Source organism: Myotis yumanensis, unplaced genomic scaffold, assembly GCF_028538775.1.
Source record: "Myotis yumanensis isolate MYYU_CA2020_CCGP unplaced genomic scaffold, mMyoYum1.0.hap1 SCAF_5, whole genome shotgun sequence".
Classification (NCBI taxonomy): domain Eukaryota; kingdom Metazoa; phylum Chordata; class Mammalia; order Chiroptera; family Vespertilionidae; genus Myotis; species Myotis yumanensis.
In genome coordinates, this window is record NW_027223756.1 from 5344488 (window position 1) to 5480553 (window position 136066).

The window sequence follows — 136066 nt, forward strand, 5'->3', positions numbered from 1 at the left end:
GCTCCCCCTCTTCCGGCCATCTCCCCCTTTCCGGAGAACACCCCAAAGCTCATGGTGAAAAGACAACCAGCTACCACTTTGGAGCACCTACTGTGCTTTGCATTTTACATATACAGGGTGTCCCCAAAAAATACATGCACACTTTTTTCTGATCACTCCATTGCTATTTCTTACCAGATTTAACCCATTGGAGTTAATAATTATTCAAAGTGTGTATACATTTTTGGGCACACCCTATATTTTCTCATTTAATCCTAATTACAATTTTTTAAAGCACTCTGTCGCTGCTCCTCGGCTTTGCAGAATAGCCACCGACGCACTCAGGGGCCACCCCTTCCTTCTGTCACCCCAGCATCCGCCTTCCTGTGCACCCTCGGCCACCGTCCGGGCGCCCCTGAGAACTCGGAATCGCGTTTTTATCTCTTTGCAGCCTCCCCGCCCTCCAGCCCTTCCTCCTGCCCGCTTTCCCCAGAGGCTCCCTAACCCCAAAGGCCACGGAGGATGATGACATCATCTGCGCTCCCGGCCTCAGGGCCTAGTTTTCAGGCTATAAGTGGAAACGCCTGACACTTTCCCACAGGAAAGCGCCCGCCTCGCTCCTGGGGATCTTGGCAGAGTCCACGTGCTCCCCGTGGACACGCCGTTCAGGTGCCTTTTTTAACCCACGGCAGACCCTCTCGGCTTCTTCCAACCCGGCAGTTTGGGGACCTGACCGACCTCGATCCGTGTCCTGCTCCGCGTCTCTCCTCCTGCCTGGGCTGGGCACGTAGCCCCCTGTGCACTTGGATCCTGTGTCTGGACGGACCACGTGTCTTTATCCATTCTCCTGTCTCGCTGTTAAGTCGGGAAATTAACAGATGTCACCTCATGAAATCCTCTTAACATTCTTCTGAGGTGCACGCACGGTCCCCACCTTACAGATGAGTAAGCAGGTGCCGAGAGAGGTAGAGAGTTGTCCAAGCCAAGGTTAGTGCACGGTGGAGCCGGGCCTGGCTGAGAGCTCGTGGTCAGGAGGGCTCTGAACTGCCCTAGAGCGGCCCAGAGGCAGGAAGGCTTCCTCGCAGCCCAGACAAGGCCAACCTGGGGGATGGGGGGAGGGTCGGGTCAGGTGTCAGGGGACGCCCAGCTTCCAGAACTGGCTTGGCCCTTGCTGGGGGGGGGGGGGGGGGGGGGGCGGGCAGCAGCAAAGGGAAAGTTTATTTCCCAGACTCGGATTTCCTGGCTGCAAAATGGGGGTGGCAGTCCCCACTCCAGCGCTGTCAGGAGGTACACTTCCCAGACCTCCTGGCCATTCCCCCGGTCACAGGCCAGGACTCAGCACCCCCACATCTCCTCTGCGCTGTTCACTCGTGGGTTTTTTTCTTTAAAGGGATCCCGATTCAACATTCAAATACATTTACTGGAAATATATTAAAACTAACTTCCTAGCTCTGCCTTCAGAAGAAAACCAGGCACGCTCGCCATAAACGGAAGGTGTTTGCACAGTGACTCCTGCAACTGAGGGTTAAAGACCCACTTTCGCTGGCCGGCCTCACGCGCACTCGGGCACTCGCCCCTTCCTGACCTCAGGTTGGGGTATCTAAGGCCAGGTCAGGGAGCTCTGCTCATCCTGCCGCCTCCTTTTGAGCACAGAGCGACATCCTGGCTGGTGCACAGCAGGTGCTCAAACCCTGAGCTCTGTTCCCGCCCCACTGCCCTGAGCTGGTGCCCTGTGGGTGCTCGAACCCTGAGCTCCGCCCCGGCCCCCCTGCCCGGAACAGACATCTCCCAGGGCACAGCGGCCGCAGCAGCAACCTCCAACTACACTCCATCCCTTCCCAGCACCGCTGACTGCGGCGGGAGGGCTGAGGTTGCTGCTGCCGTGATGTGGCATGTGGCGTGGCAGGCCGCGTCCTGTCGTCCCTGGCAACCGTCATCAGCCTTCTGACACCAGGAAATGGCTGCTGTGAGGACCAGGAAACTGCTGTGCTCTGAGACCTCTGTGGCTCCCTATTCCCCAGACGAGCAGGGCCACCTCATCTCCAACATCCTCCTGGCCCCCAGGGGTCTCCTCTGCCACACGCCCCTGAATCGGAAGGAATCCTGCCTCAGCCGAATGCCCCTGAGCTACGCACGCAGCCTCCCTGAGGACCGGCCCGGGAGGGCAAGAGCCTCCACTTCAGTGGCTTGTCGGGATCCTAACAACAGAACGTGCTTCCTGGCGGGCCCTCATGGCAGCCGCTCTCCCTCTGGCCACCCTCGCCCGCACTTTTCCAGTCTGCGCTAGTTTCCAGCACGCCACCCTCCTTCCCGGCCCCCCTCTCCCTCCCCACCCCCCTGCTCACAGTACTCTTCCTCACCTCCAGGCCCAGTGACCACCTTCATGCCCAGCTTTCAGTTTAGAATTGCCTCCTCCAGGAAGCCTTCCCTGACTTCAGAGAAGCCCCCTCAGAGCACCTCTCAGATTATCTGAGCTCCAGACCCACCCCTGGGCTCTCTCTATGCGGCCAGGAACTGTGTCCCTTGCCTTGCCTCTGTGGCCCCAGAACTTTGTACTGAGCTTGCACAGGGCAGGAGCTGAAGGATAGCACCCCCAGCCTGGGAGGAGTAGCTGGGGCGTTCTCCCCTCCATCCCTTGCTCCTGCCGGTGCCCCTACAAGTGCATGTCCTTCTCTTTCCTCTTCCCGAAGACGCACACCCCATTTGGTACCATTTACAAGGCTTTTTAGTCATAATGGAAATTTTGAACAACAGAAAAAAACGTAAAGAAGGAAATAAAAGTCACCAACATCGAGAGATATGAATGTCTCTTTAATGGATTTGACAAAAACGACATATTAGGAATAGCACAAATCTGAAACCTTAAATAGAAATGTCAGGAAGTCATAGATCTATAAATCGTATGTATAAATCGTAAGGTGAGTGCATTGGTATTTTTAGGCCAAAAGTCGACCAAAGGAGTTTACAGTGTCTTTAGCATCATGCTCTTAATTTCATTACATACAATAATTTAAGGCTACGTTTTTCAAACTTCTTTGGAAAACAACAACAGGTACGTGAGTCTCTCTCCGATTGTCCTGGTGCAGTGGTCGGCAAACTGCGGCTCGAGAGCCACATGTGGCTCTTTGGCCCCTTGAGTGTGGCTCTTCCACAAAATACCGACTTCTGCGCATGGGCCACGAAGTTTCCATCGCACTGTACATGTGCGCCCGCACGTGGTATTTTGTGGAAGAGCCACACTCAAGGGGCCAAAGAGCCGCATATGGCTCGCGAGCCGCAGTTTGCCGACCACGGGGCTAGTGTCCTACAGCATGTGACACACGTCTTCCTCGTTTCCTCTCTTGGCTGACTCTCCCCTATGGTTGACCGTTTTCCTTGTGCAATTTGTAGTTTTTCATTGGAAGCTCATGGGTTTCCAGGGCTGTGGTTTCTAGGGGAGTCGCATGCGCCCTGGGCTGGAGAAATGTCTTCAGAAACCAGTTTTCCATTTGCTCTTTCTGGAGCGGCTGAGTTTTCGAGAGACCGATTTTCACAGTGTTGTCTTGGTCCGGGCTTCCTGTATCCGTTGGATAGTGTAAGTTCAGTCTTCACTCACTCACAGGGTACAGGCCTGCGATTTCACTTTCTCAGGAATGCTTTCTTATTTTTATCCGGAGCCCGGAGTTGAGACCATATTTGGAATGAGGTTTCCCAAGCCCCCCTCCCCCGATGGAGGGCTGAGGCCTCAGGATAGGCGAGGTTATATTGGGGCAATAAACAAGCGCAGACTCTCAGTGGCCTCACGGCTTTATTTCTTACTTCCTCTCCATGTCTGTCAGGGAACAGTGGGGAATTCTGCTGCACGCGTCCTCATTCAGGGGCCCAGGCAGATGGAGCAGCCGCTCTCTGCACAGACATGTAGATGCTCTGGAAAGATCTGAGGAACCATATGAGCGACTACTGCAAAGGAAACGCCTCGCGGAGGTCCCTACTTTGTCAAGGCCTCTCAGTCCCCCTCCCCCTCCCCACCCCCACTCACCACACGCGTGTCAAGCCACGTCTCGTGTCCCAAAGGGGATTTCCCTGTATTTAAGCTGAGCACCGTGTTTTTAATACTTCTACTGTGCATTATCCAGAACTTCTAGATGTTTCCATTGGTTGTGCTGAGGAAGGAGGTGTCAGCTCAGTGCACCGGGTTGTCAGAATCAGAAAAATGGAACACGGATTTCTTCAAGGTTGGGAACATGCTGTTTCATAACCCTTTTCCATTTAATAATCCTATATGATAAAAGGCTAATATGCAAATTGACCAAACGGTGAAACAACCAGTCGCTATGACGTGCACTGACCACCAGGGGGCATACACTCAACACAGGAGCCACCTCCTGGTGGTCAGTGTGCTCCCACAGGGGGAGCACCACTCAGCCAGAAGCCCTGAGCTGGGCTTATGGCTGGCGAGCACAGCGGGTGGCGGGAGCCTCTCCCACCTCTGTGGCAGAGCTAAGAATGTCCAACTGACAGCTTAGGCCAAGGGGAACAGGCCTAAGCCATCATTCAGACATCCCCTGAGGGCTCCTGGACTGCTAGAGGGTGCAGGCAGGCTGAGGGACCCCCCCCCCCCCCGCCCCAGTGCACAAATTTTGTGCACTGGGCCTCTAGTAGGTTATAATGATTTTCCCATAACCTTATACATTCTTCAGGAGCGTCATTTTCCATTGCTGTGCATTTAAAATTATGCACATACCACTCATTTAGCCAATCCCCTCGTGGATACTTAGGTTGTTTCCAGTTTCTCCCTATTGACATTAGGGATGCAATGAGCATCGTTATATGTAGAGGTGACTTTCAACTCTAGCACCTGGACGGTCTGGATGTGGAATGGGCAGTGGTCACAAAGGGTGTGTGGCCACAGCATTGTCCCCACTGCGTGTACATCCATCTTCACACACACCTGAGATTTCTCCTGGCGAAGCTCCAACAGGTGGAATTCTTGGGTGGCCCAAAGGATAAGAGAGCATTTGAAGACTTTTGACACCTACTTCTAAATGGCTGCAGCCTGGCTCTCGCTCTAAGGGATCCCGGGTTCCATCCTCACAGCTGCTCAGGTAGTGGTGGGTCAGGAAGGCACTGGGACGGACTTTCTCACCAGAAACTCCCTGGGCGGCAGGCCTGGTGGTTCCCTATCAGAGCTGATAATGCGAATGGCTAATGGGGTGTGGAGGTCTCTGCAGAAGTCTGAGAAGAGGGGGCTGGAGACTGGAGCACCCAGTGCTGTGCCTGAGCAGGGAGGGGGTGTGGAGCCCACGGTCTGGGTAGGGGTGGGGGTGGGGGGACAGAAGCAAGCTGGGTCAGGGTCCTCAAAGACCTGCCTGAGTTAAAAGCATCATCTCTCCTATCGGGGCTCAGATCGGCTCCACTTCCAGCTGTGTGGCTGAAGAAGTCCGCCCTGTTGAGCCTCAGTTTTCCATCTGTAACTTAGGGGCGCCTCTTCCCAGAGTTGCCGCAAAACACACCGAGGAAATGGTAGGTGCGAGGTGGAGGATGGTGGCAGCGGCTCTTATGGAGGGGAAGACAGACTTGTGAACGCCGGATGTTCTTCTGCAGGCTGAGCCTTCCTGTTTCCTTCATGGTGCTCGGGAGGAGGGCACGTTGTGGGCAGTAGAATTCCACAGTATTCGTCCATAAATATCTGTCGTTGCCATGGCTTTCAAGGTCCCCCACGTCTGGCCCCGTCTCCCCCTCTGAGCCTGTCTCCTACCACCCTGCCCTCCCTATACAACACTAGCCTTCTTGCAATGCTTTGAACACATCAAGTACCCACCAGCCCCAGGGCCTTTGCACGTGCTGTTCTCCCCAGTAGGAATGCTTTTCTGGAACCTTACAAGGTTCAACTCAAATGTCACCTCCTCAGGCCTTCCAGGTCTGTCCCTCTAAATGGCAGCCGGTCCCCGCACCCATCCTGTCTCTCATTCGCTCTTCCTCAGCCCCATTTGTTTTACTTCATAGCACACATATCCTTACGCAAAATTATTTCACACATTTCTTTATTGATTGTTTATTACATGTCACCACTCAAATAATAAGCACCTAGTATAGTAGATGCTCAACAAATATTGATCCCCTTTCATATTTGATTTCCTTTCATTCTTTCCTGGTTTGGCCGGTTCATAGCAGTGTGACCTTGGGCAAGTCCCTTCTCTCTGCCCCTCAGTTTTCTCATCCATACAATGGGGCTAACCGTCCATCATACCCGCGTGGGGGGGGGGGGGGGGGGAGCGGGGGGGATGGCCACAACACAACGGTTCTGGAAAGGCCTGCTGCCCAGTGGACCTGCCACTGCTTGCCCCTCCCCATGCAAATCCTCTGGAATGGGTGACAGTAGTCACCTCAGAGCCTTAGCTTAGCTTATCCCAGACTGGGGAGGGGCTGCCATGGCCTGAGGCCTCTCCCACTTCTTACCCCATCACTCCACCCTGCTCCCCAGTTGGGCTCTCCATGGCGTTCCTTCAGGCCCCATGAATAATGAATGAAGCCTGGGTCTCTTTCGGAGCTTCTCACGATCCCTGCGGGGAAAGAAGTCTTTCTCCCTCTTGTTTTGATCCCCAGTCTTGGCCTCCCTCTCTGCCATGAGTCACCCAGTCTTTATCCTGCAGCTCATCTCGGCGGGCAGCCTACGGCCTCCCCACGGAGCCCCAGAGGCAGGGCTGGGAAGAGTCTGCCCAGAGTGTGGGTGGCCAGTGGGCAGACCGGGCCTCAGGAGTGGTGTGCCCAGGCTGGCCTGGATCATTCTAGAACAGTGATGGCGAACCTTTTGAGCTCAGCGTGTCAGCATTTTGAAAAACCCTCACTTAACTCTGGTGCCGTGTCACATATAGATATTTTTTTGATATTTGCAACCATAGTAAAACAAAGACTTATATTTTTGATATTTATTTTACATATTTAAATGCCATTTCACAAAGAAAAAACAACCAAAAAAATGAGTTCGCGTGTCACCTCTGACACGCGTGTCATAGGTTCGCCATCACTGTTCTAGAAGCAATTGCAGCCCCCCTGCAGAGGCCAGGCAGAACCCACAGTCCTCCCTAGAGGAAGCCTGAAGACCAAGCCTGGAGCGGCCCTGAGTGCAAACGTGTGCCCGGGATGGTCCCTCTGTTACCCCACTGGGAGCCACGCACGGTTACTGGTACTGGCCATGGGCAGGCATCATGCCGGACACTTCACACCTCTTATCTCATCCCTTCCTCTCGACCCCCTGGAGAGGTAGGGGTGGTTGGCCTCCTTATACAGCTCAGGAGGCAGCAAGCAGCAGATCTGTCTGGCTCCACTTCCTCGTTCTTCCTATGACACCAGATAGACAACACCAAGAATTCGGAGAAAGTTTATGGGGCTGCCCACTGGGGAGTCACCGGAAGTCTCTCAGGCCAGGGCCCGGGGCAACATCAGACTAGAGAGGACCCAGCCTGCTCCCCATACCCTGCCCAGCCCACCAGGACCAGGAAAAGACACCCCAGGGGTGATCCCAGGCACACACCCCACTCACCCCACTCACCCCCACTTAGGAGCATTTATCCACCGCCCCCACCCCCATGGGGCACTACCACTCATCACCGCTGGGGGCGGTGCTCCCACCAGCCTTGCCTCCAGGGCTCGGGAATTTCCTGGAGAGGAGACCTCATGAGAACGAGCATCTTCTCACGGCCTTTGGGCAAAGGGAGTGTGTGGGTGTCTTCATTAGCATTTTCATCTTTTTTTTTTTTTTTTTGGTATTTTACAAAATTCAACAACACATGGTGGGGGTAGGGAGAGGAAGCTCCAGAGAAGAGAGGTCAGGTTTTATGAGGTCTGATCCCGAAAAGAGAGATGTTTTTTAGACAAATCCAACCCCAGGGTCAAAGAAACCTTTCGTAATGTTTTTAAAAACATTTTTATTCAGGCCCTAGCCAGCCTGGCTCAGTGGATAGAGCATCGGCCTGTGGACTGAAGGGTCCCAGGTTTGATTCCGGTCAAGGGCACATGCCCGGGTTGCGGGCTCGATCCCCAGTAGGGGGCGTGCAGGAGGCAGCCGATCAGTGATTCTCTCACATCACTGATGTTTCTGTCTCTCTCTCCCTCTCCCTTCCTCTCTGAAACCAGTAAAGAAATATATATTTTTTAAAAAATATTTTTATTCTGTGTTTTAATTACACAAGTAACAGATGAAAAGATTCACTTAGAATTTCAGACAGTTCTGAGGACATGGAGGTTCTGCCCACAGTCGCCCTCTAGGGCCCTGGGAGCGAGCCCATCCTGCTTGCCTTGATGAGCAACCTGTGGCTTTGGTGATTTTAACCATTTCCTCTGCCCTGTGAGCATGGCCCGCTGGGGTCTCCCGTTTCCTCTGGTTTCCTCCTCAACTTGGGCTTTCCTGGGGTCTTCGTGAGAATCAGCGAGTGAAGGGTTCTGCCCCCTCCCCCAGCCCCTTGGCCGCCCCAGCTCCTCCGACAAGCCTGTGACGAGGGAACACGCAGCACCCGGAGCTCCTCAGTGGCCTTAAAATAGTAGCTTTGTGTCACTCGCATGAAGCAGTCACGCTTGGTTTTGTCTGGAACTGTCTGGAAACGGAGACAATGGGCTCTGCACACCGTTTCCAGCTCTCGGGACCTGGGGGTCTCACGCCCAAGGACAAATACTAAAGGTCCCTTCTGATTCGTGCCGAGGAGGGGAACTCGGGCGAAGAGGGAGGCCTGACTGCAGGCTCCCACCTCCTGCAAGGCGTGGTCACCCTCCCCCACAGGGCTGCCCCCCACAGGGCTGCCCTCCCGAGGTACCCAGTGTGGTTCGCCTGCGCACAGCTCCATTCCCCACAAGGTAACACCTCACGTGTTCTAGGTGCTTTACATCCACAAGTTCGTTTATGACACAGAAACCCTATGAGGTGGCTTCCGCTATTATCCCCATTTGGCAGATGGGGAGACTGAAATAAGTCCCCAGGTGAGCACAGCTACTTGGTGGCAGAACCAGGACCAGGCAGGCTGTTCTCCAAACCTCGACAGTCTACACTCCCCATGAGCACCCCTTGGAGGGGATGGGAGAACTTTTCATATTGAGAGTGGTGTTAGCAAAAGGACTACCCCACAGGACAAGAGAAGAGCCATTTATGAAGCCTAAGAGGTGTGGGCTCCAATCACTAGCTTTTCCTCACCCCAGGACCTTTGCACATGCTGTTCCTGGAATATTTCTCCCATCCTACCCACCCTTCCGCCTTTCCCCCTGGTGCCTAATTCTTCCCATGGCTAACCTCCTTTTATCTTTTATAAAAATACATTTTTATTGTTTTCAGAGAGGAAGGGAGGGAGAGAGATAGAAACTTCAGTGACGAGAGAGAATCATTGATTGGCTGCCTCCTGCACGCCCCCTACTGGGGCTCAAGCGCACAACCTGGGCCTGTGCCCTGACCAGGGATGGAACTGTGATGCTCAACCACTGAGCCACACTGTTGGGTTCCTTTTATCTTTTATGTAAGGAGTCAGAGTCACTCACTCTCATTTTATTCTTTCATTCACAAAATGCACATGACTACTATGCGCCAGGCACAATGTTATCGACAAGACAGACACAGCATCTGCCCTCATGAGGCTTGTAGACCAGAGATGGGCCGAAAACGGTCAGCTAAGAGACCTGCACATAGTAGGTGTTCAGGAAACAAAAGGCGGATTTGGAGGAGCAGCTGAGCCCATGGCAACGAGAGGGCTGGGTGCCTGGGAGTGCATCGAGCTGGCCAGGGCCCTCGTCGGCCTCCCCCAGCCGCCCCCGTGCTTCCGGTGCCCTCTTTGCAAGATGCTGAGAACAGAAGCTGCCTTCCCCTTCCAGAGTCATTTCACAGAAAAATTACTTCCCCACTTCCCAGCTCCTCAGAGGGGCCAGGCTGCTCAGAGTTCTCTACGCTCCAGTTGCCATGGCAGCCAAGTGGGTTTCACCCACCCAGCATCCTGTTCATTCCATAGATTCCCTCCGTATCCTCTGAGGTCACTGTGCGGAGGCCCGTGCCAGCCCCGGACACACAGAGGACATGAGGCGCTCCTGAGTCCCAGGAGAGCCAGGAGCCAGGAGCCTGGCAGGAGAAGATTGGCAACTCTACTCACACGCTAGACCCCTGAGCCTGGGCCAGTGGAAAACCCAGGCATTCACTAGCCCAGTGATGGCGAACCTATGACACACGAACTCATTTTTTTAGTTGATTTTTCTTTGTGAAATGGCATTTAAATATATAAAATAAATATCAAAAATATAAGCCTTTGTTTTACTATGGTTGCAAATATCAAAACATTTCTATATGTGACACGGCACCAGAGTTAAGTGAGGGTTTTTCAAAATGCTGACACGCCGAGCTCAAAAGGTTCGCCATCACTGCACTAGCCTGGGGCGGGAGAGGCAGACAGGCCATCACTTCTGCCCCATGGTACTGGTCACGTGGACCAACCAGTATGTGAGAGGAGACTACACAGGTGTGAACGCCAGCAGGTGGGATCACTGGGGCACCTCAGAGGCCCACTCCACACTCAGTGATAACCGTTCCTCCTCCCCTGCTGAGAAAAACCCAATTTCAATCAGGCGATTCCTCACTAACTCCAGCAAGAGAGTCTGATTGATTGGAGTGCCTCAGGTGATCCATATTCCTTACCTGGAATTGTTTTATTTTTTATTTTTTTAAATATATTTCTATTGATTTCAGAGAGAAAGGGAGAGGGAGAGAGAGATAGAAACATCAGTGATGAGAATCACTGATCGGCCGCCTTCCACACGCTCCACACTGAGGACTGAGCCCACAACCCAGGCATGTGAACCTCCTGGTTCATAGGTCGACACACAACCACTGAGCCACACCGGCCAGCTGGAATTGTTTTAGGACCTGCAGGTGACCCAATCCTGGCCGAGGGAACCTCAGGGGCTCTTGAGAAAGTACCAATTCTAGAACTGCCCTATTTCCAGACTGCCGCTTGCTCCATAAAATACATTTCTCATTGCTTCGCCTGCTTTTAGTTGAGTATTCGGTTACGTTCCGCCAAGCGTACACCCATAGAAAGGGGCACCTTGGCAAGCATCGGGAAATCAGGGCAGGCTTCTGAGAGGAAGTGCTTTTAAGCTGGGCCTCAATGCATGATTAGGAGTTCACTAGATCAGCCAGAGGGAGAAAGCATTCCAGACCATGGGAAGAGCAGGACAAAGGCCCAGAGGTCTGACGGAACAGGGTCCCTTGGCTCCCGGACCAGGAGGCACGTGAGAGTAAGTGGCAGGGGCAAGGGGCGACGCTGGGGGGTGAGCAGGGCCTGGGTCATGGGGGCCCCACCGAACAGGCTAAAGCGGCTGGACTTTATCCAGGGGGTGATGGGAGCCACAGGGAGGGGTGCCGCTACTTTTCACCAGGACCCCTCTGGAGGCGGCCTGGCGGGTGCAAAGGAGGCAGTGGGAAGGATGGACGCGCCATCCAGACCAGAAGTGGGGCTCACTGTGGATGGTGGGCACCAGGGTGACATCAAGGTCCCCGGCTGGGTACCGAGCCCCCACCCCTGAGAGCTCAGAGAGGGACTGCATTTTGGAAAGTGGCAAGTTCTGATCACCTAGTGACACCCCTTGCTCGAATCATGCGGTGGTTTGTCCTTGCACTAACAGTAAACTCCCAATCCCCCCCCTGGCCTCACAGCCCCCCGGGGACCGGGCCTTGGCCCATGATGCTTCCGACCTCACCAGGCAGCCGGCCTTCCTCACCCAGCATGCTCTAGGTACACTGGCCCTGCGGGCACCGTCGTAAATTGTGAATGACTCGCTAGGCGGGGGCTGAATCCTCCCCCTGCACCTTCCGCACCCAGGGGCTCAGGGAGCGGGAGGCAGATGAATGGGCTGAGTGCGCCTCCTTAACTATGCAGCTTTCTGCTCAGCGCTGCCACCAGCTGACTTCCCTTTCACATGGATTGTCTGGCGGAGCAGGGGGCCTGGGGTGGGGGTGCCAGTCCCCACCATGGGGACCTTAAAGCGATGGGCCCTCTGGGGCCTCTGACCCCTCATATCAGATGAGGAAGCAATTGATTGAGAAGCAAATCAGAATCTGATAGTTTCGCCTTGTATTGGGGACTCTGTCTGTACGTCCACCCAAGGACGCTTTTTTTAAAAAATATATTTTATTGATTTTTTTACAGAGAGAAAGGGAGAGGGATAGAGAGTTAGAAACATCAATCAGCTGCTTCCTGCACACCCCCTACTGGGAATATGCCTGCAACCGAGGTACATGCCCTTGACCGGAATCGAACCTGGGACCCTTGAGTCCACAGGCCGACATTCTATCCACTGAGCCAAACGGGTTAGAGCCAAAGATGCTTCTAGGAGAGGTGACAAGCCCTCTGGTGGCAAGTCAGCCCTCGGCTGGAGGAGGTGTTCCCCAGCGCGTGGGGAATAAGAAAGCAGAGGCTGCCCCCATCTGGCAGGAGTCGGGAATATAGGGCTCGTTAAAGAGCCCAGAGCCCCAACAGAACCTCCCCAAGCGGTCACACCAGCTAGTGAAGCCACCTGCAATGACCCCCTGGCCGGGGCCAGGCTCTTCTCATAGACCATCGCATCTCATCCTCAGAATAACCCTGTGAGGGTCCATTCTACGCACGAGAACGTGAGGCCCCGAGGGGGTTGCCACTCTGGCCAAGGTCACTCGGTCATTCAGTAGCAGAACCAGGGTCAAACCCAGACCTAGAGCCCATGGTCCCAAAGCCCAGGCTTTTAACACCTCTGAGCATCATATGAGTTTGGGCTTCTCCTGGATGGCCTTGGTTATGTTGAGCTACGTCCTTATGTACCCAATTTGTTGAGAGCTTTTATCACGAGAGGATGTTGAATTTTGTCAAATGCTGCTTCTATAGCTATTGAGATGATCATATGCCTGTTATATTTCCCTGGCGGCCCAGTGCACGGGATTCATGCATTGGTGGGGGGTGTGGCCCGCGGGGATCGGCCCACTGCGGGAGCAGACACTCATCCCCGTCAGCCCAGCGGCACTCTCATTGTGGGAGCGCACTGACCACCGGGGGCAGCTCCTGCGTTGAGTGTCTGCCCCCTGATGGTCAGTGTGTGTCATAGCCACTGGTCGACCGGTTGTTCTGGTTGTTCCGCCGTTCGGTTGCTGGGCTTTTATTATATAGGACAGGGGTCCTCAAACTACAGCCCGCAGGCCACATGCAAATACAAATATTGTATTTGTTCCCGTTTTGTTTTTTTACTTCAAAATAAGATATGTGCCGTGTGCATAGGAATTTGTTCATAGTTTTTTTAAACACTATAGTCCAGCCCTCCAACGGTCTGAGGGACAGTGAACTGGCCCCGTTTAAAAAGTTTGAGGACCCCTGATATAGGATTTATTGATTTATTGATTTCTGCCTGTTGAACTATCCTTGCATCTCAGAGATTAACCCCACTTGATCATGCTGTGTGATCCATTTAATGTGCTGTTTAATTCGGTTTGCTGGTATTTTGTTCAGAATTTTTTCAACTGTATTTATCAGGGACATTGCCTGTAGCTTTCTTCCCGTGTGGTGTGCTCATCTGGTTTGGGCATCGAGGTAATGCTGCCTCACAAAGTGAGTTTGGGAGTGTCCCCTCCTCTTCAATTTTTTTGGGATAATTTGAGAAAGATTGGTATCAATTATACGTTAAATGTTTGGTATAATTCACCAGTGAAACCATCTGGCCCTGGACTTTTCTTGTTAGAAGTTTTTGTAATTATTATTCCATTTCAATCTTCTTAGTCATCATTAGCCTGTTCACACTTTCTATTTCTCCATTATTCAATGTTGGTAGGTTGTCTGATTCTAAAAATGTATTAATTTCTTCTAAGTTGTCCAAGTTGTTGGCATGTAATTATTCATTGTAGACTTTTATGAGACTTTGTGTATCTGTGGTATTAGTTGTAATGTCTCCTCTTTTATTTATAATTTTATTTACCGGAGTCTTTTTTTTTTCTCCGTCTAACTAAAGATTTGTCAATTGCCGAAACTGGTTTGGCTCAGTGGACAGAGCGTCGGCCTGTGGACTGAAAGGTCCCAGGTTCAATTCCGGTCAAGGGCATGTACCTGGGTTGCGGGCACATCCCCAGTAGGAGATGTGCAGGAGGCAGCTGATCGATGTTTCTCTCTCATCGATGTTTCTAACTCTCTCTATCTCTCTCCCTTCCTCTCTGTAAAAAATCAATAAAATATATATTTATAAATTAAAAAAAAGATTTGTCAATTTTGTTTACCTTTTCAAGGAACCACCTCTTAGTTTTGTTCATCTTCTCTATTTTTTTTGTTCCCTATTTCATTTATGTCTTCTTTAATCATATTATTTTCTTTCTTCTGCTAACTTTGGTCTTAGTTTGTTCTTCTTTTTCTAGTTCTTTGAGGTGTGATGTTAGGTTGTTTATTTAATGTATACATTTTATTTCTATAAACTATCCTCTTAAAACAGTTTTTGCTACACCCCATAAGTTTTGGGATGTAGTATTTCCATTTCCATGTGTCTCAAGATATATTTTTCTTTTTCTTTTGATTTCTCCTTTGATCCACTGGTTGTTCATGGATGTGCTGTTTAATTTCCGTGTGTTTGTGAAATTCTCACCTTTCCTTCTGTTACTAATTTCTAGTTTCTTACGATTATGATCAGAAAAGATAGTTGATATGATGTCTATCTTTTAGAATTTGTCGAGACATGATTTGTGGCCTGATGTATGCTCTAGCTTAGAGAGCGTTCTGTGTGTGCTTGAGAAACAGGAGTCTTCTGCTGCTGTTCAGTGGAATGTTCTGCATCTATCTGCCAGGTTCATCTGCTGGACCGTGTGGACCAAATCCTCTGCTTCCCTATTGACTCTCTGTCTGGGCGGCCTGGCCACACTGTGAGAGGAGTAGTAACATCCCCAACTATTACTGTGTTGCTGTTTATTTCTCCTTTTAGTTCTGTTAGTATTTGCTTTACATATTTTGGTGCCTTTCTTATGTGAAAAAAGTATACAGTATTTAATATATGTATATTTGTGTGCATATATTTATATATTTATATGTTTATACACATCATGTTTACATAAAATATATAGGCTATCTATATCATAAAAGGCCTGTGGTCGTGATGCCTGTGGTCGGGACTCACCAGGAGGTGCATTAATGGGTCCCGCGGTGGCCGCGGCGGGTGGGACTTCTGGAGCGTCGCGGGGCGCCGGCAGTGTCAGCGGAGCGTGAGAGGCTTCGTGGGGCGGCGGACATGGCCCTGATGGCAGGTTAGGCCTAGGGGACCCTACACGCGCACGATGTAATCATGCGCTGAGCCTCTAGTTATATATAATAGCTTACTATATAGACTATATATACACATATGTATATGAGTACAAATGCATATATGTATATATAGCACATAGTGTAAATAGTGTGTTATATAGTATATGTATACATATTATGTATAAATATATTATAGACTACATATACTATATTATATATATGTATACATATCCTATATAATAAAAGGATAATATGCAAATTGACCCTAACAGTGGAACGACTGCTAGACCAGTCACAATGAGGCGCACTGACCGCCTCTCAGTCCCTTTCCCTGACTGGCAGGCTCCGATCGCCTGATGGCAAACGGGGAACCGGAGGTGGATGGCAGGGGACATGGGGAGTGCCAGGCCAAGGCCCCCACCCCGCTGGTAGCCCCTCACACAGAGTGAAAATCTGCAGCAGGGACAGGGCCAGCGAGCAGTGGGAACAACAGATCTCTCAGTCCCTTCCCCCGGCCATCAGACACCGGTCACCGATGGAGAACGGGGATGGGTGGCAGTGGAGGGCAGGGCCAGCTGCAAGCAGCCAGGGAAGATGGCCCTGATCGCAGGCCAGGCCTAGGGACCATACCCACGCACGAATTTTGTGCGCCGGGCCTCTAGTATATAACAAAATACTATTTCTAGAAGAATATATATAACACTGGTAACTGTTGTTGCCTCCAGGAAGAGAATCGAGTGCTGGGACTTAACTTTCACAATATACATTTTCTGTTCTTCTTAAACTTTGTATCACATATTACCTATGCAAGAAAAATATTTAAATGTAAGGGATACCTCTGCTTCATAGAATGCCAGGAGATAGAAATAGAGTCACGTGCCCGTCTTTCCAAAAAATTGTGAAAAGAAGCAAATATGCAAAAGAATTTGCTCAAACAATGAAGTGTCCAGTAAAACCCACTATCGTGCACAAAGGGTCCCACTGGCCGTGTCTGAGAGCAGAGGCATTGGGCCCAGTCCCGAAGCCCGGCCTGCCCGGAGCATGGCCACATCCCTCCCCTTTGTGGGTGCCACGCTGGGGATCACAGGCGCTGCAGGCCCAGGACCCCAGGAACAGCTCAGGCAGAATGCAAGCCTTGCAGGGAACAGCCAAGGCTGACCCTCGCGTGAGGGGTGCCAAGCTGATGTCCAGAATGCCTCGGGCACATTTACACTGCCCTGTGTCCGTGACCGGAGGTCAGAATAGCCCTGGTTTGATGCCATTTCATTCTTCCAGGCCGGTCTCTTTCAACCCGTAACCATCCTTATTCAACTTTCTTTCCATTTGTTCCAGCCCCTCCCTATGCTGGCTCTTAAATACAACTCAATTATTAATCTTTCTCTAATTGAAGCGTTCCTTTTTCCTTCCTAACTTCATAGTACATTTATTCTCACCGCCACCCCCGCCCCCTCCAACCGCCCCATTTTCTATCTTATCTCTATTTGCTTTTCATGCAGAATCTTGATGTTCTGGGCCCAATTCCACTCTTGCTTCCTGGCCTGTTCAATTGAAAGCAACCAATATTGATCTCCACGCCACAGAGTACTTCCCAGTTGTCCCCAGCACCATTTAGTGTGTCCATTTGTAAAGCGTCTGTCTTCCTGAATCCATTTCCCTTCTGATTAACTTCACAATAAGGGCCGTTGCCACAGTCCCAGCCATCCTGGTGGCTCTTCTCCCCTGGCCTTTGTGCCCAGGTCCTTCTGTGCCTCTCGGGGCCGCAGGAGCCTCCGCCACCTGTCCTTAGCCCGGCTGAGAAAAGGAGATGGCCTGGGGGTGCCGGGCACTGGGAAACCGAGGCACCCCTAGGCCCTGGGACATGAGGCAGGAAGGTCGACAGCTTCTTAATCCCAAAAGAGCACATTGATTGATTTCCTCCCGGGTCCAAAACCTATGTAAGAGAATGGCTTTTGTTTTCTGGTTGTTGTTGTTTCAGAATGTGAGAAGGCATAGAAAATCATGTAGATGAGAAGGGACTTATATCTAGAATGTATATAAAAAACAAACAAACCTACAATTCAACAAGAAAAGACCAACAAAGCAAATTTTAAAGGGACAAAGAATCTGAACACACATACACTAAACAAGCCCATGCAAAGATGCTCAGCATCATTCATCGTTAGGGAAATGCAAATCAAAACCACAAAGATACCATGACACATACTCTATGATCATAACTTTTTTATATATATATATTTTTTCCCTCTGGCTCTATTTTTGTTCATCAGTTTATGTTGTTCAGTATATTTTTACTAGAGGCCCAGTGGATAGGCCGACGCTCTATCCACTGAGCCAAACCAGCTAGGGCTAATCATAACGTTTTTAAAAATATTTTTTATTGCTTCTCAAGGGAGACGGAGAAAGAGATAGAAACATCAATGAATTGATGTTTCTGGCTGAGCAGTGTTCCCCCTGTGGGAGCGCACTGACCATCAGGGGCAGCTCCTGCATTTAGCGCCTGCCCCCTGGTGGTCAGTGCATCGACCACTGTTCGGTCGATTTGCATGTTAGCCTTTTATTATATAGGATTGATTTCAGAGAGGAAGGGAGAGGGAGAGAGAGAGAGAAACATCAATGATGAGAGAGAATCATTGATCAGCTGCCTCCTGCACTCCCCCTGCTGGGGATGGAGCCTGAAACCTGGGCATGTGCCCTTGACCAGAATGGAACCTGGGACCTTTCAGTCCATAGGCCGACGCTCTATCCACTGAGCCAAACCAGCTAGGGCTAATCATAATGTTTTTAAAAAATATTTTTTATTGCTTTTCAAGGGAGACGGAGAGAGAGAGAGAAACATCAATGAGAAACATTGATGGGCCGCCTCCTGCATGCCCCCCACTGGTGATTGAGCCCCCAACCTGGGCACGTGCCCCAACTTGGAATCGAACCAGTGACCTCTTGGTGATGAGACAACGCTCAATCAACTGAGCCACACTGGCCGGGCGATCGTAACTTTTTTAAATGGAAAATAACAGAGGTTAGCAAAGATATGGAGAAAGTGGAGATCTCATGCATTGTGATGGAGATCAATGCAAAATGGAGCAGCCCCCGGGAAAACAGTGCAGCGACTGCTCGATAACTTAAGCATAGGATTACCATGTGACCCAGCAGCTCCCCTCCTGGGTATACACGCCAACAGGATTAAAAACAGGTGCGCAAACACGCACACTCCTATGGTCATAGCGGCACTACTCACGGTAGCCAAAAGGCGGAAGCAGCCCAATGCCCAACAACTGACGAGTGATTAGACATTCATTCTTATCGCCCAGGCCATCGGAATATCGGGGACGCCCATCAGAACGGCTAAGATTTAAAATAGTGGCAATAAAAAGCTGGAGACGATGCGGAGAAATTGGATCTCTCATTCATTACTGGTGAGAATGCAAAAGGATATAGCCGCCACTCTGGAAAACAGTGGGTAGTTTCCGCCATAGGTTCAATACTTACCAGACTCAGAAGGTATTTCAATATCCTTGAACTGAACGTTTCTAGTGGAAAATGAGATTGCAGATGTAGTTAGAAACCTGGGGGCCCCAAGCAGAAACTTCCCAAAGACCTTCTCTCCCCAAGGGAAGTCAGTAGAAAGGAGGAAAGTGAGGTCTGGAAATTTACTCCGAGGCGGGGGAGGGAGGCAGCCGGCGGTGGCTGCCTCATTTCTGGCTCCGACTTGAGTTGGCCGCTCGCTGCACCTGGGATATTAAAGGAGCCGGACTCACTAGGAGACAAGCAGGATGCAACCTGACTTCCTCCCACTTAGGTCTTCAAACCCACCGTCTGGCCTCCGACCCACCGCCCAGCCAGATCTCTGGGAGATCTGTAGCGATTTCTCTCAGCGTAAGCTTGGCAGGGTCTTCTAAGGCTCCCTTCCCTACCGAGGCCCTTTTCTGCCCGTCCCTGGCGTTGGTCTCTTTATGACGTCCCTGGGAGCCCTGCTCTGAAGGCCTCCCGACCCCTCAGCCTCTATCCAGTGGGAGTGACCGGGCACAGAGCCCTCAGAGGCCTTTGACGCTGGGCAGGGGGCTCTAGGGGGGCTCTAGCCCAGCTCTCTTCCCACTGTGTGCCCTGCCTGGTTCTGGAAGCAGAAGCTTTTGCCTCCTGAGCCTCCTTGCTTGGCTCAGCCTTGTGAACTGCTCCAACCAGCCACAGCCCGTGGCATTTTCTAGAACAGAGACCGGCTTCAGTGGCTCCAGGCCCCACCTGTTCCAGGAGGCCCAGGCTGTGTTCTCCAGAGGACCCCTACCCCATCCTGCCTGGGCTGTCCAGGGCCAGCAGCTCAGCAAGCCTGAGGTTGTTGGGAGGCGATGAAAGAGAGGTCAGTCTCCCCCTGGTTGTCACCCCCACTGTCTATAAGCAGTTGTTTGAAGGCTACCCCCTTTCTTGGTTTAGGGGTAGAAAGAGAACCAGAGAAGAAACAGGAAACATAACCCCCACACAACGTTCTTTCAAGAAGTCCTCACTCTCGGGTGTGGCCTGGGGTGACGGTGGGCCCCCTTGTACACACCGGCCAGACCCCACACATACATGGCTGCTCTACTCCGCCAGCGCATTGGCATGCTCACCTGACCATGTCCCTCTCCTTAAGGGCCCTCCAAAGGCTTCTCGGGTGCCTCTGGATAAAATCCAAACTGCTGAACACCACTGCTGACCCCAAGGAAGAAGAGCCCGCACAAGAAGGGCTCCTGGTGGCTAACTGAGCTCAAATGTACAAGCAGAGCCTAGAAGCCACGGATAAGCAGGTGCTTCTCCCGCAACCCGCCCTTCAGGGAGAAGCCTGGGCTGCACTGCCTGCCTGCTGAGCCAGCCCTTATGAAGGAGCTCCTGGATCCTGTTTTAACCAATAGGAGGGAGACGGTCCATCTGAGATGCATGGTATATAGCTTCATTAGCATCTTCACTGACCAATCAGAGCAGCTCCATTTCAACCAACCAGGACAGTGGGTTTTGGACCAATCAAACTGTGAGTACAGACCAATCAGGGACCCAGGGCGGGGGACTTCTCTCTCTATAAGTCAGCTCCCTTCCAGGACTGCTTTTTGCCTTTGCACAGACCACTGGAGTGTGTCATCCACCAGAGAGGAATGACCACTGACGAGAGCAGATATCCTGCAGGAGAGGGACTTGCCTGGGGGCCGCCTCACTCCTGGCCTCCCAGAAGGCCTGGCAGCCATACTGTCTCACAATCGAACCGTTTGCTCTGAAAGTTTCCATCCTCACCACGCCCCAGACTGGGAATTCCTGTTGGTGGTGAATTGGCGCCAAGGACCATGGGTTGGTTGACACAGCCCACCCCGGCCACCTCCCCTGCAATATCTTATGTTATTCTCCTCTTCGGCGGACTTCTCACCATTCCTCAAATGTCCCACCTCCGGGCCTTTGCAATGCCATTCCCCAGTCTGCCACTCGATTTCATGATTAACTAAGGCCCCCTTACCTGTCGTTCTCCACTTAAACGTGACCTCCTGGGACAGCCAGCAGGTTGGACGGGTCGCATCATACTCCTTCATGCAGGAGCCACTTACACTGCCATGAGTTCCTGTGCAGCCATGGACGTAACAGCATCAACTCTGTACAGGCTGTTTCCGTTCCAGTCCTGGTTCTGCCACTTGCCGGCTGTGAGACCTTGAAGGAGTCACTGAAACTCTCTGTACTTCAGTTTCCTTGTCTACCAAGTAGTACCCATGCCATAGGCCTGTTGTCAGGATTGACTTGTTATGTGCAGTGTTTAGAATTGCCTGGCCCAGGGTAAGTGCAATATAATGTTTGTGTAAATAAGCAAACAAATAAAAATACAATTGTGGCATGAATGGCTCAGTGGGTGGGCACAGTTCTGTGCACCCAAAGGTTGCCAGTTCGATTCCCAGTCAGGGCACATGCCCAGGTTGCAGGCTCAGTCTCTAGTAGGGGGTGTTCAGGAGGCAGCCAATCAATGTTTTTCTTTCACACGGATGTTTCTGTCCCTCTCCCTTCCTCTCTGTCTCTAAAAATCAATAAAAATATTTTTAAAAATAAAATCTATAATAATAAAAGCATAATATGCTAATTAGACCGGACATCCTTCAGGACAACCTTCCGGATGAAGCCAGGGCTGCAAGGGAAGCCCAGGTCCCGGGTGCCAGAGGGAAGCCGGTGCCAGCAGCCAGGGGAAGGCACGCCTACTCTTGCATGAATTTTGTGCATCGGGCCTCTAGTAAATAAGTAAAAAGCTAGAAATATTTTAAATCTTCCCCGAAAGCATCAAAGATCTAACAGTGTAAGTGTTAGATCAGAGAAGATCTAACAGTGTAAGATCTCACTTACACTGAGGTGACTAAAGAACTCAGGACCAGCTGTACCCTGGAGGCGTTTGCTAATCTGAGTAGCTGGGAGTCGGAATTGCCCTTTTGTCAGCCACAAAGTGCTAGGCTTGCACAGTGTAGGATGGGGTCTGCCTCCGGCAGGAAGTTGAATAAGCCACCTTCAGTCTGAGACTCAGAGGCTGCCTTCTAGGAACCAGGGTGAAGCAGAAGGAAGCCAGCTGTGGTATAAACTTCGGCCCGGTTCTGTAGCACCAAGTCTGGAACTTAGGCTAAAAGACCCCAAAATCCTACATGAAGGAAGATAATGTCACGTTAGGCCTCAAACTATTTCTACAATTACTTTCTCAAATAAGGTGTAGAGAGGAGATAAATCAAAGATATGAGGAGACAAGGCAGAATGAACTAGAAACAGCAGAAACAACAGACCACAGAAATAGACCCAATGATTTCCAGATGCTGGAGTTCTCAGACACAGGCTGTGAAATACTGTATTTTATCAACTCCAAAGTGCCATTCATTGTAAAAAAAAAAAAAAAAAAAAAAAGACATCATCTGATGCTTTATTAAATTAGGCTGCCAACAGTCACATTGGCCTCTCATTGCTTTGACATTTGTTTCGCTTTTCCCTGCTTTCCGTTGCATTGCTTGGTGAATGGAGGGTGATCCTCCACATGATTTCAGTATCAAAATGTAATGCAGGCCAAGACACAATCACAGAGACCAGATTTACCCTCCCATCCGCAACAATGAAAAAATAGGCCAAAATGCAGGAAGCAATGGCAGTCAAGACAATGAACACAAACAACAAAGGACAGTGGCTCTTGAGGGACAAGACACAAATGAGAGGAGCCCCACGATGCCCTGACCGCAGTTCGGGGAGAGAAACCCTGGCCGCCTTTCTAAGATGCAGAAAAGAAGCTGGGAGTAGAGTAGAAGCCAAGACAGCTGTTGCTTGCGGGGCAAAGAGCTGGAGAGGAGAAAGATTCTCAGCGAGAACTCTAGAGATCCGCAGAGGGGCCCTCTGGGTAGGCAGTTCAATGTTATCAGCACGTGCACCTGAAGACCCCCTGGCTGGGGAAAGCATCACCTTGAAAGATTACAGGGGAATGGGCACAGAGCTCACACAGGGCTGGGAGTGGTGCCCATTTCCAGCAGCAAGAGTGGAAAACCTCATAACTCAGGGAGCATCATGTGAATGTCTAGGAAGGCTCGTGCCTCGGTAGTGGGGGAAATTAACCCCAGATTAAATGCAGCCTGGTACTGCCTAAGACACATAAAGACAAAATCTGAAAGGATCAAACTGTTTCCAAGTAGCTGTATCCCAGAACGAAGCTCAAAAACATTTTATTTTTTTTAATCGTTTTTTATTGATTTCAGAGAGGAAGGGAGAGAGAGAGAGAGAGAGAGAGAGAGAGAGAGACATCAATGATGAGAGAGAATGATTGATCAGCTGCCTCCTGCGTGCCCCACACTGGGGATCAAGCCCACAACCCAGGCATATTCCCTGACTGGGAATTGAACTGTGACCTCCTGGTTCATAAGTTGATGCTCAATCACTGAGCCACCGACCAGGCTGCTCAGGAACATTTTAATGAACTTGCCAGCACCCAACAAGGTAAAATTGATCATATCCAGAACCCACCTTCCTCAGCATCCCCACTGCTAACACCCCACCTGGGCCACCATCTTGATTACAGTAACACTTACAGTCGGTCTTCTCCTTCTCTCCTTGCTCCTAGCGGTCAGGACAGGACAGGCTATGCTGCAGCAACAAATAATACCAAAAACCCTACTCACTTAACCAGCAAAGGCTTTGCCCCACATTCACCTCCAACACAGGCCTGGAGAGGGGCTCTGCTCATCTCAGTCCAATTGGCCTGAGATAACAAAATATCACACATCGGGTAGCTGATAAATAACAGAAATTTATTTCTCACAGCCCTAGAGACTGGGGAGTCCAAGACCAGGGTCTGGCATGGTCAGGAGACTTGTGTCCTCACAGGGTAGAAGGGACAAGGGCCTCTTTTATTTGGGCTCTAATCCTGTTCCTGAGAACTCTGCCCTCACGACGCATCACCTTCCAAAGGCCCACCTCCTAATACCATCACCTTGGGGGGTAGGTTTCAACATGTGAATGGGAGAAGTTCACTCCATAGCATCATCATGATGGTTCCAGGATCCAGGCTGGAAGAGCATCCTGGAGCATTGCCAGGCAGAGCGGGGGCCCAATTGCCCTTTGGCCCTGCTGCCAAATCGAAACTTCACTTCTGTTCACATTTCGATGGCCAAGCAAGTCACATGACCCACTCTGAACTCTAGCGGGTGGAAGGCTGCAATCCAAGCACGTGCCCTGGAGCTAGAAATTAATCTCAGCCCAGCGGACAGGGCGATGCCTGTAAAAACATCCATCAGCTCCCGCTGCCCCTGTCCATTTTCTCAGGGCCAAAGCCAGAGCTCCCATGGTCCCTACGAGGCCCTGTGCACCCTGGGGCCCATTACCTCTCTGATCCCACCTGTCCTGCTTCTCTTCCCTTTCCTGCTCCCCTCCAGCCACACTGACCTCCTTTCTGTTCTCAGACAGGCCGATCCCGCTGCTCCCTCCTGGAGGGTTCTTCCCCCAGGCACCCGCCGCTCACTGCCTCACCTGCTTCAAGTCTTTACTCAAAGTCACCTTCTCAATGAAGCCTACCTGTACCATCTTATTTAAAACTAGAGGCCCGGTGCACAGATTCGTGCACAGGTGGGGTCCCTCAGCCTGGCCTGTGGGGATCAGGCCGAAACTGGCTCTCCGGCATGCCCTGAGGGGTCCCGGATTGCGAGAAGGCAGTTCTCGGGTGACGCACCCCCGGAATCGGGCTCCCTCCTCTCTGGTTCTGGGTGTGTCACCCAAGAACCGCAGCTGCCAAGTCACTGCAGCTCGGCAGCCCCTGCATTGAGCGTCTGCCCCCTGATGGTCATTGTGCATCATAGCTACCAGTCGGACGGTCGAACGGTCGGATGGTCACTTAGGCTTTTATATATATAGATTGCCACCCCACCCTAGCCAGTTTGGCTCAGTGGATAGAGCGTAGGCCTGGGGACTGAAGGGTCCCTAGTTTGATTCCAGTCAAGGGCATGTACCTTGGTTGCAGGTTCCTCCCCGGCCCTAGTCGGGGGCATGCAGGAGGCAACCAATCGATGTATTTCTCTCGCATTGATGTTTCTCTGTGTCTTTCCCTCTCTCTTCTACTCTCTCTAAAAATCAATGGAAAAATATCCTCAGATGAGGATTAAAAATAATAATAATAATGCCCTGACCGGTTTGCCTCAGTGGATAGAGCATCGGCCTGTGGACTGAAGGGTCCCAGGTTCGATTCCGGCCAAGGGCATGTACCTCGGTTGCGGGCATATCCCCAATAAGGGCTGTGCAGGAGGCAGCTGATCAATGTTTCTCTCTCATCGATGTTTCTAACTCTCTATCCCTCTCCCTTCCTCTCTGTAAAAAATTAATAAAATATATTTTTTAAAAAAAAATAATAATAAAATAAAATAAAATAAATAAATGAAATTGCCTCTGCTCCCCCCACCCCTGGCCTCCCAGTCCCCATTAGCTTGTGTTGCTTCTATTTTGTTCATAACACTTTTTGCCTTCTAACCTGCTGTACAGTTTCCTTATATCCTATGTTTTTGCATATTGTCTACTTTCCCACTGGAATGTGAGCCACAAGGAAAAGGATCTTTACCTGTTTAGCTCACTGATGTATCACAAGCACTTCGTACAGTCCCTGGCACATATTAGTTGCTCAATAAACACTTATTTATACACGTGATCAATACTTATGTAAATAGATACTAGTGAACACCTAACGCTCCCTGCACTTTGGGATTACACTCTGACAGACTTTATCTGAGTAGGCAAGGCCGGATGAACCATGACCTTCATATCCAACACTACACTCTTACGGGGTAACTAAGCAGTTAGACTCACTTGGGAACGTGGACAGTGGGAGGCAATGAACATGATGAAACAATGATTGTTGCTCCTTGGGGACGGAGTCCGGGGGTATATAGGGGGCAGCCAAGACAGGCTGCCACCTTGTGGTTTAATGAGGAAGTGCACCCAATCTGACCAGGAAACTTCATTGACAGTATCCTCTACCTTTTGACACACCGAGGCTTTCTGCGAGTCTCTCCAGGCTTCTGTGAACAAGATGGGCGTCACCCCACGTGGCCCTCTCAGAGTCCTGCGGAGCATGTGCCCATGGACCTGACATGTAACCCGAACATTTTTGTGACCAACATGATCTTTCATAGACTCACGCAGCCATTCATTCCTTCAACGAACACTTGCCCAGCAGTTACGAGGGGGTCGGACATTCTGAGCAGGACGAGGCCCTGCCTCTTGGAGGGATGGGAAAACAGCACCCACTGGTTCAACAACTATTTCCTAAGAGCCCACTGCACGGAGCTGGCCTTGGGGGTGATAATCGAAGGGGCAGATAGGACTGCCCGCATGGAGCTGACGTTCTGGCTGACAGATAAATAAGAGGGTGGCAACGCCTGTGTGAAGAAATACACACGGGAGAGAGATGACGTTTCCCCTTAGAGAAGGCCTGGATAGATAGGGATGGGCCAGTGGAGAGAACAGCACTCCGGGAAGAGGAAGCAGATGTGCTAAGTGCCGAGTGTTCTAGGAATGGAGAGGCCAGAGTGGCTGGAGGGCAGTGTGCCTGGGAGAGGAGGACAGGGGGAGGTCAAGAGGTCAGCAGAGGCCGGATCCTGCTGGGCCCTGAGGGCTTGGAGAGGACTTGGCCTTCATAGATATGACCTAATTTGCCTTTTCTGAAGACCCATCTAACTGGAGATAGGGAATGGCTTCAGAGGGTAGCTGGGCCGGTTTGGGCTGCCATAACAGGATGTTACAGACCGGCTGGCTTATAAACAGCAGAAACTTATTTCTCACAGTTCTGGAGACGAGGAATTCCGATCGAGGTGCCGGCAATTTTGGAGTGCAGGGGGAGCCCGTTCCCTGGCTTACAAATGATCCTCTTTTTGCTGAGTCCTCCCTCACCTGTGGAAGGGGCAAGGGAGCCCTATGGAGTCTTATAAGGGCACTAATCCCACCCAGGAGGTCTGCACCCTCATGACCTAGTCACCTCCCAGAGACCCCCACCTCCTAACACCATCACATCAGAGGTTTATTTTAACATGCAATTTGGGACAATGCCAGCATTCCGTCTACAGCAGAGGAGCTCCTACGTATGGAGGGGAGCAAATGCAAACATTTAGAAGACAACAGTCCAGTCCTCAAGGGGGCTCTTGTTCCAGTGGGAAGATCATGGGTCAGGCAGCCCAGTCCATCTGAGTTCAGATCCTGGCTTCACCACTTTCCTGTATCATGACCCTGGGCAACTTCTCCAAGCTTTGCTTTTCTCACTTAAAAATGGGGAAAATCATACATTGCAGAGGTGTTGGGCAAATTAGATAGAGAAATAAATATGGAATGTCTGGTGCTGTGCATGGTAGGTGCTCAATAGAAGTCATATTATAGCGCACGCGCACACACATACACACACACACACACACACATCCCTTTACAAAGGAGGAAAAAGACAGATGTATCCCCAATGGATAAACACAAAATAGAGATGGAGGCAGTACCGAAGGGACCGGGGTGTAGCGTCCTTGAATGCCGACCTAAAGCACATGAGCCTCTGTGAGCAGTGGGAGCCAGTGAGGGCTTCTGAGCAGAGACGGATCATGAACAGAGCTTCCTTTTTACTGTTAATCTTCACCTGAGCATATATTTTCCATTGATTTTTTAGGGAGATTGGAAGAGGGAGGGAAGGACAGAGAGAAACATCGCTGTGAGAGAAACACATCGATTGGTTGCCTCCTGCACGAGCCCCGACCAGGACCCGGGCCAGGGAGGAGCCTGCAACCAAGGTCCATGCCCTTGACCGGAATCGAATCCGGGACCCTTCGGTCCACAGGCCGACGCTCTATCCATTGAGACAAACCAGCTAGAGCGAGCAGAGCTTCCTTTTAGGAGGAAGATGCTGTTGGCAGCCAGGGAAAGGGAGGAGCTAGAAGGAAGAAAAGTGTGATCTCCCCCTTCCCGCCTCTGAGATGCCACTTCTCTCACCCTCCTCCCCGCCCCTGAGCTCTGTCCCGCAGCCCGGGCACCTGGAACCTCGCTTGAAGGCCTGCTCGCTTACAGCCGTGATCTATTTCACAGGCCCTGGTGTGCCTGGCCACTAAGCGTTTCCAGGTTTGGCCGTGCTAATTACGAGCATCTTGCCAAGCCAGCCGACCAGACAGCAGTCTTGGAGGGAACGCGTCTCGTTCCAAGTCCCCGGCCTTCGTCCTGGAAGGCAGCCTGGTTCCTTCTAGAGGCAGCGGGTGGGGAGCGGCAGGAAAGGACAGGCCTCAGCCTGCTGGGCTTGGCCACCATCCTGGGAACCTGGGATTTGGGAGATGTGCAGCCGGCCAGCCGGGCAGACACCAGAAATCACAAAAAGACCAGGACCTAACTCAGGCTGATGGGTGCGGCGCCCCTCGGACATGCAGCCCTCCTCCCAACGGAAGGCTGCGCTTTGTCAACTCCGGTGTTGATTTCCCAGCGCAGTGGTCGGCAAACTCATTAGCCAACAGAGCCAAATATCAACAGGACAACGACTGAAATTTCTTTTGAGAGCCACATTTTTTAAACTTAAACTATACAGGTAGGTACATTAGTAACTTAATTAGGGTACTCCTAAGCTGGCCTTTGCTAAAAACGTCCTCTGATTGAGGTATGTTCGCTGAGGTCGACCCCTTCCAACTCTCCCATCCACACTTGTCTTGTATACTTGTTTCAGATAGACGAGCGTGGATGGGAGAGTTGGAAGGGGTCGACCTCAGCGAACGTACCTCAAAACGATGTACCTCCCCCGAGCTGCATATCCCGTGGCCCACCTGCACCCTGTCTCCCGTCGCCCGACAAACCTACACCCCCACTTCTTCTAACGCCACTTCTTCAAAATAGACTCACCCAGGCCGAAAACCGACTTCTGCGCATGGGCCACGAAGTTTCAATCGCACTGTAGTGCGCGCCCGCACGTGGTATTTTGTGGAAGAGCCACACTCAAGGGGCCAAAGAGCCGCGGTTTGCCGACCACTGGCCTAGGGCCTGCCTCTCTCCGGCTTGCACAGTGCACGTCTAGAACAGGGTTTCAGAATAAATCCGAGAAGGCAGATTTGCCTCCTTCTCTGCTCTGTCTTCTCCTCACCCCAATCGCGGAGAACGCCACATTCCCAGAAGCATTTTGGACACAGCGAAGCTTGGTGTGACGAGATCCCTGGGGAAGAGGTAGGGACAAGCCCACCAGCGAGGACTTAGGTCCGAGAAATGGAGATGCAGATGGAGATGGGTTCATTCATCTCACACGCATTTCCCTGAGGCCTCTCCATGCTAGTCTGTGCCACACGCCAGGGGATTTGAGACGAATAAGACCCACTCATGCTCCTTGGGAGCTCAGAGTCCGGCAGAGGAGCCAGCTCAATGACAAGGCAATAATGGCTGTGATGAGGCACGGTGATAGCCAGGGAAGAAGCATACTTGGGATGAGGGCTTCCTGGAGGAAGTGACATCCAAGCTGGGCTTTGAAGGCTGAATAGAAGGTCACCGGCAGGCAAAGCAGGGAAATGACTAGCTTATGGCAAGGCATGTAGGTAGGGAAAATACAGAAGGTATTTTTTCTGGAGATCACAAGTTGTTTCTATTGTTGGTACGGGAGGAAAGTGGAGGCAACTGATGGGAGATGAGGTGGCACAGGCCAGAAAGGGCTAAAATGGTCAGGACTCAGAAGGAGTGGATGTGCTTCAGGGCAGAGTTAGGGTGAAATTAGGTTTGGGATTTGAATGCAGTTAAAGAAAACGTTTAACTATATTAGATCGACTAATAGCAGAATAACAAAAATGTGCCCTGGCTGGGTGGCTCCGTTGACTGGAGGGTTGTCCCACCACCAGAAGGTTGCAGGTTCGATTCCCCATCAGGGCACATAGGGAGGTTGGGGGTTCGATGCCCGGTCAGGGCACATGCTGGCGGCAGACGATCAATGTTTCTCTATTCATTCTCTTTCTATCTCTCTCCCTTCCTCTCTCTTTAAAATCAATAGACATATCCTTGGGTGAGGATTTTTTTAAAACCCATAATAATAAGGAAAAATAAAAATGCATGTGCTTTACCTGTATTATCTCACTCAGACCTCAGAACAAGCCTAAGAGGTCGGGATAATTCTTATCCATCTTACAGATGGGGAGGTGCAGGTACAGAGAGGTCAGTGACTTGGCAGGAGGCAGTTGTCAGGGGCAGGAAGGGTGGGAAGGGGGTTAATGTTTAACGGGTACAGAGTTTCCATTTGAGAAGATCTAAAAAGCTCCAGAGAGGGACGGTGGTGATGGTTGCACAATGATTTGAATGTACTTGATGCCACTGAACTGTACACTGAAAAAGGGGCTACAACAGTAACGTTTAAGTCATGTATATTTTATTGCAATTTAAAAAGAAAGACAACGGAAGGGTCTGGAAACGCGTAGCTATTGCATCTTCACCCACGGCCGGTGGGGAGGGCAGTTCGCCTTCATAGGCCAGGCCTGCTGCAGGGAGGAGGTGAGCACCTGGGGGCACAGGACCGGCTGTGCTGCTCCGGGTGCCGCTGGGGGGGCGGAGGGGGGCGGGTGCCCCTGGGGGCAGGTCTCCCCGCCTTGCCTTTCTGGGAAAACCGAGGAAGCCGGCTGATTCACAGATTTCCTCTAGCGTCTGCTTGCTGCGGTCCTGCCTTATTAGGAAGGCTGGGCTCATGCAGAGGGTGAGGTAGAAGGCACAGCAAAGCCAGGCCTGTGTCACCCTTGACATTTCCAATCCTTTGACTTACAGACATGGGTCAGGAGAATGTGCGGTACAGGAAGTCTCTCCATGAGGGTCCTGGCGATGCTCAGATACCGAGCGCCCATTGGTCACCAAGGAAACTTCACTAAGAGGCTGTTTACACAGGTGCAGGCAGGGCTTGGGGGACCCAAAGGGACGATGCGGCAGGCCCAGCAGGGCTGTTCCCACCCTCAGCCGGGAACGTGGGTGAGGGAACCCTGAGGGAGCCAGCGTGGGGAGATGCCATTGGTAAGGATGGCCCCGCGGGAAGGGAGCTGGGGAAACGAATACTCAGACCTCTCTCCTGCCACGGGCCAAACCCAGCGGGCAGCCAGGGGACAGGGAGCCCGTCAATGGGACCCACACAGGCCAGCCTCCAATCAGAACAGGGTGGTGATGGGGTCGGCGGGAAGGCAGACGGAGGCAGAGCAAGGGCCATGGGCCAGGTAAGAAGGTCGCCAGGTGGAAAGCCCTGGGTGCCCAGCAAAGCACAGTTGTGGGGGGGACCTCGCCCCCAGGGTGACTCTTCCTCCCCTAGCAGATCGCTGGTCACGCATTTGGACCCCCTGACCTTTCCTCCCGAAGGTGACATCTAGGCCTCAGTGGTAGTTCAGCTCCAGGCCCAGAAACGCTGCAAAACCAGACACGCAATGCCACGGCTGCCCTCGGGACCAGCTGCACTGCAGCGAGCTCTCCTTCCTGGGAGCAGGGCTCACCTTTCCCCTCCTCCTCCGCCTCCCCCCAGGCACATCACCTTGACCTTCCTCACTTCTAAGCTCCAAGGGCCCTTCCTTTGCCGCTATAATTTGTTTCCTAAGCCCTTTTTGCTTCTACAAATTACTCCTTCTACCTCTGTGATTTTCCAAATAAATGTTCTCTTGTAGTTTGAACCTGGGCTCTGAATTCTTTCCTAGCCAGAGCCCAAGTACCGAGGCTGCTGAACCCAGGTCCAGTCTGACACCACCTGTCTAACACCTGGTGCCATTCCCACCGCCCCCGCCAATGGTTAGACCTGGCAGAGACGTCCGAGGGGCAAATGGAGGAACTCATCCAAAGACAGTCAAACCAAACTACACCTCGGCCTGGCCAGGGCTGCGGAGCAGCGTCCTCTCCAGATGACCCCCACCCTCGTCCAAAGGCTGACCTTGGACCCAGGGTTAGAGGGAGCCCCCCCCCCCTTTCAGGCAGGGAGGGGAGCTATGTGACTTGTTGGAAAGAGCCCTGCTTACCAGTGTGAGAGCCTCGGCCAGAGCCCCAACCCTCCAGTCCGCCTGGTGACATGTGCCTTCATTCGGCCCTTGGTTCAGCTACCCTCTCCTGAAACGGACTCCAAGCCAGGCCAGGACCAGGAGGCGCTGGATGGAGTGGGGAGCAGCCCAGCACCCGAACTGCAGCCTGTGAAACACGCCTCCATCGCTCGGGGAGTCCCGAGACCCCTCTCACAGCCTGGAGGCCCCTGCTCTGTAAATTGGGTCGGTCAGCAACCTTTCCCTCCAAGAGTTGCCCTGAGGATTCAAAGAACATTTCTGAAAAGAGGGAGGCACTGCACCTGGCCGGGAGGAAGTGCTCCTCCACGTTTGAGGCTGATGGCTTTGCGTTATAACAAGCACCCACTGGCCCCCCATTCATTCACACACGCACGCACGCACACACACACCCCTTACCCTGCCTCGCACTATTGTTGCAGATATTTTGTTTGCCTTTGCTGCGGTTTTTCTCTCCCTGTCTCCCCTCTCTCGGACTGTAAGCCCAGAAGCTCCCCCCGCACCACCACCCCCCCGCGCTGCCCCCCGCATCCCGAGGGCGTGGGCTGGTTTACAAATGTCAACCCGTACGCATGGCCACTGGCTTCGCGTGCGCTTTCTCGCCAGGGCAGCCCTGGTTGGCGGGCAGTCCCGCCAGGCCCGTTTCACAGATGGGGAACGGAACCCAGAGAGGTTCGGCGACCGGCCCCAGGTGACCGAGCCGGAACTGGACCCGGGAAGTCCGGCCCTTCCATCCGGCGCCGGACCGCGGCTCCCGGAGCCCGGGGAGCGCCGCGAGCCCAGGAGTCCACCGGCGAACGCGCGGGGGGTGCGCGCCGGCCCCTCCCCGTCGCGGCGGCTGGGCGCGGGGACAAAGGCCCGGCGGAGGCCGGACGTGGGCCGGCCGGGCCCGCGGCGGGGCCGGGCCCTTTAAGCGGGGCGGGCCGGCGGCGCGGGGGGCGGGCCGGGGGCGGGAGGCGGGCCGGGCCGGCGGGCGCGCTGAGCTCAGGGCGGCGGCGGCGGCGGGGACTCGTGCTCGGCCCGGGCTCCCGCTCGCACTCGGCCCCCGGCTCTCGACCCGCGGCGGCGCGCCCCCCGCAGCCCCGGCCCCCCGCGCCCCGCGCGCGCTCGGCCCCCGGAGCAGCAGCCATGCCGCCGCGGCGCAGCATCGTGGAGGTGAAGGTGCTGGACGTGCAGAAGCGGCGGGTGCCCAACAAGCATTATGTGAGTGCCGCGCGGCCCGACGCCCCCCGGCCCGAGCCCCCGAGGCGACCGGGAGCCCCCGGCCCCGGAACTCCTGCCCCCGGCGCGCTCCCCACCGCGCCGTGCCGCCGGGTCTCCCGGCTCCTCCCTCTCCCCTCCCCCCTCTCCTTTGCCGGGTTCTCGTCCGCCGCCCCGTCCTCCCTCCTCGCCCCCGGGCCGCTTCTCTCACCCTCTCCATCTCCCCTGGCCCCCTCCTCTCGTGTCCTGCGCATCCGTGGAAGTCGGGCCCGGCCCCAGGCGACGTAGGGACAGAGAGAGAGGAGCGCCTGCCCTCGGGCCCCTCCTGGTCCTCTGGCCCTCGGGCCGCAGGGACCAGCCACAGGTAGCCCCCCACCCCGGGATCGCCGGGTTCGGCCGCGCCCTTTCAGGGGAGCCGGCCCCAGCGGTGCAGGAGGTCTCTCTGAGAATGGGTCCTTGGAGCGCCTGCACCCTAAAAAGGTGAAAAAAGAAAGCCCCTGCACCCCCCCCCCCCCAATAACTTCTGTTTTAAAATGTGGGAAAGTTTCTCCTGGTGACTCCCTCTGCGCAATGCGACTCTTGCTTAGGGCCGGTGAGGAACTGGGGAAATGGGCCAGTGGGTCCATTCTGCAGATGGGAAAGCTGAGGTTCCAAGAGGCTGCCGGTTCTAGAAGGTGGAGCTGAATTCAGGTCTTCCCCGCCGCTGGAAGGTGTGCCTGGAGCGGACAGGGACCCGCAGGTGGGAAATGGCTTTCACAGCAGCCTAGGAGCTGAATCTGGGGGGTCCAGGGGGCCCTGGGCCCACCTCAGAGGTTTGGGGTAGAGGGATAATGGGGCTGTGGGAGGCTGTCTCCCCCTCCCCCAGGCTTTGGGGAGGCCTCCCTACTGGAGAGAAGGGGGCCATGGCAGCGCCTAGCTGCAGAGAAGTTCACCAGGAAGGAAAAAAGAGGGAGAGGGAGGGGAGAAAAAACCCTAACAAAGAGGAGTGGAACAATGAATAGCACAGGGCGTTGGCTGGCCAAATTCGGCTCCTTGGCCTCCCCCAGAGTCAAGTCGTCTTTGGATCCGTTTTCTTCAGAGGCTCATTCCTGCCCGGCAGACCGGCGTGCCCTCCTCGCGAAGCCTGTGAAATTCTGAGAGGAGATAGCGGGGTGCACCCTGCGAGAAGGGGTGTGCTGTGTGCGTCTGTATTGTTATTGGCTGGGCAGCTGGTTATTCAGCCCTTCGCCCGGCGGTGGGAAGCTATTTCCTGGACCTGTGGCATCTTTAAATAGAGTAAAGTTTCCCTAGACTCCAGGACTGAGCTGAATTGTCTGATTCCCCCTCCCCCTTTTTGTGTGTGAACTGTTTCACATGCTGCCAGATCCTGGGTTTCTTGTTGGAGCCTGTTAAGTGTATAACCCGCCTTGCCTCGCTGGGTTAGGCGACGGTTTCACCAACATGGCAACGGGCGGAGGTCTGACACGCACCATGCTGCCTCCCACCAGACCTGTGAGCTGGCAAAACCAGAATAGAAACAGCCACCAAGAGCTGGCACCAGCGGCCGCGCGCTCTCTCCCCTGCTTTCCCGTCACATGCGTGTCGGACGGGTCCTTGAGCCCCTTTTACAGATGGAGAAACTAAGGCTCAGGAAGGTGAGGTCCTGCGCCTGAGCTCACAGCCAGGGGCAGAGCAGGTATCTAAATCCGAGTCTGTTGGGCCCCAAAAGTGATATTCCACCAGAGGACACCACTTCCCAGGACTCACACCCTCACAGCGCCCCTAAAACGCCGGGAAGCCTGCCATCTCCTGTGACCACCCTGAGGCTTTCCGTGTCTGCTTAGTCAGATCCCTTTCTGCCAGGTTTTTTTTTTTTTTTTTTTGAAGCTTCTGCAGCTTTGAGAGGCGTCTTTCTAAGCTTTCAACCACTTTTTAGGGGCCTCTCAGGACAAGCCTCTGAAAGTTCGAATGTGGATTGGGGTTCCAATCTTGGCCTCCCAACTTGCTCGCCGTGTGGCCTCTCAGAGCCTCAGTTTCCTCCCCTGTCTGCTTGGGGGGGTGAGGGTGCCCACTTCCTAGGGGGAGGGACCATGTGACTGGTCCGGCTGGCTTTCCATAACGGTTAGATGCCTGCCTCCCTGCCCCGTGGTGTCCCTGTCACTCTGATTGGAAACATGCGAAAGTCACATGGGGAGGGATTTCACCAGGAGCTTGTTTTCCTGTGTGTGGGTTTAGTCACTCGTATCGTGATTCAAGGTGGCCTCCCCTCCCTTCTGTCCAGCCTTTGGGTTCCCCGGATGAAGAGAGGCGATGGGTTGGACTGCGGTTTGAGTCGTCCGCGAGAATGGGGCAGATTTAATGCCGTGACGGCGGGGGTTTGAACCCACCAGAAACTGCCACGACCCCCACTCCTGTTCCCAGGCCATACCCACCCCACCGCCCTGGAAGGAATGGGTGTGGAGGCAGCGGTTGGCATGGGTCTGCGCTTTCGTTCCATTCCGTAGCCTCCTTCCTGAACCTGGCCCAGCCGCCCTGGAGAGAGTGTGAACAGGGAGTTGAACAGTCCTGGGCTCCGCTGCCATCCTGCTGGGTGACCTGGGGCTGGTGAATGTACCTTTCTTGGCTCCATCGTCTATAACCTGTAAATTGTAGATACGCCAACTTGCCTCAAGGGCAGAATTTCTCAACCTCGACACTGCTGACATTGTAGACCAGGTAATTTTTTTGCCGTGCGGCTGTCCTGTGCGCTGCAGGATTATAACCGGACCATCAGTGGATCCGGCTGCCTGTCACTGCTTGAGCCGATTCAGCAGAGACAGGGTTGAATCATCATGAGCGTTTATTCCAATCCTGCCGGCAGCGTGGGAGAGCAGCGGGTCAACCACAAAAACCTGCTCTGCCCCCCACCATGAGCCAGCTGCTTGTATTGGGTAGAAAGACAAAAATCTTTGTCCCAGGGGGAAGGGTATGCCCAGGGGGAAGGGCAGTTTATAGGTAATGGGGGTTGGAGACTTGCAATAGCCCGCAGGTATGCAAGGGCTGGGGGTCTTCGGAGGCCTGCTATGCCAAGGGCTGGGGGTCTTCAGAGGCCTGCTATGCCAAGGGCTGGGGGTCTTCAGACGCCTGCTATGCCAAGGGCTGAGGGTCTTCAGACGCCTGCTATGCCAAGGGCTGGGGGTCTTCAGAGGCCTGCTATGCCAAGGGCGGGGGGTCTTCAGAGGCCTGCTATGCCAAGGGCGGGGGGTCTTCAGAGGCCTGCTATGCCAAGGGCGGGGGGTCTTCAGAGGGCTGGCGGCTCTGGTTTCTGCAACAAAGTTGTTCATCTGTCCACCCTAACGGGCAGCCCCTGATGGGGAGGATGGGCTGCATTTCCAGGTGAGCTCCCAGGTCCCAGCCAGACCGGAATGTGCCTTTTTAATCAGAACAAAACAGTCGCAGTTAACAGAGCATGATTAACGTTCTTACAATTATAGCTGGTCCCCATGTCCTATTTCTGCCCCTATGGGGTGTTTAGTAGCATCTCTGGCTTCTACCCACTAGATCGGTGGTTCTCAACCTGTGGGTCGCGACCCCTTTGGAGGTTGAATGACCCTTTCACAGGGGTCACTTAAGACCATCGGAAAACACATATATAATTACATATTGTTTTTGTGATTAATCACTATGCTTTAATTATGTTCAATTTGTAACAATGAAATTGGGGGTCACCACAACATGAGGAGCTGTGTTAAAGGGTCGCGGCATTAGGAAGGTTGAGAACCACTGCTCTAGATGGTAGAAGCATCCCCCTCCCCAGTTGGGACAACCAAAAATGTGTCTAGTAGACATGTTCCCAGGGGGTCAAAATCACACTCATCCCTACCTGCAGTCACTGTGTTAGAACGTATAGATCAGGTATGGAGCGCTCCAGGCACCAAGACCCTTAATCCCCTCCAGCCCGCTCCCCCTTTGTAGCTAGTCCGGCCACCCCCGCTGCTCATCACCCGGTTGCCTTGTAGGAAACAGGTTACTGGTTCTGGAGATAACCATTGGAGAACTGTACCTGGAGTTGGGGCTGCCCACCGGGGCCGGGCCACCTCTTCCTCCTGAAATGGCATCGTTTCATGATCGGGGTGGCCTCCTTCCCATGCCCTGCCCCAGCCTCATCCACCTGTGGGCCCAGCCACAGGCCAGGTCTGAAAGTCGCAGGGTCCGAAGTTCCTCTGGCCTCTGAGATCCCAGAGGTTGGGTAGCATTGCTGTTGGCGATAAAATCAATGATATTATTTGGAGAGGCTCCCCGGAGCCGCTGCCTTTCTCTGCCGGCACCTTTCCTGCCCAGAGCCAGGGCTTTCCCAGTGAATGGAGAGGGGTTTGCAAGCTGCCGCCCCAGGAGAGAACCTGGCTGGGTTATCTTCTGGCTTGAGGGGAGGAGGAAGTGCCCCCTGTGGGTTTTGCGGGTTTTATTTGATTGCCCCATTTCCTGCACCGGAGTGGGGGTAGCCGAAGCCTTGGGTTTAGAAGAGGCTTAGTCATCAGGGCCCCAGGTGCTGGCTCGCTCTGTCATGAGTTCCTTGGATGTTAAGAAGAGCATGATGGCCCCATCTGTGGAGCTCATCTGTGGACCTTCGACCCAGCAACCCAGAGGTCACTGGTTCATTTCCCGGTTAGGGCATGTGCGGGCTCGATCCCCTGGGGGGGATCCTGCAGGAGGCAGCTGATCAATATTTCTCTCTCATTGATGTTTCTATCTCTCTCCCTTCCTCTCTCTCTAAAAAATCAATAGAAATATATTTAATTTAAAAACAAAAAAAGAAGAGCATGCTGGTAGTAGTTAGAGCAGCAATGTTTATAACAGCTGAAATCGGATCAGTTGTTGTGGGCCAGACGCTGGGTCAAGCTCTCTGTGTATTTAGTCATCACAACAGCCCTTTAGTTATATCGATACACTATTTTATTTTTATTTTTTTGGAAAAAATATATATATACACACACTAGAGGTACGGTGCACAATATTCGTGCATAGATAGCCCTAGGCCTGGCCGGAGATCAGGGCCAATCGGGGCCTTCTGGCTGCTGGCCAGGGCCTCAGGGGCCTCCCTTCCCCGGCTGCTGGCCGGTGCTTTCCTTCATTCCGTGCCGCCCCCTAGTGGTCAGCACATGTCATAGCGAGCAATAGAACTCCCGCAAGGACACTTTGCATATTAGCCTTTTATATATCTAGATTTTTAATCCTCACCCGAGGATATTTTTCCACTGGTTTTTAGAGAGTGAAAGGGAGAGGGAAAGACAGAGAAATATCAATGTGAGAGAAACACAGTGATTGGTTGCCTCCTGCACAAGCCCCGAGGGCCTGGGTCAGGGAGGAGCCTGCAACCAAGGTGCATGCCCTTGACCGGAATCGAACTCGGGACCCTTCACTCCACAGGCCGACTGCCCTGTCCACTAAGACAAACTAGCTAGGCAGGGCAATACACTATTTTAAACATATGGGTACATAGAATAAATACCTACCCATCGTCCAGCTGTGTGATCTTTTACATTTTGCCTTATTTGTTTCAGATCATTTTTGTTTTTTAAGAAATAAAACATTGCGGATGCAAAGCCCCATGTGTACCCTCCACAACTCTACCCCCCCCCCCCAAAAAAAAACAGCAACAGCAATGTCCTGCCTTTGCTGTTTATCAGTCCCATGCATTTTTAAAAAATCCTCACCAGAGGACATGCTTATGAAGAGGAAGGGGGGCGAGGGGGGAGAGAGAGAGTGAGAGGGAGAGAGAGAGACCGGGGATCCAACCTACAACCCAGGTATGGTGCCCTGACTGAGAATCAAACCCACAACCTTGCGATGCCCACTCAACCAGCTGAGCCATTCAGGCTGGGTCCATGTACTTTTGTTAATAAACTATTAGCCCTGGCTGGTTTGATTCAGTGGATAGAGCGTCAGCCTTGGACTAAAGGGTTCCGAATTTGATTCCGGTCAAGGGCACACGCCCGGGTTGCAGGCTCGATCCCCAGTAGGGGACATGTAGGAGGCAGCCGATCAGTGATTCTCATCATTGATGTTTCTCTCTCTCCCTCTCCCCTCCTCTCTGAAATCACTAAAAATATATTTTAAAAACATAGACCATTAGCTGGGATTTTTTCTTTAACAGCTTTATTGAGGCATAATTACCATATCTTAAAATTCATCCATTGTAAGTGTACAGTTTGCTGATTTTTAAAAATATATATTTTATTGATTTTTTTACAGAGAGGAAGGGAGAGGGACAGAGAGTTAGAAACATCAATCAGCTGCCTCCTGCACACTCCCTACTGGGGTTGTGTCCCCAACCAAGGTACATGCCCTTGACCGGAATCGAACCTGGGACCCTTGAGTCTGCAGGCTGATGCTCTATCCACTGAGCCAAACCGGTTAGGGCGAGTTTGCTGATTTTTTAGTAAATTTATAGAGCTGTGCATCCATCACCACAGTTTTATAACATTTCCGTCACCCCCCCCCCCCCAAAAAAAGATCCCTGTGTCTGTTTGCAATCAATCCCCCCACCCCCACCCCCATACCTTTTAATGTGTTTACCTTTTTAACGCTTCCAAAAGTCTCGTGGCGGATGTTTTAAAACTACATAAAAACATTACACTTTTGGGATCGATGTTGCTCCTGTGGTTCCAGTTCCTTTCAACTGCTGTTTAATATTCCACCCTGACTGTGCAGGTACTTACTGGCGCTCCTGTTGTTCTCAGCGGCTCACTTCCTTGGAGCTGCTTCGTGCACAGTTGCTGGGGGAGAGACGGGGGGCGGGGGACAGTTGCTGGGTCCTGGGGTTTGCGTGTTCACCTCATTTACATGCATCACCAAGAACAGGGTCTGTGGGTGCCTTTGCTCTGTGTTCTTGCTAACACTCTTGAATTGTCGGACTTTTTAGTTTTTGCCAGTCTGGGGGGTGCAGAATAGTATCTGGTGGTGTTTGCTTTTCACACCTTCATCAGCCATATGAGTGTCTTATCTTTTGCCCCCTATTTTGGGATATTGAGTCATTGGTGTTCTCTTAATTTGTGCGACGTATTTATACATTCAGGGCCCTGATCCTTCAGGGCGTATCGTTAGCATTCCCACTTCCCCCACTGTGACTGGAGGCTCAGAGAGGTGCGGGCACTGCCTGAGGTCACTCGGCGAGGAATGGCAGGGTGGGGACCGAGCGAGAGAGCTGTGTGTCTGGGAGAGGCAGCAGCCCTGGGATCCCACCTCTGAGCCGTGTGACCTTCAGTGGGTCACTTAAGCTTCCGGCGCCAGTTTCCCTTCCCTCATCCCCCTGTTCCCGGCGCCTGGATGAGTGAAATGCAAGCTGCCTCCGCTGCCATCCTTTAATCCAGCGGTTCTCAACCTGTGGGTCTCGACCCCTTTGGCGGTCGAACGACCCTTTCCCAGGGGTCGCCTAAGACCGTCCTGCATATCAGATATTTACATGACGATTCATAACAGTAGCAACATTACAGTTATGAAGTAGCAACGGAAATAATTTTATGGTTGGGTCACAACATGAGGAACTGTATTTAAAGGGCCAGAAGGTTGAGAGCCACTGCTTTAGTCATTCTTGCTCCCGGGGAGCTCTGGGTTGATGGTGCCCCTGGAGTGATGGGTTGGCAGACCCTGTATCTCCGACCTGGAAGCCTCCCTCCTCCCTTGGTCAGGCTCTGAGCAGCTGAGGTTTGCAGGGCCGGTCACACCTTCTTAGGCACAACTGGAATTCTCTGCTGGTCTGTGGGGGCCTCTGGCAGGCGAGCTCGCGGGTTGGAACAGACGGGAATCTGCCGCCACCTTAGCTGCCTTCTGTTTCCCAGCCACCAGTTGCCTCTCCCAGGCACCCCTGGCACCCCCTTTTGTAGCAAACTTGAGTGGAAAGAACTTGTTAGAGACAAATATATCTGGCACTTAACCCTGAGACTTAGTTTCTGTGTGTGTAGCATGAGTACAGGGTCTTCCTTCTAACACTGCTGTGTGCTTCTTCTTTGTTTTGTTGTTAGTATATTTTTCTTGATTTCAGAGAGGAAGGGAGAGGGAGAGAGAGATAGAAACATCAATGATGAGAGAGAATCACTGATCGGCTGCCTCCTGCACGCCCCCCACTGGGGATCGAGCCCACAACCCAGGCATGTGCCTTGACCGGAATCGAACCTCAGTCCGCAGGCCAGCACTCTATCCACTGAGCCAAACCGGCTGGGGCTGTGTGCTGCTTCTTTGATAACATAGGCCCTCAATCTGTACTCTGTCCCACCTCTAGGGGCATGGATGCCAGCTACTAGCACAGGTCTTAGGACCCACTGTGACCTTCAGGATGAAAGACCTGGCTGTGGGTCCTCTCCCAGCGCCCCCGAGCTGGCTGACCTGGCTCGGGCCTGTGAAATGGAGCTGGTCATAGTGCTCACCTGCAAGTCCAGGGCGCTGCGAGGGTTGACTCATGTCCCACAGAACCGCGCGTGATGCCTCCTGCGTAAAAGGCACTCGGGCCCGGCCTGTGTGGCTCAATGGCTGAGTGTCGACCTATGAACCAGGAGGTCATGGTTCGATTCCTGGTCAGGGCACATGCCCGGGTTGCAGGCTCGATCCCCAGTCGGGGGCGTGCAGGAGGCAGCTGGTTAATGATTCTCTCATCATTGATGTTTCTCTCTCTCCCTCCCTCTCTGAAATCAATAAAAGTATAAAAATAAATAAATTAAAATAAATAAAGGCCGTCGGTGGTGGTAGTCCTGAAAAGTAGTATTAATGACAATGGTAGCCATGATGCGAATCTCTGCCCCTTTCCTGCCGGCTGCCTTGGGGGTGTGCTAGGGGTTTCCATGTGCTTCTGTTTGAGAAGCCTTTATGGAATGCCTGCCCCTCACTGGATACCCTGCGGCAGCCAGCGGGGGTGGGGGGGATCAGAGGGGGTCAGAGGGGGGAGGCCTTGAGCAAGGCAGAGCCTGTCCTGCCCCACAGGTGTGTTCCTGTCTGTGCTGTGTCACAGAGATAGTGCCCTCAGGAGACGGAAGGCCCCGCAGGCAGGTTTTTTAACAAAGGGTTATTGCTTCTTTGTGCTTGAAAAATAGTGGACCTCCTCAGCCATACATGCCACCCTGGTCCCCTGGGCTGTGGGTGCAAGGAGCCAGGCCCTCCCCCACCTGATGGGTCGTCTCAGCAGATGTCCCAGCCTGCTTCTCTTGCGCTCCGGGCTCCTGCAGTTGTCTCACGATCAGATGGGGTAGGCCTTTCAAATCGTCCGATTACCAAAATGTCACTTCAGTTCAAACTTTCGTGTGCCATTCCTGCTTCTGATAAGCAGAGAAAGTGCACCGGACAGCCTGGGTTCAAACCCCTGCTCTGCTACCTACCAGCAGCAACCTCAGACACATGACTCACCTCTCGGTGCCTCAGTTTCCTCACCTGTAAAATGGGAATAAAAATACAGTAAAATCTCAATAGAAGGGAGTAATTCAGGCGAGGGGGTGTCTCTTAAAGCTGAAAGTCTGTTATATCATAAAGTAGTTTTTCTGAATGCATATGTTAAAAAGTTGACAAATTACTTATGTAGGCACGTTTGTGTAATTAAAATTAAGCATGAATATGAAAAGTTTAATTTCACAGGAAAGTTTTCTGTAGTATTGCTGTAATTTTAAATTTATACTGAATAGGTCTAGTAAATGCGTTCATTCACCAGTCACCGCAAATAAACAAATGCACACACGGCTGGGGTGTGGCTTAGTGTGTGTGGGGACATGGGCCAGCACAGAAAGTCACACCACGCGACCACAGAACCAGTTAGCTCACTCGATGTGGCGTGATCATGTGCTAATCACTCGAGGAACATTGCTTACAAGAGGTGACTCCTGGATTTAAATATGTAGGCTATCGTTGTAGATGTGTTAATATTTATTTATGTTAGCAAAATTACTACATGCCCTAGCCAGTTTGGCTCAGTGGATAGAGCGTTGGCCTGTGGACTCAAAGGTCCCGGGTTTGATTGCCATCAAGGGCACATGCCCGATTGCGGGCTCGATCCCCAGTCGGGGGCGTGCAGGAGGCAGCCGATCAATGATTCTATCTCATCATTGATGTTTCTGACTCTCTCTCCCTCTCCTTCCTCTCTGAAATCAATAAAAAATTAAAAATAAATTACTACAGTGTTTTTTTCAACATATGGCCTATTTGCTAAAATTTGTTAAAAATAACAGTGAATTAGTAACAAAACAAAAAAACCTGTTATTTTAATTAAAAACAAATCTTGGTTAAAAGCACTTTAAAATTAACAGGGTGTTGATTTTCACATAGGACACACCAGACCAGAAATGTTGTCCATTAAATTCAAGTCCGTTAAACCGAGGCCTGCAAAATCGAAGGCTTACTATAATTCCAGTTTCATGGGGCCGATGTGAGGGTGAAACAGGCCTCGCGTATGGTAAGGGCCGATAACTCTGCGCTGTTCTAAGGCAGTGTAGTTGTGCACTGAGGTGGTGTGCAAGCACAGGATCATCTGCCATCGTAGAGAGTGGGTAACGGCTGACACGCCCATCAGTAGAGAGGAAGAGAAATGCAGTCGCTGCCGCATCCTATCGCCACCGCTAGAACGCCATCCGACGGTGAAGGTGGCTTCCAGCTCCTGTCATGGGATCAGTAACCGTAAGGGCTGGTTGCAGAGCGCCAGACAGGCTGGTTCCCGCCCGATGACAAATGGGGGGTGGGAATCTGCCTCCCTGAGCACAGACATGGAGCTGAGAAAATATGTCACTTTTTTTTTGTTGTTGCTTGTCTGTGCTTTTCTGTTTTCCAAACGTTCTGTGAAGACACATTCCTGTTTTTAGTAAAAGTAAAAATAAAAAAACCGCGTGCTCATCTGAAAAAAGCAGCGGTGTCAGGCTGTGGGGCCCAGCCCGGTCCACATCCTGTCCCCAGGCCTGCCCTGAAGCGGGGCTGGTCCGGCTCCTCCAAGCGCCTGTCCTCCTCTCCCGGGCCCTCCCCCACTCCTGCCGCAGAGGGAGGTCTCTGCCTGTGGCTTTCCCATCTCAGAGCCCCAGGAGTGGAAAGAAATGAGTTTAAAATACCACGAGGGAAGGGCTGAGCAGATGCTTTTCCAGCTCAAATGCTCCCTGCTCAGCCGGCCCAGGCCCTCGTCTCACGGCCCCTGCAGCTCAATAGCTTTGGAAAGAATTGCATGTCTGAGTTCAATGCTCTTCAACGCCAAGGTCAGAGGGGCACCAGAAAGGTGGTCCACGGTAGAGCTGTGTCCCACACCCCACTTCCCTGGGCGTTTCCTGCGTCCTCTTGTCACCCACCCGGAGGTGCACGGGGTCAGCCAGCAGCACACCCTGCCCGCAGGACGAGGGGCCGCAGCAGTCCCTGGACTTCACGTCCAGGACGCGCATATCCTGGGGTGCATCCTCTTTCCTCGGAGAAGACGCTGTGTTGCTTTGCGTGACTCAGTTTCCTCCTTCCCCTGGGAGGGGAGGGCCAGCTGTGGGTCACTGCAGCTTCAGGACCCGCCAAGCATCCCGTCAGCCTGGTGGGTGCGAGCTGAGTCTCGAGCACCCGCCTGGCCGAGGGAGAGAAGGCGGGTCTATTAGGAAGGCCATGTGCCCTCGGAGACTAGGTTCTGTTCTGGTTCCGTCATTCCCTCGCTGTTGGCACTGAGCCATCTCCTCTGGGAAGTGGGTAGCGTGAGTGGGGACAGTAAATGAGCTTTTGTGCAGAATGCCTGAGGGAGGGTAATGCCCCGGGGACCCTGTGGTGGGGTCAGCCAGAGCCTGGGTGGCGCTGGCAGCCCTGCCCCCTGTCGGGACATGGGAACTGGCCGCGGTGATGGGCTCAGAAGGCCCAGTGTTCCCGCAGCTGGCCCATGGGCAGGGGCCGGTGTGGCTCACTCCTCCCGGATTCTGCCCCTGCCAGGAGCCCGCAGGCCCGAGCTTTGCCACAAGCCATTGGTCCTCGCCCCGTTCTCCAAACGGCAGGGTGTTCTCTCCCCGTGCCTGCGGGCCCACGTGCAAGCCTGCGGGGGGGTGAGCCCAAGTCCAGGCCCTCTTCAGGGAGTGAGGGGAGAAGGGACTGGAGGTGCGTGTCCTGGGTGTGTGGGCAGCAGGTCGTAGGCCACCAGGGCCCAGGGTTGCCAGACTTACCAAAGGAAAATGCAGGAAGCCCAGTTACATCTGAATTTCGGATAAGCGTGCAGCATTAGGGACGTACACTAAAAACAAGTAGTCATTGTTTATCTGAAATTCAGATTCTCCTGGACACCCTATACTCCCAGAACCACCGCTTTCAAAAAATCAACAACAGCCAAGAAACTTTGTACTTTTTAACATCAATGATGTTCCGAGAGAATTTACTGCACAAACAGAGGTCCCTCCAGGGCCAGGCACTGGTCAGCAGAGGGGTGATCCGGGGATTCAGACCTCAAGGTCCGCGGTCTGAAGGAGACAGGTAGACGGGGCGTTAGGTGCAGGGCTGGTCCGGAACTGGTGAAGGGAGCTGAGGCCTGTGCCCTTGGGTTCTGGGACGTAGGACCTGGAGAAGGTGGCACAGCAGAGGTGACGCCGGGCGGATCACAAGTCCCAGGAGGGATGTTGCCAAGTGGAGGAAGGTGAAGGAATTTCCCGGAGAGAGAACATGAGGACAGAGAAGCGGGAACCTTGGCGTGTGGCCTGTTTGAAACGAGCAGAAGAGACTGGAGTGGTAGAGGTGAAGCTTGCTGGGTAGGTGGGGGCCTGAAGGATCTGGGGGCTCCTGACTGAGCCAAGAACCACAAAAGAGTACAAAGCACGGACCCCACCCTCAGGAGGACCGTGGCCCCAGTACACGTGGGGACTGGGCTCAGGACCAGGGGTGTCCAAGATGGAAGTGCCTGGAGTAGCTGGGAGGAGCTGGTTCTCAGGGTACGCACCCCCCGCCCCCATGGGTGGGTAAGAAGGCCTTTCACAGGGAAGTGGAGGGGGCAGAGCACAGACCAACACGGGAGGCTGGAGGAAGAGAGCACCTGTCTGTGTGGGGACAGAAAACCCGGATTCAAAAGAGAGAAAGGAGCCCTAACCGGTTTGGCTCCAATGGATAGAGCGTCGGCCTGCGGACTGAAGGGTTCCAGGTTCGATTCTGGTCAAGGGCATGTACCTTGATTGCGGGCACATCCCCAGTAGGGGGTGTGCAGGAGGCAGCTGATCAATGTTTCTCTCTCATCGATGTTTCTAACTCTCTATCCCTCTCCCTTCCTCTCTGTAAAAAATCAATAAAATATTTTTAAAAAAAGAGAGGAGACTATGAAATCCATTAGGAATTCTCAAATGTGGGAGGGATTGAATTACCCCAGACTTTTTTTATTCTGGCCCTAAGCCAGAGAGAGGCTGAGATGACCAGGAAGGCTTAATAATAATTCTTATTATTACTAACTTGCTATTCTTTATCTGAGTGTTATGTGCTCAAGGCCATTCATGCATATGTCACTGAATCCACTCAGCAGCTCTCAGACAAGAAACACTAGTCAGGATTCTTGGGTTGCAAGTGACAAACAGACCTGGTTAACTTAAGCAGTGGGGAATGTATTGGACCTCCAGCTATGACAGGATCCAGGGGAAACTCAGCGCCCAGTCAGGGAAAGGACCTGGGCAGCTGGCCCCATCCAGGGAGTAGGAAGTGCCGGGGGCATCAGAACACCACCAGAGGCAGGCGGCTGCTCCGTCTCTCAGTCCTCCTGGCCACTCACAAAAGAGCCCAGTTCTCTGTGTGGCCCAGCAAGAGTGGGATGTTTTGATAGACAGTCCACGTAGCAGGAGAGAGGCATAGTCCTTGCGGGAGATTCAGGGCACTGTTGTTGGAAAGGGCGTGGAGCCTGGGCAGGTGGAAAATTAGATGCCTGCAACATGGGTACCATTATCAGCCCATTTCACAGATGTGGAGACTGAGGCTCAGAAAGGTGAATTTGCCCAGGTTCACACTTGGCTCTGCTGACTGTTGTTGACTATCAATAGGGTGCAATCAGCCAACCCCAAAACTCGAAGGGAAACATTGCCTTAAAGCACATGAGGATAATAGTTTCTGTTCTGCTTAATTAAGCAGAATTGCATGGACCCCCTGCTTACTGCTCTGGCAAAGAAAACTAGGAACCCAGCAGTGGCGTCACCATTTCCTCCTCCCCAGCCAAGGTGTGAATCAGCAGCCTGTGGCTTCGGGCCACCCTTGGCTGCCAGTCAATTGCACAGATGTGGGGTTTTTTGTTCTCGGCCAGGCCTGGCCCTAAGCCAGAGAGGCTGTGATGACCAGGAAGCCTTTGACCTCATAGAGGTCATCATCTGGAATGTGTCACCATAGCCTAAGGCTGTGACGGGGCCTAGCGTGGGGCTGTGGGGACAGGGCAGGGGTCTGAGCCCTGGACTGTCCGTTCCCTGCTGGGACAGAGGTGTGCTCTGAGCTGGGCTCCAGAGCAGATGGTGGTTCTGGGAATGGGAAAGCTGACTGGTAAAGGGCTTCCTGATATGGGTGGAATTCAGAGGCTCCTTGAACTGGCAGGGGGAAGAGTATATATTTAGTCTAACCTCCAACAGTAACTTAGCATTACCTTTGTTATAAATGGAGGCAACACCCTCGGTGGTACTAGTGATACCTGTGACTTTGTCACCAATAGAAGTTCACCAATATTTTCATGTCATTTTATGGTTGTTTCGTAAATCCCAGTAGATCATTTATACTCATCACTACTTCAGAATTGTGATGCTACTTGACCGACTGCTAGATTTTGTTACTTATTGCAGTAATAAATGTGTACATATTTTTAAAATGTGTTTTTATTCATTTTTAGAGTGGAGGGAGGGGGGAGAGAGAGAGAGAAATATTGATGTGCAAGAGAAATATCCATTGGCTACCTCTTTCCCATATGCACCCTGCCTGGGGGTTGAACCCACAATCTGGGTATGTCCCCTGACTGGGAATTGAACTGGCAACGTTTTGGTGCATGGGACAATGCCCAGCCAACTGAGCCACACTGACCAGGATGGTGTACATCTATATATATATAAAAGTCTAAGTGACAGTTATGACTAGTCAACTGAACGACTGGTCGACCGGTCGCTATGATGTGCACTGACCACGAGGGGGCAGACGCTCAATGCTGAAGCTGCCCCCTGGTGGTCAATGCTCTCCCACAGCCAAGCTCCAGCAGTTGGCCAACTTTCTGCAGTCCCTCCCCCCTCGGCTCCAATCAGGACTGGGCGAGACAGCCCGATCGGCCCCAATTGCCAGCCAGGCCTAGGGATCCCATCCGTGCACGAATTCGTGCACCAGGCCTCTAGTATATTTATAATTTTATTTTTTGAAATATTTTTATTATAATTCAGCATAATTAGTTTCACTTAAAATCCCAAGAGCTTTATTTTATCCATTTTAAATGATTCTGAGGAAAGGTCCATGGGTTTTGTCAGATGCCAGGAGGGTGTGTGACAGAGAAAATAGATGAGACTTCTGGGTAGAAGTTCAGAATTGGGGCTTGGAAGCCAGGTGGCAGGGGTGTGGCCTGGCTCTGCCAGTTACCGGCTGAGTGTGGGACCTGATTAAGTGATTTAACTTCTCGGTGCCTCAGTTTCTTCATCTGTAAAGTGAGGGTAAGAATAGTACCTGCTAGGAGTTATTTCACATAAAGGGTTTAGAGCAGTGCCTGGCACATAAAAGTGCTGAGTAAATGTTACCTATTAGTCCTGCCTTTACCATCATCATCACCATTACACGACTAATGGTGTGCATTTTAAAATATATATTTTTTTTATTGATTTCAGAGAGGAAGGAAGAGGGAGAGAGATATAGAAACATCAGTGATGAGAGAGAATCATTGATTGGCTGCCTCCTGCAGGTTCCACACTGCAGATCAAGCCCACAACCCGGGAATGTGCCCTGACCAGGAATCGAACGGTGACCTGGTTCATAGGTCGATGTTCAACCACCAAGCCACGCCGGCCAGGCATGATGATGTGCAGCTCCAGATGCTCTGACACAGGTGGTCTGGAATGACCACATGTTGAGAAACATACAGGGACTGGCCCAGGATGCACCCCTAAGATTTTAAGCTGTTTCCACTGAAGATTTATATATTTGGATAATTGGTGATTAAAACAATGTTGAAAATAGCCCCCATGTGTAGGCTATTGGAGACATGATTAAGTAAATGACATATAGCCCAACCGGTGCGGCTCAGTGGTTGAGCATTGACCCAGGAACCAGAAGGTCAGGGCTCGATTCCAGGTCGGGGCACATGCCCGGTTGCGGTTGCTGGCTTGATCCCCAGTAGGGAGCGTGCAGGAGGCAGCTGATCACTGACTCTCTCTCATCATTGATGTTTCTCTCTCCCTTTCCCTTCCTCTCTGAAATCAATAAAAATATATTTTTAAAAAGTAAATGATATATAGCCTTACAGTGGACTATTAAGGATCCTTTCAAAATGGTTTGTTCAAATAAATTTTTAATGAAATGGGGAAATACAGGTGAAAAAGACAAATTGTATGTACAATGTGATCTTAATCTTGAAAAATCCCTCACTACTAGGCAGTCCTCGGGTTACGTCGGACTCGACGTACGTCGTTTCATGGTTATGTCACCATCTCTCATTTATTTATAAAAAAAAAAAATCCGTCATTTCAACGTATGTACATATGTGCTTTATGTTTTTTATTATTTATTTACCACAAGTAAAGGTCCGGAATTGCTATCTTTATTTTAAATTTTTTTTTACTGTTTCACTTCATTACTGCTGTGTCTGTGCTCCCTGTGAGTGACGTAGGTGCTTATGTAGGTGGGTTCTGAATTACAGCGACAATCGCGTAATGTTGCGGTAGGAACGGATCGCCCACGTAACCCGAGGACCTACTGTGTGTAGAAAAGGGGTCTGGGAAGAAATCTGCCCAGGGCGCCCTCTCTGGTGGTGGAAACGTGGACCGTGGGTAGGGCCTTGGCTGCTGGTCACCCGCTGGGTTGTACTCCTACCTCGACCTCCCTGGGCCTGCATTTCCTCCGCTGCAGAGTGGGAACAGCGTGGCCTGATAGGAAGCCCGCGTAGACAGTCGGCCGCGTAGACAGTCCGTCGTTGTGAGCAATTGCGTTGCTTTAAATTGTGTTGTATTTTCATGGATTACCCCAGGTGTCTCTAGTCGGGGGAGGGTAGTGGGGGAGGGGGGTCAGGAACGCCCAGGAGGGAAGGGGCCTGCTTCCCTTGCTCCCTCTCCCTCCCCCTCCCCCCAGGCTTGTGTATGGAGCTTGAGACGCCAGCAGAAAGTCCACACAGGGGCTCAGGTTGGGGCGGGAGGAGCAGCCTCTGCCAGATGAGGAGCCCAGCAGGCTATGGGTGCAGGGGTGGGCGGCCAAGGTCCCCGCAGAACCTGACCCCCTGGAACCATGTGTGATTTCCTGCAGCAAAAGGGGCTCCTTGGCTGTACAGAGTTTGGGACCCGTTTATGCAGCCCCCCTACTTTGTCTGGTGCAGGAATTCCTATCCCCTGATGACACCCCTACTAGCTAGCTGTCCTAGGATCTTAGAGCTCAGTCCTGGTACATTCACATCGACTTCTTTCCTCCTCCTTCTTCTGTCCCCAAGCCCAGTCGGCAGGAAGACGAGGCTGGACTTGGGGGAGGGGTGGTTGTTTAGTGAGGCTCCAAGACCATCTTAGCTGGCCTCTTTCTGCCTGTCACCCAGCGGGGGCACCGTCCTGCTCACCCCTCAGGACCCAGTGTTGTTTTTCCTCAAGCCTCTCCGAGCTCCACCAGCAGAAATAGCCCCCCTCAGCCCCCCGCGCTCCCGTGGTGGCTCTAAAGTGCTGTTAGGGGACCTGTGGCCTGTGAGAGAATTCTAATGTCTTCTCTCAAGTACCTACTATGCACCAGGCACTGTGCTGGGCCCTTTAGGCGAGAGCCGTATCCTGGGCTTTTCCCACCATGTTGCAGCCTGGGCTAGTTTTTGGCCGTTACATGCTGGCTGTGTGGCCTTGGGTAAGCCAGCCAGCCTTTCTGAGTCTCAGATCCCGTGACGTAACATAAATGAAGTCCTTAGTTGTAGTGCCCGATCAGCCCTATCAATGTGGCCCGTTTTGATTCTTTTTTTTTATGTTTGTTGTTGAAAGTATTACATAGGTCCTCCTTTCCCCCTCATTAACCTCCTTTGATTCTTTTTCATTACTTGGACAGCTTTACCCCTGCCACCTGTCTGCCTTGCACACAGTGGGTGCTCTTGTTGGCTGCCCAGTTCTCTCTAGGCAGCGCTGTTAACACAAACACAGGCGAGGCCCCATCTTGAAATCTCTCAGCTGTTTCCTGTGTTGTCCTGGGCTCCTGGGAGGGAGGCCTGGCAGCCTTGGAGGTCTCCGCAAGCCCTGAGTGCCTGCCCTGGAGGCTTTCCTAGAAAGCCAGCCTGCAGGTTGGTTTCGGCCGAGCCTGGGTTCCAGCTGCCAGCACCTCTGCTTGCCATTGGAAAGTTCCCGTGCCGCTTTGGGCCAGATGTGTGCGAGGATGGGAGTTGGCAGCCAGAGGTCCCGGCTGAGCTGCATGCCCGGACCAGGGTGTGTTTCCACCAGTTCCATGTTTAGAAGGATGGACGTGCTCGGCCGGCCTGCCCTGGAGGTGGTTCCCGCCGCCCGCCATCTGCCTAAGACTCTGGCAGCGAGGGGTCCAAGGGCGGGCAGCCCTGTATGTGTGGGTAGCCGATCGGTGTCACAGCGTGGCAGTCCTGACTTTGCCTGTTAACACAGCTCATCTTGAAAGACTTGCGTTGGCCCAGGGGAGACACACGCCCTCCGAGCCTCTGGTGCCCCACCTGTGAATCGGGGTCACCAGTGACGGCACTGCCAGCTGCCTGGAGTCGGACAGCGTTCCCATCGCCTGGTGTGCACTCGCTCACTTCCTCCTCCGCCAGCCCGAGAGAGCAGGTACTGTTTGTTCTGTCCATTGCACAGATGGGAAAGTGGAGGCTCGGGCCGTGAAGTGACCTGCAACGTCACACAGACTCTTCAAGCGATAGAGCCGAGGTACCCAGCTACTCTGAAGCTAGTGCCTGTCCTCCCCCCGCCCCCATGACATTAAAGAATGAGCATTATTTAAATTTTTGATGACATGCGTTCAGGAACATTCCCTTTTTCGGTTCAGTGTTGTAGGAGGTTTTATGCGCGCAGAGGCTCTGTGACCACCAGCACAGCTGGGATGCAGGACAGTCCCGTCACCCCCAAAGACCTGCTGGGGTCCAGCCCCAAAGAACCCCCAGAGCGGCCTGACTTAACGCAGTGGCTGATGCTTCCTCTTGGAGCTGCAGTTGCCGCCATGCCGTCCTTTTCTCCTTTGCCGTTCAGAGCAGCCCCGGGGGGCTGTGGGGGGACGTGGACTTGCCTCCCAGGGTCGGCCCCTGCCTGTGTTCTCCTCTGTCACAAAGCAGTTCTGTCTCCAGCGCCCTGGCAGCTGAGCTGTTCACTCAGCCGTTTCAAGAGCATTGTCACTCCAGACACCAGGAGACTCCAGGGAGGTCGTCGCCTTGACGTCGGACTGTGTGGCCCTGTCTGGGCTCTTTGTCCATCTGCCTGTCTGTCCATCTGCCAGTTTGTTTTCCACCAGACATTTCCTGAGGGCCCAGTGTCAACAGGCCCTGGGAGGACGGTGGCAAACTAGGCAGACCCAGTCCCTGCCCCTTGCGGGCTCCCAGGGGAGGGGTGCCAGTCCCAGATAGAACAGCACAGCGGAGGAATGCGAGCTGAAAGGAGCGGAAGCTGACACCTGAGAAGTGAATGGCTAAGCGGGCCAAGAGGGAGGCATTCCCGCCCGAGGCGTGGTGCGTGCAGGGCACGGCGGCACAGGAGACCCTGGCCAGGTCGGGGCAGGAAGAGGCCCCCTTAGCCCCGTATGTGCCTTTGTGTCTACCCCCACAAGGCTGAAAGCCCCAGAAGGGCAGGGCTTCTGTCTTCCTCATTCACAGCCACGTCCCCAGCCCTCGGGAGGGAGCCTGGCACGAAGTAGGCGCTCTGCCTATTGGCTGAACGAATGAAATGTTTCCATGAGCACCGAGACGCAATTCGATTTTCACTTTAGAGAAAGTGCTCCCCCTCCCAGCCTGGCTCCCCTCTGCACGCAGGCACGGTCAGCCCTCCGCTCCACCGTCCACCTGCGCATTCACTGCGTGCCCCACGGACAGACGAGGAGCCGAGAGACACAGCCCTAAACCACAGCACCCCCTCTGCCACTCGCACCGCAAGCACTTGTGTGTGGGCCGCATTCCAAGCATTCACTTAATTGAAAAGATTGAGGGGGAAAAGGAAAGTTGGCAGCTGGCCACCCCCAGTGTGTCACTTGCTGTGGCCCCGAGCTTGGTGCTTCCTGAGGCTGATGAGACAGGACCGTCTGGCCTGGGGCCAGGGCACCCAGGGCCTGGCCTCGGGAGCTGGGAGGGGGAGAGGGGACCTCAGAGGCTGAAGGGGCTGGGATTGAATCTGAAGTCACCCACTTCCCAGCTGCAAGACCTCAGGCCTGGCCCTGCCGCCCGCTCTGTGCCTGGGTGTCCTCTCCACCCTGAGGGTGGCCCCACCATCCTGGCCCTTTGGCGAGGATGGCATTCCGTCTCCCTAAAGCACCCAGCACAGCGCCCACGTGGCTGCGCGTTCCCCAGCGTGGTCGCTGATTCTGTCTCGCGTCCTCGTCACCTCGTCCCCACCTCACTCTGGTGTCCCGTGATTCCCTCCCAGGTCCCCAAGGCGCCTTGGCACTTGGCAGCATTTCTCCGGGAATATCTCTAAACGATAAACACGAGCTCTCCAGCACTTCCGGTGGTGAGAACTCAAACTCAGCAGGGGTGTTGCAAGTCCTAAAAGAGATGGGGATGCCGAAACCGGTTTGGCTCAGTGGATAGAGCGTCGGCCTGCGGACTGAAAGGTCCCGGGTTCGATTCCGGTCAAGGGCATGTGTCTGGGTTGCGGGCACATCCCCAGTGGGGAGTGTGCAGGAGGCAGCTGATCGATGTTTCTCTCTCTCATCGATGTTTCTAACTCTCTATCTCTCTCCCTTCCTCTCTGTAAAAAATCAATAAAATATATTTTAAAAAAAAAAAAAAAAAAAAAAGAGATGGGGAGCACTGACGTACATAGGCCAGATGTTGGGGAGACCGACAGATGGAACCGAAGGGAGCTCATGGGCTCCACGGGACCAGCAGAATCACTTTTCCCGTTAGTTAAGCCTGCAGAGCCCGTCCAACTGCCAGTGCTCTCAGCTCCTTCTCTCTCTCCTCCTCCTCCTCCCTGCTCTTTCCCTTCCTCCCCGCCTCCCACCCCCTCAGTCCGCTCTCCCCAACCTTCGGCCAGAGCAGCATATTGCAGGGAGGGGATCTGGAGCCCAGCCAGTCATTCGCAGGCTGCTCCCAGGATCTGCCAACCAGAAACCCAGCCAGCCTGGGACCTGATTGGGATGGGGCAGGATGGCACCTGCCGGGTAAAGTGGGTCTTTTTAAACTCCTGGGCACCCTGGGAGGGATTCCTGGGAGCCTTCTCCACAGGAAGTGGCTGCATCGGGATCTTGTAGCTGCTGCAGCTGCTGGCTCCGGGGCTGCACCTGCTGTGGTGTTTACGTCGCTTTGGCTGTAGAGAAGGATGGCGTTAGTTGTCCTGGGCTAGGGTCCTGCTGCAGGAACTGCGAGGCCTGTGAGCAGCTGCTGCCCCTCCGTGTGCTGCACGAGAGCCCGTTTTCCTCCCTCCGAATAAAAAGGGCTCTGCTGTTCCTCAGGCCTGGTTCCAGGCCTCCTCCCTGCTTGCTGCCTGGCCTCCCTGACCTCATCATCCAACTATAAAATGAGCAATGGTCTAGAGCAGGGTTTTCACATATTTTTAAGTCCTGGGACCCTGCTGTCGGCCTGTGCAGGCCGAGGAGGACTGTGGGCGATGGAGGAGACCAGGGTCTGTCTGCAGGCTCCGCCGATGGCTGCCTACGGCCATGGGGACCCCCGAGGTCTGGCGATGGGGCCGGCAGGCTGCTGGGTGACACCCTCTTCCACATACAGAAGAGCTCAAAGTGGTGCTGCCCAGTGGAAACCAGGGAAGAGGGCCAGCCACCCACCCGCCTCACCGGGCTGCTGGGCCTTCTTACAGGCAGGCCAGCTCGACTGCCGGCCTGATCATCATAAAACAGCGGTTCTCAACCTGTGGGTCTCGACCCCCTTGGTGGTCGAACGACCCTTCCACAGGGGTGGCCTAAGACCATCCTGCATATCAGATATTTACATGACGATTCATAACAGTAGCAACGTTACAGTTATGAAGTAGCAACGAAAATGATTTTATGGTTGGGTCACAACATGAGGAACTGTATTTAAAGGGCCAGAAGGTTGAGAGCCACTGTCCTAAGAACTCTCCCAGCTTAAACTCATGTGGGCAAGTCCTTGTGCGGGCGGTCCGGAGGGGCAGAGGATCCTGCCAGGAAATGTGGACACTGTCGTGGACGTAGAAAGCGCCCTTCTGAGTGAGTCACTGTACCTCTCGGGCCCCTCTGCTTCCCCATTTGTAAAATGGGGGGGTTGCCCGGCCGCAGTGGCTCAGTGGTTGAGCGTCAACCTATGAACCAGGAGGTCACAGTTCAATTCCCCAGTCAGGGCACTTGCCCGGGTTACAAGCTCAATCTCCAATGTAGGGTGTGCAAAAGACAGCCAATCAATGATTCTCTCTCATCATTGATGTTGCCATCTCTCCCTCTCCCTTCCTCTGTGAAAGCAATTAAAAAATATTTTTAAATAAATAAATAAAATGGGATTGCTCTAGGTCAGGGCTGCTGGGTATTCAGCACACATCCTGCCATTCTGCTGCCCGTGGCAGACATGGCTAATGGATCACAGAACTGCCTTGCTGATGCTCTTTCTCAGAGCCCCAGCCCCCGCTGCCCCACTGGTGTTTTCTTCCGTCTCCCAGGTCATTCCAGGCCGCCGCCAGCACTGTAGAGCCAGGAGCAGGCTGGCATCTTGAGACTGTTGTGGGCTCATTGGCCTGTACACAACAGAACTCCAGATGGAGTGAGAAGAGCAAGGAATTCCACTACAGCAGCGCTGTCCCGGTTCCCGAGCCTCCTCCCGGCGCCATCTCGGCATCTTGGCGTTTGGCATATCTGGAAACCCCCTGGACTCTATATTCTTTTTTTTTTTTTTTTTAATATATTTTATTGATTTTTTACAGAGAGGAAGGGAGAGAGATAGAGAGCTAGAAACATCAATGAGAGAGAAACATCGATCAGCTGCCTCCTGCACATCCCCTACTGGGGATGTGCCCGCAACCCAGGTACATGCCCTTGACCAGAATCGAACCCGGGACCCCTCAGTCCACAGGCTGACACTCTATCCACTGAGCCAAACTGGTTTCGGCTATATTCTTAATTTAATGTTTTTGTTCAAATAGATTAGCTTTTTTACTTAAATTATTTTTAAAGGGAAATGAGCCGTCTACCGTACATGGGAAGCCAATAGCCCTTGCTAGAAACAGAAGGAAACTAAATACAAAGGAGAAAGAAAGTCAATGTGCTAATCAATGTGCTCTTCCTCACTAGTGTTGCCTGCCCCGGGGTTTTCTGTTCATTCTTTTTTTTTTTTTTTAATATATTTTTATTGATTTCAGAGAGGGAGGGAGAGAGAGAGAGAAAGAAACATCCATGATGAGAGAGAATCATTGATCGGCTGCCTCCTGCACACCCCACACTGTGGATCAAGCCCACAACCCGGGCATGTGCCCTGACCAGGAATCAAACCGTGACCTCCTGGTTCATAGGTTGACGCTCAACCACTGAGCCACGCCGGCCGGGCCTTCTGTCCCTTTAAGAAAAGAGACCAGCACGCGGTGGAGTGGGTGTTGAAAGGCCATTCTTGCCTCCTTTCTGAGGACAGAAGGGATGGCAGCAGCTCTCACTATGGGACTTCCCTGCATTTAGTGCTGAGTCCCTGTGTCACCTAAAACCAGCTCCCGTACCCCGAGCTCCCGCATTCCTGGACACACAGGGATTAAGGAAAGAGCATCACCCTGAAAAGCCCTTGGACCAGACCCTTCCGCACCCCCACTCCCAACCCTCCCCCCAAGTCCAACCTCTGGCCACTGCAGCAGGGACCAAACTGTGATCCGTTGTCACGTGACCCACACCGCGGCCCCACCCCTTCCTACTCACACCACCTGGGAGTTTCAGTCGGTCCTTTGCCAACCCTAGAAACCCCACCAAATGGATTTGCAGAGCAGTGAGGTTGCAGGGCACCCCCCGAGCCTCTGAGATTTCACTCACGGGCAGAAACGCCTTCTCATGTTTCCAAGTTCACATGATGAAAGCATATGAGGTCACAGCGCTCCAGGGGTGGGGCAGCCGCTGTGTCATGGTCTCCTGCCCTGGGGGCCTGTATCCGTGGAGTCCCAGGGCCTCTCCCAGAGCTGCGGCCGTGGGCACTGGGTCTGCAGGCACAGGGCATGTTCGTTTATCAGGGCTGTTGGGGGCACATGGGCCCTTGGTCCATTTCTGGCCCATCCACCGCTTCGCTTTGCCCAGGCCTGGCTGCTGGTGTTTTTCAAGGGCCTCCGAGCTTTGTTCTGGTTTAAATCTTTCTTTGTGGATGAACTCACCCCTTGGCTGTTGGAAATGGGACCTACGGTCCCCCGTGCTTAAAAAGGGGACCGAACCTAAGGGCCGTGGAAGCCCCCATCCCATCGGGTTGGGTTGGACCTGCCAAGGGAGCTGAGGATGAAGGGTTGGGACGCATTCATCGAACATTATCCCTGCAGTCCGGCCATAGCAGAGATCCTAACCAATGTGGATTCCATTTCTGGAGCTCTAAAAATCATCTCATTGGTCTTCACACACACACACACACACACACACACACACACACGTGTGGCAGGAAGGACAGGCATCCCATTGTCCTGAGAAGGCAGAAGCTCAGAGTCGGAGGACTTACCCCAACGCAGAATGAGGTCAGGGCCAAGGCCCCACTGCCGCTCCCTTCCTCCCACCCCCACGCTCCCACCTCATCATCAGCGGGGCAGACCGGGCGGTGCAGTCATCAGCTGTGACTGCGCCCAGTAGGTGCCCCGAGACCTGGAAGGATAATGCAGAGGGATGGTCCCTCGAGTGAGCCGGGGCAGCGAGAGAAGGCGGCCTGGGGTTCAAGGCCACAGACATGTTTCTTCCTGTCCTCTTAGGAAGGTGACTTTTTTTTTCTGATTATAAAATACACTGTAGAAAATCTGGAAAATACAAGAAAGCTTCAAGCACAGAATTTTTTTAAAGTCCTACTTATTCTTAGTAACCCAGAGCAAACCGTATATATATAGATCCCAGTGATTTATATACATACACACACACATACAGGACGGTCAGTCTGCATTGTTCGCCGATTCCGTATTTGGGAACTTGCCTGCTTGCTAAAATCCATTTGTAATCCAACATCCGTCCTGTCACTTGCGGACACGGCATGTGCAGAGCAGCGAAACACTGGTGTGGCCCACTGTGCGTGTTCCCCGCTGAGGCTGAGCAGGCGACGCTCTGCCCTCCTGTTTCAGCGCTTATGCTCTGAACAAGTGTCTTTTCCGTGCTCTCTTTACTGCCACGTCTATCTTTACATGGTTGTGCTTTTTGTCGGTCGTTGGACTGTTTTAAACGGCCCCCAAATGTAGCCCCGAGTGCTGTCTATTCCCAAGCTCAGGAGCGCTGGGCTGGGCCTCACGGAGAAATACGTGTGTTAGATGAGCTTCGTTCAGGCGGGAGTTGTAGTACCGCTGGCCATGCGGTCAGTGTTACTGGATTAACATACATTAAATGAGGTGTCTTCAAACAGGCGCCTGACACTCTATTTCCCCTAGAAGCGTGGTCCGGTGTTCGCTAAGTCAGTGTTTGTCAGACTCCGTAGAACATAACCGCACACGCACTTACATTTACATACAATGTGTATAATTCGCTTGAGATTGAGGTGACACTGTATTAGCCTGTCCCTTTTACCTGCTCCAGTGCCTGGACTATAGGAGAATGAGCGGGCATCCGCCGCTGGCGCCAATCCAGCTGTGCCCAGCTGCTGGGGCAGGGGCAGGGGCACGATGCCTGGTGCAGCAAGGCTGGCAAGGTTCGAGGGAACCTCGGTCAAGTGCCTGCACTCCTGGGCCTCCATCTGTCTCCAGGAAAACGTGGGGAGTGTTCGGCTGGCCTTTGGGTTTGGGCTCAGCCCCACCCCACAGCCCGCCCCTCGCCACCAATCCATCTCCTCCAGGACTCAGAGGAGAAAGAAACCCAGACTTCTGGCCCTGGAGGCACTGGGCCTGAGAAGGAAACGCGGGCTGGAGAGTCTGAGGTTTGAAAATCACACAGGCCCCACGGCTGAGATTGTGAAGGAAGGGGTTTCGGTGGTGGCTAATTCCTGTCAAAGCCTCCTGTTGCGGGGGGAGCAGGAGGAAAGCCTCCGAGGCCCACAGACACCCTGTGGTCTCAGTGCTTCCTCTTTCCCAGAGGCAGTCCCGGCTGCTCCCTGGGACTCGCTGCTCTGGGCGGAGGTGGGGGTGGTGGGGAAGCAGGACAGTGGGCAGAGAGGACAGGCCAGGGGGTGGGACGACCTGAGAGACACTGCCCGGCGCCCTTCCCACAGACCTCGGGCCTGCCTCCTATCTGCGAGGGCTTGACCTGGCGTCTGGGTTTCTTCCTCATGAATTCATTCACAAAGCATAGATTTTTCCGCCGCGCTCAGCGCTGGGCATACAGCACTCGGTGAATAAGACAGGTGTGGGTTCTGCTCTCACGAAACGTAGAGCCTCGTGGAAAGCAGACTCTCAGGCAGTTGCAGTCAAGTGTACTTGACCTTGTGATGGGGAAGTGGGTGCCAAGGAGACATGCAGCAATGTTGGTGGGGAGGGAGCAGTCCCGGAGGGCTTTCTGGAGGAAGTAGCATCTGAGCTATGCCCTGTTAGTAGACTTGTGGAACGTCCCACATTCTGGATTTGTCTGATTGTTTCTTTCTGGTGCCATTTAGCCCATTCCTCTACCTCCTTTACTTCCAGTAAATTGGAACTTAGGTCAAGAGGCTTTTGAGATTCAGGTTAAACATTTTGTTGACAATATTTGTCAGAAGATGATGTATGTTTCTGTCTCTGTGAATCTGACTAGTCTGGGTCGAGACGGGCCTGTTTCCCTTAGCGCAGTGCCCTCCGGGTTCATTCGTGGCGTGTGTCAGCATCTCCTTCCTTTTTGAGACTGAGTCGTATTCCCTTGTTTGGATGTACCACATGGTGCTTACTCATCCATCCGTCAGTGGACAGCCGTTAGTCCCACCTTTTGGCTCTTGTGTGTGAGGCTGCCATGAAGAAGTCTGCGCTGCATTTCTTAACACCAGGCCCCTGAGCATCAGCTTGGGTTGAGCTGTTATCTGAAAGCCAGGGTTGCTGTGTGACGATGGCTTTGGTGACAAGTAGCAGACGCCAACTCCAATTGGCTGAAACAGGAAAGGGAAGTTCTGGCTTGTGTGGTGACATGTCCAGGATGCTGGATCGGGGCTCAAATGATGTCCCAGGACTTGGCCCCTCTGTCCCTCTCACCCCGCTGGCTTCTGGGTGAAGGTGCTTCCCACACAGTAACTCCTGGGCGGGGGGGCCTTCTCCTCCCAGCAGCCATTGCCGTGGGAAAGGGGTCTCTGCCCTGATCACGCCATCGGGAGTCCCAGAATGCAGTCTCCTCGGCCCATCCCTGGACCATCGCGTGCCAGCGACAGGCAGTGCTCTGGTTGGCCAGCCTGGGACACATTCCTAACCCCCTGGCAAAGATGGGAAGAGGGCGAGGGGTGGCCTCCAAGGGAATCAGGCGCTCTTACCAACAGAGGGGAAAGGGGGACCAGATGAGCAGGCAACTGCTCTCAGGGCGAGTGTGGCGGGCCCTGGGCAAGGCCCCATGGACGTTAGTCATGGCGCTGAATTAGGGGAGGTCACTGTCCCCGTTTTAGAGAAGGGGACGCTGTGTCCGGAGCGGTCGGTGCCCTGTGAGTCTCACCCAGCGGCAGAGCTGGCGTTGGAACCCGGTGAGCGTGCTCCGTCACCAACCCCCACGCACCGGGCACAGCCAAAGCGCTGGTCGGGACAATTCTCATTAAAAAAAATTAGGTCTGGGCCTCAAAATGCAGACCATCGACTTGTGCTCAGAGTTGGTCCCAGTAAACCAATTAGGCCTGTGCAGAGCCCTGTGCTGTCCGTGCAGGACTTTAACTTTGTAAACAGGGATCAGGAATGAACTGTGTAAGCAGAATTTTCCCCCTGTTTACGGGTGTATGCTTTTTATTGGTTTTAAGAAAAAAATAAAAATCTTTGATGATGTTTTCTCTTTTTTTTTCCACGTTTTTTAATATATTTTTTAAAATCCTTACCCGAGGATATGTTTTCATTGATTTAAAGGAGAGAAGGGGGCGGGGAGGGGCAGGGGGAGAGAGAGAGAGCGGCACCCATGGGTTGCCTCTCATACATGCCCCGACCTAGGATTGAACCCACAACCTTTTCACTGTACAGGACGCATCCACATTGGCTTTGTTCTTGACAGAGGGTCATCCAAGCTTTGCTTAAACACCCCCCGGGGATGGCAACCTCTGATAGGCTGGTTTCTGGCTGCTCTCCTGAGAGTTGGAACTGAAGTCCAAGGCTGACTCTTACTGGCTCTGACTGGCCTAGCTCAGGTCATGTGCTCACTCTTCAACTACTTCCCGTGGATGAGGAATAGTACCCACCTCCGCAGCTAAGAAACTGTCGCCGAGGTCGGGGAGGAGGTTCCGGGGAGAAAGAAACGGTGCTCCGAGTGGAAGAAAAGTTAATCCATACCGGGCAAAAAAATAACATATCCACTGCACACGTGTTATTTATCTTCGTTCATGTATGTGTTGTCTTTCCAGCTGACCCCCGGCTCGTGGAAGGCCAGGGCCCTCTGTGTGCCCCCCATGGCCTCTAACAACACTGAACCCCTCCTTTTTAATCAGCACTTCTCTGTTTCCAAAGAGCGTTCACATATATACCTATTTTGTCGTTGTCAGAACTACCGTATAACCACAGATCATTTGTGTGAGCCGGGACTGGGTTATGGGTGCTGATCCCTCAGCCCACGCGTGTCCAGGGCCACCAGAGTCCCCAGCCAGGTGCCCTTGGCCTCCTGCCGCCACCTCAGTTTGCCCGAATGCGTTGTCAGTGTATTTTTTCTGTGAGCACCATGACTTGTGACAAAGGTTGAAACGTGGCCCTGCGGTTTACAAAGTGGCTCCCCCTTCTCAGTCCTCACACTGTCACACTGAGCAGACGCTGGTGGCCCACTTCACAGATGGAGAAACTGACACGCAGGGAGAAAATGATCGAACCCTAACTGGAGGTCATGGTGTCATGGCTTAGCTTATGAGAAATACAAGGAGGCTAAGGCTCCTGTGACTGCGATCAAAACCAAAATTTTAAGAATGACTCTGATACCCGGCTGGCATGGCTTAGTGGTTGAGCGTCGACTTACGAACCAGAAGGAAAGGGTTCAATTCCCTGTCAAGGCACATGCCTGGGTTGCGGGCTCAATCCCCAATAGCGGGCGTGCAGGAGGCAGTCCATCAGTGATTCTCTCTCGTCATTGATGTTTCTATGTCTCTCCCTTCCTCTCTCTCTAAAAATAAATAAAAACATATATTTAAAAAAATAAAAAAGAATGACTCTGACAAAAAGAGCCAGTCCCCTGGCTCTCTGAATCGAGTGGGGAGCAGGAAATCCTTGCACAGCCAACAAGCACAGCACCTCCTGCGTTGAGCTGGGTGCTAACTCTTTCCTGTGCTTGGTGTCATTTAACTCTTTGCACAGCTCTCAGAGGTGGAGGTCATTATACCCATTTTATTGAGGAGGAAGCTGAGGCTCAGAGAGGACAAGTAACCTGTGACACATCATACAGCCGGTCGGTGGCAGAGCTGAGATTCAAACCCGGGTCTTTCTGACTCTGAACCTTGTGCTTTGCTCCCGAGTCCTGGCGTTGGGAAGGGCCCCGTTGGTGTTAACACCTGTCTCCCCTGCTCCTCTCTGCAGGTCTACATCATCCGGGTCACGTGGTCGAGCGGCTCCACCGAAGCCATCTATCGGCGCTACAGCAAGTTCTTTGACCTCCAGGTAAGGACTCGGGGCCTCCAGTGAGCTGCGGGGAGGAAAGACTGTCATTGGACTTACTTTCCGTTTGTACTTCAGAGCCCAGCCCCTCACCCACAGTGGGCGTACAGTGCTCTTTTTTCCCCCTAGAATTAAAAATGCCGTCCATGTGTCCGCCTCAGCAGCACGTGCACTAAAATTAGCACGATATAGAAAAGGTGAGCGTGGCTCCTGCACAAGGGTGACATGCAGATGTGTGGACATTCCTCCTTAAAAAAGAAAAAAGATGTCCATCACTTTGGGGACATATTGCTTTAGGCTTTGATCGTCAATATTTCCCAAATAAAAGAAAGGCTGCATGCGGATGGCTCCAGAACAGAGCATGACCTGGACATCGGTGTGGCTTTGGCGTGCAGATCTTGAACTTGTGTTTTCTTCAAGGACTTGGATGTGTCCAGTCACATTTGGTGAATAAATGAATGAACTAATAAATGAACCGACAACCGCGAGTGCCACCCGTCCCATAGGGCACCCGGCCAATGTGGACAGCTCGGTGTCAGCTCACCCCCACGGGGGTAAAAGAACTACAATCTTTGGGACTGTAGCTTTATCTTGATGTCACCAAAGAACAGCAACTTAAAGCAAGCGTGTCTGCAGGAGAAGTCACAGGGCCCAATATGACAAAATGCAGTTCTTCAGAAAACACAGGCCCCAAGAACTTACCCGGCTTCCTGAACCAGCAAGTGCTCCCTGCTGGGTAGTGAGGGACCCCTGCTGAGCTGAGTGTCTCTCCTCTGTGCCTGGTAGGGTGCTTCAGTTGCAGGAAACCCTACTCAAACTGGCTTAAGTCAGTGGGGAGTTCTGGGCTGGTGTAACTGCATGCCCCAGGAGAAGAAGCCGTGTGGGCTTCAGGCACCGCTTGATCCAGGGTTTTCCCCTGTGTCCTTTCACCCAGCTCTTTCCTCTCGTTCTGCATTCCTGCTTCCATCGCGTTGGCTTGATCCTCAGATCCCACGTGGTTGCAAAATGCTCTGGGCACGCAGTCAGCAGGAAAGAGGGAAAGGTCACTTCCCAGAAGGTCCAGCAAACACGGGGTTGTTTCATAGGCTCATCTCTAAGCCTGTCAAGATGGCGAAAGAATGTGATGGCCAGTGGGATTGTCGGGTTCCTGCACCGCCCCTGGCGTCGGGGGTGGGGCCTGGGAGCCGGAGAGAACAGTTGTGATCGGGTGTCACGTAGGCGTTGTGGGGCCGCCAGCAGAGAGCCCTTGTCCTCCACACACCAGCCCGGCTCCTGGCCTCGCATGTTCTCTGGAAGTTGGGTGATGTTAACCACAGGCGTTCTTGGTTGTACGGACTTCATCTGTCCCTGAAAATGGCAAACGGAACAGTCAGAGCCTGTGTTCATTCTTTCCAAGGGGGAGCGGGGATAGCCAAGTTCTCCTGGCCTGTTTCCGTAACTGCCAGAGTCACGTGTGCTGGGAAGCGATTGAGACACCAGTGACCTCAGTGTTTGACATGTAATGCATGTGGTGATGTTCTGTGTTCACTGTGTAACGAAATCAAACAGGATCATACACAGATGTGTTTCTTCTGGTCCGCAGCAAGCATGCTCCGAATGTAAATAGACGAGTGTGTAAAAGAGGGTCAGATTCCATCTACCATGGACTTGGCAGGAGCAGGCCGGGGGTGGGGAAGGCAGACGATGGCGGTGATGGCCGGCGCCAGAAGCAGGAGGCACGGTCCTGTGTGATAATGATCGAGAGCCACACCCTCGTACCCAGATCACGGGTGTTTATGCAGATCCATTGCGGCAGGTCTTCGGTTCAGAGTGAGAATCGAGTCCACGTTTTGCAAGTGACGGACTTCTCACGCCCTGAGGGTCTGCACAGGGAGGGCTCCTGTATTTTGCTTTCAGAGGCCTCTGGCCTGTGTGATGCCTCCAAGAAAGGACACGGGGCAGAGAACAGGGGCAGGCATGATAGCTCGCTTAGGGATCACTGACACCCACAGCGCAAACACCACTCAGCCAGCTCAGACGGGAAGAGCGGAGCGGGGCGGATTGATGGCAAGAGGCAGGTGAGCCCCATGGAAACAGAGCAGGAAGTGCAGCCGGGCCCGCCGGGCTCAGGACCCGCAGCAGGATGGCCCTGCGCAGGCCCGGCGGCTCCCGGGCCGCGTGTCACTGTGGCCGCAGGACCTGCCATCGAACCTGCTTCCTTTTCCCAACGACCTCTCCAGCCCAGCTTCCTCCACTTGCCTGTTGGCCCACATCCCCCACACAGCACCTTCGGCCCCCGAGTGGAAGTGTCCTTCCCTGTTGTCAACGCACTGGGGTTTCTAGGTGCCGATTCCGGGCTCCGGGGTTGAGAATCTGATTGTCAGAGACCTGGGTCGGTCCACCTGACCTGGCGGCTGCGGCGGGAGAGCTGGGGTTGCTGGTGCAGGAAGAGCTGGAGGAGGAGGGCAGAGCAGAGGCGGGAGGAGGCCCTGGGAGCACCAGGGAAGAGGCAGGGGCAGAGGAGGTTGGCTGTCATCAGCTCCCTGTTCCAGGAGAGCCCCGGCTTCAGACCTTGACTTCAGGGTGAGACAGGCTGGCTTCAGATCTCAGCCTTTTGCCCCTTTAGGTTTCAGCCTGGTGACGCCTCTGTATGTGTCTGGGCCTCAGTTTCCCCGTCTGCACATTGAGAATGAAAGCCCTTTCCGCGTGCTCCTGGTATGACCCAGTTGTGCCTGGCTCTGTACGCCTGTCAGCTGTCATCTGCTGTCCCTCCGCTCAGACGGGACTTGCCCGAGGGGACCCTGTTTGGGAATGCTGGCCAGGGTCGGACCGCAGGCGCCCTGCCCCAGAGCCTGTGCTCCCTGCACCCTCCTGTTGTGACTCAACTTGCGGATTTCTAACCAGAACTTCAAAGTGAAGTTTTTCCGCCCCACTCAGCATAACCGGTAATAATTGGGGGTTTGCTGTAGGTGAATACGGCCTCAGACCGCCCTCCTGAAAGGAAGTCGTCCAAAGACAGCGCTTCAGCCGCCTTTAAAGAGTCCCAGATGGGCAGCTGGACGGGAAAGGCGTGGAATTCCAGAGGGTCCCCTCTCCTGGACCCGCTGGCCTCCGGCCCCCGCAGCGCAGAGCGGGCAGCTGGAAGGAGTTAGGGCAGGAGTCAGCTGTTCCCAAGGCCCAGGCGGGGAGGCCAGCCCGTGTGGGGCTGCAACACCCTCAAGTTCGATGATTTCATGATTCCGCCCTCCCTTCCCCTCCCTCCTGTCTGGCGAGTAGCCTTGGCTTTTTTTTTTTTTTTTTTTTTTTTTCAGAAGAAACTTGGCTCTCACACACATCATCACTTCAAAAAAAAAGTATGGGGAGGGCAGGCCCCTTAACCCCTCTGTGCCTGATGGCGCTCATCAGCTGCGTGGGGTGCTGATCACAGAAACAGCCGGCTTTCTAGAGCTCGGGCTGCTCAGCCTCTGGGTGCCGTGACTCATGTAATCCTCGTGTCAAGCTTAGCACCTTGTGCAGATGGAGAAACCCAGGCTGGGAGAGGGCACAGGGTTTGCCCCAGGTCACACAGCCAGTGGGCATCGGAGCTGGGATTTGAAGCTGGGCAGGCGACGGCCCAGACCACAGTCTTAGCCGCTCTGCTGTCCAGGCTCCTAGTGGCTACTTGACAAGGTTCCTATGGAGTTAAAAGCGATGATGTGTGTTGGGAAGAGGCAAAGCCACAGAGACAGAGCAGATTAGTGGTTGCCAGGCGCTGGGAGGAGGGGAGAGTGGGAGAGACGGATGGGTACAGGGTTTCTCTCCGGGTGGATGAAAATGTTCTGGAATTAGATGGGGGGATGGTTGCACAACCTTCTGAATATACCAAAAACCCCTGAATTGTATGCTTTAAAAGGGTGAATTTTCTGGTATGTGAAGTGTATCTGATATTTTTTTATTTTTATTTTTTGAAGTGATGATGTGTGTGAGAGCAGTTTCTGGGCTGTGGAGCCCTGAGCAAATGTCAGCTGTTGGGATTATCGGGAATTGGCAGCGTTTAGAGCAGGGGATGGTGCCAGTTTAATAGAGTGGGTAAGATCCCGGGCGTGGGTCCAGATGCTGCCACTTTCTGGTCGGGAGATCTTGTTTTAGTCAGAACTGTTTTAGTCGCAGATGACAGAAACCCGGTTAGGATGGATTATTCAGAAAGAACATGGATGAGCTAAAAGCACCTGAGAGACCAAGGGGAGTTGGCGTCAGGTCTGGCTGGATCTAGGGGCCACCGTGTCAATCAGGACCTGCTGTTCTCCACTTGACTTTTTTCGTGTCCAGGCACGTGGTGGCCACCGGTCCAAGCTGTACCCGTGAGTTCCGTTCGGCGCCTTCAGGGAAAAGAGAACACCCCGACAGTTTAAGCAAAAGTCTCGTTGCTTCATCGTGGGTCAGTGGACAGCCATTCAGGGCCATCCCAGGGACGAGTGAAATCAGCATCCCGCCGAAGTGTGTAACTGACAGAGAAGGCTCCCCAGAAGAAAGCAGAGCACTGCTTCCAAGGAAGGGCGGGTAGCTGCGGGTAACAGAGAACAGTCACTGTCCCCTCCGGTGGGGGCAGGGCACGTAGGCAGGGGGAACAGCCTACAGAGAGGCCGCCGGGGGTAAGAAAGGAGCTGGGCTCAGGCTCCTTTGTGGGAAAAGAGCCTTAAAATCAAACACTAGCAAACATGCCCCCCTTTACGACAGTTCACTTTCTGATGTGATTGCCTGACTCTTGTCTCAGAAAATCTGGACCCTGATAGTCAGCCGTCACCACTGGTTGGCCTCTGGCCACGCGTGTCATGCACATAAGGATGTACACCAGGGGTCCTCAAACTTTTTAAACAGGGGGCCAGTTCACTGTCCCTCAGACCCTTGGAGGGCCGGACTATAGTTTAAAAAAAAAAAAACTATGAACAGATTCCTATGCATACTGCACATATCTTATTTTGAAGTAAAAAAACAAAACGGGAACAAATACAATATTTGTATTTGCATGTGGCCTGCGGGCCGTAGTTTGAGGACCCCTGATGTAGACCATCGAGTCCCGGGCATGGAATGGGAAGCCCTGGTGTCAGGTCCCAGCCGCCTGTCTTGCCAGCTGTGTGGCCTCGGCGGGCCTCTCTGCCGCTCCCTGTCTGCCCTCGCTGGGTCCGTCAGAGTGTGGCAGAGGGCACCAGGGTGATGGGGATGCCGCGGAGCTGAGGGCGACGCCTGGAGGTAACGTGGGCTGGTTAAGTGATGTCGTTAAAGGTGTGGATGGCCATTTACTGAAATGAGATGCACGGTGCCCGTTTTATGTCCTCTCGTTTGGTCCTCACAAGCAGGAGGCGAGTATTGTGTCCGCACCACAGACGGGAAGCTGACGCTCAGAGGGCAGTCACGCGCCCGGGGAGCAGCGTGGCTGGGATGTAAGCCCACGTGGGGCCGAGTCGGAAGCTGCACCGCTGTGTTCTTGAGGTCCAGGACTGCCTGCGAATCTCTTTTCAAAGGTCGATTTGCCTCCTGGAGTTCTGCCCGGAGCTGCCCTTTGAAGGCCCATGTGGCACCCCCCGTAAGATGTGGGCAGTCTGCCCTGCAGAGAGGGCTGCCCTGCGCCGTTCACGATCCCTTCACGAAGGGGCCTCGGTGTCCGAGGGTCTCCTGTACTCTGTGCCAGGCGACCTCTGCCCTCTGAGTTTTCCCACTGGCTCAGTGTGTTCCCAGGCCGAGGGTCATGGCCACCACTGGGGCCAGGGCTTCCCTGGGGAAGCACAGCTAAGCATTTGCTGAGCCCAAGCAACTCCGGGGGCTCAGAAAGGGACGTCTGTCCCGGCCAGGGAGCTCAGGCCGGGCTTGCTTCCTGGAGGAGGTGACAGAGGGTCTAGACCAGTGGTTCTCAACCTTCCTAACGCCACGACCCTTTAATATAGTTCCTCATGTTGTGGTGACCCCCAACCATAAAATTGTTTTTGTTGCTACTTCATAGCTGTAATATTGCTACTGCTATGAAGCGTAATGTAAATATCTGATACGCAGGATGTATTTTCATTGTTACAAATTGAACATAATTAAAGCATAGTGATTAATCACCAAAACAATGTGTAATTATATATGTGTTTTCCGATGGTCTTAGGTAACCCCTGTGAAAGGGTCATTTGACCCCCAAAAGGGTCGCGACCCACAGGTTGAGAACCGCTGGTCTAGACGAAAGAGTAAGGAGCTGACCCACAGACAGGGTGGGGGCGGGCGTTCCACCTGGAGAACGGCAGGTGTGTGGAGGTGCAGAGGCGTGAGGGAGCAGGACGGTAGCTCGGCATCTTGCAGAATTCCGACAGCAGGGGCACAGAGCCAGCTGGGTCACTGCGCCTGGCAGGGGGCCCTCGGAGAAGCGCCAGCCGTGTCCTGCAGGCGGGAACACTGCGAGCTGTGGGGACCCAGAGGGATACTTCTTTGGGGAGGAGCCGTTTCTTAGGTCAGCGATTCTTCAACCTTTTTCATCTCCTGGCACACATAGGCTAATTTCTAAAATTCTGAGGCACACCAAAAAAATATATTTTTTTGCCGATGTGACAAAAAAAAAAATAGGTATAATTTTGATCCATTCATACCAGACGGCTATTGATGTGTTGGCTGGTGTGTGTATGTGTGTGTGTGTGTGTGTGTGTGTGTGTAAGCACACACTCTATTTGTAAAAAATATATATATATATTGTTTTCAGAGAAGAGGGGAGAGGGAGAGAGAGATAGAAATATCAGTGATGAGAGAGAATTACTGATCAGCTGCCTCCTGCACACCCCCCACTGGGGATCAAGCCCACAACCCGGGCATGTGCCCTGACTGAGAAGGAAACTGTGACCTCCTGGTTCATAGGTCGATGCTCAACCACCAAGCCACATGGGCCGGGCTGTTGTAATTTTTGTTTTTAATTGGACAATCTAAGGGAAAAGAGGTCAGTGTCCCTGACTAAACAGTCAGGTATCGCACGTTTTAAAAATTGTTGGGGCATGCCGCTCGAATATCGCTGTCCTAGCCTCAGTTCACAGAGCCTACGCCATGCTGCAGGCAGCTTTTTGATCTGCTCCTTCCTTTCTCCCGAGAGGAGGGACTGAGATGTGGAGACGGGAGAGGCTGTCCCAAGTTGTGCTGTAAATATCCTTTGTTTCCAGTTGTGATTGAGCTGGGACTGATCTGTCTCGCTCAGGCGAGTTCGACGACCATAGTGCACTTGTGGGCTTTGGGGACTGTCTTCCCAGAAGCCCCCGTGCTCCACCGCAGAAGCCAACGGGAAGGGAGTGTGTCCTCCCGTCTCTTCTGGAGGCAGGTAGGGCTGGCAGAACTGCACAGTTCTCACTCCCCCAGCAGGTTCCCAGCAAGACCTTGGCCAACACCTGCTCAGGGCGCACCAACCGTATTTCTCCAAACACTGCCCTTGCCGGACCCTCCGACACAGTCTTTGCGCCAGACGTTAACCTTCTGAAATTGGGGTGTTATACATGCTTCATGGAATGTGTCTTCCCTCCCCGGTGAGGAGCTGTGGCCATGGTGATGACGTGTCGCTGAGAAAATGCTGTCGTGGTCTTTTCCCACAGTTAGCGGTTCCTCATTTGTAAAGTAGGAAGAGGCAGTTCTGTGGCTGCCCCTGGAATGTAATGTCTGCTTTTAGACAGTGGCTGGCTGCATCAGCGAACCCCCTTTTTTCATGCATTTGCTCATTCATTGATTCATCCCTTCTTTGCACAGATACCTTCCAAGTACCTACCATGGACCGATGAGGAGGTGGTGGAGGGGGTCGGGCTGGGACAGTGCTGACCCGGCCTGGGGAGGGGCAGGAAGGATGAGAGAAGTGGACAGACTGGAGGGGCGCACGCGTGGCACAGGACACCAGGGCGTGCGTGCCCACCGTTAGACAGAGCAGCTCCTCACGGGGACGGAGTCTCCACAGAAACCCCTCCACGGTGTAGAGCAGGGCCAGGTGCATCGCCACGCCCTGCTCTGAGGACCACGTGGCTCCCCAGCGCCCGCAGCTGCGTGTGACGGACCCCAGCCTTCTCCACCGCCTGCCCTGGCCACCCGGGGACACGGGGCTTTGGGAGACCGAGGGAACCACGTCCAGTCCACCGCGGGCATGAACCACGTGCGGGCCCCACGCCAGCCTCCACGGTGTTTCCCTTGGACAGACGTCTCCTTTCCCTCCGCCACAGGCTGGGGTCTTGAAAACTGCTGACGGAGCGTTCTCTCGTTCCTACTGGAGGCCTGGGCTGTGTCCGTGTGACGTGGCTCCGTCTCCTCTCGCCCCCCTTCCCTGCCCCCACACTGACTCACTTCTCCCAGGTTTCCAGTCCTCCTCACCCTGAGCGCTGCTTCCTTTTATCGTCTAGGAAGAGGCACGTGGGATTTCCGGCTTACAGGGACAGCGTCTGTGGTCGGACGTGGCGGGGCATGCCTCTGCTCCTGCCGCTGCAGACAGCCTGGGGCTGGGGTCCCCGGGGAGGGGCTGGGGTCCCCGGGGAGGGGCTGGTCTGCCGTAAAGCCTGTGGCTGCCAATGTGACAGTCCCCTGGATAGAAGCAGCGTGTGGCCTGTGAACCTGGGCTCACTGAGACCAAAAGCAGAATAGCCCCCAGGCCTCTGATCGCCCGTCCTTGCGAACAGCGGGCCCCGTTGGTTGGATGATAAAGAAAATGAAGTGAAACCGGGTCTGGCGAAAAGAGAGGATAAATGTCAGAGTCCCGCCCAGCCCTGTCACCAGGATTACCACAGGAGGCTAAATGAATGCAGATGTAAATTCATCACAATTACGTGAAATTAACAGTTGAGTTCCTCAGTGGCAGGAGCCACGTTTCACGTGCTCAGTAGCCCCTGGGGACTGGTGGCACCGTCAGGGACAGCAGAGGTAGGACGTGTCCGTCGCGACAGACAGTTCTATGGGACAGCCCAGCGCCGGCCACCGAGGGGGCTCGGATAGCTGAGTTCTGCCAATCATAACACACCGCCTCACCGTGGAATGTTATTCAGCCTTAAAAGGGAAGGACATTCCAACACGTGATACAACGTGGATGAACCTTGACGACACGCCAAGTCACAAAGAACAGACCCTGGGGGATCCCACTCACTCGCGACCGAGAATAGATGCTGGAGACAAGGTGGAAGGGTGGCTGCCAGGGGCTGGGTTTCATGGATAGAGAGCTTCAGTTTGGAGTGAGGAAGAGGTTCTGAGATGATGGTGCTGATGGCTGCATAACAATGTGAATGTACATAACACCATTTAACACGTAAGATGGTTGAGGGCATGAATTTTATGTTTTGGATACTTAACAATAAAAAAACCCACCCAACCTCACAAACGACTCAAACTTGTTCCCAAATAACTTTCCGAAGAAGAACTCTATTCTGCACAATATACAGTACAGATGATGTGTCATAGAATTGTCCACCTGAAACTGAGATCATTTTATTAACCAATGTCAGCCCAATACATTCAATTAAAAAATATAGATTTATTTTGGGCAGAGCGCAAGATGATTTCTCCTTGAGCCCCTAGGACAGTGGTCGGCAAACTCATTAGTCAACAGAGCCAAATATCAACAGTACAACAATTGAAATTTCTTTTGAGAGCCAAATGTTTTAAACTTAAACTATATAGGTAGATACATTGTTATTAACTTAATTAGGGAACTCCTAAGCTGGCCTTTGCTAAAAACATCCTCAATCTGATTGAGGTACGTTCGCTGAGGTCGACCCCTTCCAACTCTCCCATCCACACTCGTCTTGTATACTTGTTTTGTCTATCCCCTTTCCGAAAACCGACTTCTGCGCATGGGCCACGAAGTTTCAATCGCACTGTACGTGCGCGCCCGCACGTGGTGTTTTGTGGAAGAGCCACAGTCAAGGGGCCAAAGAGCCGCATGTGGCTCGCGAGCCGTGGTTTGCTGACCACTGCCCTAGGATGTCCCGGAGAGCCCCCTCTCCCCCCAGCATTCACTGCCGCAGCACCCTGCCAACGGGCTGTGTGCCTCGCTCTGCGGATGGGATCCGGCCAAGGACACGCTGGCATGAGGAGGCACCGGGTGAAGCTCAGGGCCGCCTGGCTCCCGGGGTAGAATCGCTGTGGTTAGACGCTGCAGCATTAACCCAGATCTGCTGCCTCAAATTAACCAGTAACACTTCTGCCCTTCGGGCCACACTTCTGTGGGGAAAAGCAAGTCAGGACAAGGCCTGAGAGTAAAAGTTCGCTTTCATGGTGCTCCCTGTTGGCAAACATCGTCTTCAGTAAAATGAAGACGGGAAAAGAAGATAGTGTTAGACAAATCCTTCAAACACTCCAGCAGAGACCGGTTTATCACCCTGCTGCTCACCTGTGCGTGGAATAGCGAACGTTCCTTATTTGAAGCCAATTTTTCATGTTCACATGACTCCAAAACTGTTTAAGAGCGTGATCCCGGGGAAAGAGAAGGGCATTTGGATCAAGGTACTTGAACTGGCTAGATTCCCACTGGGCCGTGTGACCTGAGACAGTTCACTGTCCCTCTCTGCTCCCCAGTCTCCCCATCTGGGACACACGGATCATACATTTATTTCACAGGGTTATGAAGGTCAGAGAGAGCCACATGTAGAAGAAGGCTTGTTAACAGTCAGCTGCCAGTCAGATGTCCGTAGGGATTGCGCATTATTATTCAAGACTAGAGGCCTGGTGCATGAGAATTTGTGCATTGGGGTGGGGGGGTGCTCCCCTGGGGATCAGACCTAAGCTGGCAGTCAGACATTACTCTGGCAGCCCAGGGGGAGTGGGCCTAAGCTGTTAGTCAGACATCCTTAGCACTGCCACCACTGCTGTGCTGGCCAGCCAGGAGCCAGCTTCTGGCTGAGCAGTACTCCTGCTGTGGAAGCACACTGACCACCAGGGGTCAGCTCCTGCATTGAGCGTCTGCCCCCTGGTGGTCAATACGCGCCATAGCGACTGGTCGTTCCGCCGTTAGGGTCAATTTGCATATTACCCTTTTATTATATAGGATAGGATTAGTAATACAAATGTTATTAATCAGGGGTACTTGGCAAACATTCCTAAAGCTGCCCCCCCCCCCCCCATTTTACTCAGTTGCATTCATTGCTTTAGTCGGTTTTTATTGAGTGCCCAGTATGTGCTGGTGTTGAAAAGTCAGGTCGGGTTAGGATATGCTGCTATGATAAACAGCCTCACTGTGCAATAACAGTAAAAAATGTTTATTTCTCACTCGGGCTACATGTCCATCAAAGGTTGTTGGGACCCTCCAGGACCCGCACAGGCAGAGAAGCCACTGTCTGGAGCGTGGCCAGTCGCCAGGGCAGAAGGAAGTGGACAGTGGTGAATCACGCACCATTCACGGCTCTTCCGCCCCGAGTGACACCTGTCTCGGCTGCTCACATTTACTTGACGACATCCCACTTCAAGGGGGTGGGGACGTTCACATCTGCCAGGTGCTCAGGAGAAGGAGGACCAGATACCTGATGGCAGCGCTAATGACCCCACAGCCCGGCTTTAACCTAGAAGTCACCCTGCAAGTTGGTGTCACTTCCCCGGGAACCCGAGCAGCGATCTCTGCGATTTTGTAGATCCGATCAGATCTTTCCCATTCATTCCTTCAAAGGTCAGAGGGGCGGCTCTTGCGCTCTGAGAGGTTTTTGTTTCAGGACCTCTGTTTCCGTTCCTCCTCTGTCCACGGCAGCCCACGCCTTCCTCTCCCCGTGCTTTCGACACCACCCTGTAATGGCCCATTTCCTCTTCAGCCGCCTCTTTAGTTGCTATACGCCCCGGGCCAGCAGCGCCGGGCACAGAGCTGTCTGTAGAGCCAACCTGGGGAACTCCCAGTGGGGCGGGGGGATGTCATAATTAGGTCTCAGTGGCTTGGTCCTTAACACCACCCAGCAATTCTTAGGAAACATGATGGCCCGCCGTCCATGGACTTCTGGTGGCCCCGGGGGTGTTGTCACATTTCAGGTGCTGTGGCCGGAGACCCCTGGGAGAACCTAGAGTGGCCACGCCCAGCTCTGAGCCTTCACAGGTCGGGCAGCTGTGGGCGTGAGGAATGGCTTCATGGAAACCCTCAGTCCCCTTGACACAGACTTACCTGGTTAGTGTGGCTTCTGAAAAGATGAACAGGGTGAGCTTTAGGATGTCAGATAATGCATTCCTTTAGGATTCCAGTCTCACGTGCCAGATAATTCCGTCAGAGGTGCACACATCATATATTTTGGTGTTTTTCTCCCTTGACAGATGCAGATGTTGGACAAATTTCCCATGGAAGGAGGACAGAAGGACCCCAAACAGCGGATCATCCCCTTCCTGCCAGGTAGGTGAGAGGCAAACCCTGAGATGGGCCTGGGGGGATCCAGCGTTGCTCCCGGATCTCTCAGCGCGTCCTCCTTGGGGCACTGTCCCAGTGACCAGACACCTCACCTCTGGGAGCCTCAGTTTCTCCTACCTCTAAAATGGGAATCATTAAGCGCGTGAAGTTTTAAAACGCGTGGCCTCTCTTATGGCTACTGTATCATTTCTCTGTTGTTCCTTAACAAATTGCCACCGATTTAGCAGCTTAAAATGGCACCCACTCATTATCTCACAGTTCTTTCGGTCGGAAGTTGCAGAGGCCTCCACTGGGTACTCTGTTTTAGGGTCTCACAAGGCAAAATCAAGGTCTTGTCCGGGCCCAGGTCTTATCTGGAGGATCGGGGGCAGAATTCAGTTCCTGCCGCTCCAGGACTGAGGTGCCGGTGTCCTTGCTCGTGTCAGCCAGGCTGCCTGCATCCCCTCTCTGTGGCCCCTCCATCCTCAGGCCAGCAGTGAGGCATCGAGTCTTTCTTGGGCTTTAAATGTCTCCAACTGCCCCGGCTGCCCCCGCAGAGGGAGCTGCCTGCTTTGAGGGACGCATGTGATTGCGTCGTCCCCACCTGACTGATGCAGGATAATCTTGTAAAGAAACGGTGGCCTGTAGAGATCCCATCATAGTCACAGGCTCAGGGGTCAGGGTGGGCCATCTTGGGAGGAGGGGAGCATTATAGAAATTCCACCTGCCTACCCACCACAGACTTTCTGATGCCGGGCACCGCTCCAGGCACTGGGGAGGAGTTAATGTAATAAAGGCATGCATGTCCCTTTCCTCCTAAAAAATTCCTTACCAAAGGAGTAACCTCAGGCCTCAGCTCAGAAAGTAGGTTATAGCCCTCACTGGTGTGGCTCAGTGGATAGAGCGTTGGCCTGCGGACTGAAGGGTCCTGGGTTCGATTCCAGACAGGTGCACATACCTCGGTTGCAGGCTCCTCCCTGGCCTGGGCCCTCGTCGGGACACGTGCAGGAGGCAACCAATCGATGTGTCTCTCTCACATCAATGTTTCTCTCTGTCTTTCCTTCTCTCTTCCACTCTCTCTAAAAATCAATGGAAAATGTCCTCAGGTGAGGATTAACAAAAGAAAAGAAAGTAGGTTACACCCAAGCCAGTGTTATTGTCTCAGTAGCTACCCCTGGTTGGATGTCTGCTTTGTGCCAGGCGCTGGGCTAAGCACATTACATTCATTACTTCATTTCGTCCTCAGAGCAACCTGGCAGGGTGGGCACTGCGTGCCCGTTTCTCAGCTGCACATACCGAGGCTCCGCCCCTCTGTTATCTCGGGTGAACTACCTCCGCACACAAAGTTCCATTTCTTCCTTTGCACATGGAGATAATCATGGCACTTCAGTAACAGAGTTGTTACGAGGGTGAGATGCGTGCCTGGCACAAATCTGGCAGCAATCGGCACTCACCGTCATTTTTATGTACAGACCTTCAGCGAGTTGACACCACCCGAAATCACACGTACTTCGAGCTGAAGGGACCCTTCCGATCCTCCTCATGTTGCAGAAGAGGGAGCAGGCCCCTCAGTGGGGTAAACTCCCAGGTCACCCAGGTGCCCAGGCTCCCCCCACCCCTGCCCCCCGGGTCCTGCAGTGGGCACAGGAGTGGATTCTCCCAGATGCCGTCATGTCGAGTGGGCTTAGAGGCTGGGCAGAGGCGTTTGCCAGACCCCGTCCACTGGGAGGATCATGTGCCTGGAACAGCAAATGTTTTCGTTCCTCCATGGGGAGAGTGTGCAATCACACTGGAATTTTCTTTCCTATTGGAGGAACCCGGAGTTCCAGCTGCAGCAGCCAGGAGTCCGGGCTCCAGCCCGTGACAGGCGGACGACACCCACCCCGGTCCCCACTGGGCCTCGGGGTCCCCATCCATAAAGCGGGGCGTGCCGCCTGCCTCGCAGCTTCTCTCCCGGACACCGTAGGCTCTCAGTAAAGGCAGAAACAGGGCCCCGTGACATTCCTTCGGAATTTCTTGGTATTTCTTATCTTGGAGACGTTCCTCTTAAATGCTCAGCCTGAACACTCAAGTTGAACTGGGCTCTGAAATGTAGGTTTTTCTCACCCCAGCCAGTGTGGCTCAGTGGAGAGAGCGTTGGCCTGTGGACTGAAGGATCCCAGGTTCCATTCTGGTCAAGGGCACGTGTCTTGGTTGCAGACTCGGTCCCCGGCCCTGGTCCAGCGCGTGCAGGAGGCAGCCAGTCGATGTGTCTCTCACACTGATGTTTCTCTCTCTCTGTCTCTCCCCCTCCCTTCCACTCTCTCTAAATATCAATGGAAAAATATCCTCGGGTGAGGATTAACAACAACAAAAAATTAAATGTAGGTTTCTCTCCAGAGCACTGAGTTGTAAGTCTTACTGTTGGATGAAAGGCAAAGCCAGCTCTGGAAAAGCTTCCCAGGACGGGGAGGCACGTGAGCCCACCCTCCCCCAAGCCCTGAAAGCTTTCGTGCTTACGTAATTCTCTTCCACCCACAAATTCACGAAAATGCTGCTCTCAGGGCCTCGGCCCCGTGTCCCCGCTCACGGCACCCACTGCAGCTTGGAGAGGTCCCGCTGGGCCCCAGGACGCCAGGGGCATCCCTTCCCAGGCCGCCTCTTCGCTTTTCCTCGACGCCCGCCCGCCGGGGGCCGAGGGCAGGGACCTGCGGGAGAGGCGGCCCGCTCCTAGGGGTCACTTTCCTGCCAAGCCCGCCACGTCAGCACAACAAAGCAAGTCTCCCGTGAGCACAAAGGCAGGGGGAGGGGAGCCGCCCTGTTCAGTCCTCCTCCCCGGCCAGAGCTGGGCCGGCCAACTTGGCAGAGGACGCAGCTTGAAAATTAAAAATTACAGTCTGGCCCGCTCCACCGCTCCACCGCGGAAAACAAAAGGCTGTTCTCTGCCCAGCACCCCGTCCGCCCCAGGCGGGTGGCCCGCAGCGAGGGAGGGGTGCACGTTCGCCCTCTTCCCTGTGACTCAGCCCAGAAACACGTCCCATCAGATGCAGACAAGGGGTCAGGCCCCCTCAGCCTTGCACCTGGGAGGTACCGGCCACGGACGTGCTGGTCACGGCCCTGCCCTGCGCCCGGCCCGAGCGGGAACTCCAGCTCTGCTGCCCATCCATGGCGACCTAGCCAGCGGGTGGCAGGTCTTAGGAAACAGAGCTGGGGCCCTAGCCGGTTTGGCTCAGTGGATAGCGCGTCGGCCTGCGGACTGAAGGGTCCCAGGTTCGATTCCAGTCAAGGGCACATACCTAGGTTGCAGGCTCCATCCCTGGCCCTGGTCAGGGCTCATGCGGGAGGCAACCAATCCATGGGTCTCTTCTCAGATCAATGTTTCTCTCTCTCTGTCTCTCCCCCTCCCTTCCACTCTCTTTAAAAATCAATGGAAAAATATCCTCAGGTAGGATTAACAGAAAAAAAAAACCACAAGAAACAGAAGAAAAGAAACAGCTGGGTGCAGAGTATAATGCAGTATCATCTAAAACAGTGGCTCTCAACCTTGGCTGCACATTAGAATCACCTGGGAATCTTTTTAAAATCCTGATTTCTGGGCCTCATCCTCCGGAAATTCTGTTTCTTTGTTATGGAGTGGGAATCAAGATTTTAAAAAGATTCCCAGGTGATTGTAATGTGCAGCCAAGGTTGAGAGCCACTGATCTAAAAGGTTTGAAGAAACCAGAGAGTCACGACCCTCCTGTGAGGGGCTAAGCCCTGCGCTGGGCTGTAACGGAGGTTGTCGCCGTGAAGAGATGCGGCTGCCCATTTCCCAGGGCAGCACGATTGGCACGAGGCTCCCCGTCTCCCTCGATGGCCGCACACCTGACACGTGCCCAGAGGCTCCCGTCCCACGGCCCCTGCACAGGGAGAGGAGTGAGGCCTCTGTCGTTGTGTCACACACACCCCCTCCCGGGGACACGGCGGAGCCTGCGCCTCTGTCCTTAGCTGTCAGCCCCACGGTGAGGACACAAAGTCGGTCCCTATTGGTGCAGAGCCCACGCCTGCTAGGGAAGAAGACGTAAATCAATAGCGTGATGTGTGCCGTCAGAAATGACAGGAGCTCTCAATCGGTGAAGTGGCCCCAGTTTCCCCCCGGGGATGGTGGGTGAGGTTGGAATTTCCAGGCAGAGGGAAGGGGCAGAATCATGAGACAGCGTGGCATGCTGGGCACGTAGACGAGAGCAGAAAGCAGGTGGAGGAGCAGGAGGAGGAAGGGAGCCTGAGCTGTTGGGTTAGAGCTTAGCTGCGGTTCGCTGCACTGCCTAGGAAGCCTGAGAATCCCAGCGCTGGACAGAGGACCTCAGGCCCTCCGGTCTACCTTCCTTCTCCACCGGGCAGGAGCGCCTTCCTTCCACGGATTGGTCCCCGCCTCCTTTAACATTCCACCGGTCCCCCCTCCCCCAGCCTTTGCACTAGAACTGTGAGCCGGGCCCTAACCGGTTTGGCTCAGTGGATAGAGCGTCGGCCTGTGGACTGAAAGGTCCCAGGTTCGATTCCGGTCAAGGGCATGTACCTTGGTTGCAGGCACATCCCCAGTAGGAGGTGTGCAGGAGGCAGCTGCTCGATGTTTCTCTGTCATCGATGTTTCTAACTCTCTATCCCCTTACTCTCTGTAAAAAATCAATAAAATATATTTAAAAAAAAAAAAAAAAAGAACTGTGAGCCGGGCTTTGGGGGACCACGCCTGGGGTCATCAGGCCCCGTGGGTACCCAGCAGGGGGCAGTGATGACAGCCAGGGGTTTGGGTACCACTCTGGCCTACCAGAGGCACGCACCTCACACCCTCCAGTTTGCCGCGAGCTGGTCGCCGCTCCCTGCCAATGCCGTGTGTGCTCTCATTCTCTGCAGGCAAAATCCTCTTCCGACGAAGCCACATCCGGGACGTGGCCGTCAAACGCCTGATACCCATCGATGAATACTGCAAGGTAAGCCCGAGAGCTGCCACTTCCCCTGCCTGCGTCTGCCCTGCGGGCAGGTTTTTTTTCTTTTCCTTTCCTGGCTCTAAGATGCTTATTATGAAAATCTGTACAGTTGAAAGGAATGTAAAGAAATTAGAAAAAAACAACCATCCGTGATCTTCCAACTCAGAGGCAACAAGGATGAAGGTTTGTCCATATTTTCAGAGCACATGCCCAGGTTATAGGCTTGATTCCCAGTAGGGGAGGTGCAGGAGGCAGCTAATCATCGATTCTCTCTCATTATGGATGTTTCTATCCCTTTCTCCTTCTCCCTTCCTCTCTCTGAAATCAATAAAAACATATTTTTTTAAAAAGGAAATAATCCCACTCACACTAACATCGAAAAGAATAAGCTACTTAGGAAAAAATTAACAAAAGAAGTTCGAGGTTTGTATACTGAAATTATAGAACATTGCTGAGCAGAAGAAGCTCCGAATGAATGGAGAGACGTGCCATATTATGGAATAGAAGTCTCAGTAGTGTTAAAATGGCAATTCTCCCCCAATTGCTCTACAGAGTCGATACAATCTCTGTAAAAAATCCTAGTAGATGTTTTTTGTAGAAATTAACGAATTGATCCTAAAGTGTATGGAGAAATGCAAGGGATCCAAAATAACAAAAACAATTTTGAAAAAGAACAAGCCCAGCTGGCGTGGCTCAGTGGTGGAGCGTCGACCTATGAACCAGGAGGTCACAGTTCGATTCCCGGTCAGGGCACATGCCCGGGTTGCGGGCTCAACCCCCAGTGTGGGGCGTGCAGGAGGCAGCCGATCAATGATTCTCTCTCATCATTGATGTTTCTATCTCTCCCTCTCCCTTCCTCTCTGAAATCAATAAAAATATATTTTTTAAAAAGTAAGAACGAAATTGGAGGCCTAAACGCCCTACAAAGCTGCAGTAATCAAGACAGAGTGGTGCTGTCAGAAGGATCGGCATACAGTCAGTGGAACAGAATTGAGAGTCTAAATTCTTACAAATTTATAGGCAACTGGTTTGCAACAAAGGCTCCACGGAATTCAATAGGAAAGAATCATCTTAACAGTGTGGGTTAGTGCGATATCCATATGCAAAAAAGCAGGAAGTTGGACCCTTACCTCACGCCATGCAGACAGCATCAGCTCGCAGTGGGTCACACACCTAAACATAAGAGCGAAAACTATAAAACTTCTGGAAGGAAACCTTCGTGACCTTAGTTTAGGCGAAGAGTTCTTAGATGTGACACCAAAAGACAAAAATGGATAAACTTGCAAACTTCTGTGCTTCTATGCCATGAAGCAAATGGAAAGATGTGCCACTAGTTAGGAGAAAATGTTTACAAATCCTATTATCTGATAAGGGACTTGTATTGAGACGATGTAACGAACTCTTGCAACTCCGTAATAAAAAGACAACCCAGCTTATAAACGGACAAAAGCCTTGAATAGAAGGAAGCTATCCAGTGGTTAATAAGCACGAGAAAAGGGGTTCCTCATCATTAGTCATTCGGGCAGCGCAAAATAAAACCATAGGAGGTACCTGCACAGCCTCTAGACTGGCCTTAATCAGCAAGACAGACAAGACCGGGAGTGACTGAGGCGCAGAAACTGGAGCCTTCGTTCTGCTGGAAGCCGCTTTGAAAAACAGCTTGGCAGTTTCTTCAGAAGGGAAATTTATCACATGACCCACCCACCCCCAGGTGTATCCTCCAGAGAATGAAAAACTTATATCCCCACGGAGACGTGGTTGCAGGTGTTCCCAGCTGTATTAATTCCTGATAACCCGCCGCTGGATGCAATCGATGAATACTGCAAGGTAAGCCCGAGAGCTGCCACTTCCCCTGCCATCATTAGGCGACTAGATAAAACGCACTGAAATACTGATAAAGTGTTGCAACGTGGGTGAGTCTCAAAAAACATGACGCCCAGTGGGAAAAGCCAGCTGCAGAGGAGTGCAGAGTGTATGACTTCATTCGTGTGAAATGTGCAGAAAAGGCAAAATGGGCGAGACGAGAGAGAGCGATCGGTGGTTTCCTGGGCTGGGCGGTGGAAGTGGAGACCCGTTGCGAATGAGGTTGGGGGAAGTTTTTGAGGTGATGGAAGGTCCTGAAACTAGACTGTGGTGATGGTTGCACAACTCTGTAATTTACTAAATATCACTGAATTTAGTGTGCTTATAGCGGGTGGTTTTTATGGTACATAAATCATAGTTGAATTGGGGCTCAGCCCATCTGGTTTCCCAGATGACCTAATAAATTTATAATCCCTTACCAAAAAAATTTGTTTAAATAAATAATAAAAATTTTTAAAATGTGAAGGGGGGCAGGGAGGGGACCGATCCCATCTCGTGGCCAGAGGCGTCGAGGGAGGGTAGACCGTCACTCTCGATTGCCCATCTGCTCTTGGCCAGTCACGACCTGGTTTCATCTCTCCGGAACCTGGGCAGGAAGGTTTTATTGTTCCATCGTGTAGATGAGGACACGGAGGCCCAGCAGAGTTACTCGCAGTCACAGTATTGGCGGTTTGGGCGATGAATCGGGCCTTTTAGGCCTTAGCACTCGCATACCACTCGCGGCCTCTCTAGAAAGTGAAAATTCAAGAGGCCAAAATCTTTAAGCATGTATTTTATAGAGGCCGATATGTTCTGACTCCACTCTCCTTGGGAAGGGGGTGGGGGTGGGGGAGAGGGACAGGGACAGTCACTCGGGTGCAAGGACACTCCTCCTCCCAGCTCTCAGAGGCAAGTTCCCCCTCTTTTCGTCTTTGGACCCTTGGGTCACCTTGACCAGCTGGGAAGCTCCAGCTGGCACCCTCCCCCGAAACTGGTCTCCGAGCCCAGCGTGCACTCTTCTGCTGCTCCCCCAGCCCACCCAGCTTCTCTCGGGAGTCCCAGTCCCCTCACCCAGGGCGTCAGGAGCTCCGGACATTTGATCTGGGAAAGGAAGTGTAGAATCCGGAAGCGGTGAGGGATAGCAGCAGCTGCCTGCATCCGACTGATGCTGGGGCCCAACTGAGATCACAAATTCGTCGGGACCCACCGCAGGGAAGAAACTGCTGTTCGGGGAGCCACGTGGAAGTTACCACCCCTGGCTGTTGATGACGTGTAAGAGGCAGGGCCGATATTTTGGGATTTTGGTTTTGGCCAAATTCCCTGGGCTTGGCTGCAAGGGAACTGCCCTCCTGGAAGGAGGTGAAACTGTCCCTTTTGTCACAAGGTCTGCGAGGTCTGCATGGGCTTTCCCATAGCATTTGGTACCTGTTAATGCCATTGCTGTCGGCTGACTGAAGCCAACTCCATCTGTCACCGTGGCCCTCATTGACTAGAAGTGGGCGGTCTCCGGTAGGTCAAGGTGGATGAGGGCCGTAGATGTCCCAAGAGCCAGCTGCCAGGTGTAGTCGCAGTGGAAGAAACACTCTGCTCCACCAGACCTATTAGGAAGGTACGGTAATAAACAGCGTGGGGTGGGCACACGGATAGGTAAACCAATGGAGCAAAATGGAGAACCAAGCTCAGCTGGTGTGGCTCAGTGGTTGAGCATCCACCTATGAACCAGGAGGTATGGGCGTGCGGGTGGCAGCCAATCCATGATTCTCTCATCGTTTATGTTTCTATCTCTCCCTCCCTCTCTAAAAATAAAAAAAAGAATAATAATGTGTTGTTTTCTTTTAAAAAAAAAAAAGGAGGACCCAGAGAGAGCCCCATGTGTGTTTGGACACTTGGATACTGACCAAGGCAGCCTTGCAGTCACTGAGGAGAGGTCGGGCGCCTTAGTAAACGGGCCTCCGCATGAGAAAAAACAGAACAAAGAACTAACCTCTCCCTCACCCCACACATGTAATTCCAAGGAAATGAAAGACCTGCCTGTGAGAGGCAGTGCCATAAAAGGTTCTGAAGGATTAAAGTAGGGAGATGGCCTCATAATCTCTAGGTACAGAAGGATTTCTAAAGACACAAAAAGCACCCACCACAAAATGATTGACTTCTTTGACTCCATTAAATTTAAGAACCTCTGTTCATCAAAAAGCCATGAGAACAAGGCTCGGCCAGATCCTGCCGCACCTGCAAGCATTTATCCTCCAGCAGCAACCTGGACAGCCCCTCCGGCGGTTCTGTAAGCGCGAGACCTACCCACTGCCCGTCTGACACGGCTTCGCATGGACGTTTCCTGGCGACAGACGCGGTGATACGCTTGTGGCAGGATCAGGGAATCCTGACCGAGGTCCGACAGGGAGACCTCAAGCAGAGGCAGAACTCGGAGGATTCGGGGTCCTAGCCCCGGGGCAGCAGCCTGCGGGGCGTGCGCTGCTGGGCTCGCCACGTTCTGGCCATGCCAGTGCCAGAGCATTTGAGACTAGTTCCAGGAACACCCCTCATTTCGCCAGCGAAGAAAATCACTTCTAACAGCTGTGATGCTGGTGAAGAAGGCTCTGCAGGAGACTTTTCCGAAGTGAGGACTTGTGGTGGGAGTCTTACTTGCTAACGCGCTCATTCCCAATGAGGGGACTGCAGCATTACCTAGCTATCACTAGGGTGCAGCTTAAAGCTCTCTCTCTCACACACACACACACACACACACACACACACGATTGTATGCCCATGCCTTAGTATTTTGATGATTTTTTTTTCTAATTTCAGAGAGGGGAAGGGAGAGGGAGAGAGAGAGAGAGAGAGAGAAACATCAGTATGAGAGAGAATCATTGATTGGCAGCTGCCTCCTGCACGCCCCACACTGGGGATTGAGCCCACAACCTGGGCATGTGTCCTGACCGGGAATCAAGCAGTGACCTCTCCTGATTCATAGGTCGACGCTCAATGACTGACCACGCCGGCCAGGCTGTCATAGTATTTTCAAGTAAACTATAGCCAATAGAATAGTGTTTATCAGACTCCGGTCACTTGAGACCTCCTTTCAAGATTTTTACCATATGCTACCACCTGTCTTATTAATATTTTTCTTTCCATGAACTCACTTTTTTAACTTCTTACAAAATAAATCTTTTAGAGGATATTTTATGTTAGGACCGTAGGAGAAAACTGGTGTCATGAGCGGTAAAAGTAGGCAGAAATAAAAATGAAACCATAGGAACAAAAGTTTTCGAATCCAGCCCCCTGCTGTTGCCGCGGCTCTAGCGCCTGGTCCTGTTCGCGGGCAGCGAGTAGGAGCGGTGTTTTCTCCTGGAGATTTTACGGTCCCGGGTCTCATGTTTAAGTCTGCCGTCCACGTTGAGGTGGTTTTGTGGGTGTGGTTTAAAACGGGGGCCCAGTTTTACTCTTCTCTGTGTGGATGTCCAGTTCCCGCACCATTTGTTGCAGAGACTGGCCTCACCCATATGTCTTCCTGGCGCCTTTGTTAACAATCCGTTGAGCATATGCGTGGATTTACTTCTGGGCTCTTGGTGGTGATTTTGTGGATGTGATAACAGCAGTACAGGCAACAAAAATAAAAATAAACAAGTGGGACTCCATCAAACTAACAGGCTCTGCACACCAAAGGAAGCCATCAGCAGTGACAGGGCAGCCTGTGGAATGGGAGAGAGCCCTTCTACATCTGATAAGGCGTTCATCTCTAAGATGTCTAAGGAACTCCTCCTTCATCTCAGCAGCACAAACACTAACCACTGGATTTAAAAATGGACTAAAGAATCAAATAGACATTCTCACTAAGAAGGTATACAAGTGACCAGCAGGTCCCCACACCTGAACATGAGAAAGCTCCGTGCCACCGGTCATCCGGAAAGTGTGAATCAATAGCACAGTGACTTGTGACCTCACACCTGTTAGAATGGCTGTCTCTTCAAAGTGTTGGTGAGCACATGGGGAGACTTGAGCCCTTGCGCACACTGTCGGCGGGAATGTACAGCTGCTATGAAAAACAGTACGGAGGTGCCTCCGAAAGTTAAAAGTAGACTCCCCGACAGCCCAGCAATCCCACTTCTGGCTGTTTATCCAAAAGAACTGAAATCAGTGTCTGGAGGAGAAACTGTTTGCTGAGGGCGATGCTAAAAGGTCCGACAGATTTGGCTCCTGATTCTGGCTCGGCCGTGCCCACTGCCTGTGGCTCTCCGTGAGCTCATTGTGCATATTCTCTGTAGCATTGTCCCCTACAGCCAGGATGTGAGAGCAACCTAAACGTGCTGTGTGCATGCACTCACATACTGCTCAGCCTTGAAAATGAAGGAAATTCTACCCTGGCCAGGTGGTTCAGTTGCTTGAAGCATCGTCCTGTACACCGAAAGGTCTCGGGTTCGATCCCTGGTCAGGGCACATACCCAGACTTCCTGTTCCATGATCCCTGGTCGAGGCACCTATGGGAAGCAGCCAATCCAATCGATGTTTGTCTCTCACATCAGTGTTTCTCTCTCCCTCTCCCTTCTCCCTTCCTCTCTGTCTAAAATCAATGGAACCATATCCTTGGATGAGGATGAAATAATAACAATAATTTTTTTTTTTTAAAGAGAAGGGAATCCTGCCACATGTGACAACATGGGTGGCTCTTGAGGACATTATGCTGAGTGAAATGAGCCAGTCACAGAAACACAAATGCTGTGGGGTTCTGCTTGTCTGTGGTTTCTAAAAGAGTCAGATTCATAGAATGTAAGAGTGGAATGTGGGTGGGGGCTGAGGGAGGGGACAACGGGAGTTACTAACCAACAGGCATAGCGCTTCAGGCAGCAAGATGAATAAGCTTAGAGATTTTCAGTACAACAGCCAACAACACAGGGCTATGTACTTAAAAATTTGTTAAGAGGGTAGATTTCATGTGAAGTGCTCTTACCCCAATAGAGTAAGATTTTCGCTGTAAAGAGAGAGCAGTGCTAACTATTTGGGCCATTCCTTTTGAAGTTAAAGAGGATCGAGAGGGCCCTGGCCTCGTTATTTAGCACAATCATCTTGCTGACTCGAGGGCCATCCCTGGAAATCACCACAGTGCCGTACTTGCTACAGTACGGAAAGCCAGAGGGTTAACGGACTGTTCACCGGGCAGCCTGCGTATGATGGAATCCTTACCGCCACTTCCTCACCTGATCTGTAGCACAGCCCTCTGAGATGGCCTAGTTATTTCCATTTCACAGATGAGCACACTGAGGTCAGAGAGGCGATGGGAATGGCCAGAGCCAGGATCAGGCGCTGGATCTGTCTGACCTTTCATGTCACCCTCGGCCAGTAAGACTTGTTCCTCTCCTCCCTGCACCGACCAGCCACCTCTGCCCGCGGGGCCAGCATCCCACCCAGGACAGAGCGTTTTCCTGGGAACGGTGGTGGTTCGCTGACCAACCACAAGACAGAAGCAGAATTATTTCCCTGCCCGGGTCATGTTTTTCTGTCGGCCTGTCCTTCCAACATGGAAGGGGCACATCAAAGCGCTCAGTGCTGCCCTGCATTAGTGACTTGGCCTATTTTATGGTTTGGGGGTTTGGTTTGGCTTTTACTTCCTAGGAATTGCTCAAAACCAAAAGAGAACTTGGCGCTGTTGGGAGGTTTCCGTGGGCCTCGCTGTGCCATTCAGGGCCTCCGCCTGTTTCAGCCAGGAGCACCCTGGGAGGCCCCCCTCTGGGCGGAGACCATGGCCACCTCAGGGCCCACCCAGCTGGCCCCAAACGGCTGCATGGCCACATCCGGGCCTCTTCCCCATGTCATTTATCCAGTCAATTCTTTCGGCCAGGTATCAGGGTCTCCCCAGCAGTGTCTGGACACGTAGGGGAGGTGTGAGGAGCAGCCACATACCCCTGCCTTCTGTGGACTTGGGGTAGGAGTCCTGGGCAGGTCCCCAGAGCCTAAAATGGGCCAGCCCTCCCAGGAGCTCCTGAAGCAGCACAGGCGACCGTATTTCAGGGCCACCGAGTGCTGAGCCAATGTAAAGGATGTTGTTACTGCCGTCTGGGGGCAGCCGCACGATTTCTGCCCACGAAGCAGCCGGGACGCACCCCAGTCCAGTGTGTAATCAGCGCCTTCATTATGTGGCTCCGACTGCAAGGGCTGCAGGATTTCAGAGGACAGACACCCCCGGAGATCGGGATGCAGCTCAACCTCAGCAGGAGAGTGAACACAGGCTGCTCTGAGCCAGAAAGAGAGGGGGTCGGGGGTCGGAAGCCGGAGGCGGTCAGAAGGGGGGCAGTTAGGAGGGGGGCAGAAGTGGGGGCAGGTAGGAGGGGGTCAGAAGCTCTCTCCCTCTTGGGCTCTCTGCCTCCAGCCTGGAAAAGCTGGGTAGCTGGGGGTTTGCTGCAGAACAGGAATCACTACGAAGTTAATAAAAAAAGTGAATGAGCCACACATACCGGGTCCGCATCCTTCACTCCAGGATTGAGTCCACAGTGGCCAGGGAAGGCACCCCCCTAAAACATGTCCCCCCAGCTCACAGGTTTTCCCACTTGAGGTCTGGGGCAGATCACACATGGAGGTAGGAGGGGCTTAAATTCAGAGCCTAACTCAAAGGTCATATGGGGTCAGCAACCCAAAGTGTGATATATCCATACAATGGAATATTGTTCAGCCTTGAAAAGAGGACATTCCAGCTCCTACAACAATGATGAGCCCCGAGGACATGACCATGACCCTCAGTGAAACAGGCTGGTCGCCAGAGGACAAATACTGTAGGATTCCACTTCCTGATGTTCCCAGAGTTGTCAGATGTGTACACAGTGGGGTGGTGGGTGCCAGGGGCTGGGGGAGGGGAACGGAGAGTTGTTTAATGGGGACAGTTTCCGTTTTGCGAGATGAAAAGAGTTCTGAAGATGATGGCGGCGATGGCTGCACAATGTGAATGTATTTAAAAACTGGGAAAATAAATGATATAGGGTCAGAACACCCCTGGGTCCTGTAGAAGGTGCCACGTTGGAGACCCCTCCGTCTCTCCGTTGGTCCATCGTAGCCCAGTCGCAGGGTTAGAGCATCACTCTGCAGGGAGGGGAGGGGAGGGGAGGGGAGGGGAGGGGAGGGGAGCTCTTATAGGCTCGTTATATAGAAAATACAGGCCTTGCCTTTTCCGACCCAGGCTCACACTGAGCATGGCAGGAAGGCACGTGGGAGGTGCCAGGGACCGAGGCCTTCTGCAGAGAGAGAGAGAGAGAGAAAGAGAAGGTCCCACCCCACTCCCGAGCACCGGCCGGTGGGGGGCATGGCTGGCAGAGTCGCCTCTGCTGCTGAAATGTGTGCGCACGCACAGGCGTGTCCCCGCACAGGCATGTCCCCGCACAGGCGTGTGTAATGAAGTGTGTGCATGAGACAGCTCTGCTGCGCTCAGATCTGCGTCCTTGGGCCCCGGGCCAGAGGGGCCCTCGGTGCACATTTGTTGACCTGAGCCGTGGCTTCATCGTGGAGCCATGCCGACTCCCATCCTTTCGTGATCACATGTGCTTCTCTCCCATTTGGCACAGAAACCAGTGCGGTGCTGGGCGCCAGGAAATTGACCCCTGAACCACTGAGTGAATGAGAACCCGTTGGGAGATAAACAGCACAGGAATGCCTGGTCCCGCCCTGTGTCCCCCACCCGCCTCCTCGTCCTCCTTATGGCAGAGGTGGTCGAGGCTCCCTTCACCGAGGAGCCGAGGTGGCAGAAGAGCAGGGACTTGGGCAGTGGGAGGTCCTGGGGGTTTCAACCTCAGTAACCTGGGGCCTTCTAGCCTCTGCCTAACCCACAGAACAGCCCCCTCGCCCCCGCCCCGCCCCACGTTAGCACTGCAGACCCGGGAGCTGGGACGGACTCGCCCCGCACGTCAGAAACAACCGGGATGGTCTCCGTGAGCAGCGAGGGGAGTCACGTGTGATATCGGCTAAGCAGTGACGCCCACCACCAGGGGAGCTGGGGTGGGGGAAGAACAAGGACATGGCGTGACGTTCACGGTTTATGGTTCTGTCTAAATATGTGCGCATTATGTGTGCAAACATGCCTGTAATGTACATGTGCACACACGGGGTGGGGCAACAGTAGGGTTACAGTTGTTTGGATGGAACATAATACAATAATTAATAAATAATAGGAAAAAAACGAAAAAAATAATAATAGAAGAATAAACTGTTTTGTGTGGTCAGAACTGTAAACCTACTTAGCCCTCACCCTGTACATCCAGTGTGTGTGTGGACGGGGGGTCCCCCAAACCAGCAGCAGCAGCACCAGAGACCGTTGGAAATGCACGTTCTCAGGCCTGAATCAGGAAATCTGGGGGTGAAGCCCTCGCGATCTGTGCTTTAACGAGCACCCCCTTCCTCCCGGCTTCTGCTGCCTGCCAAGGGCGAGTCCCCTGGCCTAGAGCATGCCCGACACCCTCTCCTTCCTTCGCACTCACCCGTGTCTCCTCTCCAGGCCCTGATCCAGCTGCCCCCCTACATCTCCCAGTGTGACGAGGTGCTGCAGTTCTTTGAGACGAGACCCGAGGACCTGAATCCCCCCAAAGAGTAAGTTGGCTTGTGGACCTCCCCGGTGCGTGCCCAGCCGGCCCCAGGCGGAACTGGAGGAGAGCAAAGGAAAAATCAAACTGCTTCTGTGCTTTGAGCCCCCACGGGGCCTCACTCCTCGCAGCCTTCATCGCACTCGGTGGGCAGTGACAGTCCGGGTTCACCGGGAGGAAGCCGGCTGCGGGCACCTGGGCCCCTAACGCCTCCCTCCCTTTCTGCCTCAGTTGCTTCATCTGTGCAATGAGGTCACGTCCCTGGCCCCACCCACATCATGGGGTGTGGGAGGCTGCAGTGAGAGAATTGGGAATCTCTGAGCTTGGCGCTGACAACATGCGGACACCCCCACCCCGGCTGTCATGTTTGATAATTCCGCTTCCTGGCGGTGGAGCTTTATTCCGATAGTTTTCAGGAGAGTCCACGTCCTCTCTTCCTACGTGGGAATAACGTAATGCGTACTTCACAGGGTCACAGTGCGGCTTGGGTGTGTGTGTGTGAAGTCCTCGGCACGGGGCCTGGCGCATAGTAGGCACGCAGCCAGTTTTCGCAGCTCCTGGGCTGTCGGGACAGCTCCTCCCTGGCACCCTGAGGGAGATGCGCTGCGTTCACTGCTATCCAGGCCGCTACCTGGTCTTAGCGTGTTCTGTGTGCCAGGGTGGCTTTCCCTCCACGTCTAGTCTGGGGGCCCGAGCCCTGGGGCGGGGCCTCTGTGCCTGGCCAGGTGGGCACCGGCTCAGCAAGGGGAGGCCTGGCTCCTGTTTTCAGACTGAGTCCCCTCCACCCATCAGCTCCTCCCGGGGCACCGGAGCACTTCTCCAAGAAAGGGAGAAAATGAAAGGGAATCCATTCTTTTTTTTTTTTTAAGGAATCTGGGTCCCTGGGGCTGGCTTAAATGTTACTCATTGCCTGGAGATATTGTGAGATGGAGAATCTCAGTTTTCTAATAGACTAACTTATGTGAATACACAGCAGGTACTGACTCTGACTCTTTCCCACCCCCATTCTTTCCTGTACAGGGAGCATGTGGGGAAAAAGAAATCTGGTAAGAATATTTTCCATTTTCTCCTACTCATTCCATGTTCACCCTACTGAGCACCTGTGATCTGCGTGCCAGTCCCTGGGCTTCACATTGGGGATGTGGCCATATCGATGGATGGATGGATGGATGGATGGATGGATGTGCTCCACATGGGGGATGCAGCCATATTGATGGATGGATGGCTGGATGGATGAGTGGATACTGGATGTATGGATAGATGGATGGATGTTAGATGGGTGGTTGGATACTTGATTGCTTGATTAATTATTTGATACCACATACTGTTCCCCCCCCCCCTCAAAAAAAAATGATTGGATGGTGTTTCATCTTTTGGGTTTTTATTTATTTATTTATTTTTATTGATTTTAGACAGGAGAGAGAGAGAAACATTGATGTGAGAGAGAAATGTCGACTGGCTGTCTCCTACCCACCCCCTACTGGGGATTGAACCTATAACCCAGGCATCAAATCGGGACTCGAACCAGCGAACTTTTGGTGCATGGAACGATGCTCAATCAACTGAGCCACACCAGCCAGGGTGGCTTCATCTTATACAAAAAAATTACTAAGTGGATGAGACCTATCTTTCCCAGAGAACACCTTGGAGGGGCAGGGGAGACAGCTTCTAATATTCTGTAGTGTGTTAACTGCCCCCACATCTGCACAGGCTCAGCCACACCACACCTGGGCCAACGTGTTCTTCAGAGCTCCCAGAATCCTAAGTTATTTTATTTATCTGGGACTCCAGGAAGCTTGAGGAGGTTGATAAAAATGGGGGAAGGCCCCTTAACTGGATTGGCTCAGTGGATAGAGCGTCGGCCTGCAGACTGAGGGGTCCCAGGTTCGATTCTGGTCAAGGGCATGTACCTTGATTGCAGACACATCCCCAGTGGGGGGTGTGCAGGAGGCAGCTGATCGATGTTTCTAACTCTCTGTCCCTCTCCCTTCCTCTCTGTAAAAAATCAATAAAATATATATTTTTTAAAAATGGGGGAAGGGGGCCCAGCAGAGGTCCTAGAAGTAAAAAAGGATGCCTCCTTCCATGGGCCTCAATTTCCACATCTGAAAAATGGGGATAATAATAGTCATCTACCTAATAGGATTATCATATTCTACTAACACATCTAAAGCACTCAGAACAGGGCCCGGCATGTGGTAGCTGGTACATGTTTGCTGCTGGCTCTATTCTGCGGCTATTAATTCAGAGTCCGAGGGTGTCCTTCAGAGCTGCATCAGTAGCAGTTTCAACAGCTCTGGCCCCCGTGCAGGCCCCGACGCCGTCCTTGCCAGGGAGAGTGGAAAGGGGTGTTCTTGTTGCCTCGAGGTCCGGCTATGGCATGAACTCTGGCCTCTTCCCCTGCAGCCTGTTTACCGCTGCTGTCTGCCTTAATAGGTACTGGTCAGCCATGGCATCTGTTCCGGCTGCAAATAGCCCCAGAGCCTGAGGGTAATGACATGTTTCCTAGAAAAGAGCGGAGCGGCCGCTCTCGGGCAGGTCACAGAGTTTCTGGCTCCCAGTGTGCAGACCTTTCCTGGAAGGGCGGGCGGCAGAGAGGAGGGACAGCGCTGGCCTGTGGAAACAGAAGTGTCCCGTCAGGCGGGCCTGATGAGGGGACTGGTCTGGAAGTCGGAGGAGAAGCTCTAATTTGCGGCAGCCGCTGCCACATCACCCACCTGCAGTGATGGGGCCGGGGTTATTTATGGTCCCGACGGGTAGGAAATAGCATCTCTCTTCCTTCAGACGAAGAGCCCATGCTGGACTTAGCCTTGTTTTTCGGCTGACCTTTGAACACGCCCTTTGTGTTAGACCCAGCCTTCTTGCTGGAATTTGAAAGGGACTGAAGATTGACAGCCAAGCCCTGAGATTTCTGGGCCAGAACTGAGCTGGAGAAGGCTTAGCCGTCTCCAGAATTTCCTGGGCCCTGACTGGCTTGGCTGGCTCCTGCAGACTTTGGCTCATGTGGTCTCCAGTTCTGCTCATCCTGCAGAAAAAATCCTCCACCAACATGTAACAGGTTGTGTGATTATCTAAGGAGCATCTTTCTTCCTGATTTTTCTACCCTCTTCTTACTTATTTTGTTTTTATTTTTTTGGTTAAACCTCACCCAAGGATATTTTTTCCATTGATTTTTAGAGAGAGTGGAAAGGAGGGGGAAAGACAGAGAGAAAGAAATATTGATGTGATAGAGAGAGATATCAATTAGTTGTGTCCCACATGAGCCTGACCTGGGCTGGGGATCGAGCCTGCAGCTGAGGTACATGCCCTTGACCAGAATCGAACCCAGGATCCTTCAGTCCCCGGGCCAACGCTATCCACTGAGCCGAACCGGCTGGGGCTCTACCCTCTTCTTACTGAGGTATTCTCTCATTTACTGACGCGGAGCAAGACGGACGGTGTTATGTTGTAGTTCTGGAAAGAATATTCTGCTCTGCTGTTTATTGCTCATTGTATTGGTTTGCTGGGGCCGCTTAGAGAGCAGAAACTTACTCTCTCACAGATGTGAAGGGTACGGTTGGGGTCTGGAGAGAGGCCTCTTCTTGGCGTGTAGCCTGCTGCCTTCTCTCTGTGTCCTCACATGTAGAGACGGAGATCATGCTCCCTGGTCTCTTCTTACAAGGGCACAAACCCCAGCATAAGGTCATGACCTCATTTAACCTAATTACCTCCTGTGTGGTTAGACCTTCAGCAGGTGGCTTTGGAGGGGTGCAGTTTTATTCACAGCAGTTATTTTTAAGTGTCAAAACATGTCATCTTGAATCAAAGCATGGCCAACTAGGCCCAGCTGGCGTGGCTCAGTGGTTGAGTGTCAACCTGTGAAGCAGGAGACCACGGTTCGATTCCCTGACCGGGCTCGATCCCCAGTGTGGGACGTGCAGGAGGCAGCCAATTGATGATTCTCTCTCATCATTGATGTTTCTCTCTCTCTCCCCCTCTCTGAAATCAATAAAAATATATTTAAAAACAAAACATAACATGGCCAACTAGAAAATTCTGTGGTAGATTAGGCATCTGCCTCTTGAGAATATTTTATACCCTTCCTCGATGATAAAATCGCCTTTCCTCTGTGGAATCTCCTCCTTTCTGCTCACCTCTTCCTTCTCTCCTGTGTCCTGCGGGACCACAAGAATGACAACGCTTACCTAGGAATACTTGCTCTCACACTTGCAGCTCCTAGGACTTATGCCCTTACTGTGCGTTATAGAGCTTGGCTGCAGTATCACAGTCCACCAGCAGGTGTCTCTGCACAACACCTAAATGGCCTGGAGCCTAGTTTGAGAAGCTGGTATGTCAAATCCTGGTGCCTGGTTTTGATACGCTGAGCACTGAGCGCTGTGGGCGAAATGCAGGCAGCAGCCCTGGGAGAGCTGGTGTAGAAAAAGCAGCCCCATGCACCCTCGTCTGAGCCACTCATTGGCAGGGAACGACTCTCTTGTTCACAGTGAGTCCCGTAATTCCCCGATTTTGTCACTGCTTGTAGTTATGCCAGATCCTGTCGGCAGCCCGGTTAGGAGAGTTGGTGCAGAATGGAGAGTTTCTAGAAGTTTCCATTTGCCCTTTGTCCATTCACTTCACAAATGTCCATTGAATATGTCTGTGCTAAGTGCTGAGTGAACAAGACAGCCATGGTTATTCATTCCACTAGAGGCCCAGTGCATGAAATTTGTGCACCAGTATGGTCCCTAGGCCTGGCCAGCAATCGAAGCGCAAGCGTCTGGTGTGGGAGGGCAGGTCCCAGCTGACCTCTGGGCCCAGGGCAGCACCGGGGCCCCCGCACCCCCCACACACCTGCCTCCACCTGAGTCACGGTGCCCAAGTCCTCACGCAGAGATGCAGTGAGCGCAGCTGGACACCGTGGGCCGGGGTGCAGCGTGGGCCTCTGGGCCGCCCAGCGGCACCACAAGGAAGCCGGGCGGGCAGCGCGCTCTCTCCCAGCCGACCTTGCAGACCAGCTTCTGCACGAACCCATGGGGAGCCTGACCAGCCCCTGTGGTCCTGGCAGCTGTGGCTTAGCTCACCCGGAAGCCCATTGGGTGCACCTCCACTTCCGCCCGCTGCCAGTGCCTCATAGCCTAGGCCCACCCTGTTCCGTGCCGCCCCCTGGTGGTCAGCACACGTCATAGTGAGCAGTTGAACTCCCATCCGAACTCTTGGTCGAGGGGACATTTTGCATATTAGGCTTTTACTATAGAGGATGTTTATTAAGCACCTACTGTGTGCCTGACGGTACTCTAGGTCCCCTGGGAATATGAAGGTGAACAAGATGTGGGAAGTTTTCTCCCACCCTGTAGGAAAGAGAGCGGTGACCCTTCACCGGGCTAGCATGCCCTGCTCTGGTTTCCACGTCAAGAATCCGCGGTGCCTGGCTCTAACAAAGGGCTTTTGTGCTGCTCTGGCCGCCCGGGGCTGGAGCGCGGGGGCGTGCTGGGAACGACTTCACAGGCAGCTTTCTGTGGTCACCCCTGCTTTGTAGCATCTGCCAGCTCCGCGGTATAAATGCTCCCACCGTGGCCCGTTTCAAGCGGCCAACAGGATGCCACCCGAGAGAGTCGGGAAGAAGAGCACGAAATCGGCGTGGTGTGAGCCAGCCCTCACGCCCCCTCCACTACTGGGAGTGTTAGGAACAGAATGTGGGGTTTCCTGGATGTTCCTGTTGTTTATGGAAACAATAGGAGGGAATGTTTTCAATCAGATTGTGCAGGCCATGAGGGTCCGGCGGCCACAAATGTCACGCTGCCCTCCCACCACATCCAGCCTGCTGCTCTAAAAGTGCGGTCCCCTCCTCTCGGGAGCGTCTGAACTCGTCTGATCTTTTACATCCCTCGTATTCTGTGGTCTCTTTCCATTTATTTATCAGCTTGTCTTAGACCTTAACCAGGGCTGCCCAGCTCACCATCCACGCTGGACACTGCGTCCTGTGGAAATGGCCTCTCCTAGGGCTCCCCCGCCCCCTCCCCCCCCCCCCCCCCCAGCCCTGCCCTGGAACAAAGCTCTTGCCTAACAGCTCCGTGACCTCCATCTGGTCTCCTGCTTCTTTTGCTTTTTCCTTTTCCTTTTTTTGTTAATCTTCACTCGAGGATATTTTCCCATTGATTTTTAGAGAGAGTAGAAGGGAGGGTGAGAGACAAAGAGACACATTGATTGGTTGCCTCCCACACATAGCCCTGGTTAGGGCCGGGGATCGAGCCTACAACCAAGGTATGTACCCTTGACCGGAATTGAACCCGGGACCCTTCAGTCCATAGGCCGATGCTCTGCCCACTGAGCCACACCGGAGAGGGCTGGTCTGCTTTCTTCTTTGCCAGCCTCTAATCCATTCTCCATGAGGTAGCCAGAGTGATCCTTTTAAAGATGTAGATCTTCACGTGTTACTCCCTTCTTAAAATCCCTTTGGCGGTTCTACTTCAGGGGTTAAAAAAAAAAGTGGTTTGAAGTCCTCACTTCTGGGCGTCAGCCACCCTGGCCTCCCTCCCGGTCCTGGAAGGCTCCAGGCCTCCTCCCACCTCCCAGTCGGCCTGCACCGTACTTTCCCCATTGTCCTCCTGGCTCTGCTTTAGGTTGCTTCCCGGGGAGGTCTTGCTGACCATTCCATTAACGTAGCATCCCCCTCTTGTTTTTCCTGTGTTTCCAGAAATGCATGTATCCAAAAGGAATACTTTCTCCTCTATGCTTATGGATCACATGTACTGAATATGTGTCTCTCACCCCAACTAGGATGCTGGGAGCCACATCTGTTTCATCCACTGTAGCACCCCCAACCAGCACCTAATAGAGTGTCTGGAATAACATTGGTGGTTTCATGTATTAATAAATGAGTAAATGTGGATGGCTTACTGGTTGGTGACTGTATGGGTAAATGAGTGGATGGATGATCGATGGATACATGTTTGGTTGGATGAATGACGATGGGTGAATAGTGGCTGATGCTGGATGGGTAGCTACGAATGAATGAAATTTCCCACTAGGCTGTCTGCTTCTTCAGAGCAAGTACCATATCTTACTCTGAACCTCCAGTGCCTAGCACAGGACAGGCACGTGGTAAATTGTGGTGGTTGAGTGAGCAAATGAATAGAAGAATGAATGGATGAGACAAGTCCTCTAGCAGCTTCTCTCTCCGTTTAGAGTGCCCTCCTGACCCCCCCTCCTCCCTGGCTCCTGCTCCTGTACACCGAGCGGTGGCCAGATGTGAGAGCTGATGGTGTTTTCCATCCACAGGGAGCGACCCGACCTCGGTGGACCCCATGGTCCTGGAGCAGTACGTGGTGGTGGCCGACTACCAGAAGCAGGAGAGCTCGGAGATCAGCCTCAGCGTGGGGCAGGTGGTGGACATCATCGAGAAGAATGAGTCAGGTGGGCGCCCAGACCACCTCCTTCCCCGCCCAACACTCTCACCAAGCCCCTCAGTCAGGAACACGGGGAAGCGCAGTAATGGCCGTCACCGATCGGGCTGGCCCGTTTCCGCAGGTCCGGCGGATGACCCCGGTTTGGTCCCAGTGCTCAGATCTCCCGCTTGGTCCCAACCCACCAGCATCCTGTTGGGTCAGATGTTACCGATTGGCTTTGAGGTTCACATTTCATGAACATTCTCCTGGCTTCAGAGCACCTGGAGACACAGAGTCTAGCATTCCCCTGAGAATTTGCCCTGTTGATTTTCTTTGATGACTACGGGCGTCTCCACCAAGGCTCCATCAGCCGTGGGCTCTGGTGTGGACTGGACACACCGCCTGTCTCCCCCGCGCACCTGCCCCTCGCAGCGACCACTGGTCATGTGCACTGGCCAGGTCTGGGACAGATGGGGTATGATCGAGACACTTGGCTTGGGCCTCCATCTGAAGTCTGCATTTCACAGCAGTCCAGGTGGCTGCTTCCCTCTCGCCACCAATTCTCTCATCTGTAAAGAGAAAAATGAGGTAATATATGGAGAGTGTCTGAGCCTGTGTTGGGCACACAGTAGGTACTTAAAAATGTGAGCTTCCTTCCCTTTTGCCTCCCTTAGCCACAAAGCAACCATTGGCACCGTTAAAAGCAAAGAGTGGGGAGCAGGAGGCGAGTGGATCCCCTCTAGGAAAAAGTGACATAAATCTACTGGCTTTGTTGTGACTAAAATGTGACATTGGCTCTAATATCAATAGCAGACCAGTCTCTGTGATACCCCGATGGCTAGTTAAAGTCCAAAAAATAATGGAAAGGCTCTGCTCCTAGCAGCATGTGGATTCCATTCCCATTCCCCATGAGGTCCGGGTTAGCCAACCAAAAGTTCTTAATTATTCAACCTCGCGATTGTTACCCCTGCCTCACAGCTGGAGGGACAGAGTCCAAGTGACTTGGTCGCTCACCCAAAACCTCCCGACAGGATTCGGAGCTGGAATTCCCATCCAGTGCCAGCTGGCCACAGGCCGTGTGGCTCTCTCATTCCTGGGAATGAGTTTATGCAGATTATCGGTGTGGCTGGGGTGCTCCTGGGGACCAAGGAACAGCGCACCCACTCCCCCGGCAACCTGCTTGAGTGAAGTCAGAACAAAGGCATCGCAGGAGAAGAGTGGGGGCCGGGAGGGGTTGGAGACAAGCCTGGTGTGTCCAGAGGGCAGCGAAGGGGGGACAGGCAGGTAGTCAAATCTTCAAGTAAGATTTACTACTTATCCAAGTAGTACATGGATACATTCTTCTTGAAGCATTCATGATAAAGTGAAAGTCTATTTTTCCCACCAGCTTCAAACCCCAGATAGCCCTTCTATCGAGTTGGTATGAATTCTTCTATGATAATTGTATGCACACAGCACGCATATATGTGTGTGTGCATGTGTGTGTGCATACGGTCACACCTTCGCCATATTGCGTGTGTGGTTCTACACCCCCGCAGTAAAGCAAATACCTCAAATATCACAGTAAAGCGAATCGCACAAATTGGTTTCCCAAGGCATGTGAAAGTTACATTTACACTATAGTCAATAGATAACATTATGCCTTAAAAATATACACACCTCAATTTAAAAATCGTCTATTCCTAAAAAATGCTAACCATCAGGTGAGCCTTCAGGGAGCATGTAATATTTTTGCTGGTGGAGGGTCTTCCCCTTCCATTTGTAAAAGAAATGCACTGTCTGCAAAGTGCAGTAAAGTGAAGCGTACGGCGAGGTGTGCCTCTGTGTGTGTGAGTGTGAGTGACAGCCCTTCCTCCATCCTCCCAGCCAGCACTGTGGTGCCTCTTCCGTAGCCACGGCTCCCCCTGCCTCCTCTGCCTCCCTCTTCCATAGTTCCCGACCCTGGCGATGACATAGGCCACCCAGACAATCCAGGACCATCTCCTGTTTGAAGGTCATCTGATTAGCAACCTTAATCCCATCTGCAACCTTTCACGTAGTCACAGGTCCGGGGATTATGTGGGTTATCTCCGGGGGGTCATTATTCCGCCCACCACTAGCTCCCTGAGACTTTTCTCTGAAGAGGGAGGGCCTGGGTCTGGGTGAGCGGCCTCTCAGGTAGTTACACCTGCAGCCACTTGACCTTGACATGAACAGATGCACAGCCCAGAGAGTACGAGGACAGTGGCTTCCGCATCAGACAGCCCGCTGCACATCGCAGCCCTGCCGTAGCCGTGAGAACTTGGGCAGGTCTGTTTGCCTCTTGGAGCCTCGGTTTCCTCCTCTGAGCAGTGAGGATGATCACGTGAAGATGCTGAAAGACGATGCAAGTACAGTGACTCGTACCGGGCACACCTTAGTGAAGGACTCTCGCCATTCAGGACGGCCTTGCCCTCCCCGTCCCCTCCCCAGCAGTCAGTTGACACGGCTCACTGTGTTCCACCAATAGGAAGGCGCCTGTCGGCCTTAGCCTGAGTGTGACGCACACGGTGCCTGAATGTGTCATTCTACGCCGACACCCAGACCTCACAGCTGACCCGCTAACATCTGTCTGCTCTCGTCTTCCCAGGTTGGTGGTTCGTCAGCACCGCTGAAGAGCAAGGCTGGGTGCCCGCCACCTGCCTCGAAGGGCAGGACGCTGGGCAGGACGAGTTTTCCCTGGAGCCGGAGGAAGGTAAGCGGGAGCTCGAGCCTCACACCCGCGGGGGAGCCCTGTGCTGGCCGTCACCACGTGGGGGCCTCCGCCCCCAGAACCTTCTCTTCACGTCTGCCTCCGAGAGGGCATGAAGCCAGGCATGGGGTCGGGGTTGATGGGCAAGCCTGCCCTTCCTCAGGAGCCTTAGGGAGCTGGGCCCTGACCCCTCCGCAGAACCCCGGGAGGCCCCAGCCTAGTTGCTGTCAACAGGGTCACTTTTCCTCCCTGGAATGATCCTGGCGGCCAAGGTCCTGTGGCTGCTTCCAGCTCATTTGCAGGCCGTCTGAGGCTGTCTGCAAAGGGTTCTGCTTTCTCCGCTGGCATAACAGCCCTGACTGGGCGTCAGGATTAGGGCTGACCCCCTTCACTCACCCACACACACACACGCTTCCATTTCCCGGAGAACTTGCCCCACGGGTGTCCCGAAGCGTGGCTCCTGCCGTGTCAGAAATGCTGAGGCCCCCTGACTCCCTTCCCCGGCAAAACATTTCTAAAACGAGAGGATGCGTGCATCTTAGCTGATAAACAGAGGATGGGAGGGTCAGGCAGACCGGAATTTGAACCTCAGCTGCTCCACTTACTGACTGAGGGGACTGGGCCAGCAACTTAACCTCTGCCCCTCAACCACCTCCTCCAAAAACGGAAGTGATGTCCATGTCCTGAGGTTTTCTTTTTTATTATCAAATGAGACCCATATGCAAAGCCCTTGACAAAGATCCTCAACCAATAATTAAAAAACGAGGACCCGTTGTTATCATATAGCTATGCCTTGCCTTAGGGTCGAACACCTGGGGCTTAGTTGACAGAGGAAGCGCAAAGCCTCTTAAGTGTACGCTTGTCAGAACGCAGGGTGAGGAGAAGCGGCATATTTCTGTGCTCAAAGGTGAGCGACAAGAGTTACATGTAGCAACAACAGCCCACAGCCCTCAGAGTAAAATTAAAAGGGTTCTGTTGGATTGCCCTGTGTGTGGGGGCCCGGGAGGCACTGGGGACCAGGCTAGCCTGGGAACACTGCAGAATCAGCTCAGGGTCAGGGGCAGTGGTGCACTGCGTGGAAATTCCAGCTCCCCTACACAGTCAATGACAGCCACTCGGCGTGCCTCTGCAAGGGGCTGGTCGTTACCCCCATTTCACAGATGGAAAAACAGGCTCAGAAAGGTGGAAACGCCTGCCTGGGGTCACACAGCCAGTAAGAGGGAGAGAGAGACCACATTTTCCCAAGGATTTGTACCTTGTTCTTCCCTCTGCCGTAAGGACCTCTCTTAGGCCTCACTGTAATCATGCCAGGGATAGAATTATGTCTACTGGGCGCCTCTTCACTCAGCTTTAGGGTTAATACTCAGGACTGTGGGCCTTTGGCGGCACCTGGGCTTGGCGTCGACTCAGAAATAAGTGTTCTTAAATGGGAACGTGCGCTTCGTGCCCATTTTGCCTGGAGATACTAGGAGTGCTGTCTTCTCACCTCTGCCTTCTGCCCTTCACCTCCACATGCTGCCCGTCCAGTCTCGTGGAGGTACTGGTCTTTGCCCCGGCCCATGGGCCGCCGCCGGACCCTGGGGGACTTGTATGCCATCAGCTGGTGTCAAGGTTGTCTGCCTCAGTGTTTTCTTCCCCGTTCGGGGTTGGGAGCCGGGTCCTTGCGTCTGCATGCGCCTCCTGCCCTGGGCGGCCTGTGCCTGCTGCATGTGAGAAAGGGATCGTCTGTGCCGTGTGTGTGTTGGCATGCAGGTTTGGGAGGAGGGAGCCTGGGGCTTAAAGTTTCCCGGGTTAAGAAATGATGTCTGGGGGCTTCTAGGATGCTGAGCCGGCGACCTGTTCCTTTCCTCGGGCACATTTGAGTGCAAGGAAAAGAAACCCACGTCACACTGGCTTAAACTAAAAGGAAAGTATATTGACTCGTCGCTGAAAAGCCCAGGGTAGGGCTAGCTTCAGGCATGGCTGGATCCAGGGGCTGGAAAACATCCTGGGGTCCCGAGACTCACTCTTGCCACCTCTCTGCTATGCTCTCTACCTGGCTGGAGCCATTCTCTCACGGCGAGCGTAGTTCCAGGCACCCTCCAGGGACACCCACCGAAGAAGGTGCTTCTCCTTCAACACAAATCCCAGGGAGGGTCCCATCTGGCCCACGGGGGTCATGCACCGTCCTTGTGTCAGTCACGGTGGTCAGGGGATGCCAGGGTCACCCCCCCCCCTCCCTCCAGGAGGTGGTGAAGTCAGCCTCACCCAAACCCTGTGGATGGAGTTGGTAGGAAGGGTGGTTGGGCGCTAAGCAGCAGTGCCACCGGGCACCACCGTTCAGTCTCCAAGGTCTACCTTAAGCTTTGTCAGGGCTCACTGAGTGTCCCATGGGGCCCACGGAGGCTCTGGGGGCTAGAGAACCCCCGTGTGTGAGTCAGCTCACTCTGGGTGCTGGCCCCTGGAGTCCAGGGCCCGCAGGACTAACTGCACTGAGTCTGGGACCCAACCAAGCAGGAGGTCTGTGCACGGACAGGGTCGAATTACCCCGCCCCCCACCCGCAGCCACCCGGAGCGAGGGGAACAGCTGACTGCTGCGCACAGGATATGTGCAACTCGAGTCAGCTCAGCCCCACAGAGCAGGTCAGTGGGCCAGATCAATAAATAAATAAACGCCCTGTGCGTCTTCCGCCTCCCTCTGCACCAGCTGGGCAGGCCCCGGGCAGACCGCGGTGTTTTCCCAAAGGCAGAGTCAGCGCCCCACGCTAACCATCCCCACCAGCCCACAGCTGGCTCGCCACTCCCCGGGGGCCGGGATGTAACCAAGACCGGAAAGCCCTCTCCTCCGGGGCTCCCCTGGCGCTCAGCTGTCGCCTGGCTCAGCAGCCATCTGAGCCGTGGCCCACAGTGTTGGGGACGGAAGCTATTCTCTTGCTCTCTGGAGGGCCTGCCTGAGTGTGACAAAAGCAACTCTTGGGGGGGCGGGGGAGGGGGGGGCCAAGGATGGTCCCTTGCTTTGGGGGAGGGAGCGGGAAACCAGAGAGTAGGGTGGAAGGCGCCCCAGCCATTGTAATGAAAGTTGAAGCAGGCAGTCATTTCTCGAGATATGTATGTCTGTAGGTATAGATCTGATCATTGTGATGAACACCTGAAACTAACAGTGTTAGCTGTCAATTATATCTTAATAAAAATATTAATTTAAAAAGCGAAATTGAACTTCAGGCATGGTCGGTTCCGGAGGCTGAACAGAATGAATGGGAAATGAAGATCAGTTCCCGGCTTGGTAATGAGAATGACTAGCCGTCTCCTTGGTGGTGATCTCAGCCTGAGATCAGGAGCTGCCAGATCTGCTCACCCCTGACCCTTTGCTGTGAGAACTGTGGAGGAGCCACAGGCGGTTTGACCCCCTCTGACGTGAGCAGGTGGCTCCCGCCAGGCCTCCGGGACCCGTCCACCTACTGACCAGTGACTAAGTGTTCCTGGTGTCAGACTCAGTGTTGGGAGACAGAGGAATGAACAAGACAGACACACGATCACTGCCTTCAAGGGCATTCGTATTCTAGCAGGGCAGACAGATCAAAACACAATAAAGGAGTAAGTTTATGGTTAGAACGGAATTCCTTGTATGGGGGACAACAAACCTGGGTAAGAGGGACGAGGACGCAGTGGGTCTGAATATTGCATGAGGCAAGGTCATGGAGGTGACCTTGAAGCGCAGATTTGAAGAAGACCAGAGGCATGTGTGACGCTAAGGGGTTTGGACCTGCCCTTGGTCCTGGGTCCTGGTGCTGCATGTGCAGGGTCATCTGGGGCTAGGTGAGGGCACAATAATCTCCTGAGGAAATCTTTCCCCCTGATGGGCAAGGACATCTCCCGGATCACAGCCTTGACCTTCAGTGTCCTTGACTTACCCCATCATCCCTTTGTCCCCGCAGAAGAGAAGTACTCAGTCATTTACCCGTACACGGCGCGTGACCAGGATGAAATGAACCTGGAGAGAGGGGCCGTGGTGGAGGTCATTCAGAAAAACCTGGAAGGCTGGTGGAAGATCAGGTACCCGCTGCAGCTGGGTGGGCTTCAGGTCACGTGGGCTCCAGCTGCACAGAGGCCTGGGAGCCAATGCAGATGGGGTGAGGTTTTGGCCTGAGCCATGAAAGGATGTTTCTCCTCTGTGCTGTTTGGCTTCCCTCCCTCCTCAGATCCTTCTCTAAAAACTCATCATAAGCAAAACGTTCTCCAAATAGAACGAACCGCAGATAGCAATAGCCCTGTTGAGCAAGACCGGTCTCCACCTCCAGATGTTCCTCTTCACAAGTAACTGGAGGCTGAGCCGCCGTGTGTGGGATTTCCCCTTCAGCCCCACCCTGCGCACAACCCCACACGGACGGAAACTCATCCTAGAGCCCATCGTTGGCCCTCGTCTCTGAGTCCCGGATGGGAGGCATTTCAAACACGTCGTCCCAGCTCCTTCGCCTGTGTGAGGACATCAGAACCCATGGGCAGGGAGAGTGGCCAGCTTGTGCTGAGCTGCCTGGTACTTTCCCGGGTTTAGTAATGAGTCCTGGGAACCCCCTCCTTGCTCACCCGGGAAGCCAGGCTGTGACCACAGGAAATGTGGGCCAGAGAGGAAGCCTGAGGTCCCTGTGACCCCGAGTCTGTGCTGGGATGTGAGGCGGGACATTAGGGCTGCTCACGTGGGGCTGAGTGTGGGGCACTTCATTCATTCATTCCAGGAACACACACAAACACACACCGAGAATCTGTTCTGGGCCAAGCACCGTTCTGGGCGTTGGGGAGTCGGCAATGAGAACGACACTGTACTTCCCACCAGCAGGCACAGGGGACAGACGCATACGTAGGCGCAGGCCAGGGTGGTGCAGGTGTGCTGGAGAGACGCACGGGGGAGTGTGGAGCACAGAGCAGGGGCTTCCTGGGGGAGGGGAACCTCGGAACTGAGGTCTGGGGAGTAATGGCAGCGGTACGGAACATCTTGAGTATATGTGCGCTCTTACTGCATGACAAATCATCCCGAAACCCGCTGGCTCTGGAATTCAGGGATGGCTGACTGGCTCCGGGTCCTTCCTGAGGCTGCAGCAGAATGCCAGCGAGGGCTGCGGTCATCTGAAGGTTTCACCGAAGCTAGAAAGGGCCAGAGTCAGGATTTGAACCCGTACCTCCCTCACCCCAGAGCCCACTTGCCACTGCATGTGTTGCCTCTCCGCTTGTGGCTTGGTGCCCTCAAATGAACTGCCTCGTGCTGAGGGTGAGGACTGTATGTAGCGTGACATTTTCCAGCTCAGACAGGATTTATTCCTGCTCAAAGGGTAGGGATTTTAAAATTGGCAGGCACCCAACTCCAGGTTTCTATGTCCGTACAAATGTGCTTTCCGTTATAAAGGACCTTTTTTCATTGAAACATAGTTCTGTTTCGTTCTTACAGTAATTTTGTCGTTGTTGTTAATCCTCACCCGAGGATATTTTTTCATTGATTTTTTTAGAGAGATTGGAAGGGAGAGGGAGAGACAGAAACATCGATGTGAGAGACACATCAATTGGTTGCCTCCTGCATGCACTCCGACCAGAGCCATGAAACCTGTAACCAAGGTTTGTCCCCTTGACTGTAATCGAACCTGGGACCCTTCAGTCCGCAGGCTGACAGTCTATCCACTGAGCCATACTGGCTAGGGCCTTACTGTAATTCTTTTTTTTTTTTTTAAATAGTAATTCTTGATAAGATACTTGGCCCTGTCATCTATCATTGCTGGTCAGTTAGGTGTGTTAATTCCCCCCAAAGATGTGGGCACCTAATTTCCACTGACCAGACCAGTGCATGCAGGGAGATGTTTAACAATCAGCTCTCCAAGGGGAAAGTGCTCTTGAGTTGTAAGCTAATTTCCGTAGTATAGATACTCCCACCGTGGTCCGTTTCAAGCACCCAGTGTGATGTCACTGAACGTGGAGTTCAGGGGAGGCGGGCACAGGTGTCCGTGTGGTCCAGACCAACCCCTTGGGTCCTGCCATTAAACTGAGTTCCACGCAGAGAATCAAGTGATTCTAAAGAGAATTCCGTGAACTGGTCTGTCAGGGTCTCCGTCGCTCCGCAGTCCAGGGACACCCAGCCGACCCCTGGTGACCCGGAACCAGCCCCCACTTGCTTCATCCCCAAGGGAATGCAGGGATGCATGTGTACCCGGCGGGAACAGAGCCCGCCCTCCCTGTGCCCGGAGCTGGAGCTGCTGGAAGAGGCAGCAGAGCATGGAAGTTAGGGGCACAGCCAGGTGCCGGCCGCCCGGGTCTGAGAGCCTGTCGGCCACCTCCCAGCATCAGATAGATGAGATCCATCGACAGCTCTAAAGTACATAGAACAGGACAGTAAGTGCCCTCTGAGTACCGATTATCATTATCATTATTGTTGTCACCGCAGCGATGGCTGTGCGGAGACGGCCACCATAGTGGAGGCCACTTCCCCTTGCCAAGCCCATTTGCGGTTTTTCCTTCTATTTATTCACCTCACTGGCACTGAGACCCTGGGCACACAGAGATGGGTCCAACATGGCCCAGAGCTCGCATTCTAACTGGGAGACAGACCAAGTGCAGTTGTGTTATAGGCATTGGCATTGTGGTCTGTGCAGGCCGCTGGGCAGCGTGGAGGGAGGGAGGCCTTCGTTCTCCGTGAGGCTCAGGGAAGGCTTGGGAGAGGACATGGTGTGAAGCAGAGCTGGGAGAGAGGAGCAGGAGGGGCGGGGAGAGGGGCTTTGCAGGCAGAGGGTCTCCAAGAGCCGGGGCACGGAGGTTGAAAGCGCCTTTGGGGGGCTGCAGGCCGAGTAGGGTGGGTGGGACATGGGGGTGGCTGTGAGAGACGAGGCTGGGAGGCACGCAGAGGCCAAGTTGGAAAGGCCTTGAATGCCGAGCTCTGAAGGCTGAGGCTTCGCCAGGAGGCAGCAAGCAGTGTGCCAGCCTCCGGCCCCGGGTACTTGTGACCCTTCGTTCCTGCCATCTGGGCCCGGAAATGTGATTCACAGTAGGCGTGTGGCTTCTTCACATGCGCCTGGCAGAGCAACCTGACCAGCATCCTCCCTCCTCCTCCCAGGTACCAGGGCAAAGAGGGCTGGGCCCCGGCCTCGTACCTGAAGAAGAGCAGCGGGGAGCCCTTATCTGTGAAGCTGGGCCCCAGCTCCCCTGCCCACACGGGCGTGCTTGACCTGGATGGAGTTTCCCGGCCACAGAACTCGGGGGGCCGGGAGAAGGAGCCGCTCAGCAGCCAGCGGGACGGCCGCTGTGAAGGCCGCCCGGTGCCGGACGGCGACGTCAAGCAGAGTGAGTGACGCCCACCGCGTCCCGGAGGCTGGGGGCCTAGCGGGCGAGGCTCTGGGCTCGGTGCTCCTCATGCACTGTCCCTCCTCCTGTAGATAAGAAAGCAGAGCCTCAGAAAGCCCAGGGAACTTGTTCCAGATCATTCAGCCAGCAAGTTGCAGAACCGAGTGGAGAAACACTGCTTTCCTGCTCCAGATCCTGTTTTTCCGCTGTTTCTCAAGCCCCTCCTGTCTGCCTGGGATCTGATCATTAGTCTCATGAACTCCACATAGCCACCTCTGAGGGACTTCCTACTTTATTTTTAAAATAATTCTTTAAATATATTGTTATTGATTTCAGAGAGAGGAAGGGAGAGGGGGAGAGAAAGAGAAACATCAATGATGAGAGAATTATCGATTGGCTTCGTCTTGCATGCCCCCTTCTGGGAATCAAGCCTGCAACCTGGGCATGTGCCCTGACTGGGAATTGAACCGTGATTTCCTGGTTCATGGGTCAATGCTCAACCACTGAGCAACCCCAGCCGGGCACTAACTTTTATTTTACAGATTAGAAAACAGAGAGATTAAGCGGTTTGTCCAAGGCCCCCCAGCTAGTAAACGGTGGGACTTGAACCCAGGCCCATCTGGCTCCACACCAGTGCTCTCTCTACACAGCCCATTTCTTTTTTTTTAATTTTATTTTTTTAAAACATATATTTCATTGATTCTTTACAGAGAGGAAGGGGAAGGGATAGAGAGTTAGAAACATCAATGAGAGAGAAACAATTGATCAGCTGCCTCCCCACTGGGAATGTGCCCGCAACCAAGGTACATGCCCTTGACTAGAATCGAACCTGGGACCCTTCAGTCTGCAGGCCGACGCTCTATCCACTGAGCCAAACCGGTCAGGGCTACACAGCCCCATTTCTGAGCTAGAGGAAGAAAAAGCTGACCCTTTTAAGTTGGGTTTACTCCAACAACATTTCTTTACCCATCTTGCTTTCCAAAGCCTCCCCATATATATTTTACCATTTAATATTTCCCAGCACACCCAAGAGCAGGGCTCATTGCTGTCTGCCGCATCCCTAGGGCTCCACCCGCACGCACGTGGCTCTGTCCTGGTGTTCAGAGCAGAAGGCATCTGTCTGCTGGGAAAAGGCTTCCTCTTAGTTGTAGGGATGAAGTCACTTGTTCCTGGCTGGGCTTCTCCAGCTGTTTATAGTGGCTCTTTTAGTCCAAGAGCTTCTTGAGTTTCACATTCTCTGCTTAACTGCTCTGAGAAAGCACTGACAAGCTGTGGCAGGGTTCTGTCCAGCACCTGGTTTCTGTGATTCTATTCTTTCATGGCCAAGAGCACAGGGGGATTCCCATTAACCTAGAGGAGCAAACGAAAATCTGAAACCTTGTGTTGAGATAGGTTCAGGTGCTCAAAGACACCCCCACCACCACCACAAACATACACCCTATAACAGTGGCTCAAATAATTTAGATGTTTGTTTCTTTTTTAAAATATTTTTTTATTTGGGGGGGAGGGGCGGGGATGTTTATGTATTTCTTAAAAAAGAGTTCAGATATACGTCCAGGGCTGCAATAGCAACTGCATGCAGTCAAGAATCTTATTACACTGCATCTATTGTGTGTTGCCCTCATCCCTCCAGTCTAGGATGGTTCACCACTAGTCCAACCAATGAAAAGAGGCAGAGAGAAGTGGCAGACTTGACTCAGAAGCTACCTCATTCCCATTCTCTCACATTCTATTGACCAGAACTTAGTCACATGGCAATACCTAGCTGCAAGGGAGTCTGGGAAATGTAGTCCTTATATAGTCAGCTAAGCGTCTGGCTAAAACTCTTGCTATTTATTCTAATAGAAGACAGAGGAGATGGTTGTTTAAGAGATGAGCAGTCATCTCCACAACCCAACTGCCAAACTACCCCTCCGTGTAGACGTAGGCTAAACCAGCTCTGGCAACACATGGGGTGCCTTTCTCAATAGTCTGCCTTGAGCCAGGAGCCTTGGACCACTGCAAAGTCACCCTCATCCTGACCCTGAGGCCCAGAGTGAGGGCAACACCAACTCCAGAGTAAAAATTCCTGACGTCATCAGCCCAAGTTGGTTTGGTTCTGTTCACGTGTTTAAAGTGGGTTTGTTCTAGAGCACAAAGCCAGGGGCAGGGACGTGTATGGCATGTCTGCCATGTGCCAAGAGCCCCACACGTATTGTTTACTTTCACCCCCACCGCTGCCCTGGGAGGCAGGCCTTACTCCCCTTCTGCAGGTGAGGGTCTGTGGTTCCGTGAGTCGTATGACTTGCTGCAGCCGCCTCTGCACTATTCTGAAGCCTACAGGTCTGCCCTTCCTAGAAAGCTTTCCAGTGCTCCAGCACACGGCTGTCCTGAGCCAAGTCTGACCGGCCCCTTCCGAACCCAGCTCTTCTCACGGGAAGGGTCACGGCGGCTCACGAACGCCTGTGCGGACCATTATGCCTTCCTTGTGTAGGACGGAACAGATCTTCCCTGGTGTCCCCCTCGGGAATTTTATGTGTAGAATTCTGCAAGTGTGCGAAACGAGATCTCCTCTCTTCATAGGATCGCCCAAGATGAGGCAGAGGCCCCCTCCTCGCCGGGATATGACCATAGTAAGTGGCCCCTTGCTTCTGGGGGGAGCCAGCCAGCCCCTGACCTGAAACTAGCCCCTCACACGTACCTCGCCCTTTCCAAAGACGCTTTCTTCCTGTGCACACGGCGGCCTCGTGAAGCAGCCTGCACAGGTGGAAAGACAAGTTGCCCGTGGCCTTTGCCTTCCGCTTCCTGAGCCCTTTGTCTTGTCGGTCTCCTCAAACAAGGTCACTTGAGACCGGCACTGCGATGAGGCACAGATACCGTTGGTGGTGCCATTGTGATATTTTACTTGCGTACGTTTTTTATTCTTTCGGTATCTTTCTAACCAATACATTGAAAATGGGCTGTCTTTTTTAAGGTCTGCCATTTAGTGAGCACCTGGTGGGTGCCATGCAGTCGCTCCCTTCACTTGGGGAATGTTTACAGTGACCCCACCAGGTTGGCCCTGATATCATCCCCATTCCACAGGAGATGAACCTGAGGCCCCAGAGCGGGTGTGGCTTGTGCACGGTCACACACGTAATCAGTATTAGCTTCTAACCCAGATGGGTCTGACCTGCAAACCTGTGTTCTTTCCACAACCCTTGCTGCCTCTTCAGTTCAGAGAATATCGTCTTGCCTCACATTTTCATGATTGTTGGCAAATGTATCTTCTCTTTGCTCTCAAGCCGAAGGGCCAGTGACCCATCTAGGAGATAATGATCTGAGTGGTCCTCTTTGTTTTGTCCAGGGGTCCTCAAACTTTTTAAACAGGGGGCCAGTTCACTGTCCCTCAGACCGTTGGAGGGCCGGACTATAGTTTAAAAAAAGACTATGAACAAATTCCTATGCACACTGCACATATCTTATTTTGAAGTAAAAAAACAAAACAGGAACAAATACAATATTTATATTTGCATGTGGCCCGCGGGCCATAGTTTGAGGACCCCTGGTTTAGTCCCATGGATCCACCAGCACCCCCTTGAGGATGATTGTGTGTCCGAGTCCCTTTGCACCCCCTTCTCCCCCCCCCCCCACCGTCTCCCCTCCTTCAGGGCCATGGTAATGGACTTCATGGGACTTAGCACTGTGTTTAATCATACCAGCCTCGCGGTCTCAACCTGCCCAAGCCCCCCATCCCACCCCAAGTGGAGGAAGAGTATTACACCATTGCCGAATTCCAGACAACCATCCCTGATGGCATCAGCTTCCAGGCGGGCCTCAAGGTTGAGGTGAGTGAACCTGCTGTCCTGCCTGTGATTCTTTTTTTTTTTTTTTTTAATTTATTGTAACATTGGTTAGTAACATTATATAAAGTTTTTGGCTTAACCAAGTTTTTTGTTTGTTTTTTTTCTTATGATAAATTCTACACCCTCTATTTTCTTCTTCTCTCATTTTGCTTCCTGGTTCATTTCAGTATCGCATTAGCCTTCAGAATTCATGAGCAGAACCACATTGTGCCAGCAGTGGAGCTACCAGGCACTCCTAACTCCTTGCCTGGCCTACGTATCTTCCTAGCATGTGTAATGATGATGATATAGGCACCTCTCTGTGCCCGGAACGTTCCAATACTGATCTTCACAGACGTTCCGGGAGAAGTCAGTATCTTCAGCCCATTTTACAGATGTACCTGAGACAAAGCGAGGTTAGGGAAATTGCTCATGGTTACATAGCTGGTAGATAGTGACGCTGGGATTTGAGCCTAGGTATCTTTGGTTTTGATGACCAGGCTCTTTTCTTTCCTCCTCATTCTTTCGATTTTGAATTTGCTTTTATTCATAATAGCGCTTAGCTTCTCTCTAGTAAATGAAAACTCCCACAAGTCATAATTAAGAGCACAAATGTTTAGAGCTTTCACAATAGTACTTTGTATAGAGTGTAAGCTTAGCAAATCCTCATTGATATATTTCATTTTGATTATTCTTAGTATGAACGATTGTTGAATTCACGGATGCGCCCACAATGACTTGTACTAGTATGCCCAGAATTGCCTTTAATTGTTACCATAGCTACCAAGTGTTGGGAAAATGCCAGTCACCCTCAGGTGAAGGGCTTACAATTATCAGCGCCCTTTTCTGGAGAGCGTCCAATGGGACTTACGTATATGCCTGTCACGTGCACCCTGCTCGTTCAGTAATCTCTGCTGTAATTTAATAATAGGTAACGTTTACCTTGCAGCATCAGCCACCTGCTGTACGCATTAGCGTGTGTGGCCATCGTGAAACCCTGCAGCGGGTGTCATTGTTCTTACCGTTACCTCTTTTGTGTGGTGTGGAACCTCAGGAATGTGGTTTGTGCAGGGCCATTTGGGCAGTAAGTGGTGAAGCCAGAACTAGAACCCAGGACTGCAGGCCCCGGAGCCCAGCCTCTGCCCCCTCTCCAAGCTGGGCGCAGAGTGCAGCAGCAGAACTATGCCCGCCGCCCTCTTTGCCCCGCATTTTATTACCCCAGGCACAGCTTCTCCCAGGCAGGGTCCCCTTTCCGGGACAGGGTCAGAGAGTGGGAAAGGCTCAGGCTCTGGAGCCCACCAGCCTGCCTTTAACTCCCTCCTCCACCAGCTCTCTTGACCGCCTGCGAGTCCTCAGCTCTCCTGAGACTCGGTTACGCATCTGTGAAGTGGGATCATAACCCCCATCTCATGGGGCAGTTGTGAGCACGAGTCAGATGGCATGCACAGAACTTGCCAGACAACTGCAGGTACTAATTAGCTTAGGCTGCCGTCACAGAATACCACAGTCTGGGTATCGCCAACCGGTGGTCCACAGACCACTGGTGGTCCGTGAGGTCCGAAAGGTTGGCGACCGCTGGTTTAAACAATAGGGATTTATTTTCTCACAGTTCTGGAGGCTGGAAGGCCAAGGTCACGGTGTCAGCAGGATTGGTTTCTCTTGGGGCTTCTCCCCTTAGCTGCCAATGGCCATCTTCTCACTGTGTCCTCACATGGTTGTCCCTCCTTCTGTATGTTCTCCTGTGTCCTAATCTCTTGTTATAAGGACACCAGTCGTATGGGATTAGGGCCCACCCTGATGAGCCCATTTAACTTAATTACCTTTTAAAGGTTCGAACTCCAAGTAGAGTCACATTCTAAGGCACAAGGCTTCAACATGAGTTTTGGGCAGAGCCAGCTCAGCTCATAGCATGCAGCCTGGGTACCTTTCACCCATGTCAGTCTAGATACATGGTCCTGAAGGAAAGGCAACAGGTAACATACGATCTTAAATACGGAGGGGGATTGCACCCACCGTTCCATTCAGTGGGTGTGTATCCCAGAGGGAGAAGGCGGTGCGATGAAAGTTTGTTTTGCCTCCTTCATCATCAGTTCCCCTGTGTGTACACGTGAGCTGAGTGCGGTGCCCACATTCAAGGATACACGTTTCTCATGCCGCATGCCTAAGCACCCGTCAGCCACTTTATCTGTGCTCAGCAAAGGAGCAGCGACCAGGGCTACTATGGGCTGCCCATGCATTTCACCTTGTACTTTAGAATTACAGCCTACACCGCGGGGGCCCGTCCTGCATCCCAACCACCTGAGTTGACTTGTAGCTGCATACAAGTCCTCTACCTCCCATGTGGCCTGAGGGCACCACCCGGAAACAGGAGAGTTAACCCCTGGGAGAAAGGACTGTGAGTCTTAGGGTAACTGCCCCCACCCCCAGTGGGGAGGTCTGACTCTGCTTGGTCTCTCGGAGGGTCCCTGGTGGATGAAGCCCCCGTGGCCCAGAGCAGTAACCTGCTCATAGTAGGCCCTCACGTTCCCTGTTTCCTCACCTGTCACTTCCTGAAGTCATCTCCCAAATTCACCGCCTGTGCCCATGTCCGTGTGTCAGGGACTGCTGGGGAAATCCAGGGCTAGACTGGAACCCACCCGCCTGAGAGATGCTCCTGACACACGGTAGCCTCCATCGGCTGTCCACCATAGATGTCTGGGAACCTGCTGAGTGCCAATCCCCGCCTCCGGGACTCAGGTGCACGTGGCTCTCCTACTCCGCCCTGGTCCACTGGATCTGGAACCACACCTACTAAGTGCTTTCCTCTTTCTCCCGCCCAGGTGATCGAGAAGAACTTGAGTGGCTGGTGGTACATTCAGATCGAAGATAAGGAAGGCTGGGCCCCAGCCACCTTCATTGACAAGTATAAGAAGACCAGCAATGCCTCCAGACCCAACTTCCTGGCTCCCTTGCCCAACGAGATGGCCCAGCTCCGGCTGGGCGATGCAGTGATGGAGAACAGCACGGGCGGTGAAGCGGGCGGCCCCTCTCGGCCCCTGCCCGATGCACCGCTCGGTGCCGTGGACTCTGGGATACCGAGGTCCAAAGACTGGAAGGGTGGAAAGGATGTCCTGAGAAAGGCGTCTTCCGACGTGCCCTGCACAGGCTACGAGGAGATCTCCGACCTCAACCAGGAGGAGAAGCCCAGCCTCCCTCCCCGGAAGGAATCCATCATCAAGTCGGAAGGGGAGCTGCAGGAGCGCGAGCGGCAGAGGCTGGAGCAGCTCAGGGGCTCCTCGCCCAAGCCTCCAGGCATGATTTTGCCAATGATTCCGGCTAAACACAGCCCCCCGACCCGGGACGGCAAGAAGCCAGAGCCCAAACCCGACAAAAGCAAGGTGTTCCAGCTGAAAAATGAGATGGGGCTGGAGTGTGGCCATAAAGTATTGGCCAAGGAAGTGAAGAAGCCCAACCTCCGGCCCATCTCCAAATCCAAAGCCGACCCGCCGGAGGAGAAGCCGGAAGCCATGCCCCAGAACCCCTTCCTGAAGTCCAAACCTCAGGTGAGGCCGAAACCAGCTTCCTCCCCCAGGATCGAGGCACCTCAGGGCGAAGAGCAGGTGGACATCTGCAACCTCAGGAGCAAGCTCAGGCCCGCCAAGCCCCACGAGAAGCCCTTGCTGGACGGAGAGAGCAGCCACCAGGCTGTCGGGGGCCAAGACTCGGCCTTCAGCCGCAGCTTCCTCCCAGGGGAGGGGCCTGGGCGCGCTCCGGACAGGACGGGCAAGCAGGACGGGCTCAGCCCCAAGGAGATACCCTGCAGACCCCCTCCGAAGCCAGCCAAGACCACGGATCCTGCGCCTAAGAACGCGCCCGCGCCTCTCAAGGAGGCTCCCCAAGAGGCTCCCCAGCAGAGACCCGTGATCCCGCCCCGCAGACCACCGCCCCCCAAGAAGACCGCCTCCTCACCCAGGCCCCTCCCGGAGCCCATGGGGCCACAGCGGGAGGCCAACGAAGGCAGGGCACCCCCTGCCCCAGGCCGGGCCCTGCTGGTCCCTCCAAAAGCCAAACCTTTTCTGGCCAACTCCTCAGGGGGCCAAGATGACATCCGAGGGAGAGGCGGGCTGGGCCCACGGCTGGCGGGCAAGATGGGAGAGAACAGGGAGAAGGCGGCGGCGGCGGCCCCCTTCCCCAGTGCCGACAGCCCGAAGGACCTGTACGTGGCCGTGGCCAACTTCGAAGGGGATGAAGACGCTAGCAGCTTCCAGGAGGGGACGGTGTTCGAGGTCCGGGAGAAGAACAGCAGCGGCTGGTGGTTCTGCCAGGTGCTCAGCGGGGCGCCGTCCTGGGAAGGCTGGATTCCTTCCAACTATCTCCGCAAGAAGCCCTAGCTCCCCGTGGGGAGGTCCCGCGCGTCCCCGCTGGTTTTGCTCACATATTTAATATGCCTCTTAATTTATCATCCTCCACGCGGCTGCGAAGGAAGGCGGGCTCTGGAGGACTGTGGTTTCTTCCCTCCCGTGGGTGGAGCCAGCCCTGGAGGCGCAGCGGCCACGCCCTGGCTTTCTCTCCACTCGGTGTCCCTGCCTTAAGGCCCGTGGCATCGCCACCCGCTTGTCTGCCCGCCCTGCGGCGGGACCGTGACTCTCCAGGCCTCCAGGAGCAGAACCCACCACGTGGAGAACCTGCAGAAGGATTTCTCGTTGCTGGGACCCGGCGCAGTGAGGGGAGTCCCTGGCAGCCCATCAGCCTATGACAGCTTGCTCCAACGTCCCTATGTCTAAAAGCCGGGTGACTTTATTCACCCCCTTTCCCAAATGCCTGGTACCAGAAAGGACTCTACCCTATAGAAGTGGGCTCCGTGGCCTCCTCTCCGAGGCCTCAGGCCCCTGGGCCTCTCAGGTTTGACCAGATACAACTGCCCCACGAGTGAGTGGGCCTGGAGGTCCACTCGGCCGGCCCTCTGCCTTCCAGCTTCTGTCTTGGGAACCTGATCCGGCCTGAAGGGGCGGGTCCAGCCAGGACAATCCCCGCCCCACCCTGGGGCACTTCGCTTCTGTCCACTTAGAGCAAGAATCTCCACGTTTGCTTGAAAAAAGAGGACCATTAACAAGCCATGCTCCGTTCTGAGCACCCCTTTGCCGAGTAGCCATTCGGTCCCAAACTGTGTATGAGGCACTTTGCATTCATGTTTAACCCTCACAACAACCCTCTCTTGTAATATACCCATTTTCTAGATGAGGAAACTTGGGTGCAGTGTGCCCCAGGCACACTAGCGAGGAAGAGGGGGAAGAAGACTTGAATCCAGGCCTGCCTGGCTGCCACCCCTGTGCCCTTCCCCTTGGAAGAGGCAAACCAGGCAGGGGAGGGAGAGAGAGAGCAGAGGGAGCAGAGGGAGCTGAGGTGGTCTCACACGCCAGCCTTGAGGGGCCCAGGTGGCTCAAAGACCAGCAGCTGGTTCTCCATCAGGCTGAGCGTAGCGAGCAGTGGCCCCCTCAGATGACAGGGCCAGGCAGCACCTCCTGTCGCTCTGCTGCTGCTTCCCACTCCTCTCTGGCTCTCACAGTCCCCTTCCACGCACACACGCACACACACACCACACGCTCCCTCTCTGTCTCACTGGATGGAACCCAGGGCAGCCCTCCCACCCATTTGAAGGTGTGGTTCACATAGTCACGGCCACATATGGATCTTGAACCAGGGCCCTGGGTTTCCAGCTCCAGGCCCAGAGCTCCTGCCTGTGGGCTGGGCTGCCTGGGGGTGAGAGGGCAGTACCCACCCCGCTTCCTGTAGGAGAGGACGTGGCCCTGTCCTGCCCCAGAGGCTCCGAGTCAGTGTTGATTGGCTGCCATGCCTGTGGAACCCCAAAGCCAGCTTTCCTGGGGGTGCTCGCTGTCCACCTGCAGTGCCAAAGGTCCTCCCCCACCGCCTGGGCTCTGGATGTGTCTGCGGGAGAAGGAGCCTCCTCAGACCCCAGACCATCTCGTTCCTTCAGTCCGCCTATAAGTCCCATCCCCGCAAACCCAGGGGCGGGACCCCTGCTCGCCCTTGGCCCCTGCCCAGAACCCTGGGGGGGAGAAGGGACGCGGCTAGAAGAGGGCCGCCCACCTCTTCCCGGTCCCCACACTCCGGAGGAGGCCCCAGAGCATGTTTCCCTGCCCCTTTGGTTTACGCCACCTTTATGAAGCTGTTATGCAGGATTTGACTACATTTCAAGACAGAACTCTAAATTTCTTTTCCTGGTTCCCTTTCTGCTTTCATGGACCTTTTCAAGCTTTTCCTGAGCTCCTACTGCGTGCCAGGCGCGGGGCAGGCCAGGCTGCGCGCGCTGTGGGAGCTTTGCTTTCCGTTCGCTGATTCCACTGAAGGTGCTTGTCTTTGACCTCAGACCCTCCTCCCGGGATCAGCCGGGTGAGGAGGGACTAGTTCTTTCTCTGGGCAGAATGTTTTTCTGCGAATGAAAGAACTTGCCTTTATTATTATTTTTATTATTATTGTTATTATTATTCTGATGGGAACTGAAGGTACTAAAGCCACATTCCTCTCTGTTCACTGTTCTTTCCTCAGGATACACTTGTGTCCCGAGGCCCCTCCCTCAGCATCTTTTGCCACAGGGTGGGCACGTCCCCAGGCACCTGGAAGTGGGGGTCTTGGTGGCAGTGGCTCTCCCTCGCTGTCCTTGACTGTGGACTTATGTTCACACCCTCCAGGACTGTGGCCTCTATTCGGTGCGCAATTGACAGAGCAAACGCAGAACTCCCCTGGCGTTCCTGCGGCGGCAGGAACAACCCCCACGCCAAGCTCCGGCAGGCCACCGGGGCTCAGACCCGCTCCCCGCTTTAGCGTGGTCCTCGAGGTAGCCCTGGGAGGGGGTTGAGGTCGCGTTCCTGTCTTCATCCAAATAGTGACTGATCAAGCGGAGACGAACCCCGGGGGTTTTCTCCCCGCGCCGGTGACTCCTCTGCCCCCAGCAGTGAAGTGTACGTGGGCTTCCAGGGGAGCAGGGGGCCCTCCCTGTGACTTCGAGTTTCTCCTCGCCTGCCCCACGATGACAGGTCCGTGGGTCACAGGTAAATGTGACTCTGAAAGGCAGACACTGACACCACCACCCCTCTTCCTTCCTGTATTTCACCCTACATCTTAGGGTAAAACTACAGCTCGTGGTGCCACCAAACCTTAAGAAAATCTGAGTGTTGGGGTTACCGCTTGATAGAATAGGCCTTTGCTGAAAGTCTTCCTCTCAGAATTTCTATGCCATTCGGTGGGGTTAGGTCCTTGTCCCGGGTTGAGGCGTGGGGAGGGCCGGAGCCGCTCTCACTACCCTCACCTTCTGAGGAATCCAAGGGCCCAGTCGGGCTTCCTGCCTTTGTGAGCCTCCGCCACGCTTTCTCAGGCTGCGTTCTCAGCCTTAAAATATCCCTGAGCCCACGGGGGATTTCACTCCCAGGTGGAAGAGGGAAACAAAGGCCACATTCAAGGGCAGGTGCCCGATCTCCCAGGGTCTGGAAGACCTTAGGGATGGGCAGTCTTGTGTTTATTCAGCCCGTACCAGGTACCAGTGCTGAGCGCTCCCGCCCTCACATAGCTGAACTGGACATCAAGAAAGAGCAGGTCCCGGGCTTGGCCTTCCTCCTGTCCTTGTGCCAAGTCTGTAACTGTTGGGTCCTCCTCCTCCTGGGAGGTCTTGCCTTGTCTTGGGACTGACAGTGGGCACACAACAGCCTTAGCCATCCATGAGCCATCCTGCGCCCCTTGGTCATCCAGGCCCATCCTCCCGGGCTTTTGCTGCAAGCAGCCATACCATGCCATAGACCAAAGACAACCTAGTGTCAAGTTGTGGCCCGAATGAGTGCTCATTGGCTCACACGGAGGCCTGAGGGTGCAGGGCACCCTTCCTGGGCCCAGAGGAATTGCTCCAAACGTAGACACGGTTCTGATTTTGCACCGTTAAAGCCAGGAGGCTCCAGAGCCCACTCAGACCACCTGTGAGGACCCTTCCCACCGCCGCGACGTCCGGCTCCGTGGGGTGATGTCTGTTTCTGGCGCTACCCTGCGGGTTACTGAGCCCTGCCTCGTGCTTCAACATTCCATCCTCCTTCCCGTTTCTACCCTGTTCTCCGGAGGAGGCCTCCCTAGTTCCAACCAGGGACAAGGGGGCTCCATCTCTTTCCTGGAAGAAGCCAAACCCAGTGCCACAGCCAGCGCTTTCCCGGTCTTCTACAGACTCGAGGTGCCCTGCCAGGCTTGTTGCAGCAATAAGCAATTCTGAGGCCACAGAGGTGTCCACACCTCACCCCTCTGTGTACCTGTCCATGCCTTTGGGCCCATCTCGCTGTTCATGGTGCCCCTTTCACTTCCAGGGGTGGTGAGGAGCAATGGTCACCTTCGCCACAGCCCTCGTGTCCTGCATCAGGGAGCAGCACGTCAGCGGGCCATGCCTGCATCCCTCTAGGAGCAGCGGGCCCCGCCACCTCATGTCCGCTCACAGGATGATGCTGGCGATCTCTGGACACTCGGCACTCCTACACCCTCGGCAAATGGACAAATTCTGGTGGTGGTTTTTGTTTTCTTTTAACACAAAAAAATACATGAGGATATATAATGTGAGGGGGGTGGTGGTGAACAATTAACTGTAGCATGTATAGACTATATACTTACCATTAGACTTTTTTCTTTCTTTTTTTTAATAAAAAAATAGTGCTTGACTGGTTTCAAGCTTCATTGTGAAGATGCCGTGTCTGTGCATTTATTGGGCTGCGGAGCGGGGGCATGGCTTTTGCCCTGGCATCTGGGCCTGCAGTTCTGCGGTCCGAGAATAGAAGTGAATGTGAGCGTTTAGGTTTGGGCATTGCCCAGAAATAGGGCTGGCTTCTCTCTCTGGGCCCTAGTGCACCTTGGTTCTCCCAACAACATTGTCCAGAAAACACGGGAAAACGGTGTCTCCCACATGTTAGCTCCGCCTAAGCCGGAGCATGTCACATGGCCAAAGAGTCGAGCTCTCGTGTTGCCTGACAGGCAGGGGTGTGTGGTGCAGGCTGGGGGGTCTGCAGGGACCGCCCAGGCCATCTGCTCCCAGGAGGTGGAGGGCATTGCCTGAGCTTTTATGACTTTCCCAGGGGCAGAGGCAAGACAAAACCAACCCCGGTGTGCAGCCTTCTTGTTCCAGATGAGTCTTAAACTAAATGACACCCGCCTTCCTAGAGCAAGAAGAGTAGGACCAGCAGAGTCCTGAGCAGAACTGCCAGTGGGTTTACATGCAACATCCATCCTCCCTCGGAGGGAACATTGCAAAGAGACCCGTGCCTGCTGGCAGAGCTTGCTGAGGGACAGTGGTCATTCGTTGCGGTGTTATCTCTGTTCCCATAAAAAGGAAAAGCATTAGGGGGTTCAGGTCGCCCTGGGAAGCTTTTTTTCCCAAATCTTCCAAACCAGGAGTGCTTGGCCATCAGGATACAAGCAGCCTGGGCTTCCCTGGCAAGTGGAGAGGAGCGCAGGGCCTCCTGGGATGGGAACCGGACCGTGGCCAGGAGCCAGACCTGACCTATTCTCAGGGGACGCTCATCCCCCCCACCTCCTGCAGGTCTCGCTTGGAACCAGCGCCCACCGTGCTGTCCTCTGCTCCGGGAATGCCACACCACACTCCAGCCAGCTCTCGGTCACCCTCCCAGGAGGTGGAGGGCATTGGCGAATCCGTGGGTCCACGACACACCGTGGGGCTGTTCCTCTGAGTCCAGGGTCCTTCATGTCCGTCCCTTCTCCAGTTCCCTGTCCATCTGGTCCTCACATTCTTGCCACCCAGGCTTCCCAGCCAGTGAGTCTCAGATTTTAGTGACCCTGGAATGAGCCAGGGAGCTTGTCACAGTGCCCGTTCCTGGGCTGCACCCCTCAAAGTCCGAATCAGCGGGAATCTGTACCCTTTAAGAAGTACGTTGTGAGGAAGTAGTCTGTGTGCTCCCTCTGAGAAACGGACGGGCTCGGCACCTTGCCTGGCCGCATCAAGGGTGTTCAAGGATGGTGCTTTGTCCTATTCGTATCAGCGTCACCTGTCATTTCCTGAGCACTTGCTGTGTTCCAGGCCTGTGGGGCACACTACACACACTTTCACTTCACCCTCAAAGTGCTCCATGAAGTCGACACCTGCATTTGACATGTGAAGAAGGCACTGACTGGGTCAGGGTCCCCCAGTGTGTGGTGTGTGGTTCTATGCAAGCTCTTGTACCGCACACCGTGCCCCTCCCAAGTGCTAATCCAAGCACAGATCTCGCCCTGGTGCAATTAGTTCCTGGGTTCAAGATTGTCCGCAAGAAATATTTCTTTTCCAAAAACCCAAGTCCATAAAAAGGAAAAGGTCTAACTTTCCTTGAGCACATGCTATTGGCTGGGAACCTTGTAGATATATCTGTTTAATCTTCACTACGACAGTTCTAGGTAGGCATTCTTATACCCACTTTATGGATGGAAGTCCAAGGCTAAGTTTACCCATGGCCAGAGCTAATCTAAGGATGAGCTCAGGTGTCTTACTCCAAAGCCCCTCCCATTAAAAGATCTGTAATCTCCCAAGTCCATACTCCTCACTCGGCTTCTTCCAAAGTGTTTCCCGGAACAAATGCCAGTGAATACTTGGAAGGAAGTGTTCCGTGGGCATGTTCGTTTGGGAAATAAACAGTTTCTTTACTGCAGGGCTTCTCGAAGCCTATTATATAATAACAAGCAGGACGTACTTGACCATGAAGCCATTCACAGGAGCAGTGTTTCATGTAATATAAAAGCTGGAAAACATTTCACATTTCAACTCTACCTTGAATTCTCTCTGAACCGCGACCCTTAGCCAATCCCTCCCCCTACTTCCAGCTGCAACTCTCCCCACTCAGGGCAATCCAGTCTTTAATACTAACATTCACAGCATCACAGGACACTGTCCTTCTCCGAAGGGACAGCTGCACATGAACTTGGGTGTCTCCTATTCGCTATTGGTCTGACTCAGAGAAATCCGAATGGATTTCCCCGTTGTCTGCTGGCTGCTGACTAGGCTCATTTTAGCTGATTTCTTATAATAAAATATATATACAAAATTAAAAGTGTCTGAAGGATAAGCTAAAAAATGCATAATGAAAAGATCTAATTTTTCACTGTGCTTCAGTGGCAAGTCTTATGCGTCCCCCTAGGGCGCACGGACCCCGCTTTGTAAACCGCTGAGGAAGGAATGGTGATGGGCTCTGGGGTTAGACAGAGCTCGGTTTGAGTTCTGGCTCTGATAAAACACGACCTCTGTGAGGCTGAGCATCCTCATCTGTAAAACGGAGGCCAGAAAGCCTCCCCCACAGCGTTGCGAAGAGGGCTAGAAGTCGTGTGTGCCTCACACACAGAATTCATAGTCTTCAAACGCGTTCATTGCCTGGTGCAGGAGTTGGCAAACTGCTTAAAGAGTCAGATAGTAAATATTTTGGGCTTTGGGAGCCAGGAGGCAAAACCAGAATGTTATGCAAGGACTTACATAACTCCTTAAAATGTAACCAGTTAGCCTGTAAAAGCCATTCTTAGCTCTGTACAAAAACAGGCAGCTGGCGGGATTAGGCCCTGGGGCGGTAGTTTGCCAACCCCCCTGGCCCAGGGTAGCCGCATCTCCTATTTTATTACTACTTTTCTCTAAATGGAAGTTTTTCCACCGAGTGTTTATGGAACATCAGCCCCTCACATGATCGTGGCACAGCATCGTGCGGTCAAACCCACTTGGCAGCCACGGTGCGAGCATCTTCCAAGCCTCCTCCTTGGGGATCCGTGTCACACGCTGCATGTGAAAGGCCCTGAGAAGCCTGCCATCACGAACCCGTTTACCCTGCGTTAACCCAGTGTCTCCGAATTGTATTTGACAACAGAGTTCTTTTTTTCCCCACATAGCGTTCAGGAACATCCCACAGAGCAGACTTGGGAACATGCCGTTGTAGATCCCAGAATGTAATCGTTACTCAGAATGTCGCGGTGTTAAAATTGAGTCCAGGCCCCATCAAGCGAGCCTCTGAGGACTGTGACTTGGATGGTGCGTCTTAGGATCTTCAGCGAGTAACCAGGCCAACTCGGTCTTCCTTCAGAAGGAACTGCATTCTTCTCGCCGTGTGTGTCTCGGGATCACGTGGAAGGGCCTCGGGAAGTCCCTCCGAGAAGGGTCGAGGTGCCTGAGAGAGCACGTGTGCACCGTGGGAAGTAAGCAGCAGCCACTGGGTGTCCTTGGAGGGGATTTGAGAACCAGGTCATGTCCTTGCTATTGAGAACATGGACCTGCCAAGCTACTTCCAGTGTATTTTTTCACTGGTCAGATGCATTGCTTCCGTACCATCTTAGTCTGTTCGGGCTGCTCTAACGAAGTGCCATCGACTGGGTGGCTTACACACAACGAAAGCTGATTTCTCACAGTTCTGGAGGTTGGAAGTCTGAGACCAGGGCGCCAGCATGGTCGGGTTTGGGCGAGAGCCCTCTTGTGGGTTGCATACTGCTCACTTCTTGTTCTATCTTCACGGGGTGGAAAGAGACCAAATTGGCTCTCTGGTCTCTTCTTATAAGAGCACTCCTCTCAGCTATCAGCACTTCCCCCCCGCCCCCCCCATGACCTAATCGCCTCCTAAGGGCCTTGCCTGCAAATATCACATCGGGGATTCGATGTCAACGTATGAATTTTGAAGGGACACAGACATTCAGTCCATAACGTGTGTTAAGTCCAACTTGGTTCTCTTCTCATTTGCCCATGATATTGGAAGTACTACTCACCCGGGGCGCCAGTTCACTTGCTGATAGAACGCAGTGGCTGAGGTTGACAATCCTATGCCTATCCATCTTTTAAAAAATATCACCAACTGGGGGGTAGGGGAGGCCGGGGATTGTCAAGGGCGGGGGAAAAAAGGACACATATGTAATACCCTTTGTAATACTTTAAGCAATAAAAAAAATTTAAAAAAATAAAATTAAAAACAAAACAGGAAAAGCAAAAAAATATATATATATCACCAAGCCCTAACCGGTTTGGCTCAGTGGATAGAGCATCGGCCTGCGGACTGAAGGGTCCCAGGTTCGATTCCGGTCAAGGGCACGTACCTTGGTTGAGGGCACATCCCCAGTGGGGAGTGTGCAGGAGGCAGCTGATCGATGTTTCTCTGTCATCGATGTTTCTGACTCTCTATCCCTCTCCCCTCCTCTCTGTAAAAATTCAATAAGATATATTTTTTTTAAAAAAATCACCAAAATGGAAATGCAAAGTGAAAACGTTCTCATAGAGAAGTTTTATACCCAAGTTAAGAAACACTGTCTCCCTGTTTCCTCATAACCCTCCTCTCCACTGTGCCAGGCCCTGGGGCTGAGCAGACAGACATTCTCAGTTGGAAAGTCTTTTTGCCGCCGGCCTCTCCACTTCCCGTCAGCACCCTGGGCGCGGGGAGGAGGGTGCACGGAAGCTCTGGGTTTGTTCTGGAAGGCGCTCAGAAGTGCCGGGATCACCCAGTGACTCACGTCCACGCCGGGGCTGGCTCCTGGGGGGCACACAGCAGCAGTGTGTTGAGAGACACCCGAAGCTGCTTCTGGAACTTCATTTCTACCCAAAAATTCGTTAGGGGGGAGGGAGGGAGGGAACTGGGAGTCAAGATTTAAGCAATTTAACCAGCAAGTTATTTGACACATGTTTATGTTAAACAGGGACATGTTGTGCAATAGAATATAAAGGTTGCCTGCGCTTTTAAGAGAAAACTGCAGACTTTGAAGAAATGGTTTCACTGGGCTGCTCGGGGTCAGCCCCGGGCCCTGGGCCCCAGGCCCCTGAGGGAACTTGAGTAGGTCAAGTTTGAGAAGCTACATGATTCATCAGCAAGGAACACAGAGCCCTTTAGACCTCCTTCCAAGAAGGTCTTATTTTCGATCCAAACCAGATGCCCCATGGAGCGGGGAGGAGCTGCAGAGCTTCTCCAAGAAACAGGATACTCCATGTTAGTGCTTATTGTTTCTGAAAGCAAATGCTTTTGAGAACTTCCTGCTTTTCAAAACTTTCAGTTCTTCTGGTCACTTCATAGGGAGTGTCTATATTAAGTTGTACCTCTATTTAATTACCTTAAAGAAAACAGCTTGGGCCCAGCTGGCGGGGTTCAATGGTGGAGAGTTGACCTGTCAACCAGGAGGTCACGGTTCGATTCCAGTCTTGGCCTTTTCCCCGGGTTGTGGGCTCGATCCCCAGTGTGGGGTGAGCAGGAGGCAGCCGATCAATGATTCTCTCTCATCATTGATGTTTCTATCTCTTTCTCCTTCTCCCTTCCTCTCTGAAATCAATGACAAAATGTATTTTTTTTAAAAGAAAACAACTTGTTCATTTTTCAGCTAAGGAGTACCAGTTTGGAGGTGGGGTGGGATGGGATGGGAACACCTGAATTCCCACAGGTGCACGTCCAATATTTAGCATCAGGGCCTGGGACTCATGTAAGACCAAGCGGCATTCAGGTGCTACCTCACCACCCGCTGCCTATCCTCACCCACTCACAGGCCGGAGTTTAGGGAAAAGGATAAGGGTTCCCACCTCTGTGCTTCTCACTCATCGTCGAAAGCTGGATCGTCCAACAAGAACTAAAATGTTCTTCTGTGTGGGCTGAACGACAGCTCCCTGTGGTAGGCTAGCAAGTGGCTTTGGTGGCAGGAAGAAGAGAGCTAGCATCCCCTCAGACTGCTCTCCTTCAGCCTAGAGCAGTGGTCGGCAAACTGCGGCTCGCAAGCCACATGCGGCTCTTTGGCCCCTTCATTGTGGCTCTTCCACAAAATACTGGCTCTTCCACAAAATTCCGACTTCTGTGCATGGGCCACAAAGTTTCAATCGCACTGTACGTGCGCGCCCGCACATGGTATTTTGTGGAAGAGCCACACTCAAGGGGCGAAAGAGCCGCATGTGGCTCGTGAGCCACGGTTTGCCTACCACGGGCCTAGAGGGGCAGTATGTTCCCTGCAGAGCCAAAGTCTGCCCATCACCTCCAACAGTGGGTCAGTAACATCGGCAAAGAACACACACACTGACTGTGCTAGGGTGAGGGACTGTGCCTTGGAAGGGTTACAGAATGTTACAGAATGTGCTGGGAGGGGGGACTGACGTATGGAGAAGGATTGTGTTGCCAGGATATGAGGATTGTGTATGTGCTGGGAGGAGGGACTGACGTATGGAGGTGAGTTGCAGGGTTAGGAACCATGAAAGAAAAATTGCTAGATTGTCTTAGAGCAGTCAGGTGTGACTCTGTTTACCCCCGCCCCCCCTTTGTGCTTATGAACTTTCTGTGAGCTTCTAAGGTAACACTGTTTTGCTATAAAAATCATAATGCACACTTGCTCTTTGCCACATGCCGCGAGGCTTCCCAGAGGGGGAAGGTACGGGCTGTGGTCAGCTGGCCAGCTTAATAAAAAGGCTTTCAAATTTAAATTCGGAGTCAGTGGTCTATCTCGTTGAGCCAACCCATAACACTGACCACTCATGTCAGTTATGAATCCAACGTGCCCTGGTTGAGGTGCCTGCGCAGGCGTCTCTGTGGCCCCCAGCAGACCCACCACAGGGAGGCTTCCAAGGGACAGAACTGCCTTGGCACAAGATGACTGAGTCCAGCGCCCGAATGGACATCCTGAAACCATCTTCATGCGCGAGAGCCCGGGAACGACCCCCGGAATCCTGGGGCCTGCTCTGGGCCAGGCTTGGTGGAGATATAACTAAGAGAAGTGTCCTCTAGCCAAGAGGGCTGACCTGCAAACAACTGCAGGGAACTGGGGAGAATCCTAAGAGAGCAGCTGCACAAAATGCTGGAAGGGAAACTGGCCTCCAGGGTGAGGATTAGGAAAAGCTTCCTGAAAGGCCCAAAATTGGGGACCCACAAGGTGAGGGCAGTGTTCCCCAAACCTGAGCTGTGTGAGGAGCACCCTCGCAAATGTTGCCATGCCCACATCCCACCTGTTTCAGCATTTACTTAATATTTTACTTTAAGTTGATTAACTCAGCCCAGCCAGCGTGGCTCAGTGGTTGAGCGTCCACCTATGAACCCGGAGGTCATGGTTTGATTCCTGGTCAGGACACATGCCCAGGTAGCAGGCTTGATGCCCAGTGTGGGGCGTGCAGGAGGCAGCTGATTAATGATTCTCTCTTATCATGGATGTTTCTCTCTCTCTCCCTCTCCCTTCCTCTCTGAAATCAATAAACATGTATTAAAAATAAATAAATTAACTCAAAAGTTAAATATACTTCTTTGAAGGGAAGCATTCTACCCTGACAATAAATTGAAAAGCTGTATGGTTTTCCATTATTAGTAAGTAACTCTAAAAGTAATGAGTGGAAGTGAAATGGTGTCACTGAGTTCCAGTGAGGTCCAGTTAGTTACCTATGGAAAGTTCTGACCTTGAGTTCTCTCTCTCTCTCTCTCTCTCTCTCTCTCTCTCTCTCTCTCTCTCTATAGAAGATTAGCATGTGTTAAGGAGGTGTCAAAGACAAGCTAACACCAAACTGAGATTTTATAGTTCTAAAAGGAAAAGAATTGCAGTACAAAAAATGGTACTAACTTGTACACTGTAATTTGATGTCATTTCATGCATCTGAAAATACCACCCAAATCGCCTTTCCCACACTGGATTAATTTGAATGCTTTTGTTAGGTCTAGGGGGCATGAGACAATTTAACCCAAACGTAGACTCGCCGTGACGGGAGGAATGTGGAAGGGTAATTACGGCACTCTGGACGCTGGGAAGCAGTACCTTTCCATAACTGCAAAGTGAAATCTCAACAGGACCACCCCATTTGATTACCCTTTTCAGGATCTCATAATGCTTTAATAATGCTAGAGATAATTTTGATTTTAATTAAAATTCTTTTGTTGGCAGTGATAACGGCATCAGGTATTAGAACGGTGGAGTCAGACTGGACCTCAGTTCAGCAACCTCAGTACTTGAGTTCTGGCTAAGAAAGAATTCAGAGTCCAGACTCAAACTATAAGAGAAGTTTATTTAGAAAGGTGAGAGACAGGCAGGGGCGGGGCGGGGGGGGGGGGGGCGGAGAAAACGAGTGGAGAGGAGAGGAGAGGAGGAGAGGAGAGGAGAGGGGAGGAGAGAGTTTTTCTGGGTCTGAAGCTGAAACACAACTGGGGCCTAGATATATTTGATTCTGGTCAGAACCTCACGTCCTGGGGGCTTAATGCTTAAGGGCTATGTTCCGCCCAGTCCCCTTGTTCATTTCCCCTTTAAAGGGGTATAACCTGCATAACTAGCAACATGGCAGGGGAGGAAAGGTCAGTGGAGGGTCTGAACCACATGACCGTCCATAGGAAAGGTCTCAGGGTATAAGCATGACCAGGGATTTGCTAGGGGAGGAGAGGTCACCCTGGGAGCGAGGTTCCAGCCCAGTTTTGCCCATTGCTAGGTACGCAGGGCTTTTCACCCTGGTGACCTTCCATACCTGGCCTGTTGTCCTTGCTATGCTCACGCTGTCTAACTGCCTACCACTCATTGAGCCTCTTTTCAAGACACGACTGAATTATAATAAGATGTTTTAAACCCTTTGTGTGGAAGGAAACAAAAGCAAGAATTCTTTATAGAGAATGTTGCTATAACACTTACCACATTGCACAGTAATCTTGTGTTTATGTGTCTGTCTCCCCACCAGGCTGGCACCCCTGTGGGCAAGGGATCTGTTGCTTTTCCATCTCCTGAGTATGTGGTAAAGATAGGGGTGGGGGTGCATTACTATAGTGCTCAGTGTCAGCTGTCTGAATGCGCCCACCCAGTTAGGGTGGTGGGAGGCGAAGGAAAAAAACACCAAACAAATACTCTAGTATGTGGCTGTTTTCTTCATGTGAGACAATGTAGCATGGTAATTAATTTGGGTTTAGACAGAACTGAATCCTCACCTCTAAAGTGAGAATAATAGCACCTGCCTCACAGGGTTGGTGTAAGGATTAAATGAGTTGATAGATGTGGAGCCATTAGCACAGTGCTAGCACATAGTAAACACTCCGTTGGTGGTAACTATCATTATTTTGTTGTTGTTATTGATATAATTACCCACACAAATTATCATGGTTGTTTGTGGTTTTCTTAATATATTTTTATTGATTTCAGAGAGGAAGGGAGAGGGAGAAAGAGAAACATCCATGATGAGAACCAGTGATGGGCAGCCTCCTGCACGCCCCCTACTGGGGATGGAACCCGCAACCTGGGCATGTGCCCTGACCCGGAATCAATCAAACCGTGACCTCCTGGTTCTTAGGTCGAAACTCAATCAGTGGGCCACGCCGGCCGGGCCCAATTATCATGTTTGAATGGCGTGGACATTGTGCGTTTCAGCTGCCAGGAACCCACTTTCCTTTCTTCATTTTCTAAAATTAAATGGAGAAAGGAAAGTGGGTTCCCGGCAGCTGAAACTAAATTAGGGGAACCAATTTCCCCTTCCCCTCCATACTCGTGATTGGAAAGGGACGGGCTTCGCTCATTGGCTACAACAATAGGCACATGACCCAGGCCTGGCCAATCAGGACAGCCCAGACTGCCGGCTCCCATTGGCTCAAAGCCAAGCCAATGCTACGCCACCTCGGGCGCTTGGCCGGCCATTTTGAGGAAGAGGAAGTCCTCTGCCTGGCAGTCTGGCTTCGTGGGCACAGTCCTCTGCGGGTGCAGTTTTGGGTGGGGCGGTGTTTCCGGCGACAAACTAAACGGAGCCCCAATCTCTCACGTATCCGTAGAGGGAGCAGTTCTGGCTCCGTCTTCCTGTCGACAGAAGGTATTTTTTTTAATCTTTATTGTTGAAAGTATCACAGAATAGCCCCCCCCCCCCCCCAATGTTATTTTCAGCTGGTGGGCTGTGAGGTGAGGGTATAGCGGCCAGCACTGCTTGCTTTAAATGCAGCAGAAATGCCACGCTCCACCCCCCTGCAGCTCTGGCGCCGGATGCTCCCGTGGCTGCTGCTTGAAGCCCCACAGTCAGGCCGCACCTGCCGGGCCTACAGGCTGAGCCCCTTCACGGCTCACGGTTCCTTCCTGGTCGCCGAGCATTGTGCTATAGGCTCTCGGGAGGCAAAATCAAATAAAACCAGCTTCCCACCCCCTCCAGCCAGAGAAACGCAACTCAGACCGGCCTGCAGGGATGACCATGGAAAAGTATTGGTTTATGGAACTGGACATTCCCAGGGAGCAGGTGCAGGCGTCGCCGGGTCCAGCTCCGATGACTCTCGGGGCTTGGTTGTTTCCTCTTCCTCAGCTGTATTTCCCTCAGCGCTGACTTCCCCTCTGGGTAGGCTCCCTCCTTTTGCAGAGTGGCCCCAATTTTCCCCTCCTGGAGGGCTCTCAAAAGCTCCAAATTTACAACACCCCCCTCCAATTCATGCTCAGAAAAAGAAAAAAAAAAAGATAATTTCTTCTAAAAAAGTAAAAAAAAAAAAAAAAGGCCCTGACTCTGACCATGATTGGTCACGTGCACATCCTAAACCCATCATGTGTTTGGAATCACGCTGATTGGCTCACGCCTGGCCGTCAGGACCGCCTGGAATGGGGGGTGGCGTGGGCTCCATCGGAATCCTCCGGGCTGAGTCCTGGTGCCAAACGTGACGCAAGCAGAGGGCTCAGCCTGTGCGTGTGCAGTTGGCTGCCTTCTTGCACCGCTGCCTTGGCCACGAAAAGAATGTACCTGTTTAGCATGTTGCTCGGAGGAGAATGAGGCACATCCGAGACAACCCTTGGCTCGGCCCCCAGCCAGGAGTGAAGTCCACTTGGCCCCAGCTGACCCGAAGACACGTGGGCACCACCAGTTACTTGGAAATGATTTTCGAACATGTAGAAAAGTTGCAAGAGAAGGCCGAAGAGCATCTTCACTTGGATGTGCCTGTTGTTAACATTTGCCCCATTTCCTTTACCATTTGCCCTCCTTATATGTAATTTTTCCTGAAACATTTGAAAGGAAGTTATGTGTTGCGTACCTTTTTTTTTTTTTAATCCTCACCTGAGGATATGTCCTTTTGATTTTTAGAGGAAGGAAGAGAGAAACATCAATGTGAAAGGGAAACATCTATCGGTTGCCTCCCATCTGGGGATGGAACCCACGACCTGATCAGGAATCAGACTCCAAAACTGTTGGTGCATGGGACGCTCCGGCCAACTGAGCCACCCGGCCAGGGCTATATCATATGTTTTTGCACCTAAATCCACTACTGTGTTTTACCTAAGAATGAAAACATTCTTTATAATCAGAGCAATTTTTCACTGCAGGAAATTGGACATTGACAATTTTATCTACTCTATCATTCATATTCTAATTTTATCAATTGGCCCAATAATGTCCTTTATAGAATCATGTCTCTTTGGTCTCCTGTAATCTGGAGCAGTTTCTCAGCTGTTCTTTGGCTTTAATGACATTGATTTTTTTTTTTAAATATAGCCTCCCTCTTTTTATGATCATATGTCCTCCATGTATTTGACTGACATTTCCTCATGATTCCATTCATCTCCAGTCAGAGTTCTACAGAAGAAGCATTGTCATTCTCAAGGAATCCCATTTGGAGTCAAACAATGTCCACTTGGTCATTTGGTCAAGGTATTGTGCATTCTTTCCTTTGTTACTATTTTCTGCTTGCAGTGTCTGGGGGGTGATGGTTTAAGATAATGCAAATATCAATTCATTCCTCATCAGAATTTCTTCATATATTTCACATTCATTGGGGATTTTTGCCTGAACCAGTCTTTACTAATGTATTAGAGCAGGCTGCTACAACAGAATAACATAGACTGAGTGGTTTAAACAGCAAACATTTATTTCTACTTCTGGAGGCTGGAAATCTGAGATCAGGGTGCCAGCATGGTCAGGTTCTGGTAAGAACCCTTTTCTCTTTGTATTCTCACAGGAGGGAGGGAGGGAGGGAGGGAGGACAGGCTCTCTTCCTCTTATAAGGGCACTAATAACATCACGGGAGCTCCACTCTCATGACCCAATTACCTCCCAGCAGCACCACCTCCAAATACTATCACGTTAGAGTTTCAACATAGGAATGGGGGGAGGAGCAGAAGCATTCAGTCCATAGCAATTACTGTGGTTGACAAATGATGATTTTCCCACTCCAGGGCTTCCTTCAGATCCCAGTCTTCATTGCCTGCGCTGTGAAAATGGACATGGGCCCTTTAAATATTGTGCCTTGGCCAGTTGGCACCATGTTTAGCTTTGACAGTAGAGGGCACTGGAGAGACACTGCAGGAGGAATTCCCATCTGCTGGCTCCGTAGGCTCCCACAGCATGGGTAGCCCCTCCAGGGCCAGGCTCCTGGGCTGTGTGCAGCCTGCCCGTGGCCCAGCTTCTGCAGCACAGACAGCCTCTCTTGGGGAGCAACTTCAGGATACAGGGGTGCTCTAGCTGCAGGCTCCTGCAGCGGCTTCTCCAAGGCCCAGTGCCCCTCAGGTAGCTTTATGGCTTAATAGCTCTGGTGAGACACCGCCCATGATATCTTTCCTGCACCCTCAGGATGGATTTCCAGCCATTTCACTGATGTCTCGCTGCTGTTCACCAAAGCAGGGCCATGTCTTCTTTGAGGAGGTCTAGCTCTTAATTCTAGAGCAAGCATGTCAAACTCAAAGGCTAACATGGGCCAAATAAACAAGGTTTAAGTGTATGTGGGCCGCAAAAAAACAACACAGAAGCTTCAATTTTCATAGAAATGTAGGTTTGTTTCGATAGAGACGTGCTGAATACAAAGGGCTGAAATAAATGAGTCATCATTAACATAAAATAATAGAACATTTTAATAACAGTATTTTTTCTTCAATATTCACTTAACAGACACTGAATAACTGCACAAATAAGTGTAACGCAAATAAACCTATTTTTCTTGTTCTCCGAAAGCGAAATATTTCCTGTTGTGCACACTAAACAAGTCAGTCCAAGACTAATGACGTGGCAATCGGCTGCTAAAATATTTGCTGCTGGTATTAGTGGAGAGAAATGGTGCACCTGTGTGTAAGGGAAATGAATACAACACGATTATAGTAATCAGTCATTAGCAAATGTTGTAGTTCGTTAATAATTATGTATAACAGGATATTGTAAAAATTAAGTTACAAAATTTTTATTAAAATGTTTCTTAGATACCATTATATTGGCTGGCCCGCAGAAATATTAGTTGTGGGCCAAATGTGGTCCGCGGGCCCGAGTTTGACATGCTTGCCCTAGAGCAGTGATGGCGAACCTTTTGAGCTCGGCGTGTCAGCATTTTGAAAAACCCTAACTTAACTCTGGTGCCGTGTCACATATAGAAATTTTTTGATATTTGCAACCATAGACAAAGATTTATATTTTTGATATTTATTTTATATATTTAAATGCCATTTAACAAAGAAAAATCAACCAAAAAAATGAGTTCGCGTGTCACCTTTGACACGCGTGTCACAAGTTCGCCATCACTGCCCTAGAGGCACCTCTCCCTTAGTGTACCGTCTCAGCCCTGGGGCATGGCTGCTTCTTAGTCAGCCACCGTCTGTACTTCAGAGTTCCTTTTCCCTCCCATGAAATTGAAATATCAAAACCAAAGAAAGAATTTTAAAGAAAAACAACTATAGACAAATATCCCCCATAGATGTAGATGCAAACATTCTGAACAAATTTTTGGCAAATTGAATGCAAAAGCATATTAAAAAGGACAAACATGGTCAAGTCAGATTTATCCAAGGAATTCAAGATTAGTTTAATATTTGAAAATCTGTCAGTGTAATTCATCATAATAACAAACTAAAATGAAAAGGCCATATCACCTTAGTATATGCACAGTCATTTTTCAGAACATTTCATCTTCTTGATGCAAAAAGGCATTGGCAAAATCCAAATCCATTCTTGATTTTTTAAAAACAACTCAATAAACTAGGAAAGAGAAATTCCTCAGTCTAATAAAGGACATCTATTAAAGACCTACATCTCTTACAACAAAACAAAAAAAGAAAAGCCAATTAAAAATGGGCAAAGGGACTTAAATAGACATTTCCCCAAAGAAGATATGCAAAAGGCCAACAAGCACATGTACAGATGCCCAACATCATTAGTCACTAGGAAATGCAAATCAACACTACAGTGAAGTACCACTGCATACTCAACAAGGTGGCCATAGCAGCAATAATAACAATTCAGAAAATATCAAGTGTTTTCGAAAATACGGAGAGGAAAAAAAAAAAAAAGAAAATATGGAGAAATTGGAACCCTCATATATTGCTATTGGAAAGGTAAAGTTATATAGCTCCTGTGGAAAGCAGTTTGGTGGTTTTTTCCATAAATTAAACATTGAATTACCATATGACCCATCAATTCTACTCCAAAAGAATTGGAAGCAGGTGTTCAAACAAAAATTTGTACACAAATGTTTATAACAGCACTATTCACAATAGTGAAAAGGTAGAAACAACCCAGATGCCCATCAGTTGATGAATGGGTAAACAAAATGTAGTCTAGCCACACAGTGGAATATTATTCGGCCATGAAAAGGAATGAAGGACTGATCAATGCTGCAAAATGGATGAACCTTGAAAACATTATGCTGTAAACATAACCAGTCACAAAAGACCACATAGGATTCTGTTTAGACAAAATGTCCAGACTAGGCAGATCTATAGAGACAAAAATAGATTAGGGCTGGGGCTGGGTGTTGGTAGGAAGTGGGGAGTGACTGCTAATAGGATGGGATTTCTTTTTGGGATGATGAAATGTTCTGAAAGTGACAGATTCTGCATATACTAAAAACCATCGAAATATACACTTTAAATTGATGAAATATATGGCACATGAATTATATCTCAATAAAGATGTTATAAATAATAGAAAAGTGCGCACACACCAACAAGGCACTTTCTGTGGAAGGTTTTAAGTGGATTAGGCCTCACCATAAGTTTAGATAAGTGAAGCTCGACGTAAAGAGCTCCCACAGAGTTTGGATCATTGTTATGGCCGAATTTTACAGGAGAAACTGAGCTACACGGAAATTTAAGGTCATATAGCTGGTACAGGATGGAAGACAGAGGCCAAGCTCGGAACTAGATGCCAGCGTTTGTGTCCCTGCTCTCCGCTAACAGCAGAATGGAGAACATCCATGGCTGCGAATCTCAGTGAGATTGCTCTCTCTCCCTACTGCCAACTCCACAGTGCTCATCAGAAAGCACTCATCACTTGGGTGCCTACCATCTGTTTAATAGACATCCCAGAAGTCTTGGTTTCAGCAATTTCTAGAGCAAAAATCAGGACAAAGCAATCCCTTTGAAGATATTCAGCATGCAGCTTCTCTCCTCCAGGGAAGTGAT

At 52.7% G+C, this 136066-nt stretch overlaps 1 protein-coding gene across 1 annotated transcript; it reads left to right on the top strand.

The window, feature by feature from the left end:
• Window positions 1-32845: 32845 nt before the first annotated feature.
• SH3PXD2B (SH3 and PX domains 2B) lies at window positions 32846-120494 on the top strand. Its single transcript, XM_070414404.1, has 13 exons — window positions 32846-32920; window positions 62908-62988; window positions 75205-75280; window positions 80144-80220; window positions 90530-90621; window positions 91635-91660; window positions 97872-98006; window positions 100587-100691; window positions 104603-104720; window positions 107758-107984; window positions 110547-110596; window positions 111665-111790; window positions 114607-120494. Exons 1-13 carry the CDS (start codon window positions 32846-32848, stop codon window positions 116155-116157), a joined length of 2739 nt encoding a protein of 912 aa, XP_070270505.1. The 3' UTR covers window positions 116158-120494.
• Window positions 120495-136066: the final 15572 nt, after the last annotated feature.

Excerpts from the sequence above, each read along its gene's own strand:
- SH3PXD2B (XM_070414404.1), top strand. The coding sequence starts at position 32,846 with ATGCCGCCGCGGCGCAGCATCGTGGAGGTGAAGGTGCTGGACGTGCAG. Across the intron at positions 91,661-97,871 it reads TGTGGGGAAAAAGAAATCTG|GGAGCGACCCGACCTCGGTG; the intron begins GTAAGAATATTT and ends TTCCATCCACAG. Across the intron at positions 100,692-104,602 it reads TTCCCTGGAGCCGGAGGAAG|AAGAGAAGTACTCAGTCATT; the intron begins GTAAGCGGGAGC and ends TTGTCCCCGCAG.